At 34.1% G+C, this 128,161-nt stretch overlaps 12 protein-coding genes, 1 long non-coding RNA gene and 1 pseudogene across 16 annotated transcripts; 10 read left to right on the forward strand and 4 right to left on the reverse strand.

Moving 5' to 3' along the window:
- On the forward strand, positions 1,639-3,753 carry LOC109348101 (protein DOG1-like 4). The gene is made up of 2 exons (XM_019588328.1): positions 1,639-2,186; positions 3,420-3,753. Exons 1-2 carry the CDS (start codon positions 1,758-1,760, stop codon positions 3,675-3,677), a joined length of 687 nt encoding a protein of 228 aa, XP_019443873.1. The 5' UTR covers positions 1,639-1,757; the 3' UTR covers positions 3,678-3,753.
- On the forward strand, positions 5,226-9,251 carry LOC109348103 (tubby-like F-box protein 7). 2 transcript variants are annotated; one of them, XM_019588330.1, is made up of 5 exons: positions 5,226-5,660; positions 6,540-6,627; positions 7,682-7,811; positions 8,470-9,100; positions 9,148-9,251. In XM_019588330.1, the coding sequence occupies exons 1-4, from the start codon at positions 5,346-5,348 to the stop codon at positions 9,056-9,058; spliced, it is 1,122 nt and encodes a 373-aa protein (XP_019443875.1). In that variant the 5' UTR covers positions 5,226-5,345; the 3' UTR covers positions 9,059-9,100; positions 9,148-9,251. The 2 variants fall into 2 exon arrangements, with proteins under 2 accessions (XP_019443875.1, XP_019443874.1); XM_019588329.1 differs by having other exon boundaries at positions 8,470-9,247.
- On the reverse strand, positions 10,431-30,269 carry LOC109348105 (multiprotein-bridging factor 1b). Of its 2 annotated transcripts, XM_019588334.1 has the most exons (6): positions 23,322-23,326; positions 22,616-22,621; positions 13,336-13,500; positions 12,154-12,237; positions 10,918-11,000; positions 10,431-10,826 (listed from the first exon to the last, which is right to left on the reverse strand). In XM_019588334.1, the coding sequence occupies exons 3-6, from the start codon at positions 13,475-13,477 to the stop codon at positions 10,707-10,709; spliced, it is 429 nt and encodes a 142-aa protein (XP_019443879.1). In that variant the 5' UTR covers positions 13,478-13,500; positions 22,616-22,621; positions 23,322-23,326; the 3' UTR covers positions 10,431-10,706. The 2 variants fall into 2 exon arrangements, with proteins under 2 accessions (XP_019443879.1, XP_019443877.1); XM_019588332.1 differs by lacking the exons at positions 22,616-22,621; positions 23,322-23,326 and adding an exon at positions 30,257-30,269 and having other exon boundaries at positions 13,336-13,497.
- Positions 27,585-37,165, forward strand: LOC109348104 (uroporphyrinogen decarboxylase 1, chloroplastic). Its single transcript, XM_019588331.1, has 6 exons — positions 27,585-27,734; positions 27,830-27,954; positions 28,669-29,051; positions 29,138-29,422; positions 36,017-36,252; positions 36,693-37,165. The coding sequence occupies exons 1-6, from the start codon at positions 27,700-27,702 to the stop codon at positions 36,859-36,861; spliced, it is 1,233 nt and encodes a 410-aa protein (XP_019443876.1). The 5' UTR covers positions 27,585-27,699; the 3' UTR covers positions 36,862-37,165.
- LOC109348106 (phosphoenolpyruvate carboxylase) lies at positions 44,217-51,084 on the forward strand. The gene is made up of 11 exons (XM_019588335.1): positions 44,217-44,305; positions 44,800-44,999; positions 45,929-46,320; positions 46,423-46,507; positions 47,278-47,500; positions 47,807-47,910; positions 48,010-48,103; positions 48,299-48,453; positions 48,811-49,809; positions 50,070-50,456; positions 50,661-51,084. Exons 2-11 carry the CDS (start codon positions 44,829-44,831, stop codon positions 50,955-50,957), a joined length of 2,907 nt encoding a protein of 968 aa, XP_019443880.1. The 5' UTR covers positions 44,217-44,305; positions 44,800-44,828; the 3' UTR covers positions 50,958-51,084.
- LOC109348107 (olee1-like protein) lies at positions 53,666-54,787 on the forward strand. The gene is made up of 2 exons (XM_019588336.1): positions 53,666-53,968; positions 54,393-54,787. The coding sequence occupies exons 1-2, from the start codon at positions 53,752-53,754 to the stop codon at positions 54,722-54,724; spliced, it is 549 nt and encodes a 182-aa protein (XP_019443881.1). The 5' UTR covers positions 53,666-53,751; the 3' UTR covers positions 54,725-54,787.
- Positions 56,361-60,253, forward strand: LOC109348108 (ubiquitin-conjugating enzyme E2 35-like). The gene is made up of 8 exons (XM_019588337.1): positions 56,361-56,502; positions 56,746-56,773; positions 57,608-57,694; positions 58,307-58,365; positions 59,015-59,056; positions 59,131-59,204; positions 59,759-59,856; positions 59,958-60,253. Exons 1-8 carry the CDS (start codon positions 56,467-56,469, stop codon positions 59,993-59,995), a joined length of 462 nt encoding a protein of 153 aa, XP_019443882.1. The 5' UTR covers positions 56,361-56,466; the 3' UTR covers positions 59,996-60,253.
- Positions 62,030-77,501, forward strand: LOC109348110. Its single transcript, XR_002107701.1, has 3 exons — positions 62,030-62,043; positions 70,091-70,104; positions 77,423-77,501. It is a non-coding gene; the product is annotated as an uncharacterized LOC109348110 (long non-coding RNA).
- On the reverse strand, positions 67,429-71,399 carry LOC109348109 (TPR repeat-containing thioredoxin TTL1-like). Its single transcript, XM_019588338.1, has 7 exons — positions 70,273-71,399; positions 69,528-69,723; positions 69,252-69,436; positions 68,833-69,166; positions 68,540-68,744; positions 68,344-68,450; positions 67,429-68,218 (listed from the first exon to the last, which is right to left on the reverse strand). Exons 1-7 carry the CDS (start codon positions 71,166-71,168, stop codon positions 68,066-68,068), a joined length of 2,076 nt encoding a protein of 691 aa, XP_019443883.1. The 5' UTR covers positions 71,169-71,399; the 3' UTR covers positions 67,429-68,065.
- Positions 86,902-91,318, reverse strand: LOC109347072 (annotated as a pseudogene).
- LOC109348113 (putative serine/threonine-protein kinase) lies at positions 94,050-97,063 on the forward strand. The gene is made up of 6 exons (XM_019588340.1): positions 94,050-94,247; positions 95,290-95,405; positions 95,503-95,713; positions 95,782-96,019; positions 96,188-96,338; positions 96,565-97,063. Exons 1-6 carry the CDS (start codon positions 94,175-94,177, stop codon positions 96,949-96,951), a joined length of 1,176 nt encoding a protein of 391 aa, XP_019443885.1. The 5' UTR covers positions 94,050-94,174; the 3' UTR covers positions 96,952-97,063.
- LOC109348111 (ABC transporter G family member 10) lies at positions 97,082-99,509 on the reverse strand. The gene has a single exon (XM_019588339.1). The coding sequence runs from the start codon at positions 99,439-99,441 to the stop codon at positions 97,618-97,620; it is 1,824 nt and encodes a 607-aa protein (XP_019443884.1). The 5' UTR covers positions 99,442-99,509; the 3' UTR covers positions 97,082-97,617.
- Positions 101,383-104,553, forward strand: LOC109348114 (multiple organellar RNA editing factor 8, chloroplastic/mitochondrial-like). Of its 2 annotated transcripts, XM_019588342.1 has the most exons (5): positions 101,383-101,810; positions 102,773-102,870; positions 102,955-103,020; positions 103,895-104,338; positions 104,387-104,553. In XM_019588342.1, exons 1-5 carry the CDS (start codon positions 101,404-101,406, stop codon positions 104,464-104,466), a joined length of 1,095 nt encoding a protein of 364 aa, XP_019443887.1. In that variant the 5' UTR covers positions 101,383-101,403; the 3' UTR covers positions 104,467-104,553. The 2 variants fall into 2 exon arrangements, with proteins under 2 accessions (XP_019443887.1, XP_019443886.1); XM_019588341.1 differs by having other exon boundaries at positions 103,895-104,553.
- On the forward strand, positions 107,016-119,291 carry LOC109348115 (tRNA dimethylallyltransferase 9). The gene is made up of 11 exons (XM_019588343.1): positions 107,016-107,388; positions 108,142-108,195; positions 109,052-109,094; positions 115,067-115,175; positions 115,740-115,938; positions 116,365-116,596; positions 116,857-116,951; positions 117,358-117,452; positions 118,365-118,440; positions 118,758-118,897; positions 118,992-119,291. Exons 1-11 carry the CDS (start codon positions 107,131-107,133, stop codon positions 119,062-119,064), a joined length of 1,374 nt encoding a protein of 457 aa, XP_019443888.1. The 5' UTR covers positions 107,016-107,130; the 3' UTR covers positions 119,065-119,291.

The raw sequence follows: 128,161 nt of genomic DNA on the forward strand, positions 1-128,161 counted from the left end.
TATATATATATATTTAATGTTAGTGATATATATAAGTGATCGGACCGGTCGAATTGTCGGGTCCTATACTCATAATTAGAGATGACAAAAAATTTATATTTGTGGGTAAAATATAGGTACGAGTACAGGTCACAAACGAGTGCCCCTTGATTTTTACAAACTGGATTTTAAAGTACTCGAGTACATATTGGCGAGTATATGTATTGTGTCACCCGTGGTTGCGGGTACTCGTTATCTAAGTTATTACTATGTTACCTTTAATTAAAATAAAAAGTGCACTACCTTCATTACACTATGTATACATTTTCCTTTTACTTTGTTTATATTTTTTACTTAGTTTACATTTTTTATTTAATGTAGTGGTGAAACACACTACAAATATCATTACATGTGTAGAAACACACATGTCTTGCAAAAAAAAAATATTTTTTGTTAAGGAATTGTAAACAACAAATCACACAAATAAAAAACTATAATAGATTAAACATTTTTGCCAAATGTTTAATTACAAGACACAAAAATAATTAAATACCATCACATGTAAAAACTAATAGAAGTATGTAGCTATAAATTTATTAATAACGTAAGAAACTCGCGAGTAATCATTGTACGTGCAAGTGAAGTTTCATATATTTTTTGGTACTAACAAATGTATCTCTCACCCTTTTGGGTAAGGAACTAATTATTTTCGGGATTCGTGGTTGTCTCTCCCAACAATTGTCATTCCCAAGAATCGAACTCTTGACCTTTTACTTACATTGCTTTTATTTTTTATATTAATATTCATTAATCTTTCGTACACTCTCTTATTTATATTTTCAACCTTTATAGAGTTCATATATTACATTTTTATATTTAAATTATTTTTTATTAAATAGTATAACATGAAGTTGATACATTATATATTAGAAAAAATACGAACGCGGGTCGATCATCACTAGTTCATATAAAGAAGAGTAAATTACATCGACATCCCATGAGTTTTAGTGAAATTACACAAACCACCATCCATTATTTACACGTACAAAAAAACCCTAGTTTTTATATATGTCTTACATTGATTACCCCTTTATGAGAAATAAGTGTGATTTTTTGAACAAAAATGGTAATATGTGTAATTAAGTTAAACAAAATATGGTATATTATGAAAATAAATATAAATAACATTCGAGTCAATACATTTTCATTTTTCTCATTAAAGTGTATTATAAGAGTGATTTAAATATGTTTGTTAGAATTATTTATGCATTTTATATTGAACCAAAACAATGAAAATGTATTAACTCTTATACTATTTATACTTGTCTCCACAATATATTATATTTTTTAACTTAATTACACTTATAATATCTTTTTGTTTAAAAAATCATACTTATTTATCATGCGACGGTAATTAATGTAAGACATGTATAAAAATTAGAAGTTTTTTGTAGGTGCAAAAAATGAAAAAATTGTCAATATAATTTTACTAAAACTCAGGGATGAGATGTGAATGTAATTTTATTTATAAAGAAGGTATAGATATTAAAATCTTGAAAATAATGAAAGGGAAAAGTACATATACATTTCTTTAATGAAGTGGTGTGAAAACTAGGAAATGAGAGTAATGAAATTGAGACACATAAGCACATAACTTGAAACCTAAGTGTTACACGTAAGAAGGGCACGCGCCATCACCTCCACAACCACATGCAACCTCTTTCCCCCTTATATCATCATCCTTCAAACCCTTCCTCCCAACCAACCCCTTCATCACCATGTCCACCACTCACGCTTTCTCCCAATTCCACCACTCATGGTTCAACCGCCTCCACCACATGCTCCAACAACTCTCCTCCACCGCCGCCACCATCCGACCACCCCTCACGCCGGAGCAAAACAACACGCTCCGCAACCTCATTGACAAGGTCATGTCTCACCACCATGATTATTACCGCGCTAAGTCATTCGCCGCCGAGAAGGATCCTCTCGCCGTGTTTGTGTCGCCTTGGGCCACCACCTTAGAACGGTCGCTCCATTGGATCGCAGGGTGGCGTCCTACCACCGCGTTCCACCTGGTGTATACTGAATCGTCGGTTCTGTTTGAGTCGCATATTATTGATATACTTCGTGGGATTCGAACCGGTGACCTTGGTGATCTTTCGCCGGCTCAGTTCCGCCGTGTCAGTGAGTTACAATGTGACACTGTAATATTCAACTCCCTCTTCATATTTGTTTTCTTCTTATTCTTCTTCTTATCTACTTGACTACTTGTAATTTGCATGCAAATCTTTGTTTTAGAGGTTTTCTTGCTGTTATTTTATGCTTTAAATTTGGGTCCACAAAAATTACATAGAATGCACATTTAATGTCTCACACTTAATGTCACTTCATGTAAATATATAACTTAAAATTTAATTTTTAAGTATTTTTTAATCACTCTATAACTTATATATAGAGTGAAAACAAATATGCTCCCTTAAAGATATGTTAAGGTTAGATATATATCATATCTTTCGAATAGTGTCTAATTCTTTATCTCGAGTAGAATACTATTTTTTCTTTGTTGCATTTTAATTTTAAAAAATTTCTTTTATTTGTGTGCCAAATTGGTCTGAGAATGTGAATGTGAGTATTCCTTCTGTCAGGAAAAACGCCATATCATATTTAGAAACAAATTTATTTATATTTTATTATACTATTTTTATGACTAAATTTTAATTAGAATTAAATTTTTATCTGTTGTCACCGTATACATATTTCTCTATAGAAGTTTTGGTATGATAATAATTATTATGGGAGTCATCTTCTATTCCAAAGTTGGTAAAGTTTGTACCATATAGCTAGTTTTCAATCTTAAATTTGATTCTATATTGTCTATTTGTTCTTTTTTTTCCCTGCATGGTTTGTTAGTAGACTTGGCCGTATACAAATATGAAGTCTCAAATTTTGTATTCCATCAATCACATAAATAAAAACATTCAATGTCAATTAAATTTTTTAATATAAATTGTATTTTTATATTTTTGACTTAGTGGCATAGGTGTGGGAAATATTTGTGAAATGCACTGTTTAGTTTAACCATCTCCTCCTATGTTCAAATGGTTTCAATATAAATATCTGGATATTTTCAATATTAGTTTATTTTATGTTGAAAATTGAAATTGAAAGTATGATGTTAGCAACTTAGCAAGTAGTGTTCTTTAAATTTGTTATACTTGACTTAAGTTTTATGCAAACGACACATCCACTTGCTCTAAAATTTTCAAAGGTTCCAATGGAAATTATAATGTGTATATTATATTTTTAAATTAAAGAAAAATAAACAAAAGCATCAAAATCTTTATAAAAATAAAATAAATCATCATGAATAAACATTTGATAAAATATATATATTTATTTATCGTTGTTGAAATTGTTTTTTAATTTTAAAAATAAAGGTGAAGGAAGAGAATGCAATAACAGAGGAGCTATCAGAGTGGCAGGAGAGTGCGAGCGAAATGATGGGCCCACGAGCTGATATAAACGACAAGATCGGACGGCTGGTAAGCATTATTAAAAAAGCGGATGATCTACGGCTGAGAACGCTGAAGAGCATGATAGAGTTGCTGTCGCCGCAGCAGGCCATTGAATTCTTGATCGCTTCTGCAGAGTTGCTCGTTGGGATCCGTGGATGGGGATTGAATCATGACCGTTAACTTTGGCTGTTAATCGAGAAATTCATTGTAACGAGATAACATATGAAATCAGATATGAGATATCATATTTCTATTATGAGTCCAATCTCTCTTTTTATCATCTCAAGGTTATCATTTTGTTTAGTATGTATGCTAGACTAACTTTCCTTTTGGACTTTTAATTTTGGGAATGTCCTTAGACATTATTTAAGAAATGAGATATTTTATTTGTTTAAATATGATTTCTACTTCTTCATATGTTGGAAGAATACTAACAAAGAATTGGTCTAGTGATTTAAAGTCTCATTGAATTATTAGAGTTGAAGGTTTGATTTTTAGGAGCGACACTTGTATGAGAGACAGTCATGAACTCTGCAAGGATTAAAAAATATAATAGAAGAATAGTTTAGTGTTTATTTGGATAGTGTATGTTTATGTATATTTAAACATAGTGTATGTTCCTGACTTGAACACGATTGTCTCTTGTGCAATACAAATGAGAGAAACAAAAAAAAATATGTGGATCAAAATTTTTAGTTCCAACTTTGTAATTGTACAAAACAATTAAAATTGATATCATTTTTTTTATTTTCCCCAAATACCACCATTCTTTCCAATTGGTGAAAGATTAGTCTCATTGTATATGTACAAATACAACGACAGAATAATCAAACTTGTCACCTTATGCGTCAATAGTCAAATCTTATTTCACATAGACCTAACATATATTGATTTTCTAATATTTTCTTGCCCTTGAATTTTCTTTTATCACTCTTTCCTCCCATCATCCTTTTCAAACCAAACACAACGGTAGTTGTAGTAATTCTGAAAATTGAACCACACATGTTGACCACACGGAAAAAGCCATGAATTGGTCTCATGATTGATAGTTGGAGTGTGATGATCCACTTATTCTAAGAGTAATTTTTTAAAATTTATTTCACATTTTAACTATTAATTTTAGGGAAATTTAAGAGTTTGAATTAATTATTAAATCTAAATCATTATATTTCTCTAAAATTGAAATATGGAATAAGTTTAAAAAACTTACTAGAATAAGTGAATTATCTCCCTGATTTATTTAATTCTGTCTTCATGGTTAGATTGGGTTATAAGCCAATCAAAAGCCAGATTTGATCCTTTAAACTCATTTTAGCCTTGATCTTTTTAAAATTTTATTATTCTTATGATGCACCAAATGAGAAATGGAACCAAGAATTAGGAACCTCGTTAAAAAATAATTATATAAGTAAGAAAAAAAATATGCATCTAAAAGTTTTACAATGAATTAGTATATACATTTTTTTCCCTTTAAATTTAGAGAAAAAACATACATACATTAATATTGTAAGAATTTTTTTAATGGAAATTATATATCCAGTAGGAGGATATAACAATGCTATTTTTTTATACTTTTTATTATTCATTTTCGATTGAAATAGTAAATGATGTTTATACTTGTTTAAATTATACTTTAAGTGCATAGATACACTCATAAATTTACATGTTAGATATTGCTGTAAAATAATTTCACTTTCATTTCATTCCAAGTTTCTAACCCACTCCTCGCTTTATCTTATCTCATCAACCCTCTTTCTCACTCCTTTCCACTTTCTCTTTCTTCCTATGAGAGTTCACACAGAGAGAAGAAGAAGAACCCTAATCAATTAAACCATACCCATCACCACCATGTCTCTAAGGAACGTCTTCCGCTCTCGCAAATTCTCTAGATCCTTCAAGGTAACCACCCCCAGTGACCCATCTTCCGCCGGCGAACGGAGCTCCGGCGAAGAATCGATACACTGCAATGCGTGGTCGAATATGTTGCCGGAGCTTCTCGGCGAGATTATACGGCGCGTGGAAGTCACCGAGGAGCAATGGCCGCACCGCCAAAACGTTGTAGCTTGCGCCTGTGTTTGTAAGCGGTGGAGAGACATCACGCGCCAGATCGTGCGTTCCCATTCTCATAAGGGCACAATCACTTTTCCCTCTTGCCTTAAACAGGTACCCACTTTGTAAAAAAATGATTTTTGATTTATGGGTATGGCTTAAATATTATATACTTATATACCCTTTAAAAAGTTGAGTAATTTTTGCTTTTGTTTTAAAAAAAGTTCGGTTTTTAATTTATTTCTATTTTTATGTTATGTTGGTCATGATTGGAGCATTCATTAATCTCTTGAATTTAAATATGTTTTCAAATGACCGTGGGATTCGGATTTTGATTATTTATGACTTAATTGAATAGTGTTCAAATGGATTAGGTATTTAATGCCTTCATTGCTAAATCAGAACTAAATTTTATTTTTTTGAGGATTAGTGGTGATATGGGATGTTTGTATTAAGCCATAGCAATAATGGGGTATATAGTACTTTGAATTAAGATTGCCTTACTTAGATTTAGATACATTGGGGTGTTGAAGTGTGAATCCGGTGATTAAGGTTGCTGGGTGTTGTTAGTTTGCACTTTGCACTTTGTAGTTGGTCGAGTAGGGTAAGGCCCCACCGGATCTCCAACGTCGAGGGTTCGATTCCTATGAGCGACTAATGACCCATTTTGATTGATTCTTTTAGGAAAAAAATTCAGATTCACAAACAGATGGGTGGAGTTTCATATGATAAAGAACACCTGTTTGCATAATGTATATTTAGCTCTATTACCATGGCCTAACTTTTGATCAAGTGTTAGGTTTTTTCTCTGCAGTGCTTTATGCAAATTATGCAATAAAGTATAGTAATTTATTGTGACCAATGCCTACTTTTTTCTTGTGGTGGTATCTTGTTATAATTTTTATGAGCATTTTGTTCAAATTGCATTTAATAAGATGTTGAATTTAGGAGGCTTGGATTTGACAATATTGTTATGTTTTGAATGACTTGCAGCCGGGACCACGAGACCTTCCCCACCAATGCCTTATAAAGCGGAACAAGAAAACGTCAACGTTTTACCTCTATCTTGCCCTTACACCATGTAAGTAATGTATTGGTAAAAGGCTTTGTTGCCTGTTCTAGAGATTGATGAACATGAATTATGGCCTGAATTTCTTGTGCTTTTCTTGTGGGGGTAGTGTGTTGACAATTCAATGTCGTACCATTTATGTGTATAAACTACAACTGGCCATCATCTCATTTATCAAGTGCATGACTTTAGTGGTCTTCTTTTGTGCATGAAAACCATGACATTTTGAAGGGGCTTGTAGTTTGTCGTTGTATAAAAAAAACAGCGGCTCAATGCACGAGGCTTCCATTTAGTGGGGTCTAGGGAGGGTAGATGTACGCAGTCTTACCCTCGCATAAAATGACTTATTAATATTTATAGTTTATAGATGTAGATGAAAATATTTGTCAAACTAACTCTACATACTTGGTTGCCAGACCCAGTCTACAGTTGACTTGCTTCAGTCAACTTATAGAATCTTGCTTGTTCAATTTACTCACGTCGAGTAGTTTGGTTGCCAAAAATTATGAAAAGAGAAAGATTACGGACTTTAATTCTTCCGGTAATATGTTTAAGACTTTAAGTTGAAGAATAATAACCACATGTGTTTTTCAGTGATAGAATTGAAATGTTCTATGGCTTGTGGTGTGCTTGTGGAAGTGAAATGTGGGAAATATGCATTTATCTATCTCTTTCTAATATATTGAAATAAAAAATTATGCTCACTAAATAAAATTTGATATTTTATTTAATATAAGAGGAAGATTCATGAGGGGTTAATGCACCCTCAGAAAGGGCCTTTCTTGAGCTTCGTTTTCAGGAAGGGACCATTAGTAATGAAAGACTAGAAGTAATTCAAAACAGCTATTATACAAATTCTGGTATGTTGAGAGTATTTGACAGTAGAAATATTTAACTTTTCAAATGATGATTTTCCAAGGCTTAGTTTTCTCAAAGTTTCATTATGCGACATGTTGATGATAGTGTAACAATTTGTGATTTCTATTTTGCATTTTATTTGATATGGTGGATATTTATGCTCAGTCTGCCCCCCTTTCTTCCCTCACCACTCTTCTCTCCTTGTCAGCATTCACAGATAAAGGGAAGTTTCTGTTAGCCGGTAGGAGATATAGGTGCGGTACCCATACTGAGTATATAATATCTCTTGATGCTGATGACTTATCCCAAGGAAGCAATGCTTATGTTGGAAAGTTAAGGTAAAACTTTCTTGCCAAGGAATAAAATATTATCCCCTTTTAGAAAATATATAAAAAAGCTTCTCCTGTGTTTCTTTTTTGTCATCGTCGTTGTGGTTCTTTTGTTAAGTGGTGAGGTCTTGCTTTCATAAGATACAACCAATCTTTACCTTTATCACATACGGGTTTGTATTAGCTTGCAGCTTATTTTTGTGTTAGACGGTGAGCATGGCACAATGTAAGGTTGTTGCCTAGTTACCATAAGGTCACAAGTTCAAATCCTGGAAACAACCTCTCCGCTTGCATGGGTAAAGCTGTGTATATCTACCCTCCCCAGTCCACTAAGTGGGAGCCTTGTACACTAGGCTGCCCGTTTTACTTGACCTGTAATTATCTCTTTCATGGTTGCCTTGATGAGAATTTGTTCTGTAACAGTTGATGTGTTTTCCACTTTTCCCATTACCAAGCTGTATATGGAAGTATAAAAACAGTTATTCCCCATGGTTGGCCAATTTTTTTATGCTCAAATAGAACATATGTGCAGAAATGTTTCAAAGTTTCAAGTTAATTATTGTCATTTAGAATTTATTTTTTTATTTTTTAAAGCTATGTACCTAAATGTTTTTTCTATCTTTCACTTCTTGTGTCAACCACTTATATTTCTGAAATCTCTTCACAGCTCGGATTTTCTTGGCACGAACTTCATGATTTATGACAGCAAGCCACCCCATAGTGGTGCAAAACCATCAAGTGGCAGGACTAGCCGCCGTTTTACCAGCAAGCAGATAAGCCCTGAAGTTCCTGCAGGCAACTTCGAGGTGGGGCAGGTCTTCTACAAGTTCAACCTTTTGAAATCGAGAGGGCCAAGGAGGATGGTCTGCTCACTGAAGTGTCCCATCTCATCATCATCATCATCATCGTCGGGAGAAAGTTCAGATAGCATATCTCCAGATGGCCATAAAATGTACAATAGAGAACATCACTACTCAATCTTGAAGAACAAAGCTCCAAGGTGGCATGAGAATTTACAGTGCTGGTGCTTGAATTTTCATGGTCGCGTAACCATCGCATCGGTGAAGAACTTTCAGCTCGTTGCTACCGTGGACCAAAGCCAACCAGGAGGGAAAGGAGATGAGGAAATGGTACTTCTCCAGTTTGGGAAAATAGGGGATGATACTTTCACCATGGATTATAGGCAGCCTTTATCTGCCTTCCAAGCATTTGCCATTTGCTTGAGTAGCTTTGGCACTAAACTAGCATGTGAGTAATATAAAAATATTAGTGTTGTTATGCATATTTATTCTGTGGATGTTTAAGTCAATAGCTACTTTTTTTCAGAATTTTCTGTTAGGCTGAGTCTGAAATTTGATTGTATGAAGCTTGTTGTAAATGTGACTATTACTAATAGGACATACATTTTCCCTAATCAATATATTGGTCCCATCTTGTTGTTGATCCTTTTTTTGGGTAGGATTTTTCATGTTATTTGGTAAAATTAGTTGATCAATGTTTAACTGTAGTAAACTAATGTGAAAAGTCTAATATATAAATTGGCTTTTCAAATCAAAATCTATAAACTATGGGTTTTCTCTTTAATTAAATAGGATACTTTTTTAGTAAATAAACCTATTACCTAGCATATAATTCTTTCTGATGTCTTTTCAAGTATACTCATAATTTCATCCCAATTAATGGTAGCATATATATTTCTGATTTTATTTCTCTGATCAAATATTCCTTTTCAGACAAAGATCTTCAATAAATTAAAGATGGCAGATACTTGGGGCATGTATGATAATGAAAATGTTTAAATAAGGGATGTAAATATTTAGTGGGAATGGATTTTGATAGAAGACTATATAAACAAAAGAAAAGTAATAATAAAAAAAATGTAATATATATGTAGTGTTAGTGTAAAAATTTATATAGTCATTGTACCATTCATACTATATTTAAACTATTTTTTTTGAAGAGTCAATAATAATTAAATATGAAAGATGAGAGTGTATAAAACTCTATTTTTTTTCTCTAATAAAAATGAAGAGAGAGTGCAGCATATATTAGTATGTATAGACTCCGTGGAGGACAAGGATCCAAAAAGCTATGTCGCCATGTGGACTAAAGGAAGATTGTATTTGATAATATTTAAATGTATATAGAACATTTTGTAATATAAACTATGGCACAGATGCAATACACGTGGTATTTGATAAAGCACTTATTTTTACGAGTTCTACATAACATGCCATGTGGTTGGCCCATGAAGGTGAAGCTGAAACTGCATTAGATGCTCATGAATCATAAATGGATAAGATGTGGACATAGGAAAGAAACCAAATGAACCAAAAACTGCATTGTTTACACTAGCACCAAAATACATAAATACATTTATCTCTAGATATGACATGTTGAATATATTTCCAAGTTTAAGTTTAATTGAGGTTTAAAAATATATTTCACATTCTTTTCTTTTCTCATGTACTTTTGAGAACAAATGATCAATCATAGTAAAGATAAAAAGGGATGTGTGCAAAGAGTGATATAATCATCACTCCATAATCATTCATTAAAAGACTTTTGTGGGTAGATGACCAATGATTATAAAATGTAAAAAAAGTGATAATAACAATGCTTAAAAAGTAAAAACACTAGTAATAACAAGCAAGGAACACTTAAGATTTGGTACATAAAAGCCACACTCCCATCAAACACAATTATCTGATAATTTCAGACTCAAGTTTTGAGAAAACAACATTGCAAGGATGATTTTACAATAGTCACAACTCAGTGAATCATAATAGATGCTGATGAGAACATTATATGTAAAGATGGTAGTGCTAGAAAAGTTCATGTACTAAACAAGTTGCAAGACAGAAACAAACATTATCATTCAAAGTCATTCTTTGCATCCATATTTCACTTCTTTCCACGCAGTTTCGCACCAAGAGCTCTCTCAAGTTTTCCAATTATTTGTTGATTTGGAATGGCTTTTCCAGATTCATACTCCTGTATAATCTGAGGCTTTTCGTTAATTATCTGCAAGTACGAAAAAGTGATCAATATCTGATAGCCTAGAAGTATAAAAAAGAGAAAATGAACAAAGAAACGAATTGGTTTATAGAGAGACCTGAGCCAGTTGAGCTTGAGTGAGTTTTTTCTCCAGCCTAGCCTGCATGATGGCTTTCTTCAACTCAGTTGGTACCCTTTCATCTGCGAGCACAGTTAGAACCCCCAAAAGAATTCAAGATCAATAGATTATAAATAAAACGGTAACACCATACAGAAAAGTTAACTGAAAAAGGCAAGGAATCTGGAGTTGCAGATATCAAAATTATCCAGCGTATATAGTTCCTATCAGAAGACAACATACTTTTCGCCACAACAACACAAACAATAACCAAAACCTTTTCTCACTAGACGAGGCCAGCTAATGAACTACACAATGCCATTTTGTTTGGTCTTAAATTATGTCCTTAGGAACTCCACTTAATTCCAAGTCCTTTAAAATGTCTCATATTTCCGCACTGACTTTCATTTACATTTCAGGTTATGTTGAACTATTTTCCTACAACGGCCGACTCTTCAAAAACAAAGTGGCATGACAAATAATCAGATCAATATATATACATGCCTAAAATGATAGGGAATACAGGAAGAAATAGACTCAGAAATAAAATAATTCTAAAGTTCTTTAGCTGAAAGTGTGATTTGAATTCATGGTAGTTACACTAGGCATACCAAAAAGACCACAAGCATAGGTCTTACGCTCATACTGAATCTCGCAGATGAGGCATTATCAGATTCAAAGGTTTTACCACTGCTACAAAATGTCGACATAACATACCCCATCACTTCAGGAGCGCCTTTTCATTAAGACTAAGATACAATCACCTCTTTGTCATTTAGCTTGAAAATAATGGGTCATTATCCATGCTTAGCTAACAATGTCAATAAAAGTAAATGTTTAACTAATTATTCAGCTTAATTAGTATGGGATTTTGAGTGGATGATGCCAGTGATGCACCATTCGGTTTTAGATGTTAAAACATATGTGAAGGAGAAGTAGAGGGAAGAATAATGTTTTTCAAGTGGCTAGTTTGATAATAGGATAATAGATACTTAAATCATAAGTGAACTGCTTCAGAAAAGCATAATAGAGAAGCATGTATGTAAACTCCCGATTCAAAAAGACCAGCATCAATAATAGACTTTTGCTCTAAACATCTCTTGACATAGCTGGAAATTGAAGAGAAACAAAACCATCAAGCAGCTATTTCTTGAAAGGATTATCTGCATTTGTACTACAATAAAGAGGGAGCAAGATGGGGAAAACACAAAGGGGATACAAAAAAGTTGTACTTACGGTGAAGATTCTCAGTTTCTTCATCAAGCTTCCTTGTGTTCAGAGTAGTGCTACTAGAGGCCGCTCTGTTTGTCCCAGCAGTTGCTGCGGAGAATACAAAACTTAAGGTTAGCTGATAATCTATGACATTCGGGTATCCATTTTTACAAACTTATTTAGTGAGCAATATCCATACATCAACTTCATAGAAATGCATATATCTTATTCAATGAAATGAAAACATCTACATGTTCTGGTCTATGTAAATATGCACAGTTAGAAACATCCATGTGATCCATACTACTGACTATTTAGTATTATGTATTCATTTATCAGCCTTCATTTTCCAGATGAACCAATCCCAAACTAAGATAACCAATTAGTGTATGAAGATGAAACTTAAACTCGAAGATGAAACAAATACATAAAATAAATAATCAGAGGCACAAGGCACAATTTACTAACTAACACAAACAGTACTAACACAGCAATACACATCAAAATTTCATCACAGAATATATTCTTAAAAGTAACATGAACTCAACTGATAATAAAAAATAGGAAATGTTACAATCACTGATCGCATGATATTTTCTTCACCCAACTCACTTTATATTTTCCTCCCTCTTCCTCTCTTTTTTTACTCAGAATCAACGGTACAATTTGCAATAGTGAGTTATCTACAGCTAACATCACTCATACTATATGAGAAAACCAGAAAATACCACCAGCATCAGAAACCAAATAAAAACATCACAAGCAACTATCATTTTTAGTCATCACAATCACCACTCAACATAATCCATCAACATAGCACATCTACAAATACAGCATAAAGATATCAGATATGGCACTATATAGATATGTTGATACAGAAAAAAATCATAAAACCCAGTCGGATTCGACACCATATCATGACAACCATTTTGAATCATCATCAATTCTATATAGCCATTAACAAAACCCAATCCACTGACAGTATGATTATAACACAAATACAATAATTGAAAAACCAAGCATAAATCTTCCACAATCATAGTCCTAAATTTCATATACGATTACCCCATCATTCTTTTCTTCCAAAAAATTATTTTTTTTCAATTCAGGGACCTATTCTAATCTAATCATAAATAAAACACTGGATAACAAAAAGAAAAACACAAACTTTATCACTTTTTTCATAAGAATGAATAAAAAAGTTACATTTTTTGACAGTTTCAATCTCAGCGCCAGCACGACGAGCAGCGTTCACAGCCTTCTCATCTTTCTTGGCCGCAGCGTTTGGTGCCTTCTTCCTTATCACCACCGGCTCCCAGTCCTGTGATATGGGTCCCACTCCTGCCATTTTCTGATTCTTCTTCTTTTCTTCTTCTTCTTTTCTTCTTCTTCTTATCTCTCTTTTTCTCTTTCTCTTTCTCTCTCTAGAATAGCACTATTGTGGGGCGAAGAGGGTAACAGAATCTCTTATTGTATCACCGGTTCAGTAGTGATTATAATTTTGGGCCGGGTTGAAATTTTCGTTCAAAATAACCCATAATGTAAACCCCAAAAAAATAACATGGGTTTTCGCTAAACATCTTTTTTTTTTCCAAGGAAAATGAAGTAAAGTTTGTTCCTTTTCTCCATTTTAATTGTTAAAATTTGATTTTTTTTTTAGTTTAATTGTTTGGGTTTATCCCCACTTCTTGAGGTTAAGGTTTGGTTATTTTTGATTGATTTGGGTTTGTTGTTTTTAATTTTAAGAGACGTGAGAAGAAAAGTGGGGGTGGTGAGGAACAATGTGCAAGTCTTGCAAGGGACATTGTCTTGGTGAATCTGATTGTGTTAATGTTCGTTTTATTGATTCATATGGCATTATTTGATATTTGGATTTGGAAGATAATTGTGGTTGTTGTTAAGTGCAATTTATGCAAATGATTAATTTTGAATGTTTTGATGAATTGATTTGTTTTGTTTTGTTTTGTTTTGAGAATAGGTTGAGAATATATTCATAAGTGAGTGTGCTGAAAAGAAGACTCCATCAATATTCAATACCAATGAATGTGTGGTATTGAGAGAAACCTATTGCAATTGTAAAAGAAGCTACGCAAGTATCTTCTTACATTTATGATTCGATCATGATTCCTTTTATGTGATTTAGAATGCACATTTTTGTCACTTTTCTTTCTTTCTATAGACTATAATTAGTATAGTAATCTTATAATTTTTATTTAATGTTTTCTCGATGAATATGATTTATAATAAAATATTATGACATCGTTTCGATATAACTAACTCCATATAGTGGGATAAAGGCTTGGTTCGTTGTTGTTGATTCTTAATTTGCATTAAGCTTGAAACATTTTGGCATTCTATGATTGGTTACCCTATGAGTGGGCTAGGCAAAAGCTTTGTATAACTTCTTCGATTTCTCGATAAAAAGAAATATGACCAATAATTGTTCGAATATATATAGAATGAATTTGTTTTTTAGTGTTAATTTGCTATCATCATCTCACATTTGGAGTTGATTTTGTGGAGAAATATATCTGTATTACATGTGGGTAGTATCAAAATAACTAGAATTAGCTTCAACCAAGAAACATAATGCAGGTCATTATGAAGGGTTCACAAGTCATAGTCACCATATTGGCAGATTCTATCATTAACCATGCATCATGTAATGAATTCAGTGTACCATATACTAGAGTCACATAAAGGAAGTCTTGTAATACTAATATTAAAAGGAACGAATCAGTAACTAAACTCATGCCGCATATTTGATGACTATGGTTGGGGTGGATTACATTGAAGGTTCTTTGCCCATATGTCCATCCAAGATGGGACATAACAACCCTCAACCTAGGAATAAATATGTGAATATGGATGATGAGGAGTATATCTTTTGTCTCATAATATTGTGTCATTCTATATGTCATAAGTCGTGATTGGTCATAAAATAGTTAATAATTAATTTTTTAACTTAAAAATATTTTTTTCAATCAATCACAACTCATGACAAATGAAATATCATAAGATGTGAGACAAAATATTCATTCCCCTGTAGGTGTGACATGGATCATCTGTCTCAAACAATGTCTCACTTTATGTACCACGCCAATCAGAGTGCTACTTTTTATTACTTTTTGTTTTTAAAAATATTCTTTTATTCACGTGTCAACATGTGATTGACTTGGGACATGAAATGAGACATGATAAGGTGATCCCAGACCTGTAGATGACCCATCATTGAATTCTGGTACACTTTGATAAGATAATTAGAAGGTTTTTGCTACATTTCGTCACAAAAACTATAGATGAAGTTTCTTGGTCATTTTATAAAGGGTTCTTTACCCATTTATCCATGTGATTTAAAGGTGGAGTTCAACCAAATTCTTGGGTTGTTTATGTGAAAAGTAGAGTAGTTCAACATAATGCACAAAGGAGGAAATGGTACTAAACTTCGGTTCACATGGTATAGAGAATTAAGATGAAATGATATTAAACTTGGGAGCAAGGGATGGTGCAATTGAATTTTATAGTTTATTTGAAGTCCCTTTTTGCTTCAACTCACAAATTTCACCAAGATAATGGCTGAACAACATTAGGAAAATATGCTCTATACTCTGCGGGCTTGGAGCAACATCGACGATCGCCACAGCATCGTCGACCCGAGCCTTCAAGAAGGCGGTCCCCTCCACAATTTCAAAAACGGCGCCCTACCCCACGGCCTCAAGCGGATAGGCACCGAACAGACAACCGGAGGCCAAAGAGCCCAGTTGATATCAACACTATTTCAGGGGGCTTCGCCGCCGGGGCACCTCCAGGGCCGCCCAAAAGTAATATGTGCGGGAGGTAATGCACGTTGCCGCCAAGAGCTCCCAGTAGAGACAAAGCTACAGATCAGCTCCCCCTATCACTTTCGACGACCGCGATTATGAAGGTGTCGTCCGAGGTCACGATGACCCCCTCGTCATCACCGCCGAGCTCAATAACAAGAAGGTTAGCCGCCTACTCATTGATCAGGGTAGCTCAGCTGACATTATCTTCCAGGATTTGTTTGAAAAGATGGAACTCCATGACCGTGATATCCTGCCGTATGATGGGAAGTTGGTCAGATTTTCCGGCCAAGGAATCATCCCCAGGGGATACGTGGAGATTTGGCTAACGATCGACGACCACCCTATGAGTAGGACGGTCCAGACTAAGTTCTTGGTCGTCTAGTGCGATTCAGCATACAACGCCATTATCGGCCGACCAACTTTGAACAGGCTTGAAGCGATCGTCTCTACGCCCCATCTATGCATGAAGTTCCTCTCAATCAGCCTCCAAGTCTGCACAGTGAAAGGGGATTAGCACTTAGCTCGCAATTGCTACCAGGTGAGTCTCCGCCCTCACTTCAGCAAACATCACGCCCCCCCTCCAAAAGATCTCAGGGCGTGCATATGATAGAATTGGACGTCCGAGCGGACGAATGGGACTTTTGACCACAACCAGAGGGGGGGAAAACAACTCTGCAGTTGGGCCAATCCTCGGGACAGATAGTGTATCTTGGCAGTACCCTTGCGCCAAGCCAAAGGTTGAGTCTGGAGGCATCTTTGAAGGCGAACCAGGACCTCTTCGCCTGGTCAGCAATAGACATGCCTGATATAGATCTTTCCTTTGTCTGTCATCGGCTAACGACAAAACAAGGTGCTAAGCCGGTGGCGCAAAGAAAGCGTAAAATGGGGGCTGACAAGACCAAGGAGGTCGCCTTGAAAGTTGCCGAGTTGCTAGAGGCGGGTTTCATCCGCGAAATCACCTACACCACGTGGTTGGCAATGTTGTGTTTGTGAAGAAGCCATCTGGGAAGTGGCGGATGTGCGTGGACTACACGGATCTCAATAAGGTATGCCCTAAAGACCCTTATCCTCTTCCCAACATTGACCATTTGGTGGATAATTCTTCAGGATATCAGTACATGTCCTTCATGGACGCATATTCCGGGTACAATCATATTCTGATGTACCCTCCCGACTAGGAGACTTCATCACTGATCAGACCGCCTACTACTACACCATCATGCCTTTTGGGTTGAAAAATGTTGGGGCAACTTATCAGAGAATGATGAGCAAGGTGTTTGCCAGCCAGACTGGAGAACACATGGAAGTTTACATGGATGATATGATCGCCAAAAGCCTCCCCGACGAAGATCATGTGTCCATTCTGGAAAATATTTTTCAACAACTCCGCAAGTACAACATGAGGCTCAATCTAGAAAAATGTACCTTCGGAGTGGAGGCTGACAAGTTCCTCGGTTTTCTTCTGACTAGTTGAGGGATTGAGGCAAATCCGTCCAAATGCCAGGCGATCATCGACATGAGGAGCCCCCGCACAGTCAAAGAGGTTCAACAGTTGAATGGGCGACTAGCTGCGTTGTCCAGGTTTCTCCCGTCCGCCGCCATGCATTCACTTCCCTTATTCCAATTGTTGAAGAAGAGCAAAAGGTATGAATGGTCTGACAGTTGCGAAGCGGCGTTCAGCACTTTCAAACAATATTTGGCCGCCCCACCTATTCTCTCCAAGCTAATGCCTGACGAGGTTCTGTATGTATATCTGGCCGTGTCCGACGAGGCAGTTGCAGGCGTGTTGATCCGACAAACGGAAGAAGGACAAAACCTTGTCTATTTCACAAGCAAAGCCCTGCAAGGCCCGAAACTAAGGTATCAAAAACTGGAAAAAGTGGCTTATGCATTATTGATAGCCACGCGAAGGTTACGCCAATACTTCCAATCTCATGCAACTGTTGTCAGAACCAACCAACCAATCAGGCAAATCTTACATAAACCAGAGTTGGTTGGGCGGATGATCACGTGGTCAATAGAACTCTCACAATTTGACATCCATTTCGAACCTCGCACGGCCATCAAGAGCTAGGTCCTGTCTGATTTCATGGCCGAGCTGACTGCCCCAGATGGCGCTCGTGAGCAAGTATGGACTATCTTCGTCGATGGATCTTCTAATCCAAAAGGCAGCGGGGTTGGAATTCTGCTAGAGGATGGACAACGGGTAACCATCGAACATTCCCTCACCTTCACATTTCCAACATCCAATAATCAGGCAGAGTATGAGGCTTGCATCACCGAATTACAGCTAGCAATAGAAGTGGGCGCCCATAAGGTATTAATTTGCAGTGATTCCCAATTAGTTGTTTCTCAAATTACAGGTGCATACCAAACCAAGGATACCCTCCTCGGGAAATATCTGCTCAAAGTAAAAGAGCTCATGGCCGACATCGATGAAGCAACCATTCAACATGTGCCCCGTGAAAGCAACGCCCGGGCAGATATCTTGTCCAAGCTCACCAGTACCAAATGCCTCGGGAACAATCGGTCCGTCGTCCAAGGCACAGTCTACCACCCAAGTGACATGGCAGTGGAACAAGTGGAAATCCCAGACAACTGGACGGGCCCTTTCATCCGATACATCCTCCACGGTAACCTGCCCTCTAATTTAAAAGAGAAGCAACGGTTCCTCAGATGTTGCTATTGGTACACCCTAGTCCGAGGGACACTATATCGGCGGGGATTCACCGCCCCTTTGCTTAAATGTCTTGGTCCAGAAGGGCGGATTATGTCCTTAAAGAGATCCATGAAGGAAGTTGTGGGCATCACTTGGGCGCCGCCTCACTCGCCAAGAAGGTGTTACGTGTTGGATACTACTGGCCTGCAATGGAAAAGGATGCAGCAGACCTCACTCGAAAATGCACTTGTTGCCAACTTTTCGCTGCCTTCCACAAAGCCCCTCTAGAAGAACTAACCACAACACAAACGCCTTGGCCTTTCTGCAGGTGGAGTATGGACATTTTGGGGCTTTTCCCTCAAGCAACATGGCAATTCAAATTTTTGATAGTCGCCATAGATTACTTCACCAAATGGATAGAGGCAGAAGCATTAGCCACCATCACTTCATCAAATATCCAAAAGTTCACTTGGCAAAGCATAATCACTCGTTTCGGCATCCCGTCCGCCATAGTAACGGATAACGACACTCAATTTACCGACCGAAGGTTCCAAGAATTGTTGTCAGGCCTCCGCATTAAACAACACTTCACTTCAGTGGAGCATCCACAAACTAATGGGCAGGCCGAGGCAGCAAACAAGGTCATCCTAAAAGGTATAAAGAAGATGCTGGACGAATCGAAAGGAAATTGGCCAGACCAACTCCATTACGTACTATGGGCGTACCGAACCACTCCCCACTCTACGACCGGTGAGTCACCATTCAACTTAACATACAGCGCGGAGGTCATGATCCCAGTCGAGATAGGAGAACCTACCTGGCGAATACTTCAGTTCAACGAGGGTAACAACCAATCTCTCCTCAGAAATAACCTTGATGAAGTGGAAGAGATTCGGGAAAGGGCTCGTTTGAGGGAAGAGATCATCAAAAAGAAAACCGTGGCGAAATTTAACTCTTCAGTCGTTCCCCGCCAGTTTGCCGAAGGAACGCTGGTATTAAGAAGAGCAGATATAGGACAGGTAAAAGGCAAGCTGTGACCTAACTGGGAAGGACCTTACCGCATAACCAGCAAGATCGGCAAAGAGGCGTACAAACTTCAAGATTTGGCAGAAAAAGACATCCCAAGGACTTGGAACGCCGTCCACCTCCGGTTATTTTATGCCTAACCGACAACCCCATGCGCGGTTGGTCGTTCTTTTGTAACCTTTTTCAAATATATATGATAACGAGGTATTATATACTTTGTGTTGTTTTGAAGGATCATTTCTCGCTCATGGTTTTCTACATTCACCCAAGGGGCCGGTTTTCGCCCCCCTTGCGTGGTGCAATCACCCGCCCGAGGCGCGGATCACTTCCCACTCGTGGTGTTTTACGTCCACCCAAGGGGCCGGTTTTCGCCCCCCTTGCCTGGTGCAATCACCAGCCCGAGGCGCGGATCACTTCCCACTTGTGGTTTTTTATGTTCACCCAAGGGGCCGGTTTTCGCCCCACTTGCCTGGTGCCATCACTCGCCCGAGGCACGGATCGCTTCCCACTTAGTGGCTTTCTACATTCACCCAAGGGGTCAGTTTTCGCCCCCCTTGCCTGATGCATTCGCCTGGCCAAAGGAGGATCACTTCCACTTCACCAGATGCACTAAAGGCGTTCAAATCCAGAATTAAATCCATCATACATTCAAGTTGTTTATAAAAGCAAATCATCCGGCCAATGCACAAAGTCATTTTGGATACAGAATTTAAACAAAGACAAATCGTAAAAGCTGTTCATCCATTAAAGAGAAACTATTACAAGGCACTTAAAAAAGAAAGATTACAAAGTCCCCCCGTCTTGACCAGGAAAAGGAAGCGAGACTGGATTGCCATTCTCATCAACTACTATTAGGAGTCCCTCTTCCACATAAGCACCCAGCTGCATCCAAGTCCAATCAGTGCTTGGAAAGACCAGAGCCAGTTGGGCTTGGGAACTCTCCCATGCCTCTATAGTAGCTTCGCTCACAAGCTTCTCCAGCTGTACATTTTCAGCTTTGACGATCGCCTGCCCCTCCTCCAGTTTCCGAACCCGGGTTTCCAGAGACGCCTTTTCCTCCCCCAATTCCTGCGCATGCACAAGAAGTGCAGCCTTTTCTTGCTCGGCAACATCAGCACGAGCCTTCCAAGTTGCAGCCTTCTCTTTCACAAGACGAATCTTAAGATTCCGCCGCTGGAGCACTTCATCTTTGGCACGGACCGCCCCCTCAGATTCCATCACTTGGGCGGTAAGCTTGATCTTGTCACTTTCGAGAAAACCCACACAGGCTGACAAATCCGCTATTTGAGCTCTGGCGACCTCGCCCAACTTGACTAGCTCCCCCTTCTCGGCGGAATGAAGATCAGCCATCTTCTGCTTCTCCACCTCATGCAGAGCCCGGATTTTCGCCACTGCGTGATTCGCGATTCTAAAACCCCATCCATCTCCAAGTACTTCTGGACCGAGGCAATGAGGACGACACTCCCCTTCACGTGTTGCAGCAAGACAGACAAGGACAACTTGTCAAAAGCCTCCTTGGTCTGGGCGTTCATAAGCGCCTAATCAATCACTTTAGGGACGCCAACAGAAGAAAGGCGATCTTGACTACCCCTGGAACTTTTCTTCCTGCTTGGATTGGCGGGGTGACCAACGTCCACTCCAGCTGCTTGCCCAGAGGTAGGGGTTGCCGATGCACTGACACTCTCTTCTACCCTCGTCGGTGCAGACCGAGGAGTTTTAGTAGAATCAGCGGGAGGAACCGCTTCGGTAGACATAGCAAGAGGCGGATCAACAACCCTTTGAGCCAACTCCTGATCCCCCAAGTCCTCGGGCTGCTCAGGCAGAGACGACTCCCTAGCAGAGCGCCCCCCACTCTCTGAAGCTGGCTGCACAGATGTCCGGCTGGGAGACCCCTCAATAGGGCAAGGCACGGGGGACCTCGTCCTCTGACGTATGGAAACAACAGCGTCTTTCTTAACCAGGTCAGCGACCCTCTTCAATAGCATGCTTTTCCTTAGTTTCTCATTCATCTTGGCTTTTAGTTCGACTGCACAAAAATGAAGAAAATCATCAACAAAAGGATAAAGAGGTACATAAAGCAAGCAATAAAAACAGTCAGCATCCGGCCCACCCACCAACAAAGTCCACTAAAGCCCCGCCCCCATCACGGATGGCCGAACAAGGGAGAAGTCCTCCCTCATCTATCCAGTAAGTCATGGTCTCGGCAGCTTCCACCTCTTCTGGAGACAAATCTTCATTCTCCACTAGAAAACTCTTGGAAGGACGTTGATGGATGTCCCCTTTCCATGCGAAGGGAAATCGCGGTGCGTTAAATTTGCTAAGGCACCAGTCGTTCCATGCCTTCCTGACATTCACCCTGAAATACCTGCCTTTCCACTTTTTCTCATTCGAGGAAAATGGCGTAAATAACCCCCGCCTGGGTCGAGATTGAAGACACGTCCATCCTTGGCGACCCTCCTTATCTTCGTCAGTATTGGTGCGATGGCCGACGCGGAACATCCTAAAGAATAGCTTTAATGTGCAAGGGATGTTCGCCGCCTTGCACATAATCTCAAATGCTCGGATGAACCCCCATGAGTTGGGGGTCAGTTGGCTAGGAGCGATCTGTAAATGTTCCAAGACTTGCACGTCCCATTCCTTCATAGGGAGCCAAAGCCCCAAACGCCGACAGTACGCCTCATAGAGGAAAAATGTGTACTTGTCACTCTTCTCCTCTGCAAAGTTGTAGCAAACCCTTTCCCCCGACCTAGGGGCGCTGATCTCAAATCCATGAAAAGACTTCTTGGCCACATGTACGTTGAGGGGGGTTCTGTAAGGGAACGTGCTGGGAGTTCCAAGCAACTCCATATCGACCCACCAGTAGCGAGATTCCTCCCCGACCATCTCAACAGGAATACACAGTTGAGGGGCCTTGGCCTTGTACGTCCTCGTCGTCATGAACCTATCATCACAAGAGTCATCAGACGCAGACTCATACTCAGAACTGTCGCTCAAAACAGACCCATACTTGGCACGTAGTGAGGCCAAGTAATCATCGACACCTCTCCATTGGAACCCTGCACCTCCACCTTTGGGAGGAGGAGGGACGATGCTCAATGGCTCGGAAACCTCCACCAATGCATAAGATGAGGGCGGCAATTTTTGGAAACACGATGGAGGTCCAGGAAGGATCTCCACATCAGAATCAGATTCATAATCGCAAATGAAAACCATGAAAAACGAGTGTTACCTGGATTAGAGGAAGAAATTGGAAGGAGTTGAAAAGAAGGAGAATCTCTAAGAAGAACACGCTGGGAGCAAAAATCACAGGAAGTTGAATGGGAGGATGGAAACACGTAAAAGAGGAGAAGCCACGAGGCGTCCTCTATTTATAGAAAGACCAGAGCCCTGGGCCCAGTGGCCAGGCCCATCCCCATCCTCATTAGGACCGTAGGAAAACACTCAAGTACAATCCAACGGAAACCCAAAAAACAAGGGAAATTCAGCGGAAATCAAAGGTCATGCCACATGCTGGTACTTGAATAACCAGCAGTCACTCCCACGTCACGGCAAAGTTCGGCGGACATCAAGGGTCACGACAGGTAATGATGAGGCATCCCACCCCAACGGATACATTACCCAAGGTCATTAATACCTGCCACGTGATGCGAAGAACCAAAGAGACGCGTCACAAAATCTCAAACCAGAAGAGCACCTAGTTGTTAAAGTTAGACCAACTCGCCCAGTTAGGCAATGACCACGTCGAGGGGCGCCCCTACGAGTACTCGCCCAGCACTTTGGCGAACTCAAAACGACGCCTTTCAATCTCATGTTACCAAGTCTCATACAGTCGGATCACCTAGGAAGAGGTCGTTTGACGATCGTATAGAGTCTCCCAACATGCTCGCCCAACATCCTGGCAGATTGAGGGAAACTGTTCCACCACGAAGTAATCCAAGGCGTGTGAGGCTCATGTAGAGTCTCCCAACATGCTCGCCCAACATCCTGGCAGATTGAGGGAAACTGTTCCACCACGAAGTAATCCAAGGCGTGTGAGGCTCATGTAGAGTCTCCCAACATGCTCGCCCAACATCCTGGCAGACTAATGGCAACTGTTCCACCACGAAGTAATCCAAGGCGTGTGAGGCTCATGTAGAATCTCCCAACATGTTCGCCCAGCATCCTGGCAGACTGAGGGCAACTGTTCCACCACGAAGTAATCCAAGGCGTGTGAGGCTCGTGTAGAGTCTCCCAACATGCTCGCCTAGCATCCTGGCAGACTGGGGGCAATTGTTCCAACCCGACGATCCAAAGACCCACATGCTTGGTCGCCGAGGTAGGTCTCGCGTGTTTGGCCCACCAGAGTCGACATTGGAGACATCTCCTGGCACGCCATCTGTACCTCACCAACCCACCTGCCAACACGGCAGGCAGACTGCAGAACGGCTACCAAACCAGCCACAGGCTAAAAGACAAGAGTAGCGCAGAGTACGGTCCTGGCAGACCGCCTGACACAGAAAAAGCAACCCCCGACAATACCCTTGGTTGGCTACGTGCTACACTACCTGCCAAAGGCCCAAAGTCAACTCTCCCCTATAAATAGAAGTCTCTACCAACAGGAAGTATCTTAATCTCTCTACTCTCTAGCATTACTCATTCTAGTATTATCTCTCTTCATATTCTCATACTCTCGTACACTTATCACCAAGTTCATTTACTGACTTGATCGTCGGAGAGCATTTTCAGGTACCTCCACCAGCGGGTCCAGCTCTTCTACATCATCTACTACGTTGACATCCTTCCTCCTCCAACCCCAGCAATCGATCAACTATTGTTTCATACCTTTGTGTTCTAGAAAAGAACAGAAAATATGCTCTATACTCTGCTAGGCTTTTGGGCAAGCAAATTATCTAAAATCCTATGTAAAACTTATTGTCAAATATGCTCTATCATAGAGGTGTGTATTTGGGGTAGCTTATTTTGATGTTCAAAACAGCTTATAATCAAAAGCTCCTCTAGAGAGCTTTGGAGAAAGAAAAAAGGACAGCCTAGTGCAAATTAGTACTAAAGATTATTTTTTCCAAAATTTAATCATTATGTAATGAAGATCAAATTTATCCATGAAAGGTACAACACAGTCATATTAGTTCCTGGATAATGAAAATTACTCAATCCTTGAATGTATGTGCATATTTCAAATAAATAACTGAAGCAGGATATATATAAATATTTAGTGACTAGTTTGAACCACTGAATGCACATTCAAGGACCTTTGAAGTAATTTTCATTACTCAATAACTAATATACTTAGATTGGTGGAGCAAATCGAAACTAAATGTTAGTGTGGTAACACATGTTTTGAAAGTTTCTATGTGCATATCCACCAACCATTTCTTTGTTCAAGTGTTACAGCATCTTCCCATCAATTAGAATTACTACCAAGATACAAGGGCTATTAAGAGTTAGGAATTTTGTACTGTCCAATCTTTGCTGCTTTCAAATTTTGAGCTCAAGATCCACACAAGTGAATGATGAGGTTGAATCACAGAGATGCACAACCTTATTAATTGTCTGATTTGATGTGATTCTAAGCTACACATGCACATGATACTAAGGTTTTCTTGTTTTGTTTTGTCTAAGAGAACATTAATATAAACTATATTGAGTATTAACATAGTAGTGCATGCAAATATACCTTCATTCTTGGGATGGGGATCGCATGTACCCATTCTTTTCTGACACTTTCCTTTCCTCTTCTCAAGTTTTCCAAATGATTAAAGCCCATAGGAGGATTTAGAAACAAAAAAAATCATCCAATCTGTTATGTTGTGGCCTACACTATGGTCCTTCCACTTTCCTCTTTCTGAATATTGAACATGTTTCTATCAGATAGAAAAATTACATCCCAATGAATAAAGATTATGATTTGTGATATAATTTCTCGGGAGGTCTTGTTCATCAAAATCACATGGATATTTTTGTTGTCACGTCAAAGTTTTTGAATTTAGTATAGGAGATAAGCTTTATTTACGAATTGAGTTTTAGAAAAAAATGAGAGAAATGTAAAATTTTAAATTTATCTCATAAATATATTTTATGACTTTCAATTATTTTATTTATTTATTATCATACGAAAATCAACAATTGATACATTAACAGTGTAAAGAATTATGCACAATCAAACATAATTGAAAATGAATGGTAGATAATGGAGTGACAGTGTAAAAAAACTTTTACACTGGTGTATATATCTTTTTCTCTTTTTCTTAATATAGCTAAATGTTTCTTAACCCACAATCCGACATGGGAAATGGTTGCTTTCTTCTCAATTATTTTTGTCACAATAATTCAAAATTAATTTCTAATCAAATTATTCATTCAAATGGGTTTTAAGTGAATTAAATAGATACAATGTAGTGAATCTCCATACATATATATATATATATAATAGAAGAAAGTATAATAAAAGTAATTATATATTATTGTATAAAATTATTATATAAATCATCCTAAATATACATCTTTATAAATTAAACACTACTAAACATATCACCACCTTATGACACATATGATGTTCATAATGAGCTACACAAAGATTGATAAAATAATAATCATAAAAAAAGATTGATAGACAAATGTTTTAGAGAGTCCATTAACATTTGAAGATAGAGTGGTAGAAGTATCAAAATAAATTATCCTATGAGTTTGGTTCATCCCACTTCAAGCCATGTGTCCACTTTGGACATACCAAAAATGACTCGACTTTATTCAGGCAAATAAAATGATGTTTAACCCTAACTTGTGCTAGTAAAGAACATATTTGGGTCAACTCGATAATTTTTAAGAAAATCATTTATTTATAATAATTAAATCTAGTGTGTTTTTGACATTTCCACGTACAGAATAATCTTATAGTTTTATACTCAAATTTTAGACAACAAAGAAAAAATGACAACAATAATAACATAATACAACAACAAGGAAAACAATATCAAGAAAACAACAACAAACTTGAAAGGATAGTACTAAAAAACAACAACAATAAAAACATCAAATTCTCATTGTTTTTGTCTTCAATGATGACATGTAAACCTCATTAAATGAGTATTACAACTTTAAAATTGACAAACCAGGCAGCCATAAACTCAACAAAGCTAGCTTGGATGAAAAATGACTTATCCAGATCGGGTTAAAAAGTTTTGAATCTAATACCTGTGTTAGATTCAATGTTTTATATATGGGTGACAAATGAATAAATATAAATGAATTTGGATTTAATAGATGGATGAAAAATCTTCCACTAATTCTTATAAATCCCTTTAAATCATATTTTCAATTATTCAATTTATCATTATCAAAACTTAATAAATTTCAGTTCATCCAATATCCATAAATCATTTTGTTTGAAAAGTGTTTTTTATATTTTAAAGAAACACTTTTTTATATAAAAAAATGTTTTTTTTTTAACTTTTAAACAAATTATTTTTTTTAAAATATTCTGCAAGCATGCGATGTTTAAGGTTATGCATGTAAATTTTTTAACAAATATTCATATACATATTATGTATTTAAGAACAAACTTTTAATATTAATCACATTCACATGTCTTATAACTGATCAATTTAATAAAAAAATCAAAGTGAGAGTGTAAAACATAAATAAAAAGTGAGAGTTAAGATAATAAATGAAATTAAAAAGAACCTAAGTGTTTGTTTTTTGGATGAATTAGATATTCATCAAATGAATATATCTATAAATGTAATGGAAGGATTCAAAATTTCAAATTCACTCAATTCTAAAATTATGCATCTGAATATATCCTTATAAATCCAATAACTCTAATTAATGAACTTTATTTTCTTAAATTTGAATGTATTATAGATTGTAAATAATTTTATCATCTCTAATTTTATTTTACTTATTGAAGCCCACCCATTTGGTGAAGGCTTGAAGTTGTGCCTAGGTGGTGTTGTAACATGTGGAGCGAGAGAAGAGACCAAGTTAATTGTGTGTTGTGTAAGAGAGAGAGGGATAAGAGAAGTTATAAAGAAACTCACTGTCTCTTCATCTAATCTAACAAACATGGCTACTTCCATTAACACCACCATCACCACAAGGTAACATCTCTCTCTCTCTCTCTCACTCTTTCTCTTTCTCTTTCTCTTTCTCTTTCTCATTCTGATTTTGTGTATATGTTCTTCTTTTTCTGCAGTGCTCTCCCCAGTTCATTGTTTCTACAACCCGGTGTTGCATCCTTCAATGCAGTTTCTCATCCCTTCAAATCAAAACCACATCTTTCCAAATTCTCTATCACTTGCTCTGCCACTTCCTCATCTGGTTCATATTCTCCTTTTCTTTTTTGCGTTTTTTGTTGATTTTATCCTCAATTTGTCTTTTTTATTAATTATTTTCATTTGGGTATGTTTTTAAGTGGAAATGGTGTTACTTTAGATAAGTTTTATTCATTTAGATGCGGGTACTTAGTACTGGTCATTAATATTCTATGAGTCTGAATTTTAGTTTTCATTTTTGTTTCTTACTTATATGTTGCAGATACCATGCAATGAAATGGTAGTTTAGATATGAAATGAATTATTTTGAAGTGATTATTGAATTTTATTCAGGGAATGTTGAAAAAAATGTTACTTTTAAGGTATCTCTTTGTGTGTGCCTTGAAGCCATTTAACTCTTGTCACGTTTGTTTAGCTTTTTTATTCAAATTTTTTTTGTTGATAAAATAAAATATACAAAATTGCTTCTGATGTTTACATGCTTGCTTGGGCTTGACTTAAAACATTTATTTGAAAAAAGCTGAAATTCGGCTTTTAGGAGAAGCTGAATTGGATACACGTTTTTTTTAGAATTCTAAACTGACAGGCCTTTAGTTTCAACATTTGCAAATTCTTCGAAAGTGACTAATAACATTCAAAATTCCATTGAAGGGAATGCTATGAACACTTCTCTCCCTTCATTATCTATGTAATCTCTTCTGCTTTCATTCTTTGCTGTCTCATATGCCTGTGTTTCCTTTTATTTTATTTATTATTTCAGATCCCCTCTTGGTTAAGGCTGCTAGGGGAGATCCTGTTAGTCGGCCTCCGGCATGGATGATGCGTCAGGCAGGAAGGTACATGGCTGCTTACAGAAAGCTTGCTGAAAAATATCCATCCTTCCGAGAGAGGTCAGAGATAACCGATCTCATTGTGGAAATTTCTTTGCAGCCTTGGAAAGCTTTCAGGCCTGATGGAGTAATTATTTTCTCTGACATCCTTACACCTCTACCTGCATTTGGTATTGATTTTGACATCGAAGATGTAAGGGGACCTGTTATACAGTCACCTATACGCTCTGAGGAGGGATTAAAGTCTTTACATCCAATTGATCTTGATAAGCTTAGATTTGTCGGAGAATCACTTAAGATACTGCGCCAGGAGGTAAATTTAGTTGCATCACCTCATTTAAGATTTATATCATGGATATTTTTCGAAGCTCATTTTCCTAACTTATCCTTTTTATTCAGGTTGGTGGTCAAGCCGCTGTTTTGGGTTTTGTGGGAGCACCTTGGACAATAGCAACATATATAGTGGAAGGGGGTACAACACGCACATATACAACCATTAAGAGCATGTGCCATACAGCACCACACGTATTGAGGACTCTGCTTTCTCATTTGACGCAGGCGATAGCAGATTACATTATTTTCCAAGTGGAATCCGGGGCTGACTGCATACAGATATTTGATTCATGGGGCGGGCAACTGCCGCCGGATATGTGGGAACGCTGGTCAAAGCCTTATATCAAAGAGGTAATTTAGAAAATGTGATAGACACTGGTATCTATGAAAGTAGAAATTAAGACAAAGAAATGAAAGGAAAGGCCCCTAACTCAGAATCAACTCGATTCTGATAGGGTTCTAGTACTTTTATTGAATTAGAAGTTTAGGACAGAAGAAAGATTACAATTAGAACTCTCAAGGATCCCTGGATCCTTGTTGATTTCACTGATTCCTGAATCAGTTTCTCTATTACACAAAAACTCCCATTTCTCTAACTAACTCAGCTATTAATAGCAGTTAGTTAACTAACTGATTCTAACTACCCAAGGGTATTAGAGGAAAGTTGGTTATTTTATCCAAACTCTCCTTTTTCCCCTTTTATACACATTTTTAATGACTGGTTTAGTATTGGCCTTATCAATACTCCCCCCTAAACATTCTAACTTGTCCTCAAGTTGGAAACTAGGAAATTTGTCTTGTAAGGTTGAAGCCATCTCCCAAGTACATTCATGATTAGGTAGGTTCTGCCATTTGACTAAGACTTCAGCATTGCCCCATTCATCTTCTCTTCTGTCCAGTATCAATTCTGGTTCCACTTCTAATTCTAGTTCTTCATTGAGCATAGGAGGAAGGGGTTGAGGTAGTTGATCAGGCTTAAGGGCCTTCTTTAGTAAGGAGACATGAAAGATTGGGTGGATCTTGGAGCCCAAGGGTAACTCTAGTTGATAAGCTACAGCTCCAACTCTTCTAACCACTCTATAAGGTCCATAATATCTTGGGGCCAGTTTAGCATAAGGCCTCACAGCTAAAGATTTCATTTTGTAAGGTTGTAGCTTAAGAAAAACCCTGTCTCCCTCATCAAACTCCACTAATCTCCTATGTTTATCAGCATATTGCTTCATCAAATTCTGAGCCCTAGCCAGATTAGCCTTCAATTCTGCCAACAGACCATCCCTTTCTGTATATAGCAGATTGACTTCTTCAACCTTGGAAGGAATTACCCCAGCCTTCAACAACAAAGGAGGTTCTCTCCCATATAATGCCCTGAATGGAGTCATTCCAGCTGAGCTATTGTAACTGGAATTGAACCAAAACTCAGCCCAATGCAACCAATCCACCCACTGTCTGGGTTTAGGCCCTGCAAAACACCTCAAATAGGTCTCCAAACACCTACACCTATTAGTCACCTCTGTTTGGCCATCAGTCTGAGGATGGTAGGATGTGCTTAACTTCAGTTGAGTCCCTGCCATTCTAAAAAGCTCCTTCCAGAATTGGCTTAAGAACAAGGGATCCCTATCAGAGACAATAGAGCTAGGGAACCCATGCAACTTAACCACTTCTCTTACAAACAGAGCTGCAACTTCCTTTGCTGAATAAGGATGCCCTATGGCAAAGAAATGAGCATATTTAGTTAACCTATCCACCACCACATATATAGTATCCTTACCCTTCACCCTTGGGAGTCCCCCTATGAAATCCATAGAGATATCCATCCAAACTTGCTGAGGAATAGGCAAAGGTTGCAGTAGACCAGCAGGAGCCAGAGTGGAATATTTATTCCTCTGGCAGGTGTCACAATTCTGTACAAACTCCTTGATATCCTTCCTCATACCCTCCCAAAACAAAAATCCAGAGATCCTTTTGTAGGTTCTGAAATATCCAGAGTGCCCACCAGTAGGAGTTTCATGACATTCAGAGATGATCAAGGGAATTCTGTTGGAGACCTGAGAAACCACCAATCTGTCCTTGTAGTACAACACACCTTTCTTGATTTCAAACCCTGGATGAGCAGTAGGAGAGATGAGTAGATCCTGTATTAATTTCCTCCATTTAGGGTCCCTCTTAACCTCTTCAACCCAATTTTCCACCTCTTCCTGATTCCTTATAGAGATAGCAGAGTACATAAGTCTTCTAGAGAGAGCATCAGCTGCAGAATTCTCACTACCAGGTTTATACTGGATTTCAAAATCCAACCCTACCAATTTAATAGCCCACTTAAACTGCTCATCAGTGAATAACCTCTGTTCAGACAAGAATTTCAAACTTCTTTGATCAGTTCTGATAATAAAGTGCCTTCCTAGCAAATAATGCCTCCACTTCTGAATAGCCTGCACTAGAGCCATTAGTTCCCTCTCATATACTGATTTCTGTTGAGCCTTCAAAGATAGCCCCTTGCTCCAAAAAGCTAGAGGCCTGCCCTCTTGCATTAGGACAGCCCCTAGGCCCATACTAGAAGCATCAGTCTCCACTACAAATTGCTTGTTAAAGTTGGGTACAGCCAGTAAAGGAACCTGTATCAAAGCACCCTTTAAATCCTCAAAAGCAGAGGTAGCATCTAGAGTCCAGATAAAAGAATCCTTCTTTAACAAGTCAGTGAGAGGTTTTGCCAATTTGCCATAATTTTGAACAAACCTCCTATAGTAACCAGTGAGGCCTAAGAATCCCCTCAAGCCCTTAATATTAGTAGGTTGAGGCCAAGTCTTCACAGCTTCTATCTTAGAGGTATCAGCAGCCACCCCCCCTTCAGAAATGACATGGCCCAAGTATTCAATACTCCTTTGCCCAAAACTGCACTTCTTCAAATTGGCCTTGAGACTGTTGGCACCCAAAACATCCAGAATTACCTCCAAATGTTGAACATGAGCCACTAAATCAGGACTGTAAATAAGGATGTCATCAAAGAAGACCAGAGTAAATTTCCTGAGAAATGGCCTTAGGATATCATTCATAAGGGACTGGAAAGTGGAGGGTGCATTAGTCAAGCCAAAAGGCATGACCATGAATTCATAGTGGCCATCATGGGTCCTGAAAGCAGTTTTATTGATATCCTCTGTTTTCATCCTGATCTGGTGGTACCCAGACTTCAAATCTAACTTGGAAAAGACCCTAGCATCTCCTAATTCATCCAACAACTCCTCAATTAGGGGAATAGGGAACTTGTTTGGGATGGTGATTCTATTTAGGGCCCTATAATCCACACAAAATCTCCATCCTCCATCCTTCTTCTTTACTAAAATGATGGGACTGGAGTAAGGGCTTATACTAGGCCTAATAACTCCAGCTTCCAACATCTCTGCCACCAACCTCTCAATCTCAGCTTTCTGATAATAAGGGCACCTATAGGGCCTAAGATTGGGAATGTCAGCCCCCTCCTTTAAGTGAATGGCATGATCACACTGCCTACTAGGGGGCAGCCCCTGTAACTCCTGAAAAACCCCCTCATGCTTCTTTAGCACTTCTGTTAGTTCCAGAGGAATTTTTCTCTGCTTAGTCTCTTTGTTTGAATCATCATACTGCAGTAAAATTCCCTCTCCTTCCCTTAGTAACACTTGCATGAAGGCTCCTAGAGGCAACTCTGTTTTGGTTAAGGCAGGATCCCCCACAATGCTAACCAAAGAATCACCCTTTTTCACAGTCAGGCTCATCCTACCAAAATCTGCCCTAACCTCCCCCAAACTAGCCAACCATTCTAACCCCAACACCACATCTACTCCCTTTAGAGAAAAAAGATAGAAATCTTGGATTACCTCAATTTGTGGTAGGCACAACAGTAGTTGAGAACACCTCCCCCTGCAAGCTATCTGGTGCCCATCCCCCACTTCTACTAGGTAAGCTTTAGTGTCTTCCTTCTGCAAACCCAACTGATCCACTAACTGCCTTGAAATGAAATTGTGAGAGGCTCCACAATCAATCATAACCACTACTGGAGTGCCACCTAATTCCCCTTTAATCTTCCAAGATTTAGCAGTTGTAAGCCCCTTCATAGAATACAGAGAAAGTTGCAGAGAATCAGGGGAAATCTCTTCCTCTGCTTCTACACCTCCTTCTCCTTCTGCATCCTCATCATCAGCCAATATCAACATGCTTAACTGCTTGAACTTGCATCTATGCTCCCTAGAGAATGGTTCATCACACCTGAAACAGAGGCCCCTCTCCCTCTTCTCCTTCATCTCTGCATTAGTTAACCTTTTAAAGTCTCCCATAGCCCTAGAAGAGTTAACTTCTGGATAGGTTCTAGAGGTTGCAGCCACACTTCCCACAGAAGAGCTATCCCTCCTACTAGTAGGATTGGAAGGAGGCTCCACTGTAACCACTCTACTGGAAGGCATAGCCCTAGTAGGAACAGAGGATCTTGAGAACCCCCAGGGAGGTCTTTTATTCACCACTAAGTTCTTCTGCTCAATTAGAATGGCCTTTTGCATTACTTCTGATAAGGTATTCAACTCATACAACCTCACCTCTGCTCTGAGTTCTTCCTTGAGCCCATTCAAGAATACCCCCTTCACAAAATCTTGGTGAAACCCCCTCAAGGCCCCTGCATACTTCTCGAAATCTTCCACATAAGCCTCTATCCCTCCCTCCTGCTTCAAGGATAAGAGCAGCTCAAAAGGGTTCTGAGCCATAGAAGGTTGAAACCTCCTAACCACTGCCAGTTTGAATCCCTCCCAAGAAGGCTTGGGATTACAACCTTCCCACCATTGATACCAACTCAAGGCTCTCCCTTCTAAAGCAACCAGAGTAGCCCTCATCCTCTCTCCTTCAGAAATAGATCTTAGAGAGAAGTATCTTTCTAACTTTTGCACCCAGCCATAGGCATCTTCAGTGATAGACACTGGTATCTATGAAAGTAGAAATTAAGACAAAGAAATGAAAGGAAAGGCCCCTAACTCAGAATCAACTCGATTCTGATAGGGTTCTAGTACTTTTATTGAATTAGAAGTTTAGGACAGAAGAAAGATTACAATTAGAACTCTCAAGGATCCCTGGATCCTTGTTGATTTCACTGATTCCTGAATCAGTTTCTCTATTACACAAAAACTCCCATTTCTCTAACTAACTCAGCTATTAATAGCAGTTAGTTAACTAACTGATTCTAACTACCCAAGGGTATTAGAGGAAAGTTGGTTATTTTATCCAAACTCTCCTTTTTCCCCTTTTATACACATTTTTAATGACTGGTTTAGTATTGGCCTTATCAATACTCCCCCCTAAACATTCTAACTTGTCCTCAAGTTGGAAACTAGGAAGTTTAGGACAGAGGCCCCTCTCCCTCTTCTCCTTCATCTCTGCATTAGTTAACCTTTTAAAGTCTCCCATAGCCCTAGAAGAGTTAACTTCTGGATAGGTTCTAGAGGTTGCAGCCACACTTCCCACAGAAGAGCTATCCCTCCTACTAGTAGGATTGGAAGGAGGCTCCACTGTAACCACTCTACTGGAAGGCATAGCCCTAGTAGGAACAGAGGATCTTGAGAACCCCCAGGGAGGTCTTTTATTCACCACTAAGTTCTTCTGCTCAATTAGAATGGCCTTTTGCATTACTTCTGATAAGGTATTCAACTCATACAACCTCACCTCTGCTCTGAGTTCTTCCTTGAGCCCATTCAAGAATACCCCCTTCACAAAATCTTGGTGAAACCCCCTCAAGGCCCCTGCATACTTCTCGAAATCTTCCACATAAGCCTCTATCCCTCCCTCCTGCTTCAAGGATAAGAGCAGCTCAAAAGGGTTCTGAGCCATAGAAGGTTGAAACCTCCTAACCACTGCCAGTTTGAATCCCTCCCAAGAAGGCTTGGGATTACAACCTTCCCACCATTGATACCAACTCAAGGCTCTCCCTTCTAAAGCAACCAGAGTAGCCCTCATCCTCTCTCCTTCAGAAATAGATCTTAGAGAGAAGTATCTTTCTAACTTTTGCACCCAGCCATAGGCATCTTCAGTGATAGACACTGGTATCTATGAAAGTAGAAATTAAGACAAAGAAATGAAAGGAAAGGCCCCTAACTCAGAATCAACTCGATTCTGATAGGGTTCTAGTACTTTTATTGAATTAGAAGTTTAGGACAGAAGAAAGATTACAATTAGAACTCTCAAGGATCCCTGGATCCTTGTTGATTTCACTGATTCCTGAATCAGTTTCTCTATTACACAAAAACTCCCATTTCTCTAACTAACTCAGCTATTAATAGCAGTTAGTTAACTAACTGATTCTAACTACCCAAGGGTATTAGAGGAAAGTTGGTTATTTTATCCAAACTCTCCTTTTTCCCCTTTTATACACATTTTTAATGACTGGTTTAGTATTGGCCTTATCAAAATGGAACCCCGTTTTCTTTCTTTATGGTCAAAATTGTGTTTAAATTTTCGGGTGGTTTAATTTTGGATCCATGGCATATTAAGACTTTTCTTATGTCAAAACAGCTTTAAGTCAATTTTTTAGTTGAAGAAATGAACTAGATGAACAATCTGTAATTGCTAAGCTCTGCATTATTTACTGGTTTATGTTAATTGTTATACAATTTTAAGCCTTCATGGTCGTTCTTGGTCAGTTGACATGGTAAAGAATATGATCAGAACTTCTATTTTTCAATTAAAAGCTTGTAATTTATAAGCCTTGAGATTTAAGTAAACTCGTTAGCTGTTGATCTTGTGCTTCTGAATTTGAGGGAGAAGAATCCAAATCTGAACGTGCATTTCTATGTTTCACTGAGACTAACCTTGTTAATAATTTCCTCTTGTTTTCATAATTTTTATGCTTCAAAAAATAAAAGCAAATTAAAGGTTTACTAACTCACCAGTTGCCCTTTTTTCTTACCGTTTTGTCATGTTCTGCTTTCTGAACTTCAGATTGTAAACTTGGTCAAGAAAAAATGCCCTAAAACCCCAATTGTTCTGTATATAAATGGAAATGGTGGCCTTCTCGAGCGAATGAAGGATACTGGAGTTGATGTTATTGGGTTAGACTGGACTGTGGATATGGCAGATGGAAGAAGACGATTGGGTAATGAGATAGGTGTGCAAGGAAATGTTGATCCTGCGTACTTATTCTCTCCTCATGCTGCCTTGACTGAAGAAATTCAGAGGTTGGTAACAATATCTCTGCTATTTGGTATTCTGGAAGTCATTCTATATGGTAGTTGGCATAGAACTAGGCAAAAGTTTTACATGTTCAGGCTGTATTTTTTGCATTCGTGAAGGTACCTAAACCTTTGAGCTGAATTTTTTGATTCTTAACTGCCGTAGAGCTGAAATTAGTGAACCAGGTAGCGGAAACTAGGGAAGAACGAGAGAAATTTTCTTATGGAATTGTTGCTAAGTTAATTTGATTTTCGTGTCAAAATTATGTATCGGTTAAATCAGACTGACGACCGGCCAAACTTTTGTCTACTTAGTGACCGTGAATTTGAAGTCATTATCTTTACTAACATTGTGTCAATTGAACCTGGCAGCCATAGATGATAATTAAGAAATGAATTGCATTAACGATATTTATCGACTCCTTAATATGATAACTATTTGTCAGGGTTGTGAGGTCTGCGGGGCCTAGACGGCACATCCTTAATCTTGGGCATGGTGTTCTTGTTGGTACTCCTGAAGAAGCTGTTGCACATTTTTTTGAAGTAGCAAGGAGCTTGGAATTTGAATCATTTTTTCAAAATAAAGCTACTGAAGATGCTACACTTGTGATTTGAGGACAAAAGCTATTACTGCTACTATGTACTCTAAATTACTCTGCATGGAGTTCAAGCCCTTATTTGGAACATTGCAAGCTATGTGATCATCAAAGATCTGAGGTTTTTGTACATTGCTGTACCTGCTAACTGATGAAGCTAGATGATATGATTTTGCATTTTGCTGTATTTATAATTGAATCTGATAAACTAATTAGAAGGTTCTGATGGTTGTTTATTTGTAGTAAAATCCTTCAATTTTTCTTATCTTGGGGTTCACCCATTCTTTGTACTAAATTTACTTAAGAAACTAGTCAAATATCCACTGGAATGGTTTTGATATTGCTGTTGAGCCTCATTTAGAGATAAATGTACCATTATATCTTGAATGAATAAGATTAAAATATAAATGCATCTAGTAAATATTTAATTTAGAGTGAATATTCACTTTAGCTCTTAAAAAATTTGGTGTGTACCAACTTGATCCCAGAAAAAAAATCAAAATCTAATTTAGTACTCAATGATCGTAAATATAAGTTAAAATAGTTTATATCAGATGTTATAATAAAGTATCGTAAAAGTAATTAATTTGATTCATATGATAGGTATATGCAAAAAAATTTGAGGGACCAAATTTGCCTAATCATCCAACTCAAGATAACCTAATCAGATTGGATTTTGTACCACTTTGGTTGAACCCAATCCAATCATGATTGGTTCAGGTATGCTGTTTCATAATCTAGTAGACCATATCCAACCTCACTGTCACTGGCTATAGATTTTATAAGATAAAGTAAAAAACTTATTTCTTAGACTAATTCACTTTCCCCTTTTTTTCAACACTCACTTCACAACCCAATAGACTCAATCAAATTCAATTTAATTAACAATGAATTGGAGAGTAAAAACAAGATTGATCAACCTCTTTTAGTAGAATTGTATAGCTTTTATATCAGGTTAGATTTGCGTTTATCCCTAATTATCTATACTGATGGAGTTCAAAGCTCTATTTGAGTTGACATTACTGAAATTCTTTATAGCAAGAATTACTCTGATTAGAACTTTAACCACTTGAGTAATTTTTGGAGGATAAAATGTATTTAAACGTCTCTAAATTATTATTTCATATTATCATTTATCAAGAATATGTTGGTCTAGTTGTGAAAGACTTCATTAGATCACTAGAAAGATCAAAAGTCAAGAGTTTGATTCTTGATGATAACATTTGTTGAGAGAAGTAACTACGTACACCAAAAAAGATTAATTTCTTATCAATATGGTGAGAGAATATCATTCATAATATAAAAAAAATAGAGTAAATTGTATGTACCCTTGAGTTTTAATGAAATTACACAAATCACTCATCTTTTTTCTACATTTACACAAACCCCGAATTTATAACATACATTACATTGAGTACCTCAGTAGAGATAAATGTAATCTTTTAAATAAAATATATGATAAATGTAATTAAGTTAAACAAAATATGATATATTGTGGAGACAAATTTAAATAGTATACGAGTCAACGTAATATAATATAAAAGTAATTTAAAAAATATTGACGTAACTTTGACTCATATTGTTTAAACTCGTCTCGACGATTTACCATATTTTGTTTAATTTAATTGTTCACATCACCTATTTTTTAAAAAGATCACACTTATTTTTTGATACAAAACTAATTAGCATAATGTATGTCTATAAATAATAATGATTTGTGTAGGTAAAAAAATCAATTATTTTTATAATTTCATTCAAATTCATAAAATATTGGTCTACTTTGCTAAAAAAATATTATGACAAGTTTATGTGAGGCTGTTCATGCCATAAAGACCAATGTTCCATTAATTACTGTGTTCAAGTCCCGATGTTTGGTTGTCATTGTTTACCGATGGTTCAATTAAAAATAAGAGAAAAAATGTATCCCTTCATAGAATATGAGTTTAATATATAATTGTTATATTATTTATGATTTATATTTAATTATTATTAATTCTTTAAAAAAATATAAATGATATAGTGAATGATTCCATTTGAATTATTTAAAAAAAACAATAATAATTAAATATGAATGAGGATGATGTAATAACATTGTACTTTTGGTCCATTCATCTTTTTTCATAAATGTAAGATATATGAGTATGTGGTTATGTACATATGCAAGTACGAACATAGTAAGCAAAGAAATATTGAAATAAGGATTTTATAAGTATAATATAGTGATAGTATAATTGTTTTTTACATTATTAATAAATTATTAATCATTTTATTATTGATTCTTAATCAAAACTAATACAAATCGATGATAAATTATATATTGATAATGAAAACTTTCTATACTAACGATTTGTAGATTTTAAACTCATAAAATAAATGAATAACCTATCAACAATTATATTTGTACTTTTATATTTGTATATGAAGCTTGTACAATTTTGTTTTTAGAAATACTAAAAGAAGTATCTATATTTCTTCTCGGATCATATTTGCTTTACTACAAAAGTGTGTTACTCCACATGATACTATTTGTATTTGGTTGAAAGTACATTTATATTAAAAATTTAATAATAAAGTATTTTTTGGTCAATTATAAACATTGACATGAATGATATATTTTTTGGGACAAAAGATATTCACTAATTTCTTCTCTTAGTATTATAAACTAAGAATGAAAAAAATTCTTTTATTCTTGAATCAAGGATAACACTTTGACGGTAGAGTTAGGATTAATGAAGAGTTAAATGCTTCCAAAATTATCATTTTGCCTTTAAAAAACGTACTGACATAGATCAAAATCAATCATCTAAAACTTTTTTCCCTTTTAATGTTTTCTCTCTCTTTTTAATATAAAAAAATAGTATTTTCCTCTAATGGACTTTTGAAGCGTATATGTATTAAGGAAAATAACTAATGAAAGTGATCATTCAATACATTAGAATTATTTATTTTAAGCTTAGATGACTACTTTGAATATTATTACTGTATACCTGTGAATACTTTTAAAATATGAATTTATTAGCATGAAATTGTAAGATTTCAGCTTATGCAAACTCATTGAAAAGTATTGTTTAACCTTTTGAAGCCACAGAAAGATAGTTTGATATTAAAAAAATAGTTTGAGCTGTTAGATATGATATAATTATTTTCATTTAACAGTTATGTACAATGATGTTACCCTGGAAATATATGATATGATGTAGGTCGTGACATGAAAGGACAAAAATATATATAGAAAAGAGAATGAACTATAGCGACCTAACATATTCATTATATTTTTACTTTAAAGAATGGATGACGAATAACTCTAGTTATATACTATAAAATCATTAACTTTAATATTAGTTAAAAATCATTATAAAATGCACTTATTAATGTAGTTACTCCCGTCAATATTCTTAATTAGAATTGATAATCAATCAAACTAAACATACTGAACTTAAACTAAAAATTAAATTCGTTAAATAAACAAATTAAATATCATTCAACTTGTTGGTTCACGTGTTGCCTCAATTATATATATCTACATATAAAGATTTTTTTTTACATATTAAATATATAATCATAACATATATACATGTAATAAATATATATTTGAAAATTATTTTATAATTAATATAATATAGAGGAGAGATTTGTTTACATCAAATTAAGTTACATTAATTACACTCAATCTCAGTCATCCATTTTTTTAAATCCAACAAACCATAAGAGTGAGTGAAATAAATGATAGGAGTAGGGATGACAATGAGGATGGGCGGGCACGGGTAGTAGCTACCCGCTACCCGTTTCCAAATAGGAGAACATTACCCATACTCGCCCGTACCCGTACGGGTACCCGTGTGCGGGTATTTCTGGGTACCGCGGGTACAACGGGTACCTGCGAGTTTCCTATATTATAAATTAATTTTTAATTTTTTACTTCTATTATGTTTTAAATGAGATAAAACTTAATTATTTTTGTACCTTTTGATTGAATATTTGACAAAAATGCTAAATTTATTGGTGTTTTCTATTTGTGTGATTTTTTGTTTTCATTTCCTTAACAAAAAATATATATTTTCTTTGTAAAACATGTGTGTTTATACCTATTTAATAATATTTGTAGGGTGTTTCAACACCGAGCTCAATAAAATATGTAAACAAAGTAAAAAGAAAACATGTGCATAGTATAATGAATGTTAGAATAATGTACTTTTTATTTTAATTAAATTAATATATTAATCATATAAATAACGGGTACCCGCAGACACGAGTACCATAATACCCGTACCCGCCCGTATGTACTATAAGTATTTTTAAAAACCCATTTATAATATTTGCAGGTACCCGTTTGTGACCCGTACGAGTTTTACCTTCGGGTACGGGTTTTTTTGCCATCCCTAGATAAGAGAGAATTTTTTTTAAATAACTTTTAAATTTAACTCATTTGATCTGTTGAATTTAAGAAAATGGATGACTGAGATTGAATATAATTAGTGTAACTTAACTGGAGGTAAATGAATCCCTCCTCATATAATATAGTATATATTAAAATTAAAGTTTTCAGATTTAAAAATCTTATTTCTCTTCTTATATATACATGTATGTGTATGAATATGAATGAACATCATTCAAGTTAATTAACAATATAAATTTAATCTCACTAATCAATTTGAAAGTTTATGAACTTCTATTGAATTGATTTTAAGTTGAATAAATAATTTTATGAACTCAGTTCCAAACTCAATTTAAGTTAATTTTAATGAATTAAGATAGGTTGAGATAAACTGGACTCGACTCATTTTTCCGATAGTTTAAATACTTCCAAACCTAATCCTAGTTGTGGTAGTTTAAAAAATTGTTTATGCATGCTGAGTCATGATGCACGAGCATGCTTATCAAATATCAATGGTGACAATATAATTTCTGTATCAACATGCTCCAAAACTGTGTGCCTGTCTTTCCTTCCTATGTTCTACTTTTGTTTTCCATCACAATATTGAATTCTTAAATCAAAACAAGTACTAATGATGACGTTATTTTTACGAGTTTTTTTTCATGTAATTAAGAGTACAAAATTATAATTTTTTTAACTTTAAATATCAAACTTGACTCACTTACCCTTAGGATAAGAAGGAGAGAAATAATAATATAGAAAATAACGATAAGCATTTCCAAAAAGAAAGTTGTACAATTTGCCATATACAAATAACATTCTTAAAATTTTAATGTTTTCATTTTGTTTTTATTATTGAAGTGAGGAATAAAGGCAAATCTCATGCTTTACCTATACCCTATGAAGCACAGATACTGATACGTGTGTCAGATACGATACGTATCCGATACGTTGACACACATTTTTTCCAAAATAGAGGATACGATACGTTCAGGGATACGCGTATAAAATAATAAAAATACATAAAATATAATAAAATTATAAGTGTAAATCAAAATATCAAAAGTAAAAAAATATAATGGAAATTTAAAATCATTGTCATTCATAACAAATCTATCTTATCTTATTTTAATGAAAACGAATCTATCCTAAAATCATTGTCCTCCATAACAAATATATCTTATCATATTTTAATGAAAACGAATCTATTTTATCCTGTTTTATTGGAAACGAATCTATTTTATCTTGTTTTGTTGAAAACGAATCTATCTTATCATGTTTTGTTGGAAACGAATTTATCTTGTCATGTTTTATTGGAAATGAATCTATATATCCTATACTTTATTGAAAACGAATCTATATATCTTATATTTTATTGAAAACGAATCGGATACGTGTCTTAATATTTATTTATTTTATTTTATTTTTTTAATTTTTGGATACTCTATAGATACGTATCCATCACGAATCTGAACGTATCCGTGTCGGATACGTGTCGGACACCGACACGTGAAGATGTTTGACGAATCCGTGCTTCATAGCCTATAACCATTAAACTAGAAACGATTATTAGACATGTAGATCAAATTTTGAATTATCATCTATAATGATATTTAAATTTTAAAGTAGATATTTAAAATAGAAACGATTATCTTTTCCTAATTAAAATAGAAACCATTATCTGATATACCATTCCCCTTGTATCATACACTATCAGTCTATATTGTAAGGAGCTGACAATCAACCAAACAAATTTGGTATTCATTCGAAACTCAATTTGTTATTTAGCTTAATAAACTTGGTTCGTGAACCAAATGAGCTGAACTTGAGCTGGAAATTGAGCTCGTTAAATAAACGAACTGAACTTGAGTTGGATATAGTTCGACTCTTAGGTTCATGAGCTAGTTCAATATATTTATATTTATTTATATATATAAACTAATTTTTATGTTTATTTTTATATTTATTGTTATTATATATAAACAAGAATATATTTATATATATAAATTAGTATCTTTTAAAATTTAATTAATTATTTGAGTTATCTAAATGAACCATTTGAACTAAACCGAACAGTTCGTGAACTTTAACCGAGTCAAACTCGAGCTGAAAAAATAGCTCGTATCGAACTTGAGTCGAGTTTTAAGCCGAGTCAATCATTATCGAACTGAACCAAGCTAAACTCTGGTTCAACTCGGTTTGGCTGGTTTCCGGCCTTAATCATGTAATCATCTAACTTTAAAAAAGTATTAAAAATTCAATACAATTTGTGTATGTATTGTATCAAAGTTATACAAAATGGGCAAAAAATTGGAGTAGACAAATATTTTAGAGGGAAAAGATTGGCTTCTGAAGTCTAATAATAACTGATCTCTTTCGAGAGATATATAGAAAATTAAATAAAACATACTTAAAGATTCAACTATCCCCTAACCCTTGGATTTTTTCAAATATTCTTTAGTGCATTTTGCTCATTTTTGGCGCATAAGATATATTTTTCCAAATTATCATTTGATAAATGTCCAATATTGGATGGATATAATAATATGCTGGTAAATAAACTTTTAGTGGTTTAGATTCTAATTTTTTGAATTACTTTTTTCAAAAAAAAAAAAAAAAGAGTGTTAAAGATTTAAAGATTTATACATAATTACTATATCATCTATCATTTATTTAAATTTTTTTTTTGAAAAATCAACATATTAATTATGAATGATAAATAATATAGTGATAATGGATAAAACTCATACATATATTTTTTTATCTTATAAAAAAACCAAATCTTACATTCCCCTCATATGACCTAATTGTTTGAGAATAGAAAGTAATGCATAGAGTATAGACTAGGAATTACAACAATACTATTAGGGAAAATCGAATCTTTTAAAACTGAAAAGCATATCCAAGAAATAAATAAACAAATAAACTTATTTTGTTTGTGCATGTAACAAATTTCTCAACATTTTTCCTATATAATAACACCCCACTGCATCACCTAGGATATCAATCTTTCACTCTATCTTTGTTCCATTTTTTTCATCCCTTCACTTCTTCTTATTCTTCCTCGTACTAACTACCTCTTAAACAGGTACCATCTTCAATTCACTCAGAATTCTATTAACTCATTCATCACGGGCCATGCAAAAATCACATTTATATGAATTTAATATGTATATACTGACTCAATAAATCATCTATCATATTCATATGTTAACTATCATCGATTTTTAAACAAAAATAATACAAACAAATGAGTAAATGATGTGCAGGTAGTATAAAAAACTTTACAGTGATGGTGCACAGATTTTAGACTCTCTATGTATATATTGTTACATCTTTTTACTACTGTTATATTTCTACAGCCACCTTTGTATTTGTTCAGCAAATTGCAAATACCATTGTCTCTATCACATGTCAAATCCAACATGTCTCTATCATAAGGATTTATGGAGGTTGTTTTGATCAACCCATTGATTTTAGGCTCATAGTTTTTGTTCTTCATTTTGTGTTGTTTTTTGTTTCTTTATTTGGTTTTTGATCATTGTTATGTGCTACCATTTGGTTGGTTTTTGATGTTCAAAGTTGAAGGGGAGTGAAAGGTAGCTATAACAATGGCAAGCAATAGGAACATGGAAAAGATGGCATCTATTGATGCACAACTTAGACAATTGGCTCCAGCCAAAGTGAGTGAGGATGATAAATTGATTGAGTATGATGCTCTACTTCTGGATCGGTTCCTTGATATTCTTCAGGATTTACATGGGGAGGATCTGAAGGACACAGTGAGTTTTTCCCTCTCTAATTTGAAGTCCTTTTAATTTTTTGTTTCATTACTTTGTGTGCCCATGACGGTAAGGTTAGTGCCCAGTGACTCTAGTCGAAATCGTAAAAACAGTTTATTTACTTGCGGTGTATGGATATGTAATTTATGCAGTGGGCTACTTTTTATTAGTTTGTGTTCCCTCAGTTGGATGTGGCTACTCACATTTGACTTCAAATGTCCCAATTTTGTTGTGAAAGTTTAACATGATTGGTTTGGTTAGAAAAGCATGACACTTTGTTTGTATTGAGAGAACTTGGGGACTGAGTCATGTCTATTGGTTAGGAAAGTTAAGGAAACATAACTTTTGGGTTGTTCTTGTACCCAAAAAAATACCCCTTGCATAATGGAACTAGAGGGGAAACATTCATTGGTTCAGTAAAGAGTGATGTTTTTATTTTTTATATTTTGAATGTTTTTCCACATGCCTAGAAGGAAACATAGCATGACCTCTTATGTCTTGGTGATGAGAGGCTTAGGAATCAATTGGAGGTATATATGTGAAAAGGTCAAATAAAAGGAACAATAAGGGGATATGTGGTTTGAAGAATCGATTTGAACAACTTCTAGTGAATTGAATAATGTGATTTGAACAATCGACCCGAACAACTTCTCATGATTTGAACAATGTGATTCATATAAACTTCTCGTGGTTATGAAAGTGTGATTTGAACAACCGACTCAAACAACTTTGCGTGAGATTGATAGTTAATGAGTAAAGTACGCATACTATTTGCATAAAACTGTTAGGTTTGTTGCGAGAAGTTGTTTGGATCAGTTTTCGAAAGAATATTTCTCCTCAACATACAAGAGTTTTGCTTACTCTTGCATTTCTCTGACATTATGAGCCGGAAACTGTTTCAGAGTGATGATTAAAATGTTATTGTGCAGGTTCAAGAAGTATATGAGCTTTCTTCTGAGTATGAAGGAAAGCATGACCCTAAGAAACTGGAAGAAATTGGAAATGTCATAACTAGTTTGAATGCTGGAGACTCTATTGTTGTGGCCAAATCGTTTTCTCATATGCTTAACTTGGCCAACTTAGCTGAAGAGGTCCAGATTTCTCACCGCAGACGAAACAAGTTGAAGAAAGGAAATTTTGCAGATGAGACTAATGCAACTACAGAATCAGACATTGAAGAAACTCTCAAGAGACTTGTGTTTGATTTGAAGAAGTCTCCTCAGGAAGTTTTTGATGCACTGAAAAGCCAAACTGTTGATCTGGTTCTTACTGCTCATCCAACTCAATCGATTCGTAGATCTTTGCTTCAAAAGCATGCTAGGTTTGTTTCAAAAGATAGTGTTCTTAGCCTAAAATTTTTGCTTTTTTTTGTTATTACTTGCCATATAGTTAAGAAGGTTAAGGTTTCTTATTTTTCCGACAGGATACGAGATTGTTTATCTCATTTGTATGCCAAAGATATAACTCCTGATGATAAGCAAGAGCTCGATGAGGCTCTACAGAGGGAGGTGAGTATCAAAACCAATGGTATTCTTGTTTCTCTGGATGAAAAAGTAGTCAATGTTCTTCCTTTTGTTTCTATCTGTGCCCGAAATGATACACTGCAGATATAGTTACAATTCACTCAACCAATAATTTATTAACTATTTGATCTATTCAATCAGCACAGAATCTAATTGTTTATATCTGCATTTATCTATGATTGTATGACTGCCATAGAAATCCGAAAGCTACTTTTTTTTGTCGTAATGCCAAAATCTCAAGTCAGCTCACTCGGTTTCATCTTGCTAGTTACAAGCCTCTTGAATATTCTATCATACTTTAGTATATTTTAAAGTCAGCAGTGTAAACCAGAACTGATTTTGGTGATTCCATTTATTTGTATTAGTCTCCTTTAATAGTATAAGTACAACTATAATTATACTTCTAAGATGCTTAGAGTTCCGATGTTGTCAATTGCTACCTCTTTTACAATTGCTACCTAGATAAACATTTTTCAATTGCTACCTCTTTTACAAGGAAGTAAAAGATAAATTTGCTCATTGGCTTGCAAGATAAATTTTCCCTAAAACTCTTTTGTATGTTATTTTTTTTATCACAACCGATGCTTTGTCGATGGACGTTGAGCCGATCCCACCTAGTAGGACCAAGGCTTCATTGTGTTATTGTAATCAATGCCTTTGTATGAACTTGATTCTGTAGAAGAAGAAAAGGAGAGATGCTCAAGTGAATCAATGTATATTATGATAATTTGCTTTTGTTAATTATGTTTATGTAGATTCAAGCTGCTTTCCGTACTGATGAAATCAAGAGGACTCCTCCAACACCACAAGATGAGATGAGAGCTGGGATGAGCTATTTCCATGAAACAATTTGGAAGGGTGTCCCGAAATTTCTACGCCGTGTTGACACTGCTTTGAAGAATATTGGGATTAACGAGTGCATTCCTCATAACGCTCCCGTTATTCAATTTTCTTCTTGGATGGGTGGTGATCGCGATGGTATGATTCCTATCTGTGACCAAAAATATTATCTTAGTACACACGAGAAATGGAAGGATATGCAAATCATCTTTAACATGTTAAAACAAAATCCTTTGTGAAGTTATCGGAAACAACAATCAAGCCTTAATCTCAGTAGGTGAGGTCGGCTTGTGAAAAAGAACAACAGAACAATAAAAATGGGTTTCAGAGTTCAATCATGAAGAATTTTAGTTCCTTTTAATAGTGTTTCACTTGCCTGATAATTTCAGTTGTAGAAGCTGTAGTTCATATCTCATGTTCTAATCAATGTTCAATGTTACGCAGGTAATCCAAGAGTAACTCCTGAAGTGACAAGGGATGTTTGCTTGTTGGCTAGAATGATGGCTGCTAATATGTATTATTCCCAGATAGAAGATCTCATGTTTGAAGTAATTAATCTCTCTCCATTTTGAAGTCTTCGAAAATGGTCAATGTCAATCATTTATACTGTTGTTTTACTGATTTTCCTTCCCTTATTGTTTCTGTAGCTGTCTATGTGGCGTTGCAGCGACGAGCTACGCAATCGTGCAGAAGAACTTCACAGGTCTTCCAATAAAGATGAAGTTGCAAAACACTATATAGGTGCTAACTGAATCTTTGTTTAAACTATGGGGAAAAGTATTGTACTTTGTTTTATGAAGAGCCTTTAAACTATGATATCTATACATGGTTACTTCATGAAAAAACTGTTGTCTACTTTTATGTCAGTTATGTAAATAGCGAAAATATGTTGATTGGTTCACTTTTATGATACTCTTGACATTCTTCATGATGCAGAGTTTTGGAAAAAGGTTCCGCCAAATGAACCATATCGTGTAGTACTGGGTGAAGTACGGGACAGACTCTATCAGACTCGTGAACGTTCTCGCCATTTGCTAGCTCATGGGTACTCTGACATTCCAGAGGAAGCAACTTTCACCAATGTTGAAGAGGTAGTATTTGCATATTATTTTTTTATTTCTCCTTTACAAGTAATACTATCAAGCTTCCATCTTTGGCTGTATCAAAATGATCTATATCCTTATGTTTTATGTAGTTTGTGAAATTCTCTCAAGGCCTCTCTTAACTGTAAATTTAGTTCTATGACATTGGTTCCGAAAATGTAATTTGAACAACTCATTTACAACTCGGAACTCCTTCCTGATAGTCTGCATAAAACCATCAAGTGCTGTAGTAATTTGTCCAAGTCGTTCATATAATTTTCTTTATTAATTCTTTGTTGAATGGATTTCTTTTGTCCCTGCATATCCTTATATGATACACACTAACTAAAGTTACAATTTGTCTAGTTCCTGGAACCTCTTGAAGTTTGTTATAGATCGCTTTGTGCTTGTGGTGATCGTCCAATTGCTGATGGAAGCCTTCTTGATTTCTTGAGGCAAATATCCACATTTGGACTGTCACTTGTGAGGCTTGATATCAGGCAAGAGTCAGACCGTCACACGGATGTGATGGATGCCATTACCAAACATCTCGAAATAGGCTCCTACCTGGAATGGTCTGAAGAAAAAAGACAAGAATGGCTTTTGTCTGAATTGAGCGGTAAAAGGCCACTTTTTGGACCTGACCTTCCCAAAACAGAAGAAATTAGAGATGTTTTGGACACATTTCATGTCCTAGCAGAACTACCACCAGACAACTTTGGAGCATATATCATATCAATGGCAACTGCACCATCTGATGTGCTAGCCGTTGAACTTCTGCAGCGCGAATGCCATATCAAGCATCCATTAAGAGTTGTCCCGTTGTTTGAGAAGCTTGCAGATCTTGAGGCTGCTCCTGCTGCTTTGGCGAGGTTGTTCTCAATAGATTGGTACAGAAATAGGATTAATGGGAAGCAAGAAGTCATGATCGGGTATTCCGATTCAGGAAAAGACGCTGGAAGGTTCTCTGCGGCATGGCAGTTATACAAGGCTCAAGAGGAACTTATAAAAGTAGCTAAGGAATTCGGTGTTAAGCTAACCATGTTCCATGGTCGCGGTGGAACTGTTGGAAGAGGTGGTGGTCCAACTCACCTTGCTATCCTGTCTCAACCTCCAGACACAATCCACGGTTCACTTCGTGTAACGGTCCAAGGTGAAGTTATTGAGCAATCATTTGGAGAGCAGCACTTGTGCTTTAGAACACTTCAACGTTATACTGCTGCCACTTTAGAACATGGAATGAATCCTCCAATTTCTCCAAAACCAGAATGGCGAGCGTTGATGGACCAGATGGCAGTCATTGCCACTGAGGAATACCGTTCTATTGTTTTCAAGGAAGCACGCTTTGTTGAGTATTTCCGCCTGGTAAGATATCCATAAATGAGTAACGCTATCTTCATGAATAAATTTGGAAACAACTGTTTCTTTCATATTGAAAATATTGTCCGGAAGTTGTCGAGAATAGTTGTTCACAAAAAGTTTCCAATCCATGAAGTCATTCATTTTTTCATTAGGTAAATGACATTTACATTTGGGGTTACTTGAACCTCAAGTAAGTGACATAAAGTATAGTTAATGTAGTTACACATAAATTTATCAATCTCTGACAACCTTGTAACATATAGGCTACACCTGAGTTAGAGTATGGCCGGATGAACATCGGAAGTCGACCCGCAAAGCGAAGGCCTACTGGAGGCATTGAAACACTCCGCGCAATACCTTGGATCTTTGCATGGACACAGACAAGGTTTCATCTTCCAGTGTGGCTAGGCTTTGGAGCAGCATTTAAACAGGTTATTGAGAAAGATGTTAGGAATCTTCACATGCTGCAAGAAATGTACAATCAATGGCCTTTCTTTAGGGTCACCATTGATTTAGTGGAAATGGTGTTTGCCAAGGGAGACCCAGGAATAGCTGCACTGAATGATAGACTCCTTGTTTCAAAGGATCTATGGCCATTTGGGGAGCAGTTGAGGAAAAAATATGAAGAAACTAAGAATCTTCTCCTTCAGGTGATGCTACTTTTGCCATGCAACATTTTTAGCTTCCAACTCATTCTAAATTTGTTTATATTTCTGTTATATAAGGCAAAAAAACCTTTTTTTTCATTGTGTTTTGTCAAATCTTTTCTAAGAAAACTTTAATTTTCTACTCACAACTATTCTTACATGTTATTTACCGAATTTGGATCTTAAACTTTAACTCTGTAATGGTAGGTGGCTACACACAAGGATCTTCTTGAAGGAGACCCCTATTTGAAGCAAAGACTTAGGCTGCGTCATTCTTACATTACTACCCTAAATGTTTTCCAAGCTTACACATTGAAACGCATCCGTGATCCAAACTTTAACGTGCCGCCGCGCCCTCATATCTCGAAAGACTCATTGGAGAAAAGTACATCAGCTACTGAACTTGTATTACTGAACCCAACAAGTGAATATGCCCCTGGTTTGGAAGACTCCCTCATTCTCACAATGAAGGGTATTGCTGCTGGCATGCAGAACACTGGTTAAATACTTAAATTTCAGCTCACTGCATTTACCTTTTGTATTTTCTGTCTTGCCAAAGATCATAAATTAGTTGCACTTACCAAAAGTTAGTGCCATTTTTATGTGTTCTTATATCCACTTTTTATGTCATTATTATTATATTTTAGATTTTCCCTACTTTGTAGTATAATCATGGTATGCTGCTCTAAAGAAATCTACAAGAGCTAGCTACCACACAAATGAGCAAATATGCAATTAATCATTATGTTTTCAGTGCTGAAATTTTGCTATGTACTACTTCTTGTACTTCTTTAAATTACATGGTTCTTGGGGAGTCTTTTTTTTTTTGCCATCATTTTTTGTCAAGTGTTTGTTTGGTAAACTGGTACCAGATAACAAGAATGAGATTTATGGGCATTTAAGAGATCCTTGTGCTTGTTATTACTGTTGAAAAAGATAATAAAGCATGTTTGTCAAACATGCCTTTGGAGGAACCAGCATAATGTAGCTTTCATCTCAACTTTGATATTTGAACGTGATTCCGAACATGCACATACTCCTATACGAACAAGGATCCTCTTCATCACTGAAAGGGAAAGTTCTTGTTTTTTCTTTTGTCTCTCAAGTATTGGAGATGATCCATAATTCTCCTATACATAGCATTTTTTACAATGATCATAGCATCATCACATGGTCATTGTGGTTTACAGCTCTATTATAATCATGACAAATAAGACTAGGTTGTAAGTAGGGGTTTAATTCTTTTGGGAAGATTTTCTCATAAGTTTCATAAAAGTTCTTCAAAACATTCCCTAAGTTAAATTTTTTTGTTCAAACAAACGCAAATGTGTCTCATTTTCGATTGTTGCTCTCTCACGGCAAATGATAAAGATTTTGATAGCTGCTCCGATATTATTTTTTGGTACATCCGAAATAAAAGAAAAAGATCGATATCTAAGATATGTGTTGCTTCTGTCGAATATGTGTCCCAATCTTCCTTAAGTAAACAATGATTGTTATATACAACATGAGCAATATCCTCGTATATACAACATGAGCAATATCCTCGACACGGATATGTAAACTCATAGATAAGATGAAAGTTAGGTCCATACAATCACTCTCTAAGATCAGAGAATGGGAGATCCAACTCCAAAGTTAGATGAAAACCAAAAGGTCCAATTCTAGTCATGGTTGCAGATTACTTCCATTGAGATTTTGATAAATATTTTTTGCAACATAACCGGAGTCTGAATAATTGTCCCGAAGATAAAATAGTTGCTCCTATATGGATGAAGTAGGAAAATATAAGATTTCAAAATAATCAAATAATTTTTAAATTAATACAGAAAGTTCAACTTTTTCATAATTGCTTTTTTAACTTTATCATATTTGTGAACATAAATGAAACCAAAAACAATTTAATCTCAACCAAATTTGCTTATTTTCATTTTGAGTTTTTTTTTTCTTTTTTGCTTTTTCAACCAAACTTATCACATGTACATAATATAATTTTTTTACAACAAATTATACCGATAACCAAGATGGGTTATTTACAAAATCTAGTCACAATGGAGAGGAGATTTGTCCGTTAAATAAAGATGGGATGGGTTATTTACAAAAAAAAAAAAAATAACATATATAGTTGAAAGAGATAACTCATATCATGATATAGTGAGATAATTTATTTTCTAATATACTTCTCAAAGTGTCTTTTAACCCAAAAACATTATTCATATTACTAGCCTTTAAAATTTACCTTCTTATCCCATTAAAAAACAATACTTAATTAGTTTCATTCAATATAAACCATTCCCATTAAAACAAAACAAACAAGAAAAAAACTCCAACCTAGTAAAAACATGCCAACTCTAATTCAATTTCCCAAATTCACCATTCATATGATAATTTCTACCGACAAATATCCCAAAAATTTTAGATAGTCAATTATTGATGACTTACAGTTTTTAAAAGAATGTCGCAACTATCTTAAATGATGGTACGTTTTTTTTGTTATACTATATTTTTAGGTTGCTTAAATTACCATTTGAATAATGGTTAGCAAAACCTAATTTAATATATTCTTTAAAACTTTAATAAAGTTATGCATAAATAATTATTATTTTGTATTGCTTTTTAAGACTCTCCTTAAAATTTTGACCAAAATCCACTACTAATTCCTAGTACTAAAGCATCCACCAAGAGATTAAGTTGATACCTACGTGGATATAGTGAAAATTACAAATTTTACTATTTTACCTTTTCATAAATATTTAAGACATGTTAAAAATGAATTATATAACACCCAAAAATCGAATTGTATCACATAAAATGTAACAAAATGGTGGCAAAGAGTAGAGACATTATTATAACGTGTCAAGTGTTGCATGAAATTAACATGCGGATGAGTATAATAAATTATAGAACTAATCTAATTTCCATCAAATTTTGACTAACATAATGTTATGATTTATCATAATTTCCATACAGTTTTTCCTGAATTTATCCATGATAATAATAGCATGTGATTTTTCTTTTCTAAAACAACATAACAACTTTTGAAGAAAATGTTCCTAACCCAACACTTGTCCTTGTTATGTATACAAAGTTAACAAAATTAGTGAACAATAATCAAAAGCTGAACTAGTCTTTCTCCCCCTAAACAAAGCAAATTCATTAACCACCCCACAAATCAAAGGACCAAGCCTTTCCCCTACCCTATAAATATGTTTGCATCCATGAACCAAATGTGTCATCACATCACATTCGAATAAATAAAAATACCATTACTTACTTACCCAGTTAAGAAATAAATAAAATGGTGAAGTCATTTGCCTTTGTTGTTCTTGTTGTGTTTGCTTTATGCATCTCATCTGCATTGGCTCGTAATGGCAGATATCAAACTGCAGTTCTTCGTGGTTCAGATTATGGTAGAATCAATGGATCTGCCTTAGACAAATTCTTGGTTGAAGGCAAGGTTTATTGTGATCCTTGCCAATTTGAATTCGAGTCTAGACTTAGCAAGTGTCTGTCAGGTAAATCAATCACATTTTCCATTTATGTCACATCATTTTGTTACACTTAATTATTTTCTCTCCTTCTCAAGTCAAAATCAATAAACAGAAATCATTGTTCCTAAGATTGTCTTGTTCCTTATCTTGGGTCAGTCATCTCTGTCTGTTTTCAATATGGTTAAAATATCTTATCAAAATTTCGGAAAACTGCTATTTTGTTCTGTCAACTTATTTTAACAAATAATATTCACATGTCTCCAAGATTGTCTTATTCCTTGACTTGGCCAGTCAGATTTTAACAAATAATGTGGCACTATCTGATTGCTAGGGAAATATGATGTTTGTCTGTTCTCCATATGATTAAAATTTCTTATCGAAACTTCGGAAAACTGCTATTTTATTCTGTTGACTCGATTTAATTTTTTTTAATTGACAAATGCCCCAGGTGTGAAGGTGATATTGGAATGCAGAAAGGCAGATGGTAATAGCACAACATTCTCACAAGAGGGAACAACAGATGCAAATGGCTTCTATGCTCTTAATGTGGTAGGTGATCATGAGGATGAGATTTGTAGTGTAAGGACAGAGTTGAATTCACACAAACATTGCAATGTTCCAATGAAAACAAGTGACTCAGACAGAATTGTCCTTACCAAGCATGATGGTGTCTCATCTTCACTTCGCTTTGTGAATCCCCTTGGCTTCAAGACTGAGAAAATTAATGGTGAATGTGCCAAGGTTTACAAAGAGTTGGAATTGGACACCCTTGATAATTAAACTAGAGAGTGTTATGAGATTAAGCTAAATAATAATGTGAATGTGATGTGTGATGCCAACTTATTATGGTATTATTGACTTGTATCCAATTTAATTCCATTCTCAACTTGTGAGTTTGGTTTTATATTATAAGATTTGGAAGGAATTCTTCATTCTTTTAACATTTTTCTCTTATGAGTTTTTCTCATATATTTCAACGTCCTAAATTCATCTCTAATGAATTCATCTTAATTAAACATAATATAAAAGGATTCATTACTAGAACAATGGTTAAGGAATCCAAAATTGCAAAAGGATTCATTACTAAACAATAGTGAAGGAATCCAAAATTGCATAATTAACCTTGAAAATTTTAAGCACTTAATCTTAATATTAAATACAACACTTCTTGATCATTAACCCAAATATAAAATCACTAATTAACTAGATGATTTCTTTTATCAACAATAAATTAGGAAAATAAGTGGTACTCTTATCTATAATCATAAAAATTAATTGAGAAAAACACTTAAACAAGTTTAACAAGTATTCCAAATATAATAGTCAATCTATCCCATACTCGTATCAAAAAAGTCCGAGTTTCACTATACACTAATAGTCAAATCATGGTTACATGCTTTTCTTATTCATTTCATATATTGTGCATCGAATTCTTAAATACATTTCAATCCTATCAAAATTTGTGAAATTTTATTTATATTTTTGTGACTATCTATTTCATTTAAAATATTTATGCTTACTTCAATTTGATAAAATAGAGGATAAACCAAAATATCTTTGAGGAATAAAACTTATTTGGAAATTTAAAGGTTAGTAATTAGTAGATTAGGGTTAACTATGATTTCTTTTCCATGAAATAAGTTCTTTTAAACTAATCCCTAAAAATGATGTAATGTTACAATGGCTTGTAAACTAAGTCTTTCCATCAATTAAGTCAATACAGGACTAATGTGACAACTTTTAAATTTTTTGAGGAACTAGCTTAATTTAATTTCCCATGTATTAAAGTGTTGTCACACTTATTTTCAAATAAGGAAAGTGGTACTAAACTATTATTATTAGTATTTTGACAAGAAATCAACCAACAACTTTTAATTCAATAAATATACTATTATAAATTAATTTGATATAAATAAAACTTATATTGATATAGACTAAGTTTTTAAAAATATAATATATATATATATATATATAATTATTTTTAATAACAATTTTAATTTTAGAAAGATAATATAATTATGATAAAAGATGCAAATATAAATTGTAATCAAGAGTAAAATAGAATAATTCAAAATTATATCGTCCAATTGCTAATTCTCTTGATTAAATACTAACATTTCACATGCATAGTCTTATATGTCAATCTTCATTTTTTAACTTCATAAATTTAAAAATTATAACTAATAATATATGGTAAACAAAGTTATATAGACTAAACATTAATTTTAGAGAGGTCATAGAAATACAATGTAAAGTGAAAATAAAAATTCTTATTTAGAATAAAATAAGAAAAAATACAATTACGTCATTTACGTGTGTAACTATTAATAGTATATTACAGATTTTATTATGTAATATTATAATTTATACAAAAGTGAGGGTAGTTTTTCTGAATAAATAAACAATTTGGTTGGATCCTATTCAGTGATTCTCTCACGTTTTTGTTAGTCACAGAAACTTCTCTTTTCATTTCTGTGACTCAAAACAAAACCCTATTGCGTGCTTTGTAATCGACCTTCATCATGGCCAACACTAATCTCCCTCGAAGAATCATCAAGGTTGGTTCCTACTCATTTTATAGTTGTTATATCCTTTTCAATTTCTACGATCCTTTTCTGATTTCAGTGATTGCAAAAAAAATATTTGAAAATCGTAGATGCTGAATTTGAGATTAAATTACCTTCCTTTTTGTTTTGATCTTCACGGAACTTTCTAGTTTTTTTCTTTTGTTCTAATTTCATTTTGATTATTGGTCCATTTTAATGTTTTGGTCACTCACTCTATTTCTCTGATTTTAACAGGAAACGCAGCGTTTACTCAGTGAACCAGGTAACTAACTTGTTATCCTCAACTAATTTGAAAATTTGCCTCAGTGTTTAGTGCTTTAGAAGATCATCCAAGCTTTTTATTTAGCCGCTTTTTTTTAAAACAACAATTAAATCTTAATCTCACTAGGTGATGTCCGTGCTTAAGGTGTTTTTTTATTTATAAAAAAACACTTCTGACATGCATATGCCTATTTGGTTGGAATTTTACAAAAACAATCATTTGAATGGTAAAAACCCGAAATTCAGTTTTTAGAAGAAGCCGAATTTGTTAACCTCTCACAGAAACGTTTTTGCCACAATTACTTTTCTTTAAGCCTAACCAAACAGGCCGTAAAAGTAATATAGGCCCCTGTGCAATGAATCCGGACTGGTTTGGATGACCACCTTTGTAAAAGTTTTGCAATTGTCCAAAACGCTTGTGGTTGCTCTCAAACACCGAACAGTTGGAATGTTAAAGTGCTGCCTACCACCGGAACAAGCTGCCTCTTATCTCTATATGCTGCCTCAAATGATTATATTTTTTACCTTTTTCTTTAGTTTTCAACTTGTTTTTCCCATGAATTTGAATTAATGTGTATCACCTTATTATAGTTATTACATAGTAATGTGTGTGTGTGTGTGTGTAACTGGTTGTGCAGTTCAATCAATGCCTCATTGGTTGAATTAGTGACCCGATGTCCTGACTGGGTTGATGACCGGTCCGGGTTTAATAACATTGCATCTTGTAGGATACCTTGTCTGTATCCTTGTTTTTTATGTTACAGTTATATCCTTGTTGTTTTTGTTCCACTTAGTTGATTATTTCAGTGTTTTAAGTTATAATTTCATGATGCAGCGCCTGGAATTAGCGCTTCGCCTTCAGAAGACAATATGCGCTATTTCAATGTGATGATCCTTGGTCCAAGCCAGTCACCTTATGAAGGTAATAATGAGCCTGGTGGCATGTTTTGTGTCTTGATTTTGGTGTTTTTAGGTAGTATTTGGAGATTTTATATAAACGAATATGCTTTAGTATACTACAGTCTACAATCAAATGTATATTGGGAATGCTCAGGAAAGAACACTATATTCATTTTTTACTTTAAAATTTCTATCTGGTTACTTGATAATTTCTACATATGGCCTAGCTGTATTGTATAAGACTTTTTGTCATTTCCCTAGAGTATCCTCTAACAAAATTGGTGAGAGACTGATCTCTTTATTCTTAGGCTGTTAGTCTCTCTCACGGTCTAACCTGACCATACCCTACATCTGGTATTTATTTTTCAGTGCTTTTCTAGTTCCAAGCTTTAGAACCTTTGGGTATAAAGGGTATGATCACTTGTCTCCTGCCTGTCCATTGGTGTTATTATGTTTGTTTTAAAAGATGTTGAAGTTCTAATGTTTTGTTCCCTGCCAAAACATAAAGACGGAAAGATTGTTAAATTAGGGCTAAGCTTGATGAGAATGATTTTCATTCTTTTGCTTTTGCCTAAAATGTGTTGAGCCTTCTCATGTTTTCACTAATATGCAAGTTCATTGTTTGTATTACTAGGAGGGGTTTTCAAGTTAGAACTATTTTTGCCAGAAGAATATCCAATGGCTGCTCCAAAGGTACTTAATTCAATCAGTGTTTATTATTTTCCATCTACATTGTTGTATTCTTTTATTATGCAAGTTTATTATTTTGGTGGCCCAGTTCACAAGGCTCCCACCTTGTGGAGTGTATATCTACCCTCCCTAGTCCCTAGACCCCATGAGGTTGGAGCCTTGCTCATTGAACTTCCCTAAACTCCATAAATTTCAAGTAAGCAAAATTATATAAAGAAGGTACATGATTCAAATGAAGTGAAGTAGTTGTTTGTTTCATTTAATAAAAAATAAAGAACTTGGCAAAAAAAACTTGGTGTTTTTCATGAAGTGATGAGTTGTACATGAGTGATACTGGGTACCTACTCTTCAAGTGAGTACTGGGTAAGTGTCCATGTGTGCCCGATAAATACTGGTACCAGATATGTATGCGTACTGTGTATGACAACCATTCAGAGTACCCATGCATGATAGGGTGGACTATTTGGCAATTTTTCCTTCTGAAGGATAAATTAATTATATCTATCCGTCTCAAAATCATGTGTAATAGTGTTGGTCCTCTTATTTTACTTGCTAATTAAGGTTTAAATTTTAATTCGTATGGATTTAAGTAATACTTTTTTTTAATGTTTCTCCAACCATTCCTAAATCAATCACGCATTGCTTCTTTCAGGTTAGGTTTCTGACAAAAATATATCATCCAAACATTGATAAGGTGCACTTCGCTTCCCTTACATTTTCACTCCTTTATAGGTAAACATTTAGCTTACAAGTTCAAGTTTTATGCAGCTTGGCAGGATATGTCTTGATATTCTGAAAGATAAGTGGAGTCCTGCCCTTCAGATACGCACTGTACTTTTGAGGTATATTTAATTTTCATCTTTGATGCATGTGGATGTCCATAATGTTAGGCACTTAGGCCTATTCATTTCCTGAAGATATGTAACTAATATTAGTCAGGTTTATAGTCTTGACAATAATGTGGCTATGGCAACCTAAAAAAGTGATATTCGTGCAGATTTGCAAGTCTGGAAAAAGTGTCTTTTGTAATATATATTGTTATCTTAATCACTTTGCTTGTATGGTAGAAAATTTCATTTTGTTCAGAAAAATTTCTTGGAAAGTAAGTGGTTTAAGTTACTAGTTGATGGCCACAGGTTTTTTTCTTCTTAAAGTATCAATTTATCGGTCAGGGAAAAAAGAAAAATAAGAGAATCGTTTGTGGGTTCAGAGTTCGGGCATGATTGGTTCAATTTATTTATGTTGCTCTGCTGGGTCTTAGTCTTGATCACCCTCTGCCATGGTTGCCTCACCATGAGAAAAATGTTGTGGCAAGTCAGTACCAAATATTGAATTAACCTTCTCTTACTAGAAACAATATTATATACTGAAAATGTGAATTTTGTTGGCACTCTAGTATTCAAGCCCTTTTAAGTGCACCAAACCCAGATGATCCACTTTCTGAGAACATTGCTAAGCATTGGAAAAGTAATGAGGCTGAGGCTGTTGAAACAGGTATTTTTTTATTTTTTATTTTCAAAATTAATTGTTAATGATAGCATGAAACATACTATGTGCATATTTGCTTTTTAAAATGGTGATATTGGAACTTGCAGCAAAGGAATGGACCCGAGTATATGCTAGTGGCGCCTGATTATTGGGTGGAAACTTATGCCCTCAAATAACAATGTTCTGAAGCCAATTTCAAAATGGAAATCTAGAGGAATTAATGTCTGAACTATTTTGGAGGTCATATTTGTCTTAACTTCCAGTCTTGTTAATTGCTTTCTTCTTTTGAAAGCCTTATCCTAGAACATGTATCAATTATATGTCATCCCACTAGGTGAAATCGGCTACATGTGATCTTTTGTGTCAAACTTCATAACATATTTCATCTTTAACTGTTAAGTAATTTTGTTAAATATTTAACTAAATAATTTTTGTTATCAATTATATGTATGTGGTACAAGGTTAAATGGGCTTGTGTTTTAAAAGCTTGATGTAGTGACATTAAAGGCATGTTTGCAAGTTGAGTTTTGGAGGAGAAGAAATGAAAAATGAATATGTTTGAGTCATCTTAGTAGTGTATTTGATAGCTCTCAAGTTTTCCATTTGTTTTCCTTTCCTTTTAAAATTCAACCCCTAAACAAATCCTAAGGGTTAGTTTGGGAGTTAGATTTTGGAGGAGAATGAAGGGAAAGGGAAGGCTTGAGAGTCATCTCACAAGTGTATTTCGTAGCTCTCGAGCCTTCCCTTTCCCTTCATTCTTCTCCAAAATCCAATTCTCAAACTAACCCTAATTGAATACATCAATAATAATGTCTAATGCTACGGACATCTACTGACTGTGGTCCATAGAATAACATGAAGGTAGAATTTTGCACAAGCCTTTGGCATTAAACAAAATTGTACTTCTGAGCAATTTTATAGGTAATTAGGTACCCTATTCATTAAAGCATGTGAGAAAACAGTGACTGTAATTTTATCAAGCTACTACGGTTTTGAATGGCTGAAATTCACTATAGGTGTACCTATATGTTTGCATGTTCAATATTCATTCTCACATTTTTAATATGGAAACTATTGAAATAAACTAGATGAGTGAGTGCATGATGCTTTTACCTCATTACCTAGTAGGACTTGTGAGGTGAAATGTGAATATCATACTCTTCCCTTGTAAGTAGATAAACTATTTTTAAGATTTGAGACCTTAATCTTTAGGTCATAAGATATACGCCTTGTAGTTTTGTTAAGACCCATACATACTCCCTATAAGTGGAGAGATTATTTACAACAATTGAACCTTATTATGACTAGAAATGATAGTCCAATGTTAAGAAAGCAAAATAGGACTTCATTATGTAACAAAGCAAAATTGGTCACAAGACGTGATAAATTCAGTGGCATCCACAAAACACTAGGACAAAGGATCCTCATCATCCATGCAATAATGCATACCAACAAGACATTGATTTAATAGTGTAAGATTCTTTAGATTTCAAAAAGACTAAAAGACCAATGGTTTAATTCTTGAAGTGATATTTGTTGGACGGGACAATCATATATTCAAAATGGTTAATTCCTTATCTTTAGTAGTACCCAAAAAAGGCAATAATGCATGCCAAGCCATCCATGATTATGATAAAGAAAGAAAGAAGAAACCAACAAAGAAAATGACCTTGAAAACATGATGTCCATACTTCAAAAGTAGAGTAAACGACATGGAGAAGACAAACCCTACCATTTTCTCACTAACCTCTGTAGTATGGCATCCAAACTAAACAACAGAAGCATTTCTTGTTTCGGCTGCATAACACACTTTCAACATGTTGTCGTAGACCGTACGTATGGTACAGTAACCTTCACCGACCCTTTTTGCTTTGCCTTTTATTTTTAGTCCTTATTAACTCATTTCTTGTGCATCACATTTTTCAATTTAATCCTTGTACACAAGATTCTTTTATGGAAATTGTAAAGTTTTTTTAATGTGGTCTTTATTATTTATGTTATAATATAATACGATATCGTTTGTTTATTAAAAATGATTGTAATATGTAACCATATTTTCACTTTAATTTGGTCTTTATGTGTTTTTTATAACCATATTTTTTTGGAGATGAAAGAGAGAGGGGAATTGTGCAATTGTGAGGTTTTGAAGCCAAATGTTTATATTTTATGTCTCACAATTCTATCAATCAAAATGTCTTTATATGTGAGACTAGTTTTTAGTTTGATTCGTGTTTGTTGAGGATAGAGCACAATGCGGAAGCACATGATTGAATCAATTGAGAACAAAAGAGAAGCAAGTAAAGGATAAAGAAAATCAAACACAAGATTTAACGTGGAAAAACCCCTCAGTGTGAGAGGAAAAAAACCACGGGCGATCAAGAGCAAAATTTCACTATGTAAAAAAGAAGAGTACAAGAAATCCTCTTATAATGATGAGGACAAATGTCAATATTTTTCTCACAAATACTCTCTCAAATGGAACAAGAATTCTCACCAAGAATGCACTCACAATATATGTGTAAATGAAAGAGATGTGTGTTGTGAATATGATTTTGAAGCCTATATGTGTCCTTTTATAGGCAAGCAAAGTCTTAGTATCTTGGATATGAAGCATTGGATGCTTGGAAAAAAGCCATAAAAGTGACATAAAATATCATTAAAGATAGCCATAAAATAGTCATAAAATTCTTTTAAAACATAGAAATGAGAAGGATCTAACAGTATCTTTAAAGAAAAAATATACTCTCATGCCTCTTTTTGAAGTGTAGGAACTAGGAAGCATAGGGAGGGAAGAGAGAGAAGTGATTGGTGATGTGATATGAAATAAAGAAAGATAAAAAGATGGAAATAATAATATCATATTAGTGAGAGTGATAAGTATTGAGGTTTTTAAGTCAATTGAATAGTGTATGATCTATTTGCTCAAATGATAGAAGAATATATAAAACGTTATTCTTGTATGATTGGATATTGAATGAACTTATAATCATGGAATGGATGGGGGTTATAAGTTTATAAATCATAACTCTAACCTTTTTCAATTTTAGTTCTTTGATTCCAGAATGTAAAGAGAAGAAATATTTTCAACCAAATTAGAAGCTAAAAAATAGTATCATAAGTAATTCCAATAGTCCTATTCATATTAATAAGTCTAACATAGTTCTGTATTTTTTATACTATTAAAAATATTCATTCACTTTTTATGGATAAAAAACTAATCCATTTCACATTCATGACTGCGCCTTTCAACAAATGTCGCTCCCAAAACTCAAATCATTCTTCGGCATAATTCTATATGCTAACACATATTATAATAAAAATAATAAACAATTAAACATAACCGGAATGAATAAAAAAAATACATCAGGTGGAAAACAAATATGATATATATATGGATAAAAAAACATAGTTTAACCCTTTTTTCATAAAATACTTAACTTATAGCATTTAATCTCTTTATTTTAATTATGATTTGTAAATTGGGTTGAATTTTGAATATTGAAGGTTGAAATATGAGGCAAAGGCATGTCCTTTTCGGTTTGCTTTGTGTCTTCAATAATTTTGACTTTACAGGTCAGATGTATGGGCATATGGCCCTAAAAGTGAAAGCTGGTGGTTTTGACAGTTGGACGTGCCGACACCCTATGTATCACTTCAGCCACACACTTTCCATTAATTATTATATCATTCTCTTTTTATGTTTAACTAATGTGTACAAACACTTTGTGTCTGACGATTAATATAACATAGAATTATATATTCAGTTTTTATATATTTCATTTTTTTTCATAATTAGAATATATTTGTTGTATTTAGTGTACTTTATATTATAATTTTTTTGTGTTTATGATAATGTATAATTTAAGGTGAGAAGTTAATTAATGTGTTGGTGATGATTAATTAGAATTATATAATTTTTTTGTAAAAATTAAATAATATGAAGGACAAATTAGGAAGTGAAAATTACACCATGATAAAATTTACACCATGTTTTGACTTTATATATACTAGCGTGTTGACATGCACTGTCGTGCCTGTCAACCCGCTTTCCTATCGTTTGTAATGTATAGTTTGTATTTTATAAATTCAAATATAATTTTTTTGCCCTAAATTTATGGTTGAATTTATTCAATTGGTCTAATATTCAATTTTTCAAATACACTTTTAAAATAAGAAGATAATAAGGATAAAATAAGAAAATAATATTATATGGTTTTTTGGTAAAAATAAAAAGATATTGAGGGTAAAATAGGAAAACACAAATTACACCATGATGGGTGGTTATTTTGTGTTTTCCCTTTATTAATAGTATAAAAGTATAGATATAGTATAAATAAATGTACTTTAATATTCTTTCCCTCAATAATTATTGTTCATAAAAATTGCACGAGTATTCAGTTAAATAATATATTACCAAACCAACATTTTATTGCTAATTATTATAGTTAATGATTCTAATTATATCTCTCCTAGTGATTTAAAATTTATCCATTTAATTTTAAATTACTAATGAAAATTTGGTTGAAATCATGGATTATGTAATAAATTCTTTCCCTGTCCACAACATTGTAGCACCTTTGGTTTCTGTGGTTTAATCACTGGTCACCCTTTATCTTCATCCATAATCAAAATTGGAGAACAAAAATGGTATTTTCTAAGGATAAATCTCTTTCTCACTCAAGGTTTTTTTGTTCATACTCTTTATTTTTTTTTTCCTATGGCCTCAACTTCAACCATACAATTCAATATAATTATATTATACCATCCCTAGCATGTCACATTATTTCTCTAACTTTATGTCACTCAAGTAACTTCTTAGTTCAACCATGTAATTATTCAAAGTTTATTACATAGAGTCCACAAGTTACACAGCATTTTTATATTCCATTAAACATTTATTTTTTCATCAACGTAAAATATTACTGGATACAAATAATTAAGACTATGATGCTCAAACCCCATATATTCAACTATTACACTAAGCATGACTAAGCCTTAATTTATATTTAAATACTAGATACACTTTTGACCATATTTTTACAACCTTATACTTTGATTCTACCATCTACTTTTAATCTAAGGTGACGTGAATATGCGTTACGTGACAAGAATTTCGTTTATATTTGACTATAGCAACTGGAAAGTCCTGGTTTTATGCCTACATTGCCACAAATTCAACTTAGAAACTAGAGCTAAAGTATGTAAAAAGCACCGACTTTTAAAACAAGTTAAGTATGAACGTTGCCAACTTAGAACCTAATAACCATATAAACTATGCCAACAATGGCAGAGGGATTTTTGTTTAGGTAAATAATGACAAAGGATTTTTAATCCTAAAGTCATTTTTTTAAAAAGATTTTATCTATACCTTTAATCAGGAATCATGAGTAATATTTATTTTGGTTTTTCTATAATATTATCTCATATAATCGATAATGAAGGAAGACATATACAATTGTATACACTATATGATGATTAAGTTCAAGAGTCATGTTATGAAATTATGAGATATGAAAAAGTTAAGTGGAAGTTGAGATAAGAGACGAATATCACTGAAAAATAATTTGGTTTTATATCGAGGAGGTAGAAGATGAAGCTATATACTTGCTACAACAATTGATAGAGAGATATTGAAGGAACCAAAGGAACTTGTACACGGTCTTCATTGATGAGGTGAAGGCATATGATAAGGTGCCTAGAGATGTTGTGGAAATCTCTAGAGAAAAAACATGTTTGAATTGCCTACATTCGGGCAATCATAGATGTGTAAAAGTGAGTCAAGACCAACACGTTAACACAAGACGAAGTCTCAGAAGATTTTTTTATGTTTAGATTGGCCTTAGATGTGCTTACTGAACATATCCAATAATCGGTGTCACAATGCATGTTCTTTGCGGATGATATTTTCTTAGTTGGAGACTCGAGAGAGAGGAATTAAATGGAGAGTTAGAAATGTGGAGACAAACTTTAGAAGCACATGACTTTTATATAAGTCGAAATAAGACCAACAATATAAAGGTTGTAGGTCATATAATACCACAATTTAGTAGATTTAGGTATTTTGGATCAATCATACAAGACAATGAGAAAATGACAAAAATGTAAATCATATGATTCAAGTAGGTTAATTGAAATGACAGAGTTTTTCAAGTATCATATATGATAAAAAAGTATCACTCAAACTTAAGGGAATGTTTTATTACACCACTATAAGACTTGTAATGTTATATGAGACGTTGGGTGGTAAAATATCAATAAGATAATAAACTTCAAGTAGTAGAGATGAGAATATCACATTGGATGAATGAACACACTAGACAAGATAAGATTAGAAATGAATGCATTATGGAGAAAATTAGAATAATTCATATTATAGAAAAAATAATAAAATTGAGCCTTAAATGATTTGAACATGTGTAGAAGATAGTAGAAGCCCCTCGTAAGGATAAAAAAATTATAGACGAAATAATTAAGAAAGACTTAAAAATCAAAGTTATGTTAATAAATATTATTTATGATAAAACATTATGACTTTGTTTAATGCATAAAGCCAACCCTTCCAAGTGGGATTATATACTTTGGTGTTATTATTCAAACCTCTACCAATAATGTTTTTTACATATATGATGGAAATCTATAAAAACTAAAAATGCATGGTAAATATACTTCATGTGGCAATGACCTTGAATAGGTCCACAAAGAATGGCAATAATCTAACCAAGCCCCACCACCATTTGGAATGAGTTACCTTCACATATCACACACATCAAAGTTCAAACACCGACCAAAATATGACCTTTTGGCCTCTTTTAGGGTAGCTTTGAGTGCCCTCTTTTGAAAGAAGCAACTTCTTAAATGCCCACATGTGAACATAACCCCTTTCCTCAAAGGGCAACCTCTCACATTAGTTTTATTATTATTCTGCTTTAGTGCTTTTCAACCATCACAACTTAGCTATATAAACAAGCTTGCTCACTTGCTCAGTGTATTAAAAATCAAACAGGAATTAGTGGTCCACCTTTCATTATATAGGAAAGTGCAAAAGGATAAAGGGTCAAAGTCCACTTCCCCTATAATATCATAACCAACCTTCATTTAAGAACACATGCTACCTTGCCTTTAGGAATCAAACATAAAAATAAAAGCCATCAAATTAAATGCTATAACCAACTGATTTCTGAAGCCACATCTTCTGTCTCAATTTGTACCACTACATGTACCACTGGTTTCTTATTGATTAGAAAAGTAAAATAAGAATTAAATATATATCAACTTTATATTTTCTGACCAATAGTAATGAAATGATTCATGAAGTGACACACATATTAGGACAGAAGAAATTCTACCCTGATTTCTAATCCCAAGACCAAGTCAGCTTTTCAAACTTCTGCCCAATACATATGCCAATTCCTTCCCAACACTCTATCACTTGTATGGTTTTGGTCTTCATGGTAGTGTGAACAGACCAGAATAAAGTATATGTTCTGTTGTATTTATAAAACATGTTCAACATAGATCAAAATACCCTTCTAACATGTCTCCCAAATGTTACTTTAAGTAAATAAAAAGCATGGAGGATAACAAAAAATGGGAACTTTTATTGATTAAATGGCTAAGACATGGAAGAAAAAAATAATAATAATAACAACATATTCACCTTCCTTTGACTAACTCAATAAGTAGTAGGTACCCACCATTTATCTTATCTCCCTCAAAGGCTTCAACTGTTTAGTATATATCATAACATATATACATGTACCTCCCTTTCCTTCTGTCTATATTTGTCTGTCTTAAAAGTAATTTAAACTCATAATTGAATCAATTATACATACAAAAACATCTTTTTTGGTTTTTTTCCTTTAAACTTAAAGAAAGTAGTGATACAAGAACAGCTGACCAAGTGAACTGAAATGAAGATAAAAAGGAACTTCACAAAGGGAGTTGGGAGGAACATGGAACCAAAGAGCAATGAGGAATGAATGAATAAATAAAAATGCATAAAGGTACTAGACTATCTCTTGGTTCCAATGGCATTGGCTGCTTAAGATTATTATCTGGTTTTTGACTATGTCACAGGTATCAGGTGATCGTTTTATGGTGGGATCGAGAGAGAATGGAAGAACAGGAAGGACTTGTGAGCTTGATTGGAGGTTTTGGCAGTAAGAAGAAGGGGAATGCAAAAGATAACAGAGAGAAGCAGTACAAGTCATAAGTTCTATAAGCTGTAATGCCTCACAGAGTGTTCCAACATATCACGACTAGGGCATACGATTTCCTTCACTCGATTTCCGTTTTTGTATATCTTGAAGGTTGGCACAATCCTAACATTCTCAGCAGTGGCAATTGTTGGACATTCTTGAATATCCACCTTTAATCAAAGACAAAAACATAGCATGCATTAGAGAACATAACGTGAGCTATATGTCAGTCAACTACATTGAGAGAAAGGGATAATGTAAAAAAAACACTTCAATTTTGGGTGATTTGAGTTACCTTGAGGAATTTAATCGATGGATACTGACCACATAGTGTATCAACGTATGGCGATATTTGCTTGCATTGCGAATTCGATGCAATTTTAAAATGAACAACATACACACCTGTAAGAATTAGACCAAGTATGAGGGAACTCGAAATTTAATAGCTGCCTAAAATGAGCTGTGGAAAACACCCCTTACTATTTGACTACCTGGTAAAGATATTGCGGCTCTAAACTGCTCAAGACCTGATACTTCTTCCACTTCACCACAAAATTTTAAATTGCATACTTCTTCCCCACGCGATTTCTTCAGTGCAACTTGTGCATGAAAAAGAGCTTCTGCAACTTCATTGTCGTTTGGAAGTTCTCTCCGCAGGACCTCATAATCTTTCACAGCTTCTTCCCACTTTTCAAGCTGCAATTAACATCAAGATAAGATATCATTAATCTTTATGACAAAATTACAGTATCGGTGTATCATACAGAAAAAGAAGTCAATTTACCTTGCTGTTTGAAGCTGCCCTTCGAAGAAGGGCTTTTGTGTAATTTGGTTGGATAAGTAATGCTTGATTGGAATCTTCAATTGATCTTTCCCATTGTCCAAGCTTAAACCAACAAGCTGCTCTATTGCAATATAAAACGGAATTTGAAGGGTCCAGCTTCAAACCTTCCCCATATGCCGAGCAAGCTTCAGTGAACCTTTCAGATTTAAAAAGATTGTTGCCATGCACTCGAGCTCTTGCTACCATCCTTACATTGTTGAGCAAGACAGCAACTTCAACATTTCGGGAGTCAATCTGACTGGCTTTCTCTGCTGCCGTAACTGCATTCTCAAACCTGCAATACAACAATCATCCATTTTTACTCTCCTACATAGACCTTCATTAGGAATCTGATTAAGCTTTATAGTTCCAGAACTCACCTTCCCAAGGCCAACTCAATCTGAGCTCTGATAAAGTAGGAATAAGCCTCAGAAATCATCCCAAAAAATCTTGCTTCTGATGAGGTACTAGTATGCCGTTCTGATTTGAGAGATTGCAATAATATTGATTCTGCATCATCAATTTGATGGAGCTTCAAAAGGGCTTCAGCTCTACACATAAAGAGCTGTAAATTCAATTTCCAACAGGTTCAGACATTTTATAAACACTTCCATAACATACTATCAATTCAGACATGACATTAAAATGAAAAATACCTGAGGACAAGAGTCGGCTCCAGCAGCAATAGCAGCATCAACTTCCCTCAAAACACTTCTCCAATCTCCTACCCTCCTTACATCTGCACATTTGCTTATATGTTTTTCCACCATTTGCAACTTCTGCATCTGAGACGGATCCGGATGCAACCCAGGATGAGATAAATGCTGCCTAGCATTCTCAACTTGTCCTAGCCTGTGACATTACCACTTCTCATATCAATACAATTCCATATACGGATGAATGCAAATCGAAATAAAAAAAAACTTGCACACTTGTAATATTTGCAAATAGCCATGCCATTCAAATGATCCAATCTAACAAATAACAGCTGTAAAGTCTTATAGAAATAACTCTGAAAAACTACCTTGAAATTTAATTAAAATAAAAAAGGTAAATAACAGAAATAACTTCAAAATTAAACAGAACTATTCAACCATAACCAACAAATGTTCTTGTTCCATTTTACAAAGACAAACCCCACCAATGCACCAAGTCACACTTCAATGAAATCAATCAAATCCACCAAATGGACTTGCTCCATCTTACAAGGAAGGACAAGAACCACTCCACCAGGTCACACTTCAATTAAATCAAAACAAGAGTCCAAGTTGCAAGGAGCCTCAATTCTCCTGAACAAGATCTATCTGTTGCCCGTCTTCCCGGCTCGACTCAGATTAATCTAGTCCAAAATAACTTCACACAAACAAAATCGAAACATGAATGGAACCAATGCTAAGTTACCTGAGGAAAAGAGTTGCTAAACGGTGATGAGCCCTGACATAATTAGGATCCAACTTCACAGCCTCCTCACACTCCCTCACTGCTTCCACCAACCTTCCTAACCCCGTCAACGCCGCAGCACGGTTGCTCCGATAAGCGGCACTCCCCGGAGACAACGAAATAGCCCGATCATACAAACTCAATGCCTCCACAAAATGCCCCCTCTTATAATTCTCATTCCCTAATCTCTTCAACTCCTCCGGATCCAAACTCTGCACTCCTTTCTTCACCATCTCAGTACTCCCAATCCCAACACCCTTCACATTCCCCACACCCAAAACCTCTTTCCCACCCCGCATTATGCTCCCATGGCCATAATTCCCCGTACCCATTCCCAAAACATCGCTCCTCGAGCCGCGATTCACGGTCATCCCAGTCTTCACGATCCGGCCAGAGGGGCATATGTTTCCAGTAGGAAGCACATTCAAAACCGGCGAATTCACACTCTGGCCGGAGTAAATTAACGGGGCAGCGGTTCCTGAATCGGATCTTGCATGACCCGATTTAGAACCGCTTCCGCCACGAGCATTGCTCGGACTATTCTCACCGGAACCGGAAAGCTCACCGGAGTTGTTAGTATTACAAATAGCAGGTGCAGATTCAGATCTTTTAGGAACCAAATTTTTCCCAGTTCTACCTCCAGAAAAAGATCCAGAAGAACTTGAACTACTACTAGCAACGGGTCCAGACCCAGGTGCACGGGTTCGTAATGGTGAAATGGGTGAACCCAGATCGAGTTCTCTGAAATCAGGCTTGTTGAACTCGCCACAGTTCACTGAGTCACGGAAACGATCGGTTATCGAGTCGTTCGACACAAACCCAACCACATCGGAAATGGGGTTACCTGAATGCGACATTTTTCGATACCCTTTTGATGAAAGATGAAAAGGGTCGCTACAAAATTGAATCTTTTGGCTCAACACTGTCTATGTATAAATCTATGAGCAATGTTTGAGGATGAAGGTAAGCATAGATAAGAAATGAAGAAGGAAAGAGAGAGAAAGGAATGGGGATCTTGTGATTATAAAAGGAGGAAGTAAGGAATGAATGTTAGAGAGAGAAAGAAAAGTTGAAGTTTTTAATTTTTGTAAGAGAGTGAAAGGGTTACTAGTTACTATTACTATTACAGTGTATAGTTAAAGAGAGAAAGAGAGGGAAAAAAGAAGAAGATGAAAGAAGCTTTTATTTCTTCATCTTCTCCTTATTCTATCTACTATTGCTTCACCATACACCTTTTACTTTTCTTTCTACTTCTCCCTCTACCTTCTTCACACACATTATATTTATTTCTCACTCATCAATGTCTTCTTATTATTTATTAGAAAAAATATGTACGTATCAGTTTAGTTTTATGTAATATTATCGTATTATTTATTATTCATATTTAATTATTATTAAATCTTTAAATAAATTGTAAATAATATAATAATTATGTATATTTATATTACACATGAGTGGTGATCCACTTTTTAAATTTACTCCTTATCTTAATACTCAATTCTAAGAACATCTAATAATTTAGATCTACTCACTAATTAAAACTATTAGATTTCCTTATGATTAATGGTTAGAATTGAGAATAAGTTTAAAAGTGGATCCTCCTCTTATTTAATATCTATCTATAAACTTTAATTTGGTCTTTATTCATCCATTGATGAATGTTTAATTTGCTCTTATATCTTATTAATTTTTAATCATTAATCTTAATTTTGGTTTAATGTATATCATATAGACAAAAACATGTATGGATAGATAGTTTATAAGTTTTATACACAATTGTTGTATAATCTATTATTTATATTAAGTTATTATTAGATTTTTAAAAATATCAATTAATAATAATAATATAATGACTATTTATAAATATGTATAATAATGAATAGATATTACATTCTCCCAAATGTTACTAGCAAAAACAAATGAGTAAGTATACAACAAAAACAATCTCACTCTCATCTCTTATTTATGTGATAAACATTCTCTCAATGATAATGGTTAATGAATACAATATTAAAATCATTAAATATAATTCTAATAAATATATCATTCTCAATATTAACTTTAATTTCATAATCATTAGTCACTAACTATATGCACCTCTAAAGATATGCGCATCAGAGTAAATCTATTTTTCCATATTTTGTGTCACTCTACATGTCATAAGTTAGAAAAATATTTAATAATTAAATTTTAACTTAAATATATATTTTTTGACCAATCACAGATCTATGACACATGAAATGACACAAACTGTGGAATAACATATGATTAACCGATCGAGGGAAAATTGAGGCGCATAGCAACCTTCCAAAACTCATCACCAAAAAAATTCAATGTATCATGTACATCTCACGATATCACCTGTGACCACACTCAACAAGTGGAGCCCACCTACAACTCACTATTTTACATTATACAACTTGCTTTATTTTCTCTTTTTATATTTTCCCCCATTTTTTATCATTATAATTTATAATATTTAATTATAAAAAATTACACTAATCCTTTGAGATAAGATAAAACTACACTTTACTCTACTATGAACAAAAAAATTACACTCTACTACGTGTGTTTAACATAACCACATTTCTTTTAGAGATATTTGGACAAAAAAATTACCTTTAACTTATTATTAACTATAATAACATTTAAAATTTTACAAAAGAAACCCTCATTTATCATACAATTAATAATCATCTATTGTGTCATTGCAAAGAATCCTTGTTTGTGTTACAAATTTGGCCGAAAATAATATTGGTGAAAATTAAGAGAGCAATTAGAATAAAAGAGGTTTAACTTGAATTATTATATTTATCATTCTTCCTAAATCAATCATTTTTCTCAAACTCAAATTTCAATTTTAAGTTCAATCCTTAAATTACTATAAATTGACCTTAGTTATTCAAAAGAATTCCTGAGTTTTTAGTCCCTAATTTAATTAATTGGTCCAATTTTAATTCATGTAGATGATATATTATCAATAAGTTTGTTTAGTGGTGTAAGGTCTTGTTAGATCCACAAAATAATAAAAATATCAAATGTACAATTATTGAGAGCAATATTTGTTGGGAGAAACATCTACAGTTCTACACACCCAAAAAAAAAGTGAAGAATATAATTGATAGCACAAAAAACACATTAATTAGTAACCTCACTAGTTATTATGATAGTCACTAATTATTATGATACATGCATGATGATGTTAGTCACATCATTACTATGGGCTGAAACCAAAATTTTGGAAACACAAGAATATAAATTCTAGGAACTAAAACTAAATTTGATCTATTTTAGAGATTAAAAGCATAATTAAGAAGAAGAAAAAATTATATAGTCTTATATTACAATAATTACATTCTAAAAAAATCTCATAATAATTTTAAATAAGTTCATAAATTTTCAGCTACTAATTAAAAGAAAATATCTATTTTTTTTATCTTAAAGCATACATTTATTATGTCATGAAAACATATATTATTGCATGAACTGGACATACTCCATCAAAAATTAATTCGATTATAGTTCTATCTCAAAATTTTGAATTAACACCAAATTATTTTAGACCAGCAGTCTGTAGATCACAAATTTATTAATATTTTTTATTTTCATAAAATTTATATACTATGTGATGCATAATATGTTCATAAAAAAATGATTTTATATTATCATCCAATGCAACTAACCAATTTTAGTCAAAGGTCTCATATATTCACTCTTCAATCTTGTTTTAACGATATTCTTCTCATGGCCCTATGAGTTGCATTTGTGGAAATCAAATATACTTGATTGAGTGTGGGGTCAAATATTCATAATTAGCTTTTCCATTCTTTTTTTTTCTTCAAGCAAAAAGAGTGGAACAATGAAATACTCATTGAAATTAAACCATATGGGTGCTTGTATTTGTAATCACCAAGTATATCATTTTGTACTCCATGTTCTCAGCACCTCCATAAGTATACATTCATTGTGGGTTGATGTATTGTATATATTTATGTTTCATGATTTTGTATTCAATGGTTAACTAACATAGTTGTATTTTACATGATCTTTCAATTATGCACACAAACTGATAATGTTACTTGGTTCATGTGTCATGTTTATTGTCATTTTCATTTAAATGCCCTCACATGATGATTTTCAATTCCTGTTGCTGAAAGTGGTGGTCATTCATCCATTACCTTCTCTTTTTTTTTTGTGCACTATAATTTTCTTCCAGTAGAAATCTCTTCAATATTATACTATTCAATATTGGAATATGAGGGTATGAATAAATTTTTAAATTTTAATTTATTCAATTTAAAAAAAAACTAAAAGGACCATTAATTCTTGTTCATGTTACGTGTCTGGTCACAATACTTAACTTTTTAGTACTGAAGAATATCCCAATCCATTATTCTTCTGCTTAGTATTATGTCAACTTCGTCAAACTATCTCATAACATGTACCAAAAAAACCTAGCCCTTCTGAACCTTGACCTATGCCACCCAACCACACCATTTCAACCACCAAAGTGCAGCCAGCACCAGCATGGGCCAGAATATATCTAATAGCAGCAGTGACAGACTCTAAAATTTATAAAAATACAATGCTAAGTATTTAAGTAATAGCTATAGGTGCAAAAGTAATATGGAATTATAGGTTTAAAAATATTACTTAACTATCATATGGTATGAAAATTTTCAAGTTGAGTGGGGTCATTGTCGCCACTATTTCTAACTTAGGTCCCTAGATAGGAGTGCATTTAATATAAAAAAAACAAGATTAGTTAAGTATATTATTATTTTTGATAAACAAATGTCAATATTTTATTGTGGGTGAAACTTGGCCTTTAATATCTTTCACTCAATTCTTTAAACATTCACATTAATCAATGATCGCTGCACCCGTCTCCTAAATATAGAACACAAAATAAACTGAGCACGTCCTTGTTTAAACTTTAAGCTAGAAACATTATTGAAACCGAAAAACCTTAGAGCAAATTATGAAGCTGTTCTTGTCTCAATCACTTTGATATAATGTACCAAAAATAATCACAGGGATCTTAAGTCTTCGAAAGTAAGTAAGTAGGTGCAGTAATTTGTAATAAGAGAGTAAAACAATATGATTTATAATGTTGGAAAAAATTGAGTATAAAAGATAAGAAACTGAAGGTGCATTTTCCTCTACACATACATAAATTTAAGCTGCATTTTTTAGACAGCATTATAGACTAAAAGAGCAATTCCTTGAACATACAACATCTAAAGTGTGATGGAACTAGCTTTCTCAATAAAAAGATTTCATTTCATACACCATGTAAAATCACTCATTGATCAAAACCATGGTTAAAACCAAGTTGGTTTTAGAGCTGCTAATCCTGTTTCTAGTTTGTACCTTGTTTTTTGCCCACAGATTAGTATGTTTAAGAGTTTGATTACCGGTCCATGGGTGCACGTGAGAGAGTTGAATTGGGAAGGTGGCAAATTTAGAATGTCTAGGAGTTTGTGACCTCTCATTTTGTAAGGTACAGTCACTTAAGCCTTTGAGGATTATATTAACCCAACAATCATGGGTGTCAGATCCACCATGTCCATCACATGATAGAGAGAGATAAAAAATTTAGGATAAAAATATGTTATCTCAAACTATGTTTTAATCTATTTCTCCAATAAATAAAAATATATTATATCAATTAAAAAAATTAAATATTTATTATTTTATTATTTTTGATTTAATATCATTAATCTAAGCCATAATTTAATATACAATTTGAGACAATAATCATTATAGCCTTTTGGAAAGGAAAGGGAAGAGGTGGTGAAGTTTGATGATAGCTTTTTTTGTTAACATTCTTGTCCCCAAATGTGTTTGAGTCATAGTTGCTTATATTAATATAGTTTTTAGATTTTGTTGTTACTTGTAGCAATGCAGATATAAGATATTAAGATGAGAGTATTAAACTAGACCCAAAAACTAAAAAAGTTTCTTGACTTTGCTTCTTGGTCACAAATTATAGGCCACCCTAAAATCATGGTTATTACTAATATGGAGAAACTCTTCTAAAGGATGGGTGTATTTCAAAGAGTAAAATGCATACATATGATTATTGATCAAGAAATTAACAGTGATGATTATAATATCAAGCAGTTCATTGATTTGTTTCCTAAGACTGATATAGATACCATAAGTTAATTTGGTATATATCATTTCAAAACCACAATAATTTATCAATATGACATTAGTATAGTGATATAAGGTCTCATTGAATCCTCAGATAGATCAAAAGGTTTAAGGTTTAATTCCTGAGAGCAACACTTGTTGGGAGGAGTAACCCCACACCCCGAAAGGGATTAGTTCTTTATCCGTAAGTTGATTTGTTATACCAAAAAAACAACAATAACTATAAATATTTGATTCAAATAAATATAAATTATAAGTTTTCACAAGCTTGATTCACAATATGCACAAACTCTTCCAATTTTTCAACCTTATAGATCAATCAAATTCACTTTTTACTCTTATCACAACCATTTGTTATATACTTATAGACATATTATCAACATTACAGTCATAAGTTTCTTACTCAACTATCATGACTCAGAAATAGAAAGCTAGTGGTGTTGTTCTAATATATCTGATCAGTTTATAAGTATTCCTCCCTTTTATGATTAAGTCTCAATGATTTTAATGGATAAGAATATATTTGTCATGGAGCTGCAATAACACGTGATAGGCCATGTGGTAATGCAAGAGAAATCATAAAGCTTTAGATGGACTTTGCCAGTGTAAAATCCTTTTCACAAGCTTTTGTATCTATCTATACCTAAAGGGCACAATATAATCTCTTATCCCCTCCTTTATCCTTATCCTTCAACATACATGTTTTTTGATTCTCCTATCTTCATCTTTCTTGAAAGACAAAAAAGATGATAGAATGCACAAATTGTAGGTATACATAGTCTTATTCTGGTAAGCAAAAATATTATTTCCAGAATTTGAATCGTAACTTTTATATCTCTAAGAAACAATTTTAGCATTGTGACAAACTCACCCTAGGACAAGCGAACACAATTTCATTCTTAAAGTTATTAACTCAACTCTTTCCATAAATTTGGTACTTTATTAATAAAAGTAAATACACATTTCAGTCTCTCATGTTTTTTTATCTTACCACTTTGGTTCTTTAAAAATTGAAAAACCTAAATTGGTCTCCAAAAATTAAAATTTTTAATACCGGTCAAATTAGTCCATTTTTAGGGTCAAATTAGCCTTTATCAGGCGTTGTAAAATATGTCAAAATGACTAATTTTATAACTATTTCAAATTTTTAAGAACCATTTTAGGTTCTTCAAGTTTTGAGTACTAAATTGGTAATATCAAAAAACATGAGAGACTGAAATGAATATTTAGTCTACTAAAAATTATTAGGCATTTATTATTAATTATTAAATGTTGGTAATTTCCAAGATGTGATGTGAATAATTTGCCCAGAGATGATAATGGAACTTGGAATGTCTTTATCATGTGAACTAACCTGGAATTATATTAGTATGGATTAATTACATAATTGAAGGAAATTTATGGGACACTATAATCATGTGTGTCAGAAATATTGATGGCTTTATACATAGTTCATCAATTGATATTGACATACCTATCTTTAGGTTTTCATGTCTTGTTATTAGTCCAAAAAAGCAAACAACTAAATGGGATACTTTTCTTTTGGTCCCATGTCTCATGCCCCCTTAGATGAATAATCAATCATGGAATAGTCCTTAGACACATTTTGTACAATTTATAGTGATCTCATATGAATGTTTTGACCCACTTCCTAATCACCACATGTGTTTAAGACATGTAAATTCCTTGAAAACTAACAAGGAGAAAAAACATACAGGCATAACCATGTGATAATACAATGAGTAGATTAATGTTGTTATAATAGGATAAGGTGTTAGGAGTTATTTTTCGTCTTTTGGGACAATGATTTTTGTCAAAGAGTGTAATATTTATGCAGTTTAAAGATTTATATATAGTCACTATATCATTTACCATTTATTTAGATTACTTTTTTTAAGAATTGGTGATTATTAAATATAAATGATGGGTAATACAATAACAATGTATCAAACTCATACATTTTTTTTCTTCTCTTTCTCAAAACAAGTATAGTACACATGCCTTATATAATTGTGAAAGAGCTTGATGAACTTTTATGTGTCTGCTGAAAATAGGGCCATTCTACATAGGATACTTGGACTGCAAAATAACGTTACTGATTAGTTTTGTTCAAGGGAAGGTCTGTGCTGTTCTGTTCTGTTATTGTGTTCAGTCATTTAGTCATTTTTTTATATTCAACTAGATTTTGTTTACATGCTTTGAATCTATGTCCTTGTTATTTTTCTCTTTGGGATGTTATCTTCTATATTTAATTTTGTGTGAAATCTAAAAAACTTCTAAATCCCACGTAGAAGAGTTTTGAAAGAAAAAAAACAACTCCCTAGTCCCACATTGGAGAGATGAAGAACTTCAGAAAATTTTATGTTATAAATAGAGACATTCTTCCCTCGTTGTAAACTAGCCCAAAGTTAAATGCACTTTCATTCAACTTTGTCTTTCCCCTTCATATTTTCCGCCAATGCATTTCCGGCAAACTTTTCATCCTATCTTTCCGTGGGGGAAATTGGCACTGATAGCCATATTATGGTGGGTGCATTCGAGATCGGTTCTTACAGTGCAGTAAGAACTCGATAGCAGAGATCTGGACTGTTTTATCCTGGGGACGGCATGGTTGATAGTCCACGAAACGTCTTAAAGAGAGCGACCTGGTCGTGACTCAGCCAATAACGATTATTTCGTGCCATTTAGAATTGTTGCAAGCTACGGTACCAACAATTTGAAGACGTTTCTACTCCAATGATATTCGTAGATGATATTACTGGACGAACAGCTATAACCTGAACAAACCATTTCAGTTTGATGGGACAAATTTCAAACGTTAGCAACATAAGATGAGATTTTTCCTCACTATGAGAAAAGTTACACACGTTTTGAAAATCAATGTCCTAATGCTATTTGAGAAAACTGGGGAAAAAAATGATAAACTAACTATTAATATAGGTCTCTAGAATGAAAATGGTTACTTTTATGAATTCCATTCTGAATGGGTTGTCCGATGATATTTATGATTGCTATAGCCCATACAAGTTTGTCAAATTTATTTGGTATGCACTTGAGAAATAAAGAAATATGATACTAAGGAAGTTAAGATAAAAAAATATATATTATGTTACCACTACCTCAAGTATCAAATGACTGATAATAAATCAGTAGAGTCTCAGTCCTATGAGATACATAAAATTGCTCATGAAATCATTTCTGATGGTATGGCCCTAGAGAGTTAAACTCATAGAGCCTGTGAATGTGTATTCGGTGGGTATGCCGTAAACAACAAAGCGTACAAGTTTTATGACCTTAACGCAAAAGTGATCATTGAGTCTAACGATGTTGACTTCAATGAATAGAAATTCATTTTTAAATTGAGGAATAATGAGGGCACATCAACTAGTCACATACGTATGATTAGAGATAATGATATAAAATGAAATGTTTGAAATAGAACCTAGAAGAAGTAAGAGAACAATAATTGTTAGAGAGTATAGATATGATTATATGGTCTATATATTGGAGGATATTCCATCAACTCTCCAAAAAGTTTTGACTTCTTTGGATGTTGATTTGTGGCGAGAATGCATAAATGATGAGATGGACTATCTAGAGTATAAAAAGAAACAAACTATGTTAGTTCAATCCACTATGAAAGTTGAGATGATAGCATTAGCAACAACTAATGAAGAAGCAAGTTAGCTGAGAAGTTTGCTTGTAGGGATTCCCCTATGGGAAAATTAATATTAGTTGTGTTGACCCATTGTGATAGTATTGCGACTATTGCAAAAATTGAGAACCGCTTTTATAACGGTAAGAAATGACAAATTTGTCGTAAGCGTAATACCATTAGAGAATTACTCTCTACAGTATCTGTTAGAAGTGGATCATGTACGCAATGAGAGACTTGCATTCAAGGCGCCTGAAGAAGTTTGGACAAGGGTGAAACCATCAGTGAGGCACTTCAGGATCTTTGGATCCTTATGCTACAAACACATTCCTGATCAGAGAAGGAGAAAACTAGATGATAAAAGTGAAACAATGGTTTTTGTTGGCTATCACCCTACAGGTTCATACAAGCTATTCAACCCAAGAACAAACCAAGTAATATTCAACAGAGATGTGAAATTTATTGAATCAAGCTCTTGGAAGGAGGAAAGAATATGGTCAAAATCCAATGCTCAAATCCCACTTGAATGGACAGATAAGGATCAGAGTGATGATGAGACTCAAACAGTGAATGAAATTGAGCCTCAAATGGGGACATCAGCTTATAGAGATGATACACGAAGGCCTACGAGAATGAGACACTTGCCTGCTAGACTAAGAGATTGCCTGATATCTCCTGATGATGTTGTTAACAGTGAAGGAGAGCTAGTGCAATTCATTGCTCTATTTGCATATGCAGAGCCCATCTTTATTGAAGAAGCAGTAAATAGCAAGGTATGGAAAGAAGCTATGAAGGAGGAATTAAGATCAATCAACAAGAACAAAACTTGGGAGTTGGTTCAACCTCCAACTTACAAGAAGCCCATAGCAGTATAATGGGTGTTCAAAACCAAACTGAACCCTGATGGCACCACTGCAAAACACAAGGTCAAATTGGTTACGAAAGGCTTTATACAGAAAGAAGGGATTGATTTGTCTGAAGTTTTTGCACTAGTTGCAAGACTAGAAACAATAAGGCTGATTGTGGCTCTAGCAAGCAAGAACAATTGGGCAATGTGACAACTAGATGTGAAATATGCTTTCCTCAGTGGCCCTCTTGAAGAAAAGGTTTATGTTCTTCAACCTCCAGGATTTGTGATAGAGGATAGTGAAAGCAAAGTGTACAAGTTGAGGAGAGCCTTGTATGGACTAAGGCAGGCACCAAGAGCTTGGAACAAGAAAGTTGATGCTTTTCTATCAAGCTCAGGGTTTAAGAAGTGTGATATAGAACATGGTGTGTATATCAAGAGCATGAGTAACCTTGATATTCTCATCATATGCTTATATATAGATGATCTACTCATTACCGGTAACAACTCAAAAGGAATAGAAGAAGTGAAAGTGAGGCTGAAATCAGAGTTCGAGATGACTAATTTGGGTAAATTGACATACTTTTTTGGCATGAAGTTCAAACTAGTTGAAGGTGGAGTCTTTATGCACCAAAAGAAGTATATACATGATGTTCTGAACAAGTTCAATATGTTGAACTGTAATGCTGCTGAAACACATGCAGAGGTAAACTTGAAGTTGGATAAGGGTGAAGATGAACCAATAGTGGATAATACTCTGTATAGGCAAATGGTTGGTTGCCTAAGGTTGGTCTGCCACACGAGGCCAGAGATTTCATACAGTGTTGGCTTAGTGAGTAGGTTTATGAGTGATCCAAGGAAGTCACACATGGTAGGAGCCAAAAGAATTATAAGGTACTTGAGAGGAACATGTGATTTCAGAATTATGTTTTCAAACAAGACAGCAAAAGGGAGTCTGCAACTTGTAGCTTATTCTAACTTTGATTGGAGTGGTGATTTACTAGAGAGAAAGAGCACCATGGACTATGTTTTCTTGGTGTTTGACTCCCCTATCTCATGGTGCTCCAAGAAACAAGAAGTGGTGTCTTTATCCACTTGTGAAGCCGAGTACATCTCAGCTTGCAATGTGGCATGTCAGACTCTATGGCTTATCTCTTTGCTTGAAGAGTGGAAGATAGATTTTGATGGAACAATGGAACTATTAGTGGACAATAAATCTGCTATTAATCTTGCAAAGAACCCATTTGCACATGGAAAGAGCAAGCACATAGAAAGAAAATATCATTTTCTAAGAGAGCAAGTTGGAAGAGGGAAGATCAACTTGAAACATTGTTCAACGGAAGTTCAAATTGCTGATGTAATGACCAAGGCATTAAGAGTAGAAAGGTTTAGAAGTCTAAGGAGGCTATTGAATGTAGTATGTTTGTAATAAGTATGAATTAAGGGGGAGTATTAGGATTTTGTTAATTCTTTCCATTGATCGAAAGGTAGGTAATTATGTTTTTTTCAGTTACACCAATAGCTACTATAAATAGTATGCTTCTTGTATTCTTCAATAATCATTCTCAATCAATATACATGTTTTTTATACATTGAAATCACCTTTCTAATCTACTACATTCTTTTTTCTCTGATGTTACTGCACTACATCTTCTTCTTCTTCACAATTCATTTTCATCTTTTCTCCAACATTCCCTTCACATATTTGGTTTTGTATAAAAAGTTGAGGGGATTGAGGAACTGCAATGGCATGTGATGCCCATTAGGAATGAAGGGAAAATTATCATAGTACTGATTAATGTAGCATAGATCAGAAACAAAAAAAAATTATTAATCAAATAGATGACAGGGACTTCTTGTGATTGGAATTATTCCACCAAGCACTTGTAAGTTGTAAACAAGAGATTTATGTACATTCAAAGTGGTACAAAGATTCTTTGATTTGATTGACTACTATTAGTGTCATGTATTTTTTCACACTAGAAGACTCAAAAAATAATGATAAAAGAGAAAATAGTATGTGTAATCATAGTATTTTTTACTATGTAAATATATCATTTATATTAATGTGTTAATAGTCATAAATTGTTATATGAAAATAATATGCACGGTGGATAATACCTTAACAATGAAGATTCCTCTTGATTCACCCCTTCTAAAAATGTGATCACCAACACAATAACTTTGGAATAAGTTTACCACTATCATTTATGAGTTGAGATATACTTATTCCGAGGAGTAAGTTTTTTAAATTTACTCCACATCCTAGTCATCAATTTTAGAGAAATTCAATGGTTTCAATTAGTGAATAGATCTAATCCATTAGATTTTTCTAGAATTGATAGCTATGATGGAGAGTAAAAACTAGAGAGTAGTAACTAAAAAATTTCTAGAATTGATAGCTAGATTTTTCCATGGTTTGAATTAGTGAGTAGATCTATTCAATGATTTAAAAAAAACTTACTCTTGAAGTAAGTGGATCCCTCCTCATCATTGATTTTATTAGTAATAACTAAAATTGAAAAATATAGTATTCCCAAGCATATTTAAAGGAGCATAATGGTATAGAATATTGCTTTTGGTTCCTTATTTTCAAACCTGATATAATCATAACCATTGATTGTTCCTTCTTTGGGACAAATCTTTTTTCTTCAAACTTTATTAGGCTGTTGCTTATAGTGCTGTATGAATCACTATCCATAATCATGATACAACTCAATCTATTAACATATTATGATTCATAATCATAATTAACAAAATAATCACGGAGTGCTGTAATGATTATTAAAATTATGTCCTTTCTCTTCTTTTCTTTGAATTTTTTAAATTTCAAAACTGATTAAAAAATTAGTGAATAATGTATTCGAATCTCTTTTTTAGTGGGGTCAAAGATGCTTGTTCTATGTGCTATTGATGTCATTATTTTGTTTCAGATTTTATGTTTGTTATAGTAACTTTCTATTTTTTGGTTTAACCAATGGTCCATACAATTTATTTGTAAGTAACTAATACTTTTTGAAATGTGTGATTGTCCCTTACAATAAGTATCTCTCCTATGAATTAAATATTTAACTTTTTGATATATTTAAGATCAAGTAAAATTTTATAACGCTACCTTATTGGTTTACTCTTTCCTCTTTGATTCTTTTATATTTGAATGGATTATGAACTCAATTTTAACCCCACTTCATTCATAGAGTTGTGCCTAGCCTTCCTTATATATGTTTAAATAAGGTTACATTTGTTATTTTATAAGGAAAACACATACATAACCTTATCCATATAAAACTTACATTTAAAAAGTGTAATGTTTATAATTGTCCGTATAAAAATATGAGTGTAATATTTATACATTAATAGTGTAAAAATTATAGACAATCAGTGCATTATTCACCATTCATTATACTAATTTTATTTAAAAGTTAACGATGATTAAAAATAAATAATAAATAATACGATGATAATATAAATATATCTTTTTTCTCCAAAAATATTATGTTTAGATGCATAAACACCATTGTCAAATAAGACAGATGCCCATGATGATTGTTTTTTATGGGCAAAAAATGGGTCCACCAATAGAAGGCACATACTTCCACTCTTGATAAGAAGTTCTTTGGAACCACTCTGAAATTCTCACACCATTCATTCATTTGATGAGACTGAATCATTCCAAATTGCTTAATGTCATATAAGCTTATTTTATCATGATAATAATAATAATAATAAGCCTGACTTCAAAGAATTTTCTATTATAAATGTGTGCCAAGGCTATACAAACTATCAATGAATCATCATCTTTAGAATCGTAGAGTTTATGACACCCGTTACTATTTGGAAAAGAAATCACAAATCTATAAAATAAAATAAAAATATTCAGTTAAGGTCTCCACCAAGGCACACCCCAACAGATAATGGGGTCAAATATTACTTTTGGTACATCCATTCTATTATTTACAAATGTATCTTCTCATATCAGTAGATAACTTATCTTATTTGGTCAGTAAAAATGTGACAAGCGTGCTATTTTGTTTATTTTTAAAAATATTTTTATAAAAAATAATAAAACGTGGCACATGTCATGATTTCACTGGCAGGAGGAGATAACTTATCTCCTTATACTAGAAGATACTTCATTCCCTTATATTATATACCAATAATAGTTCAAATAGTTCATCCATAAATTACATTTCTATTGCAGTGAGGGATGAGGGAAATAGGACTTAGAGGTAGGGTGTACATATGTCAAAATTTAAAATAATTAATTTATGTGTGACTTGATATTTTGAAATCGTTGAATGATTAATTCGTTGTCAATGTTGTTTAGTAATATTCGCTACATATAAGTTGTTAGACAATCATTTATACACTCATATTTCATTCAATTATGTAACCTATTTTTTACAATATTCATAGTTGAAAAAAATACTTTCTATGGTGGTATTTCTAACTTCAAAAGAAGATAAACTAATAGATAAATAATGTGTCTTCCACTTTCAACCAACTTACCATACAGATTATTGATTCCTTTCAAATAAACAAATTCAACATTGCTATGTATATCAATGATGTAAGTTTCAAGTTAATTATCAAATACCATCAATGATGTTGAACAAAAATTAGGTAGATAAAACTTTGCAAAATCAATGAGTTTTATCATATCAAAACTAGAGAATAAATAGACTAGACTCAAACAAGATATTCAAAGAAACAACTGAATATTTATCTCAGAGAAACGTTTAGAAGTTCTTTTAAATTGTTATATCCATAATATTATAAAACATTCAACACAATAATAATTATTTTATTTTACATGAAACATGTCATTTACAAAATAAATAAAATTGGGACTAGTAGAGTTATAAATAAAAGTGTAATATATATGTATTGTTAATGTAAAGATTTAGACACGGCCACTATACCATCCACAATTTATTTAAGTTACTTTTAAAAAAATTGATGATAAGTAGATATAAATGATGTATAATATAGAGACCGTGTACAGAACTCGTACAATGTCATTACATACACTTTTATCTATAAATAATATACATATTTTTTCAAAAAATATGTCCCTGCAATCTACAAAGCATGGTCAATGTCTATAGGTATTTTTAAATTCATTCAAGACCAATAAAATCATATATATATATATATATATATATATATCAACAAATATATACATTTCTATAGCTTTATACATTTATAGAGACATAGACCAAGAAAAAAAAAATCGGTTAAAATGACTATGAAAGATTTAGAACTCATTATTTGTCAACAAACTTATTTTAAGATGAGACATTATGAGTGATACAATTTATACTTCAACAATCTTCTACTATGTATGATTGATGTAACATTTCAAACTTATTAATAACACTTAAGACTTAATTGATGGGATAAAATTATGAGAAAAAAAATTTATGAATTGATAGTGTAAAAAAATTATACACTGTTACTATATCATTTATCTATTATTCATTCATATTTAATTATCATCTACTCTTTATAAAAATAATACAATTAAATGATAAATAATTTAATGAGTATATATAAATTTTTACACTGTATCAATGCATATATATTACATTTAAAATTACCTTGATAGCTTCTTTTTTGATATTATGGCCACCTCTGTATAAAGTTTTGTCATTTGTGGCATGCAAAAAAATAGACACTTTAGTGAAAGACAGTGGTAAATGTGGCAAAATCATGGCATTCCAAGGTTGATTTTGACAATGCTGGCAAACATTTTTTGTCTTAAGGACTCAAAATTGGTTTTGTTCAATTGATGGAGGAATAATGAACATATGGTATGGAGATGAAACAGAAAACACAAAAGTATAATACCAAGCACAGTGGTGCACACTCATTCAGACATCAGACCAAAGGCTAATGCTCCATTACTTGGAAAGAATGATACAATTTAGTGAAAGACACTATTAAAAGAAATGCCTTATGCAGATATCCACTCCCTTTCGACCGGAGAGGGTTGTGCATGGACGAAACCACCATGATACACCCCGAAAATAGTTAGAACTTGTTTCAATATTTTGCAATGCTTTGCTAAGATACACACCCCAACCATAACATGTGACCCCCAAGCCTATGAATACACACTAAGCATGTCAGCTTAAATATCCTTGCAGTATTTTACTCCCCTAAAGGAAGCCTCTGCAACTCGAACCCATGACCTCAGGAAGTAATAGTCATTTATTCTATTGAGTCGCTACCACTAAGCTACCCCTGAGGTTATAAGTTCGAGTCGTGGAGGCTCCCTTTGGGGATAAAATATTGCATGAAGTATTTAAGCTTGAAAGTGACACACTAAGCATATTCGTGGGTCCAGGGGTCGCATTTCACTGATGAAGTGTTACATACACTACCAAATTACAAGTATGTTAGGAGCGTCATACTATTTCTCTAAGCATCTATGTTCTTTTAGCTTGCAGACTGTGCAAATGCTGTTCCAGAAACACTGTTCATCATACATCAGGAACATCACTGAGCATTCAATATTGGAAATCAAGTCAAAACTGCTACCTAAAGATGATTTGCAGGACAAATTTGAAAAATGGTCCTGCAAAGCATTTTCCTGAACTTCACCTACTTTGATGATATTCTTGTCCGCAATAATTTTTACACCAGATTCAGCACCATCTTTGTCAGCACAACAGCTCTCACACGATTGCTGTAATGACTCAGCTCGCCTTTCGCATTTCCTTTCCCATTCTCGATTCCTACATATTGTTTTCTTTAATAGATTTGTCTGAGCCACCTGACACCGTTAACTGGATTATTTGCTTGTTATCATGTGCACTTAGCTGCTCGTTATTGTCTGTGATGATATCGCAGCCAGCTTTGCAGTGTAGGTGATTCTCGCCGTCCACAGGTTCAGATTCTGACTTAGCACCAACTTCGCGGTAGTTTAGTTTCCAACTTCTTGCAGAATGATTCGGCTATGGGCATTCCTTCCCAACACATGCCTACTTTGATTGTTTCATCTGTTGCTAAAGCTGATAGATCACACAGGCATGTTTCGGTTGATAAAACAATATTATTTTAAGTAGTATTTTACAAGAATAATACACTAATCATATACACCAAGCAAATATACCTTCACTTTTATCCTTCTGATACAAGGGTTTATCAAGTAACACTGTCCCAGGAAAAACCATTAAGTTGATTTTTTTCAACCTTTGCTTTTCATTGTCATCTATAGGTATGAATCCAAAGCCCTTAGTCCATGTCTCCACCAAATCCGGAATGGCTGCTTTCACAATCTTTCTACCTTGATAGATATTAACATCTCTAAATCAACTCTAAACAATAATTATTTTGATCAACAAGGGAGTGAATATCCAATAAAAACGAAACTCGAACAATATACATGAAACGACAGCCAAAATGTGCCTCTTCAATTGCACTCGCAAGGATTCGGCATATTCCCTGACGACAATACTGACCGCAAGTTGCAATTAAAGACATCTCTCCAACTGTAGTTCCATGCACCCTGCAAAGGAGTAAAAAGCTTAATACAATTTACCAAAATAAAGGCTTAATACATAGATGCCATTTAATATAAACCAAAGTTAATGTGACTATAACTTAATTAATTCATAAATCAACTAGAAGGTAAGCTTGAGTATAACAGAAAGACATTTATATATTAGAAAAGTAGTTGAAATAGAGCCATTTCACAAAAATGTGAGAGATGGGATTTTAAATAAGTCAAATTTTACTACATATTCAACAAGATAAATATTTATACATAATCTTTTTCCTTACAGATGCTACAGATATTAACACATCCCGTTTCTCCAATACCACAGTGTAAAACCCTTGAAAATTCAGTCGAGCAAAATCAGACCTGAAAATCACATGGAAACAAAACCTTACAAGTCAAAATAAAAAAACAGAATGCAGAAACCCAAAGAATGAGGGGTTGAAGAAAAGCCATGGGGTGGATTAGTTAGATAAATAATAAAGCACCAAATGAGGGGAAAGCATTACAGTGAAACATAGACTCGTGTTGTTCGACAATATTATTGTAATCAAACAGAAAACGAAGACATAAAAAGAACAATGCAACCCATTATGCCAATGACCATAGTATCTAATATAGTAACCAGAAATATTCACATGTAAATTTGTTGATATGCTCCTTCTTCCTCTTAGAGAATGTCTCTTGAAGGCTTGAATACAGAGACGAAAAATTTATGATAAGCACCGTTGGTATATAAAAAAAGGAAGTATACAATAGAAAGTATAGTACCTCCTGACAATTCTGACCACAAAACCAAGTGTCTGATACCGCCACTTCTTTTTTATCTTTTTCTCTCAGGCATTTCTCATGATCAATTCATTACAAGTTCATATAATCACATGGAATCATTATTAAAGCATGAGAAAGTAAATAAATGAATAAACTTTCACCTCAAAGAAATCATCCAAATAATAAGGGTAGCTGGGAGCATGAGGCTCCCACCATTTTGGAGTCAAAGGAGAGTTATATGTACACAACCTTACTCTGAAAGCCCGAAATAAGATAACAATGATAAGCAATCACTAAGTAATGACAACTAATCAAACCAACAAATTATTAACCATCCCCATCAATCAAACTACAACATTGCAATTATTTAAACAATAAAGCACACTTACATTTATGTTCACACTGTGCACATTGTAATGAATCATAAGCATCCGAAGCCTTCTTATCAATAACCAGATCTCCAAATGTTCGACAAGTGCAGTATGTGCAGTACCAGTTTCCATCAGGGATCTCCTGATAGATGGAAACAAAGCTTGTATCATTCTTCCAAGTAGGAAAAAGAGAATTAGAAAACTTGATCAGTAGTAACACCTACAACAACACAACCAATATCCAAGAAGACTTGATTGATACTCAAATACATGGCATAAAACCATGCACATTGGAGCAACATATAATAAATAAATACATACACATGCTCGTAAGTGGTAACACAAAATGTTTTCCATGGCTGAGTAACTTTGTGCTTGATCACTCCTAGGTCTACATGAATATTCCTAACTAGAGACTATAAAAAGAAAACTACCAGCAGGATTTGAAATGGGAGGGCCAAAACTATGTGTTATGTTATTCAGCTATTGTAAAGGTATACATGACTACATATATAGTGTATAACTGTATATATAGGAACGGCAGAGGAAGCTGTTATATCAATCACTTAATAGTAGGGTTGATTTCCAAAGTAAATCAAACATGGTTTTTTTCACAATGACAAGGAAGGAAAAGCGGAAAAAGATTCATAACTGCAGAAGAAAGCATAACTCTGAGAGCAGACTGATGGGCCCCCAATTACGAAGGTTTATCGGAGAAAGAGAAAAGATGATCAGGGTAACCAACAGGACACGTGGCAGACAGAGACTGGGGATCAGATCCTGAAATCAGAGAGGGGTAAATATGAGGGAAAGGGGGCAGGGAGAATGAATAGGCAATCATTTGGGTGAAGAAAAGGCAGTGAGCATTGTCTCTGGAATTAAGGGATTATTTCTCATAGTACTTGTATTTTTCTCTTTTGCACTTACTGCTATGCATTTTCATTGTACTCTTGCAACACTGTAATCTTGCAGTGAAATTAATACACTATACACTACAGTTTTCCTTTTGATTGTTGTTTCACACTCTTCTTTCTATCCTGGTACCTATCACAGACATACCTGAGTGGACAAAAATCCAGGTGAAAAGTAGATGAGCAGTTATCACAACATATCAGCTCACCCCCTCACCACACAACCCGCACGAGTCATCATTTCTATCATCACTGTCAACTTTAACAGCTTGATTCTGACTTTTCCTGGCTTTATATTCATCTGACCAAGCTTGAAGGAGGTACAGTGTAAAGGGCTCACCAGATCCCATGAAAAGATTCAAGCAGGGGCAATTCAACGTGAATCCGGCATGAAACTTGAACTCTGATAATGTATGAACCTTACCACAACATTTACAAATAATACCATCTTGAGTAATCCTACCATCCTTAATGGCAACATTATCTTCAGGGCTTCGGTATTGAATCACATCATTCAAAGATATTACCCCATTCTCAATCAACCAGGACAAGATTGTCCTTGTCCCCAAATCATACCACTTGTTGTCCTTATTGTGCTTCTCTCCATTACAAGGGTTCCTTGGTGCTTCCCTCCATTATGCTATAGCAGTCGTGAAAACAGCACACCCTAAACTGCCACGACACACTATAGCGCCGCTTTTGACTACATAGGAATAAGGTAACTTCCACTTTATCTTCTAGATATAGAACCATCATCATTCTTTTGGATGTGTTAACATGCCTTTCCATAACAGTCCAAGCAAAATTCTTTTATGATTTGACAGTAACATCCGGGTTCTGTCAATATATTGTTTGCCCACCATTCATGTAAGCTTCTCATACATAATCCTCGGACCATGGTATATGGGACCATACACATTATTTTCATCCAAAAGTGTATCTCAATTTAGAGAAGATTCGCATTAGGCGAACACGGCATGCAGCATTTTATCGAGGGATACAGGATTGGACATAATATATTTTTTGTAAAACGGTAGTGAGAGCCTCATGCACTGGGTCGACCTTTTAGTGCTTTTCAATATTGAGAGTATCCTTTTCTCCCTATGCAGCCTGCATATCCTAGTATTAGTGCTCTAGTGCCTATTCATGCAAATTATTAACTAGAAATTCCTCAGTGCACTCTTATAAATATATACTATATCTTCCTTTCTAAAAGATTAAATTTCGCGTTGAAGTAATGGAGAGTAGTTTTTCTAACATCACTTGAATGACTAAATAACGTTTTATGCTAAAATTATCACACACAAAATTAGTAAATTGTCCAAATATTTCCTAGTAAGCATAAAAACACATGACAAAATCTGAAGGCCAACTTGAATCAAAATGCAGATTCTATACTCACAAACCTATATGGTTGAAATGAACATAGCTCTCATTTCGATATACAACAATCTTAGAAACAAGAAAACTTGTGTTAGACTTCAAAAGCTACAAACTTTGCAACATTAGTTTGGCTGTGTGAGGCACATTTTACTTTATTTTAAGAAAGAGAAGCATGGTATAACAAACAGAAACTAATTGAAGAAAGCACTACATAGAGAGGAAGAAATCCTGAAACCAAAATGAAGCGTTAAAATCCACATGCATGAACGAAGAAGCAGAGCATTGACACATTCTGAAGGAAAAATTTTCACTTTTTGCATTATAAAACCAAAAACCCAAACCAAAAAATCTCATTTTTTCCACAGATCAAGACCTACCTACCAACCTCAGATTCTCAACAAAGAAATTCACAACAAAAAATCAAACTTTTCAACAATAACACCAGACCCAGAAATTATGATTAGTGTATAAAAAATCTCAGAGCAAAAAAATCACAAATTGAAAACTACCATAGCTTCATTTCTCAACACTGCAGCAGAAGCAAGTACTCTAACACCAGCCACTCTACAATACAACAGATGGCAATGACAAAGGAACACTTTTTTTTTTCTCTCTATAAAAAATGAGTAGTATCATTGTGTATTTTTCTCTCTCCAACCCCTTTTGAATAGGGACAGAAATAACTTTTTTGTGTTTCATTTCCTATTCTAAATCAAGGAAAATATTTTTTTTTAAATTTTTCCATTCATATGATAATATATTATTGGTTTAGGTAATGCTTTAATAGTCCATTGTTAAGGCAAACTAAACTTTTTGTTAGGCAAGCAAACATTAATTTAGTAGTGTAAAATTATTTGTATCTGAGTAAACGTTAATAATTTAATTCTCAAATTAGTTAGAAAAAATAGACATGAAGTCAAAAAAGGATTAGCTATGTTGTTTTGGTGTATTTTTTTTTTTGTGTGAGTTCAAAAAGAAAGAGTATACATGCTGTAGATTTTCTTCTTAGTAATTAGAATCTTTTGTATTTTTTGTTTAGTTCAGTCAAACCTAATTCAAGTCACTTGTTTTTAGGAAGGGCTAACACACTCATATGTTACTTTGAGAGAGTTTTAGGGTTTTCTTTGCTTTTATGACTAATTAAATTCATGTTTTTAACTTACTATTTGTTGTGGCCAAACCAGAAATGAAGCAAGGACGTGTGTCACTTCTGTTTTAGCTAAAACAATGAGTACTATATGAGAAACATTAGAAACAGACAAGTGCTTCAAAAAGTAAAGAGAGATACAACTTTAAATTACATATATATCCTTTGGATTTTAATAAAATCTCACTTTTACTATTAAAATAAGTGAAAATTATGTACTTGTCTTTCCATTAATAGAGATGATCCTTACTCGGGAAACACATGATAACTATTTTCCTTTTATTTTGAGCTTTGACAATGAGTTAAACATCCTAACTATCATATAAGATCTTATGTCTAGATTCTATATCTAGTTATTGTTAAGTTATATGAGAGAGATATGTCATCTTTATATGTTACAATTATAAATCATGCCTTAAAACTTAGTTTATAATAAAATAGTAAACTAAGGCAGACCAACTTATTAATATAAACATTTAATTTATTCACCTCTATTTGTCTATACATATCGATTATAATAATTAATTGTCATAATTATATTACATTACAATTTTAGTTCACGTTTGTTTGTAATAAGTACAACATAATCACAATTACAATTTAAAAATGTGTTTAAAGTATATTGTTTCATTTAACTTATTTGAATTTTTATAGTGTGTCATAAAATATTAAGGAATCTATTAAAAATAAAGTTTCATTATCAACTAATGTAGTTATTAATCTTGAAAAATGAATACTTAATTCTTTTTATAAAAGTATGTTTTTAATGAATTCCTTAACATGGCACATGACACAAGCTAGAAAAATCTAACTACACTTACTTTTCGGAGCCAAGTTATAAAGTTGAATTGTACTCTCAAAGAGATAAGCAAGAACAGTAAAATATCTTAGCCCAAACAGACACAAAGCTTGACTTTGACTTTAGCATTGACTAGAGTAACATGTATTCAAATTATTAAAGGGTGTTGTTATATTAATATTTAAAAAGCAAAGAAAAAACTAGTATCAGAAGTTCTTGCTGTAACTAGTTTTGATGAATTGTGGACTTATTCAATCAAAGTTTTGGCTTCTAAAGTTATCTGTTTTGTTCATTTGAGCAGCAGTTATATTCTCTGATGAACTGTTTGTCTTTTCTTTTCTGCAAAAAGGGGTCTTCCTCAGCCACACAATCATCAGAAGTTGATATAGGTACACATTTAAACTATATTCTTTACCTCTTTTAGAATTTCTAGTTATATATTTTCCAGCATAATTCCATGGATGAATCTGCTGTCTATTGGAATGTAAGTCCATAGTTGATCCATATCTAGAGATTCAACAAAGTTTTATATTGGCCGATGCTTAACACAATCTTCACCTTTTATCGGGCATAGAACAGGACTTGCTATGTGAGTAAGATCAATGTTTTGTCAATGAATATGATTTTATGATAGAGCATTGTGACACGTTCGATCATATAGTCGACCCCACCTAGTGGGAATAAGACTTCGTTGTTGTTGTAATTGGTAATTGGAATTTAAGCAAGAATCTCCACTTGGGGGGTTTGCCATTTTCCTTCTTTAAATTTCCAGGCATCTACACTCAGGTTAAAGTAGCTTACTTTGTTGTAATAAATTTAGTGTATGATTCATAAGTAGAATATTTTATCAAAGGTTCCAGTATAGTAACTGCTTCTACTTGGCTACAATGTGCTGACAAAATCTAATTCCCAAATAGAAGTTATCAACTTCACTTTTCTTTTGGGAGCATAATCATTTTTTTGGTCAGCAATGAAGAAAGAAACTAAATGACTAAGATCTACAAAAGGAAATTTGAAGTCTTGCAGCTAGTTACTGAATGCTTTTTACATTCCTAAGTCCCAAGATAATTGTACATTTAATTTTTCATTCAATATTTGCTTTCTTTAGTCTTAGGAGGATCTTAGGAGGATATATCGAGGCTCGTGAAGCAAAGAGCCATCTACAATCTTCTTATTGGCATGTAATAGTGTCCTGTTCATTCCATTGAATTTATAAATGGGGAATGTATTAATTGTGTTCTGCATAATAATCTTTTTCTGATTAAATATCCCAAAACATGTTATAAAACTAAGGTCTCCCTTTCATTGAAATGCTGATGCTTCTTCGGAAGATGGTTGAGATTTGTTAGCTAATTTAGAACAGCATGTTACATTTTTCAAAACTAATATTTCCATACATATATATCATGTTAATATGAATATTCTCAACAGATTTTTCAGACATTGAGAATGTCAATCGTTACACTTACAAGGAATTGAAAATTGCCACCGAAGGATTTAGTCCAGCAAACAAGATAGGGGAGGGAGGTTTTGGATCAGTCTATAAGGTAGTTGCATCACTTATTTATAAAATTGTGCTTATGATTATCTAAGTTCTTTCTATATTTCCTTTTAAGTGACTGATGAAGTTACCACACTGAACAGGGAAAGCTGAGAAATGATACTCTGGCTGCTATAAAGGTTTTGTCGGCTGAATCAAGACAAGGCGTCAAAGAGTTCTTGACAGAAATCAAAGTGATCAGTAGTATAGAGCATGAGAATCTAGTTAAGTTGTACGGATGCTGTGTGGAAGGAAACCATAGGATTTTGGTATATGAATATCATGAAAATAACAGCCTAGCACAAACACTTCTTGGTAAGAAACTTTTTCACTTTTGAGATGAATGTGTTAAAACTATCCTGATAGTACTAATGACTTTATAGGTGGAGGTCATAGTAGCATCCAATTCAGTTGGGATGTCCGGCGAAACATTTGCATTGGTGTTGCCCGAGGCCTTGCGTTCCTTCATGACGTAGTTCAGCCACATATTATTCATAGAGACATTAAAGCAAGCAACATATTACTCGACAAAAGCCTCCAGCCTAAGATTTCAGATTTTGGCCTCGCAAAGCTTATTGCAGCAAACTTGACACATATTAGTACACTTGTTGCTGGTACAGCGTAAGTTCATAATTCTGTCTTCAATGCTTGAAGAACTTTCAATGTTTATACCCCAAAATTCTGCCAGAACATGTACTTACTATGACTTGTATCCAGATTTTATGTATTTCATATTTTACTAGAAAATAGTCATTTTCTTCTTACGATGTCCTTGTTTGTTTTTTGTAGTGGCTATCTAGCTCCTGAATACGCAATTCGAAGTCAAGTGACAAGAAAATCCGATGTCTATAGCTTTGGAGTTCTGCTACTAGAAATTGTTAGTGGGAAGTGTAACACAAACAGACGTTTACCTGTGGGAGAACGATATCTTCTTGCAAATGTAAGGGGCCTTACCTTTTCCAAATATAGAATAAGTTACAGCAGTTAACCGTAGTTGAGATTGCATGTATTGATAGAGAATTTTATTCTTGACATTCCTGGTTTATTAATGTTTATTTGTAATATACAATATTGAAATGAGCTTCGACACAGGTCATGTCCATTGCAGTTATGTGAATGGAAACTCAAATGCTGATAAATGAGTGACAGAACTACATGTTTTGCAGGCATGGGATTTGTATGAGAAAGGGGAGACGGAGAGTTTGGTGGATGTCTTTCTTGATGGAGAATTCGATGTTGAGGAGGCAATAAGGTTTTGTAAGATTGGTCTTCTTTGCACTCAGGACTCTCTTCAGCTCCGACCTTCTATGTCTGAGGTGCTCGACATGCTGATAGGTGAAACAGATGTGAATGAGGAGAAGATGGCAAAACCGGGCTTGGTATTTGAAATTATCGAAGCCAAAGAGCGAAGGAAACAGAAAGGGACGGCTGAAGTGGAAAATGCATCTTCTTCTTTGGTTGGTTCAGGGAGACAAGATGATTCATCTTTATCAGGAATCGCGGACTCTTTCGCTACCATGACCTTCACTTCGATTTACGACCGAAGCAATTGAGTTGCCTATTGTTAGGAAATTGTGAGCCCTTGATAAGTTTTCCCTCCCCTGCTCTATGTAAAATTGTCTATCTTCACTACCATTTGGTGCTACAAACTACTATATTTTTTTGTACTATATCTTCGTACTAAGAGGGTGAGCCTCGGCGCAACGGTAAGGTTGTTGCTTAGTGACCATGAAGTCACGGATTCAAAACCTGGAAACAGTCTCTCTGCTTGTAGAGGTAAGACTTTGTACATATACCCTCCTCAAACCCCGTAGGTCGAAGCCTTGTGCACAGGGCTGCACTTATATGTATATCTTCTCATACTAGTCAGTTAATCATGATTAATAGTTCAATTTAGGAATCCTTCAGTTCAAGCTTTGTGCAACAGAAGACATAAAGAAGACAAAATTATCTTGAATAAATAAAAAAACATTGCCTGTAAATAGTTTTGATAATGAAAACATAAAGAAGATCACAGCAGTAACACATGGAAAGTTCAGAAGAATAATAACAATTTCATAGTCTTTTTTGGTTGAAACAGAAACAATATTGATAGCTTTGTTTTTTTGGCTAGTAAACATGAACTATGCTTATCTGTATTCAGCTATTCATTATCATTGGTGGGGAAAAAATCAGTGGAGTGACTAGTAATTAGTATCTAGTACTTTTGTAAACCTGATCTATTTTCTAGTTCTGTAACATCTGAACCAAAGAATAAAAAAGCAAAGCACTCTATACCCCACTATGAACCCCAACATTACAGCCAAATTGGTCCATTTATGTGATTCTTTCAGACCCTGCTGTCTTAAGAACTCAACTCCATGCAATATGCATTGTCCATTGCTAATTTCTATGCATCTTGTTTTCCCTTGATTTCCTCCATACTCATTTATCATAAGACACTCAAATGGATACTTGAATAGGCTCAAGTAGTGCATAAAAATCCAGTAACTTGGTATTTTATCCTTTGATATGAAATACCCTGAAAATAGAAAGAAGGACCCCATTAACCCCGCAATCACCGAGGTTCCGAGGATGAAATCCGGCACTAGAGCACTGAAACACGCCACAAAAGAATTTGACATGAGGAGGACCAACCAAACCACTAAGGAGAAGTAAAGGAACCCATCAATGTCTTTCCTTAATCCTACCAGCCAATAAACTGGAGTAGTGTATAGAAAAGCTACCATTAGAAGGAAAGGAAGGAACACAAGGGTATTGGCTAAAACATAGGAAGAAACTCTGTAAGCTCCTCTTGAGGTTTCTGTCATAAAAGTTCTTCTCTCTTCCAAGAAAATAGGAAGTCCTTCTGTTGTTGATGATAACAGAAAGGTAAGGCTGAAAGCGAAAAAGCCGGTTCGTGTTTGCAATGCTACTTGATCTTGTTTGCTGCCATCATTTAAAAATATGGTCCCTAGTACAAATCCAGCTACTAATGCCTGTATGACTCTGGCTGAAAAAAGTTGCTTAGTTCTGAATATGTTGCAACAAAATCTTTGTCCTAGGATTGAAATCTCGTCCATCGGAGAATTTGAGTACATAAGAGCCTTTTCTTTGAAAACCCTGGAGTACTGCATCCTCATCATGTGATCTTGGTGCTCTTTGTCCATGAGAAGAAACTGGTTGTTCTCAGATTCTGAAGTTTGTATAACCAAGCTTTTCGTGACGTCAAGGGCGAATTCAAGGACATTGACATGGTGGGGAATTTGATGCCCTGCTAACTTCAACCTAGCCTCAAGAAGATTCAAGGAACCATTATGCATGACAAATCCATCAGAAAGCAAAATGAGGCCATCAAATAGCTCTAAGATTCTGAACCCGGGTTGGTGGATGGTTAAAATGATTGTCTTACCTTGATGAAATGCCATTAGTCTAAGCAATGAGATTACCATAAGAGCTGATGCTGAATCCAACCCTGAAGTTGGTTCATCAATCAAAATAACTGCAGGGTCATGAACTAAATCAACACCAATCGAAACTCTACGCTTTTCGCCACCTGATATACCATGGTTTGATCCACCACTGATTCTCGAATCTGCGATATGATCCAACCCAAGCTCCTTCATCAACTCTGAAACTCTGGTAGCAGCCACTTTTCGCCCCCCGGGAAGCCTCAGCATAGCACTATACATAAGCGTCTCTCTAACCGTAAGCGATGGGAACAAATCATCTTCTTGTGTGACATAACCGGAGGCTCTTCTAAACCGGTTCGCGTCCATCGGCAAATGATTGACCAGCACATGGCCAGACACTTTACATGGGGATATTCTCCCAGCAAGAATTTCAAGCAGTGTGGTTTTTCCAGCTCCACTTGGTCCAGCAATAGCAGTAAGTTCTCCTGGCCTTGCCTCACAATTTATACCCTTCAAAATGTACTTAGAACCTCTCATAGGATTTGAACCAAAACAAAGACTTTTGTACTCATCAAGTTGGCTGCACAATTTGTATGACAAGTTCTTGGTTTCTAGTGTAAATGGGTTTTTTGGCTTGAATGGTGATTCCATTGTATATGTTTTTGCTTGTGTGCATGCTAAGTGAAAGAAGAATGAGATTTAACAAGTGAGATATTTGAACAAGTATAGATAGATAGGAAGAGAGGGTGGTAAGCTAACATACCAAATTATGTGGTAGTTATTATAAGCTAAAGAAGCCAATATAGATTTTTTAAACAAATAGGTTTTGAAAATGAGAAAAAAATGTTAACACCCATTTGACACGCTCTTCTATTCATGTTTAATCATGATTGACTATTCAATACAAAGTAATACAAATGAATGATGTATTGAATGTATATAAATATTCTCCAGTACATAGATATTATACTCTTTGAAAAAAATAGTAAGGGTACTTGAATTGATTCACTTAAGTGCTTCATGAAAAGCAAAGAAATATAGGATACATTGACACAAGTATATTTAGTATTTTTGTTGAGCTGAAAATTGACTCTGCAGGGTTAGTGTTAGGTAGCTTCACCATCTTCCTCATGCTATAATATGGTTGGTAGAAGATACAAATTATCAAATATAGTTTTACAAGTTAACTTACATTTCTAAATGTGATTATTAAAGAACTTTCTCTATACTCACCTATTGAGATTTGTTTAATCAATAGGCAATAGCCCCTATTAGAAAATTTAAAATGCTTTTTCACCGGTAAAAGTCTAGTAGTTTTGTAACTTTGAATTTGAATAATATAAACTATATTGAGTTATATTATGTGAATATCATAATTTGATATTTTCTCACAACAACAAATGAATTTATTTCGGTCTCTTGTTATTTTTTATATTTTATATGTACATACAGCTCTAAAATATCTCATAAAAATCATATCAAATGTTTAAACATGTTTGATGTAAAAAACAGTTGAATGATATATATAAAGTTGAGAAGTATTTAAAAGTTGTTATAATATTATAAATTATCAATATAAAGATTTATACATAGACAATATATCATTCATTATTCATTAAGATTACTTACTTTTTTATAGTCAATAATAATTAAGTATAAAAACATATGATGTAATGACAAACTCATACATTATGAATGCATATATTTTTTCTTAAACATAATCTTTAAGATTGAGTTTTACAACTATTCACCTGGTGATCTGATTTTTTGTGTTACATTTGAATTTTTTGGTACACTCATATTTAAAACACTAGAGCTATTCCAAATAAATAAATAAATAACCTCTTAAGTATTTCAACCCCATATGCACTCATAGCTATGCAATGAATCGAACAAACTTGATAATTATTTGAAATTTGGCTTGCTATTTAGTTCGATAAACTTGATTTATGAACCCATTGAGTTGAACATTAACTAAAAATTAAGCTCATAAACAAGCCGAACTTCAGTCAAGTCGAGTTCGATTTATTAGGTTCATGAGCTGACTCAATTATATATATATATAGTATATATTAAGTAAATAAAAATCATACTAGTTCTAATGAATTAAACCAATTGAATTAATGAGTTGAAGTATATAGTTCATTAATTCTTGACGGACCAAATGAATTCGACTTGACGAGTCAAATCAAACAGTTCGCGAACTTTAAAGAGTGGAATTCAAACTGAAAACATAACTCATTTCATACTCGAGTTGAATTTCATGCTGAGCAAATCTTACCAGACTAAGCTTTGATTCGAATCGATTCATTTTCAGCCCTAACCATTTATTTTGAATGATACAAAGGGTTTAGACGTTTGCTTTAATAGTTTGTATATATTGTATGATTTAGTTTTTTTTATATAACTAGAAACTAATAGTATAACAAATTTTATGATTAAGGAACTAATTTACTTCATCAAGCACGTGACTACCCATCCTAATAACTCGTTCTACCGTTAACTTTTTTATTTTTATTTTTATTTTTTTTGATCTATTTGAGTATATGGCATAGCCTTACACACGAGTGGAACAACTTTGAATGAATTAATCTTTAATAGAAGAAAGAAGTAATGCATCTTATTCTAGAAACATCCTTTAATCTATCAAAAACCCTAAACCCTCTCAATTCCCATTTCCTCTGTTCTCAACCTCACATGGCTACTCGCATATTCTCTCGCCTCATCCCCAAATCCCGCTCCATCACTTTCCTCCGCCCTCTCTCCGCCACCTCCCCCTCCTTCCGCTGCCTCCTCCTCCCTCCCTCCCCCACCCTCCGCTCATTCTCCACACGCGCCACTTCCTCATCCCTCAACGATCCAAACCCTAACTGGTCCAATCGTCCCCCGAAGGAGACAATTCTCCTCGATGGATGCGATTTCGAGCACTGGCTAGTTGTTCTGGAGAAGCCCGAAGGAGATCCCACCAGAGATGAAATCATTGATAGCTATATCAAAACCCTTGCACAAGTTGTTGGAAGGTTTGAATTCAGTTGTATTACTATTACACAACTAACTTATTTATTTCACGTGTCTTCTTTAATTTTAGCTCCGTTTGATCATGATGATAATAAAAAGTGATTGTCTTTATTGGAATCATTTTTTTTATAAAAGCTGATTCCAGATTTTTTTTCCCTCGAATGAAAGTATCTAGATCCCATTCAAACAAAAATAAATAAACGTCAGCTAATTTTTTATGCAAAAAAACATTTCTAAAGAAAAAAGCCTAAACAAATAGGTTGGATTCACTATTGGAGGAAATTGCCGAATACTTACCAGGAAAATTGCCCCCAATTTAGGCCTTGAAAAACTAAAATTTCTCTATTTTTTTATGTTAAGAATCTCAAATGCTGGTCAAAATAATCTATATGAGGACAGACATTAATTGCACATTCCATACTTAAAGGATGCATTAGTCTCGGGACTATTTCGACTGGATAAAATTAGGATTTTTCGTTCCTTAGGGGATTAAATTGGTAATGCAATTTTTTTACCAGGGACAAATTTGTGTAGCTAGTATTTGCTTTAGTAGAAGTAATGTTGATTTTGTTATGATATAAAAGACAATTTTTAAGAGCATTTTATGCTTTTTTGTTGCTTGTATTTTAAAATCAGGCTAAATACTCTAATCGTTTCTTCAAAACTCTAAGACATGTAGGAGATCAATTTGGTACCCCAAATACCTTGGACATTAATTTGGTCTTTCAATTTATATAATAAATTAGTCATTTGATGCATCTTTGGACATCAATACGGTTCCTAAGTTGGGTTTAATTTATCAAATTGATGTTCAAAATCTTTGGAGAGCCATTTTGGTGCCTCAAGTTTGTTCCGACTTTTGAGGACTAATTTGACTTTTTTTTAATCATAAAAGCTACATCTTCATTGAACATTTGCATGTTTGTCCTTACCATTTAGTGTGCATTATTTTAATTTGTTTTAGTGAAGAAGAGGCAAGAATGAAGATATATTCCGTTTCAACTAGACATTACTACGCATTTGGGGCACTTGTATCTGAGGAACTTTCATACAAAATCAAAGGTTGCGATGTTTCCAGACTGTTTTTGTCCTATATTTAATGTTTTTCATCCGTAAGGGTTTTCACTTTTGTTTCTTAAATTTCAGAGTTGCCCAAAGTTCGATGGGTCCTTCCTGATTCATATTTGAATGTTAAGGAAAAAGATTATGGAGGTAATATCATGTGTTCACTCACCTACCTTTTATATATGCCGATATGTGGTATAAGCCTTCCTAGATCTTGCATCTTAAGCCATATATGTTTTATTTAAAGGCATTCTCCGGAGCTCCTATTAAGCTTCTTCCTCTAATGTTATGCTGTACGAAGGAACATAATGTCATTCCTCGTTTAATCTTGGAATCAGAGAATTACCTCGTCTCTTAATGAAAAAATATGGAATTTGTGGGATCACATCTCTTAGAAAAATGTAGGCAATGACTTTCTCTAAATTTATGTGGAACAGGATTCCACGAAATTTCCCTAATATACCTTCATTTAATTTATAATTTGACAAATTACTCTTCCATAGTATATGTAACCATTATCCAGTTTCATATAAATCTTGTCATTTACATATACTTGGCTTGTGTGCCACATGGGCAGTGGGCAATGTTGGTATGATATAAGATATGACCACCCCAAAATTAAGTCAACCTTTTAAGTTGTATTTTTTGTTGAAAAAAGTATGAACTCTTTAATATGCCTCCCCCTCCCAAAAAAATAGTAGTAGTGTTCTTCTTTGGCCTTTATCTTGAAGCGATGTCCCTCCTATGCCATGTTATTATATTTTGTACACCAGCTGTGAAAATGTTTTTCATCCCATATTGTTTCATACCCTACCAAACTGTGTATGATTCTCATTCCAATTGACCAATTCCTATTTTATTCAGTGAAATTTCATAATGTAAATAACAACCAAAAAACAGTTCATAATTGTTAGGTCTGACAGAATTTGAATGTAATTCTTGCCACATAGCATGTGTCACCTTTGTTGGTGGATAAGTGATATTTCTCATTTGGTGTGGATTTCTCTGTTTCTCCCAACAGGTGAGCCTTTTATAAATGGGCAAGCAGTTCCTTATGATCCCAAGTATCACGAAGAGTGGGTTAGAAACAATGCGAGAGCGAATGAAAGGAACAGGCGCAATGACAGGCCTCGCAATGCTGACAGGTCAAGAAACTTTGATAGGAGGGAAAATGTGGTGAGCAGAGATTTGCAGAATCGTGGCGGTCCACCTCCAAGCAATGCAGGTCGGTTCCCCCCGAACAATGCTGGGCCATATGTCCCTCCTCCCAATGGATATGCCCCTCCCAACAATGCCGGTGGATTTCCCCCCAATAACATGGGTGGCCCCCCTCCCAGCAGTGGCGGATATCCTCCGAACACTCCAGGTGGATATGCTCCTCAAAATGCAAGCAGATATGCTCCTCCCCACAATGCACCAGGTAGTTACCCTCCACCACCACCTCCACCTCCTAACAGTGGCTATGGTCCCACCGGTGGTATGCCACAGAATAACTACACAGGCAACATAGGAGGGGTGCCACCAAACCAGAACATAGGAGGGGTTCCACCTAATGCAGGATGGTCAAATACAGCACCCAATAGAGATTATTAGCCACCAAACATCGGAGGCCCAACTGGTGGAAACCCATACAGTACAACATGAGATATCATCTGCAAAGATTCTTGTGGCCGATGTAGATATATAGTAGAATTATGCCCCAAGACAAGTGTAGTGTCTATGTCTTGTTTCTGAAGGAATTGGTATTTGTTTGTCTTGTTAAATCCACTTCTTAATGCTCCTCCATGTTATGAAGCTGAAGTTCAGTTTTTTAAGGTTAGATAGGATCAATTTGTTTGTGAACTTTATAGTCTTAAAAAATAATATTAAAATGGGCACGTGGACGACTTGCATTCATTATACAATAATTAAAAAATAATATAATAAATTAAAAAAGTTAAATAAAATAAAAATAACAAAAACTTTGATATTTTATATAAAGTTATACAAATCACATTAAATTAGAATTTGTTTAGATATTAAAAATCACATTAATTTTTTTCTTAAATTATACACGTGGGTCACCCATGTTGCAAAGTGAAAATATTCTCGCAAGCTAGCATACAAAACATACAGGGCAAAATAGACAAAATGGGCACGTGGACGACTTGCATTCATTATACAATAATTAAAAAATAATATAATAAATTAAAAAAGTTAAATAAAATAAAAATAACAAAAACTTTGATATTTTATATAAAGTTATACAAATCACATTAAATTAGAATTTGTTTAGATATTAAAAATCACATTAATTTTTTTCTTAAATTATACACGTGGGTCACCCATGTTGCAAAGTGAAAATATTCTCGCAAGCTAGCATACAAAACATACAGGGCAAAATAGACAAAATGGGCACGTGGACGACTTGCATTCATTATACAATAATTAAAAAATAATATAATAAATTAAAAAAGTTAAATAAAATAAAAATAACAAAAACTTTGATATTTTATATAAAGTTATACAAATCACATTAAATTAGAATTTGTTTAGATATTAAAAATCACATTAATTTTTTTCTTAAATTATACACGTGGGTCACCCATGTTGCAAAGTGAAAATATTCTCGCAAGCTAGCATACAAAACATACAGGGCAAAATAGACAAAATGGGCACGTGGACGACTTGCATTCATTATACAATAATTAAAAAATAATATAATAAATTAAAAAAGTTAAATAAAATAAAAATAACAAAAACTTTGATATTTTATATAAAGTTATACAAATCACATTAAATTAGAATTTGTTTAGATATTAAAAATCACATTAATTTTTTTCTTAAATTATACACGTGGGTCACCCATGTTGCAAAGTGAAAATATTCTCGCAAGCTAGCATACAAAACATACAGGGCAAAATAGACAAAATGGGCACGTGGACGACTTGCATTCATTATACAATAATTAAAAAATAATATAATAAATTAAAAAAGTTAAATAAAATAAAAATAACAAAAACTTTGATATTTTATATAAAGTTATACAAATCACATTAAATTAGAATTTGTTTAGATATTAAAAATCACATTAATTTTTTTCTTAAATTATACACGTGGGTCACCCATGTTGCAAAGTGAAAATATTCTCGCAAGCTAGCATACAAAACATACAGGGCAAAATAGACAAAATGGGCACGTGGACGACTTGCATTCATTATACAATAATTAAAAAATAATATAATAAATTAAAAAAGTTAAATAAAATAAAAATAACAAAAACTTTGATATTTTATATAAAGTTATACAAATCACATTAAATTAGAATTTGTTTAGATATTAAAAATCACATTAATTTTTTTCTTAAATTATACACGTGGGTCACCCATGTTGCAAAGTGAAAATATTCTCGCAAGCTAGCATACAAAACATACAGGGCAAAATAGACAAAATGGGCACGTGGACGACTTGCATTCATTATACAATAATTAAAAAATAATATAATAAATTAAAAAAGTTAAATAAAATAAAAATAACAAAAACTTTGATATTTTATATAAAGTTATACAAATCACATTAAATTAGAATTTGTTTAGATATTAAAAATCACATTAATTTTTTTCTTAAATTATACACGTGGGTCACCCATGTTGCAAAGTGAAAATATTCTCGCAAGCTAGCATACAAAACATACAGGGCAAAATAGACAAAATTTATATGCCTTGTCACAAAAAAATACGGGCATATCAGTGGGCATCGTCCGTTTTACCATCTATACTAATAATAATGTTATCTGACACCAACATGGTTACTTTAAAACTTGTTTTTCAATATTGTAATGTATAACTAGTTAGTTTAATATTTTTTGGTTTCTCATATGTATCTTTGCACTAAAGGCAATCTTGTCCGAGCCGAGAACATCTACAATTACGTGGGGCTAACTCTCCAGCAAACATTTTTCATCCAACAAGACTCGAACCCGAGACTTTGCTTAAGGAGAACGTTCGTTGATTCTTTTTAGAGTTAACCCTACGTACTTACTTGTAGATTACAATTTTGATTTTAATATGCCATAACTTCACAAGAGTTGAGAGTAATATTAGAATTTTGATTTTAATAAAATGAGTGTCTCATTCCATCATCCGTGACAACAGAAAATTCATAAAATTTACAGCTCAAGCCTCTATCTCTCTATCCAAACATTCATATTCATATTCCGCTAAACTCTGAATTTCAAAACCTCGCTTCTGCTAAGCCACACTTTGCTCATAACCAAACATGATTATTAGCAACGGAGTTTGCAGTTTTCGCACCTGCCTCCGTCTACCGGAGATACCCTTGCTCCGTTCATCACCGCCGCTGTCATCCTTCTCTCATCTCCGGCGCCGGTTTTTGGCCACTGCCGTTAACGCTGCAACGAGGAATAAGGAGAAAGTGATTGTAATTTCTGGACCTACAGGTTCTGGTAAGAGCCGGCTTGCATTGGAGCTTGCAAAGCGTCTCAATGGAGAAATCGTTAGTGCAGATTCTGTTCAGGTATTTGGTGAAATTTAGTTTTCTTAATTGTGTTATTTCTGGACCTACAGGTTCTGATAAATGTTTGATTCCCGTTAAGCAAGGTCTCGGGTACGAGTCTCGTTGACGAAGAAATATCCGCCGGGAGAATTAGCCCCACATACGTGTGGAATGTTCCCGGCTTAGACAAGATTACCCTCAGTGCGAGGATAGATATGGGAAACAAAAAATACTCATTGTCATTATTGGTACTAGGTAGGGTTTTAGGAGTTCATTTTTTTGTACTATCAATTATATCATCTCACCTTATGGATAATGAACTAATATCTTTCGTGTCACACGTGACTGACCCTCCCAATAAGTGTTGTTCACAAGAATCAAACCTTTGATGTTTTGATCTTTCTTGAATTTAGCAGAGCCTTGCACTACTAGACCACATCATGATGGTTTAGGAATTCCTTTTCCAGGTTCAAATATTAAATTATGGATACTAAATTTTATTCACCTGCTGAGAAATTACTCTTTAATTTTAACTCTTGTAGCACAATGATTTGGTAGGTGAGAAATTAGTTATGAGAATGATACAATTCTGGATTAAATTTTCAAGCAAATAGTATAGAAAGGATAGGTTGAATGAGTTTATGTAATTAGGTTTTGGTATATTGACATTGCCTTGTCTTTGACACATTGTTTTGTATTGTGAAAATAGAATGAGTCTTGAGGATTTATTTAGACTGTATTTATTAAAAATGAATTCTTTGGATTGTATTACAGGTATATCGGGGTCTTGATGTTGGATCTGCAAAGCCTTCCGCAACTGAAAGAAAGGTGTGTGATTGTCACATATTGTTAGTTTCTGTTAGATAAGTATGCACATTGTTCCTTGGAATGTTTATTAAGCTTTATATGTTTCACATAATCTATGCCTATCACATTGCTTGGTGCCATTTGTTGATTAATTGAAATAGATGCGTCACTTGGAAATGTGCTATCTACAATTCTATAATACTTAAAATGAGTGTAATGGTTTCAATTGTAGCTCTTGTAGTCTGCCGGCACTTAATTTTAGAATAATGGAGCCGTGGTTTCAGTTTCACTTGTCAATATTTTGTGGACAAGTTTGATGAGTAAAAAGTTTACTCTTGCAGAAATTTGTTTAAATGATTTTGGCTATACTCTGGATTAGAATGAAGATTTCAACCCCAGTCAATAATTTATCTTCTTCAAACAGCGACAATGATAGGTGAAACTGATTGAATGAGTTCTTTTTCATAGTTTGAAAATGTGTAAGTGGGTGAGCCTCGACGCAAAGGTAAAGTTGCGTGCCTTGCGACTTGGAGGTCATGGGTTCAAATCTCGGAAACAACGTCTTCGCTTGTGAGGGTAAGGGTGCGTACATCCACCCTTCCCAGACTCCACTAGGTGAGAGCCTTGTGCACTCAGCCGCCTTTTTTGTTTAATAATGTGTAATCCTTGGGTATGTTTTCACCATTCATCATTTTTATAGAAAGTGTACATATTAGAACTTTCACTAGCAAGATTTTAATTTCTGTATGGTGTTTGCCTGTTTGGCCCCTGTAAATGGATAACTTGTCAACCAGTTTTGTTTAACTGCCAACATTGTGAAGATAATTTGAAAATTGTTACTCTTGTCACTTTTTTATTTTGGTTGTTTCCTTTTCAGGAGGTACCTCATCATCTGATTGACATACTACACCCATCTGAAGGTGTGTATTCTGTTGGACTCTCTATGTTTGTTTAAGCATTAAATTGTTAGAACTGGTATTAATCACGAAAAGAAAGAGTAGAAAGATTGAAGAAAGAATGTATCTAAGATCAAATTGATCTTGAATCTATGAAATTGTATTGAAAGAAAGAGATACAAGAGTGGAAGAATGAAATGGAAACTGCTAGCAGTTTCCCTCCCAACCGAATTGTTCCAATTCAGTTATTCCACATTTACAAAATGTCAAAAACTATTCTTACAAGCTTTCCCTTCTCTATTTATACAACTAATATACTAGTCTAACTAACTAGTAAGGGTATTCTAGGAATTCTATTTTTATTTAATTCAAACAACTACCAACAACAACCCTTTTTTCTACTACCCTATACCTACCCTATCAATACCCCGCCCTAATAGAATCACCTTGTCCTCAAGAGGAAAATCGGGAAAGTTCTCCTGAATCCAGATTGTTGATTCCCAGAGATTTTTGTCGCCCAAAATCTCCTCAACATTGACATATGTGGTATTAGTTTGTTCGCCGACTTGTTTCACCAACCCGATTTCATCATAGCTTTTATTACCCGGGCTCATTAAAAACCCAAAATTCTCAATTGTAATTTCATTATCAAATTAGGACTGTACAGAAAGGTGTTGAAGAGCCAGGGAGGTTTCCTTGTAGAAGGTGATTCAAGGTTTTTCCTGAAAGGCGTTGAACCAAACATGTTACTAGCTTCAAAACCACCATCATTTCTGGTTTGATACCTAGAATTCTCCCCCGGAGTTGATGAACTGGCAGATTGTACACAAGTAACAACAATTGAAAGTCTTTCATGCTCCTTTGCATGAACAAAAGGAGAGTTAACACTTGAGTATGGATTTTCAGATGATAATTTCAAAGGATGCTCCGATTCGTAGTTTCTTCCAAATTCTTATTCTCCATTTGATTTTTTTGTTCTATCAACAAAACTTTATGTATAATTTCAAATAAGGAATGTAAATCATATAGTTTTACCTCGACTTGTAGTTCCTCCTTGAGCCCATTCAAGAATACTCCTTTCACAAATTCTTGATCTATAATCCTCAAGGTCCCACCATACTTCTTGAATTCCTCCACAAACTCCTCTACCAAACTTGTTTGTTTGAGAGATAACAACTATTCGAATGAATTCTGAATCATAGATGATTGAAATCGACGAATTACAGCAATCTTGAACCTTCCCAATCGGGTCTTAGATTACACTTCTCCCACCACTGGTACCAACTCAATGTCTCCCCCTCAAGAGCCATAATGGTCGCTTGCATCTTCTCATCTTTCGACAATTCTTTCAATTGAAAGTTCCTTTCCAACCGGTGAGTCCACTCGAACGTGTCATCGCCAGTAAAAATTGGAATCTCCCACTTCTGCCATTTCTCTCTCTGGTGTGCATCCTTATCATGTTCTTGTTTCCAACTATCACTGTCTCGTGCCATATTTCGTGTTGACACCATTAACTAACAACCAGAATTCTCAACAAGAATTCACAAATTCCGATCTGAATTTTCTGGATTTCCAGCAAAAAATCACGAATTCCTAATTTCTGAATCTAAATTTATGAATTTTGAATATGAAATTCTAACACCAAACAACAGTAGCAATAGTAGTTTTCACAATTTGATTTTTTTTTAACAAAAAAAAAAACAGCAGTTTTGATGCGGTGATGTGATTTTGGAATGCTTGAGGGAAGTTGAATTAGTCTATCAATTCGAAACAAAATAAATTGATAGTTCTTTCCCTAATTAATTCACACGAATTGCCAACCATTCACCACTGGAATCATATGAAATTGAATTAGTAAGCCCTCAATTTGAAACTGAATTTTCCAATTTACCTTGGAATGTTTCGTCTTTTTCTCTTAGTGTAATTCAGGAATTTCCAACATCCAAACCTTAGCATTTAGGTTCTGACTTCGTCCTCTCCACGTCACAACTCAATCGTCTTCTTCTTCGCACAAACCCTAGCCTCACAAATTTGCCTGTGTCATCTTTGTGTCGCAAAATTCGAGCCTTCGTAAAAATCAGATTTATGTTTCGTCTTCAATCAATTTTAACTTCTGCGATATCCCTTATTATTCCCCCACAGATGCGATTCGTAACCATAGCAGCAGAATTGGTGGATTTCACTCCCCTCAAGCACCAAGATTGGTGCTCTGATACCAGTGTTAGAACTAGTATTAATCACGAAAAGAAAGAGTACAAAGATTGAAGAAAGAATGTATCCAAGATCAATTTGATCTTGATTCTATGAAATTGTATTGAAAGAAAGAGATACAATAGTAGAAGAATGAAATGGAAACTTCCAGCAGTTTCCCTCCCAACCGAATTGCTCCAATTCAGTTATTCCACATTTATAAAATGGCAAAAACTATTCTTACGAGCTTTTCATTCTCTATTTATACAACTAATATACTAGTCTAACTAGTAAGGGTATTTTAGGAATTCCCTCTTTATTTAATTCAAACAACTACCAACAATAACCCTCTTTTCTACTACCCTATCATCTTTGTTATCAATCGTGCGCTATAGCGGTGCGATAGCGGCATTGCGGAGGTCGCCGACCCCTCCCTGCGACAAAACAGTGGATAGCGGTGCGGCTTAGTGTCGCGGCTGCCATTGCGTTCTGAAGTGCCTCCATTTCGCAGGGTAGAAGGCACAAGAGGTTGAAGGTGAGTTAAATGCTGAAACCCTAATTTTTTTAGTGGAAAAAGTCATTTTTACCCTTACTTTTTTACTATTAGTCTTCTGGTTAAAAAAAAAATCCTTCCACTTCTCTCTCATTTAATTTAATTTTCCTCTATTTTCTCCCCCCACATTTAATTTCTTCCACTCCTCAAAACTAAATTTCTTCATTTTTTTTTTCTCACTTAAATTTGTTTCATATCTCCATCTCCTACGTTAGAATACATTCTATTCCTACACTTTTTCACTAAAACATAAAACTTTCATTTTTTCATCTCTTACATTATGAATTCCCTTATTTTTCTACATCTTCCCTAAACTGCAAAAAACTCTTCCTCCCCTTCACTATTTTTTGCCTACTGTCTACTCCTTTCTACTTTTTGCCTCACTTACCCACTTTTTTTTCTTTCTAAATTTCCCTCTATCATGGCCTCATCTCAACCTCCCACTGCCACACCCATTCCCAATGATGTATTGTTAAAACCCATTGGAAATAATATTGATATGGCATGGGAATGGAATCACATGAAAGATCTTAACAATAAAAAGAGTGTTACTTGTAATTTTTGTGGTCATACTAGTACTGGTGGGATAACCAGAGCCAAGAAACACCAAATGGGAGTGACAGGGGATGTAAGTGCTTGCAAGGAAATTCCAGCAGCCATAAAACAACAAATTATGAATGCTTTTATGAAGAAAAAATATGATAGAGATACAATTTATGGGAATTTACATGGTTGTTTGGTGATGCAGAAGCAGAAATGCAAGAAATTGTTGATTTGATGGCCAATAAACAACTTGTAGCTGAATCTGCTAGGGCTGCCAAGAGAACAAAATCCACAAAAGGCCCCATGGACTTAATTTATCGAAAAGCTCCAAGACAATCAAGTATAAATGATGCTATTGACAAAGAAGCAAGAGCAAGAACTGTTCAATTTATAGCTAGGTTCTTTTATAAGTGCGGAATTCCTTTTAATGTTGTGCGTGATAGGAGCTTCAGTAAAATGATGGATGCTGTTGCCAATTATGGTCCAAACCTAAAGCTTCCAACTTATCACGAGGGTTCCATTGTTACAAAAGGAAGTCGAGCTCACAAGGGAGATTATGAAGCCACATATAATAGAACGTGCAATCTCGGGTTGTTCAATCATGTTCGATGCTTGGATTGATAGAAAGGGTAGGACGCTCATCAACTTCATGGTCAATTGTCCACTTGGAACTATGTTTGTAAAAAGTGTTGATGCTTATGGGTACATGAAGACAGGTAATAAGCTAGCTGAACTTTTGGACTGTTTTATATGTGAGATTGGAGAAGAAAATGTTGTGCAAGTTGTGACTGATAATGGTAGCAACTATGTGTTGGCAAGTAAATATTTAGAAGCAAGAAGACGACACATCTTTTGGACTCCATGTGCTGCACATTGTGTGGATTTAATGCTTGAAGATATTGGAAAACTTGAAAGAGTCAAAAGGGCAATACAAAGAGGTTCCTCTCTTGTAAGCTTCATTTATAACCACACAATGACATTGAACACTATGAGAAAATTCACCAAGAAGACAGAATTGGTTAGAGCTGGAGTTACTAGATTTGCTACTAACTTCCTCACGTTGCAAAGGTTGCATGATCAAAAGGGGGCCCTTAGGAAGATGTTCACCTCAGATGAGTGGATGAATTCTAATGCAGCTAAAGACGCCAAGGGNATTGTGATGTTGCCATCATTTTAGAGTGATGTACTCTATTGTCTCAAGGCCATGGGGCCACTTGTGAAAGTATTGAGGCTGGTTGATAATGAGAAACATCTTGCCATAGGTTACATATATGAGGCAATGGATAGGGCGAAGGAAACTATGATAGGGGCTTTCTAAGATGATAAAAAGAATTACAATGATCTTTTTTGACATCATTGATAAAAGATGGCAATGTCAACTTCATCATCCATTGCATGCTGTTGGACATTTCCTTAATCCCAAACATTACTATAAGAACCCAGAAGAAATGGACAATGATTCTGAAGTTACTCTAGGATTGTATCAGTGCATTGAGAGATTGTAGCTTGATAAAAAAGAAGTTGATAAAGCTACTAATGAGTTAAGTTCTTATAGAAGATCTTCCAGAACCTTTAGCTTGAAGGCAGCCATAAGACAAAGAGATACTTTGTATCCCGCTGAGTGGTGGAAGAATTATGGAACACATGTTCCAAATTTGAGAAAAATTGCAATGAAGGTGTTGAACTTAACTTGCAGTTCATCTGGATGTGAACATAATTGGAGTACTTTTGAGCAAGTAAGTAGCTAGATATAGGTTTTAAATGATTTTACTTTGTAAATGTAAAGTGTGAAAGTGAAACTAATTTTTTTTATAAATGGAAAAATAGATTCATGCAAAGAAGAGGAGCAAACATGAGCATCAGAAATTGCAAAATTTAGTTTTTGTCAAGTACAACCAAACACTTAAAGAACGATTTGCCTTCCATGATTTAACTGATGTAATTAAGCTAAATGACATTGATGATTGTTGTAATGAGTGACTGACAGGAAGAGTAGGTGAAGATGGAGAAGTGGTTGAAGAGGATGAGTATGTATTTCCAGACAATATCTTGACTTGGGGGGCTGTTTCTAGTGCAGTGGGGGCTGGTGACCCATCAAAATTGACTAGGCAGCAAAGAGCATCTGCTTCTAGTTCTAGATAGCAAGCAATATCTGCTTCTGATTCTAGGCAGCAAGCTGCATATGCTTATGGAGATGAGAATGTGGCTGAAAAAGTCTATAATTTAAGTAGTGGAGATAGTGGACCTAATGAAGAAGACTACCTTGGTGATAGTGATGACTATTGAAGAGAGTCTAAATTTATTTTGCTAAAGCCTTAGAGACTTGAACTTTATGTTTTGAGGCCTTAAAGTTAGAGCTTGAATTATAATACACTTATATTAAAGCCTTAAAGGTTTAGACCTATTTTGGTTATATGTTATGAATGTTTATTTAAGTTATTATTACTTTAATTTCATGTATGTTAGCATTTTTTTGTATTTATATGTATAGGCCATAAAATAAATTACTTTGATATATTTTTTTAGTTGTAGCGGCTATCCCGCTATAGTGATTTTAGGGTCGTCCACTACGCTCCGTTATCCGCAATTGACTACCTTATCATAAATCAATACATGATTATCTTTATACACATATTGCTATCTTCTTTTTTTCTATTTTGAAGAGTGTCCATTTTTTATTTCCCCCATAAAACTGATTATTATTTATCAGACTATTCTGTTGGACAGTTTTTTGAGGATGCGAGGCATGCTACAAGATGTATTCTTGATAATGGTCGTGTTCCCATAGTGGTCGGAGGTACTGGATTGTATTTAAGATGGTATGTCTATTCAACTACCTGCTTTGGCTGTTAAATACTTATCCTTTCAAATGTTGCCTTTTAATTGGCTCACAGTAGTAGTATCATGTGTCTGTAACAAGTTAAGAAGAAAGCATAAATAGGAAATGATAATTTGTTAATTTCATCAGCAATCTCTCACCTATAGAATGAAAGAGAGAACATAAAAAGGGTTTGGCACAGCATAGTTGGAGAGTTGTACATTAATATAATTGGATAGTAACAGGAAAAAGTAATGCAGACTAGGTTCTGAATCCTGATTGTTGCATAACTTGTGCTATTGAAGGATGTAGATAAACTTGTAGGATATTATAGTAATTCATTAATATTTGGTAATGTTATTAACCTTCTAAATGGTCATATTAGTTTGGTTTTTGTAGAATATAAATTAACTTCTGTGAAATGCTGCTTTACGGGTATCCTTTGTAGTGAATTATCACTGTTTACTTTCTTGCCATTACTGAATTTATTCTCTGTAAGTGGTTATAAAGCTTATGTGGCACATGGATACTTATGAATTCTGTTGTTTGAACTTTAAAATTTAAGGTTCATATATGGAAAACCAGATGTGCCTAAAGCCTCTCCGGAGATCATATCAGAAGCATATCTGGAGTTAGCTGAGCTTCAGAGAAATGAAGACTGGGATGCAGCTGTGCAGTTGGTGGTAAAAGCAGGTGATCCGAAGGCTCAATTTTTAAAATTGAATGATTGGTATCGATTGCGGCGTAGCTTAGAGGTTATTAAGGTAGGCTTGCAATTTTGTAAGTTACACAAACAATTTCGAATGCTAGACTGGCTACCACAAAACCTTCAAATTTATACCAAAAGATTGAAGAAAACTCTAAACATTGACATTTTACTATCCTATCTTGCTTGGCCTGTATTTCTATCTTTTTCTCATTTGTTGCACGTGAAAACACGGTTTTAAGCTTAACTACATCACCATTTACCAGCCTAAACGAAAATGTCCAATTTTTTTTTTCTCAACTTGGTGTGCTGTTGTATCTTTTCAAATGTGCTTAGTTATAACCATTTACTGGTTAGTTATTAGTGGATTAACTCTACCTGTATTTTTCTGTGGACATATATGTGAAATATGTGGTATCTGTGGATTGCTGTTATCTGATATTATATGAATTTACAATTTATTTGAATTCTTCTGGCATTGCAGTCTAGTGGATCACCTCCTTCCGCTTTTCGGGTACCATATGATTCTTTCAGGGAAAAGGATGATTGTAGTGCTGCTGATGTTTCAGAGTCATCTGAGGTGAACACTTATGGTGATGCCATGGAGGAAACCAAGTCGGCAGACTTAGAATACGAGTTTATGTGTTTTTTCCTTTCTAACCAAAGAGTTGACCTCTATCGAGCAATTGATTATCGGTGTGAAGATATGTTATTAGGTATGTCATGACCTTGAAATGCACTTGATTCCTATATGAATTATGTACATTCTTTTGTGTGTTACATAAGCAGTCTTCTTGTCCATTGACATGTACCTCTATTGGATACTGATGTTCCTTGCAAGCATCTAGTTACTATTTGAACAAGTGTATATATCTGTGTCTGTTTCCTGTTGTAACTTGTAACAATAGGTGCCATGTACACAAATATTATGTGAATATTTTATTGCAATACTTTTCTTGGTTCTCTATGACTGCAGGAAGGGATGGGATTCTGTCCGAGGCTCAATGGCTTCTTAATATGGGTCTTCTTCCAAATTGCAATTCTGCTACACGAGCAATTGGTTACAGACAAGTATACTTTTGCATTTAGTATATTTAAATTTCACTGTTACTATTTCCAAATTTCAATTAATGAAATAGGTTTGTTGACTGACCTACATATTGTATACCATGGTTAAAATTTCTTTTTGCATGTTCAAATATGTTTGGTTAAATATTCTCCAGGTTCTTTAATATTCCAAGTACAACATAATTATAATTGAAATGTGGGTCCGTATTTTTTGTATTGATATTACCTATGTGATATTGGAGATGGCCTATAAAATATATTTATTCTTTGTTTTTCATCATTCATAGGGACTTCCATTCTGGTGGTGATATTCTCAATTCAATATTTTTATCATTGATCATTGTATTTGCTATATAAGTTGTCAACATGATTTTAATTATATTTTGTTTATATGATACACTAATCTCAGGGCATGGAGTACTTACTAAGATGCAGAGAGCAAGGGGGTCAGAGTTCAGTTGGGGAATTTCATAAATTCTTATCTGAATTTCGCAAAGCATCACGGTAATGCATTCTTGTTTTTTTATTTGTACTAAGTTAAAGGTAATAGACTTACAGATAATTTTTCTTCTGTTATTTTGCTTAAAATCTGCTGGATGCATGAACATTGTGTGATAGGATAGCAGATAAATAAAAGCAATGTATTATTACTATTGACATGAGGCTCCTTCTTTACTAGCAACATATGTTGGATACTGGTGCAGAATGAAATACACCCAGAGAAAAGGAAAAATAAACAAGGATTGAACCAGCAGAAGTTCAGAGGGTTTGCCTCCTTGCTGACCCTTTTCTTACTCACAAATTCTCCCTCTACTCTCCATTCTCCCCATGTATATTCCCACCTCTTCCTATATTATCCTTGTAACCCTCATGGTATACTTCTGCTCCTCTTTTCCTACCTCTCCTCTCATAAACCTTGGTAATATGAATTCCACCACATTCAATCTTTGTTTAATTTAATTTTTTATTCAGTAAATTTTTGTTGACTAATTCTATCTAGTAAAAGTTTAGCAAATAAAACAGCTGTCTCCTTTTTCTTGTTTCGTGCTGCTTATTGTCAAGATACCTCCTCTATCACATACCTATAGAAGTGTTGTACCACGTACCCGACCTGTACCACACACCAAACTGTACCACAAATCATGTAACACTGGTCCGGCATGGTTGATTGGGTTAGGATTTTGTTGTCTCAGCAGTAAAAAACTCAGATTAAATGAGAAATCTAGAATGCGAAGTATGTTTTTTCACTGAGTTTGTGAACTTTAGGAGTAAGAGAGGATGTTGCTACATGTTTCCTGTGGTTTTTAATTTGTTTTGTCTTGGTTTATTTACATGCTTGCTACAATCTGTTGGTTCCATCAGAGATGTATTTGACTTGATTATTTAGCATTGCTCTTACTTGATACTTCTCTGCAGGAATTTTGCAAAAAGACAGTTGACATGGTTTCGCAATGAAAGTATATACCAATGGCTTGATGCTTCTAAACCTCTGGTATAATAATCAAACCTTTTTTTGCCACTTGCTTCTACTATGTGTGCATAAATAACCTTTCTCTTATAATTTCTTTTTTACATTAGTACTGATATATATCTAACAACTGTTATGGTCTCTCACTTGATTTTAGAAATTTAAAAGGATCACTAAAATTATTTCCCACAATCATTGGAAATTAAATTCCTCTCATTTAACCTCTAAATAGCTGTTTCCTTTTATATATTGTCTTCTTTTGAATATTTCTTTTGAGGGAAAAAGTTATGTTTTGTTGCTCAATCCTTATATACTCATTTGAGATGAACAACTCATGGCAGGAAACAGTTTTGAACTTCATTCATGATGCATACCGTGATCAGAGTGGAAGTATTGTTGTGCCTGAAAACCTAAGAATGGCGAGAGATATTTCTAACGGCCGGGAAGCTTTTTTACTCAAGTCTTACCACACCCAAAATAGGTACTTTTTTGGCTACATAAGATAGATATATTTATAAGGACTATTCATTATATTCCTTCCTGCAATGTAATTTAACTGCTGTTTTCTTATGAAGGCATTTTTTGAACCGAGATGATTGTTCTCCTATACTGGACTGGATAAGCGAGAGTCAAAAGTTGAAGGCATAGAGGTTTTGTTTTTGCTTTCCCCTGAAAAAGCAAATTATAGAGAGCTAGCAAAAAAAATGTTTTTCATGTTAGCATAACTATGTCTTCAGATTACAGTTTTATTTTTGTTGCACTTGCTTGAGTACATTCTTTTGCCAGCTATGATGTATTATTGCCTTGTCGATAGAATATTTTTATGACAGCCGAACTTGCTATCAGCTAATTTCTTTCCCCCCTTAAGATGCAAACCAGGAGTCTTCTTTTTATAAAGTTCAATGAATAGTTCAGCATTCATTAGACTCAATGTATGACAGGAAGTAGATTTTTCATTTCCCTTTGTTTTACCTTATTCTCAGATTTGTTTGTTGTGATTTATTTAAAAAGTCTTGCTTCTCTCATTCTGGGGTACATGTAAGGCTGCACAATAAATTCTATACAAAGGGAAGAAAAAGAACAGCACAGGAAATGCAATATACTTCCGGTTTTAACTTCATTTTTACCCTCCTTCATTTTCTCTCACTGTTCTAGTTATTTGTAGCCTTTGTTACACTAAGGTCATGGAATTGATCAATTAAGTGTTAGGATGCAGGAGTTTGAAACACTACAGAGGCCTGCAACTATTGAGCTAAACAAAAAAATCACGTAAGTGGACTCAACACATCTCAACCTAAAAATTTAAGGAATTAAGGTCTGATTTTTACCACTTACATATGTGTGTTCAACTCCTTCATTCCTTTCCAATGTGAGATTACTGAGACTATATTAGTCAAATACTCTCATCTTACTTCCCAGGTGAGTTTTTCTCACATGGTTGCTTTCCCTCATCTAAAAGCTTATCAAGTATTTGACAGTGTTAGCTGCATGAAAAAGCCTCACCACCTTCAAATTGGAGCAATACGCTCCTGTTTAGTTGTACTCTTGTTGCCCATTATTGAAAATGGAACAGATTGCCTATTGTCCACACCATCTGGAAGATTTTCAATATTAGAGAGCTTACACAATACACATGAATCAACATCATCGACACTCTTTCTAGCCAAACTATCAATTCTAATACAACTTGTTAGCAAGAAAACCATGTCTACTTTTTCATTCTTTAATTTTATCGGGGTTGTTAAGACCAACTATGTTATATGGGACTGAACATTGGATGATAAAATGTCACAAGATAATAGTCACAATGTAGCATAGATGAGATTGTTGTGTTGGATGAGTGAACATACTAGACAAGATAGAATTAGAAATGAATGCATCAGAGAGAAATTGGAGTAACTCCTATTGTAGAAAAGATAATAGAATCGCGCTTTAAGTGATTTGGACATGTGTGGATGATACTAGTATAAGCCTTGTAAGGAGAGTATATCAAATGGAAGTTAGTCCACCTTTTAGAGGAAGAGGGTAACTAAGAAAAACCATAGGGAAAATGATAAAGAAATACTTAAGAGTTCAATGCTTTGTTAATAAACATGATTTATGATAGAATATTATGGCGTCATTCGATCCATGTAGTTGATCTTACCTAATGGGATAAAGGCTTGATTATTATTGTTAATTTTATTTGGGTGTACCATATCTCCATCAATCTCTTTGGTGACACTATCACACTCATGTAATATATCCGATAATACCAATGGTTATGTTCCATTGTGGTCTTTGGTGACACCTTCACACTCATGAAAAGAGAATCCTTATTTGACATGGTTGGTGGATACTGGATACAATGTGTGGATCCTTTGTCTAGAAAACCTTTTTAAGAACATGGGGGCTAGATGGTATGTTCCATCGTGGTCTTTGTGGGTGATGGAGATACAATTATGAAGAAATGTGTATGGCCCATTTTGGAGATGAGAAGGCTCTTGGATGCAGTGAGATTTTGGTGACATTGCCAAATACTTCATATGCTTTTCTTTCAGGAGTGACCGAGTGTGAAGAATTAACACTTAATGAGATATTGTTTGGAATTTCATGTAAGATGTGAGTGAAGAAGTTCCACAATGGAAAGAACTAAACAAGTTGAAGACCATGTAAGTTGAAATGACCCATAGGTTGAGTGAAGATGCGATAAACCTATTTATGTGATTGTTTGCTTAGCTAATTGGATACAATTCTACTCCATGTTTTTGGATTTTCGCATTTGGGTGTTCTAACAATTTTGCTTTAGACACTTGCATAGCATGCCCTGTGATTTTGAATTCAAAATTTATGATTATTAGGTTGATTTAACGATATGAAATTGAATATAGATGGTGTTTTCAACAGGTATTTTGTACAGGACCCTACACTAGCTTGCTTCCTTGGCCACCCTGATTAATCTCTTATTGAGTAAATTACATACACTTCTCATGCGTTTTACTAAAATTACATGAACCACTTCTCTATTTTTTTGCATCTACACAAATCTCTCATCGTTTATATATGTACATTACACAAACTACTTATGTTATTAGTCGACCGTTAAATAACAGTGTCATGTGCATATCACATATTATTTAATGAAATTTTATGACAAAAATACTATGTTGTTCACAAGTTGTTTGATAAAATGTTTGAAAGACTTATAGTGAATAATAAGAAATTGAATTCATATTCCTCTATTTTAAATATTCTTAATCTTATGTCCCTTACATGGCATCTTGTTTGTCCCACACGATGTCTTTACTTCACTTACTATGCTAGTATGCTATTAATGAGAGAATTTGAACTATGACAAGTAAAAACTATGAGAAGCCATAATAAGAGGATTTGAATAGCATAATGGAAAGTCAATGTTTTTATATGACAACGTCTTTGCATTAGTAAGATGATGAAATCTCAGTTGGTACAGTGGAAAGTCACATTTTATGCCAATTAATTACTACTGCAACAATTGTTGTGAATTTGTGATGATAGAAGGAAAATAATTCACAATTCTTTCAAGCATTTTATCAAACAATATAGAATCATAATATAAGAATTTGGATACAATAAAATCAAAGATAAAAGAGCGTTATACTTTATTTGAGTTTAACACAATAAAGCCAATTTGACAATAGAGTATAATGAAATGAAAAAAAATAAAAAATCAGAATAATGTACAAAAACTAAAAACTAAAAGATAACAATAGAGTAGAAAAAACGAAAGATGAAAACAATAGAAAACATGATAATACAGTAAAAATGTGATATTGTTTATACTCACTTTTTAGCTACAACATAATCAATTGTAAAATTTGATTTTGATTTATTTGAATCCTAGTTTGAGAAAGATGAACTCTTTATTAAAAGAAAAGAAGAGTTGTGTTTTTTTAAATGAAGGATAGTTTAATATTTTACTCATTCACTTTAACTTTTCACATGTTAGATCAAGGAGAAGCACATGTATCTGTAAAAGGGGACAAACAATATATATAATTTAATTAAAATTGAGGGGTCCGTGTAATTTACTCATTCTTATTTAACATGAAGGCAGTAAACCTTAACAAAATCTGTCTTTGATAAGCATATTGGGACCTTAACTCATAACCACAAATCATAGTTGTCTAAATCATATATTTACAAATATTGCTTAACCTACTGGCTAACACTATGTAAATAGGAGTTTAAGCTACTGAATATAGCTATATACTCTAGTATGCTTGGACAATAAATGCACATCTTAGTACACAAATATAGTTCTTTAGACAGTAAATACCATTCTAGTCTTTCCAAAATAATATATTTTACACCATTCTCCATTCTTGGTAAGGAGATGTGCGAATGTACATGTCAATATAGCATTTTTAAAACTTCAGAACCACTTCTATCCATGTTTATTATACTTATAATTCATCTTATAAAAACATATACCAATATAGTATGTGTTACAAAATGATATTTTATTTGTTAATGATTAATTTATGAATGATACATATGACTTGTTTTATGTATAGAGGAATTTGTAGGCTGATTTAATGACAATATATAATTACTCTTATAAATAGAGTGATAGCATGATGTATTATCTTTTATATATATATCAACTATTAAAATGAACATTTACTCTATGAGAGTAAAATACTAGATATTTTATTCTTTGAGTAAACTTGTGCATGCTTACAAGGATAGCTCCACATAAGAGGAAAAATCCTGAGTAACCGATCAATAAAGTTTTAACATAACTATAGATAAAGATAAACATAAGGATTACGCACATTGATCAAAGTTAACATGTACCAAGAAATAGTGATCCAGTAGTTTCATAACACTAATGATGTTGAGGATCTGGCCCTGCTGGTGATATTCTCTCCAAACCCAACATTGACCTCTTTTGATGATACTTGTGAATCAAGTCACGTAAGAGAATTTCACTATTTATTTTTTTACTCACATTTGAGAACTCAGCTAAAACTCTTGCCTCATAACTCACTACAAGCAATGTAAAAACAATTAGGAAGAGAACAAACACTCTCATTGAAGTAGCCATGGTATTACAAAAAACTGAAATTTTAAGAAACAAAGTACCTCAAATACATAACTCAAAGGTTGCCTCCTATTTATACACATATAAGGTTGAATGTGACTATATAAGTTCATGTTACTGAAGTGTTCTATGTATTGGAAGATCGTGTAAGCAATGATTCAAGCAAAACTTGTCTTATGCCTCTTATGGATTCCATGTCTCTTGTATCATATTCATTTTGTTTCTATAAATAGAAAATGTTACTATGTTTAAACATTAATGAATTTTTGAGCCGACCAAGCATATTCATCTTAGATTGTCCTATTCACCCTAAACATAATAGTGTGGAGAATATTTGTTAAAAAAATAGTAGTTGCATCTTACCAATGTTGATATGTTTTTTCCATAATCACATGGCCACGCAAGACATAGCAAACAACTAACTATTTGTCTATGTCTTTCTGGAATATAAATGTTGTTTGGTTCATGCTCATGTATTTTTTTAAGTCATGGTTGTATTTTAAACAAGAGCAAAAACACAAAAGAAAATTTCTTTTGTTTGGTTCTTAGAATTATTCCCTTTGCTGATGCTTATTATAAGGAATATTTGATTTTCACATTTCTCTGAATTTTAATTGGAATGATTGTTTTAAAATAGTGTTGTGATTATGATTATAATTATTGTGACAGTCGTGTCGTAATGTGGATTTTGACCATTAAGTTATGAATTTTTTAGTTAAAAAAATATTTTTAAATTTAATGTGGCCTAATGTGATTCGATACAATCCAAATATAATCTAATGCGGCTGCATCAATATAATTTAGTATCATACCATATTGTGTTAATGGTACTTTTCTCTGAACATCAATTTGAAGCTTGATGTTTATTGGCTATTTATATAAAAGATAAACACCCAATCAACAGTTAGTTTGGAGAAGCAATCTTCATAAACATATAAGTGAGTTTATGGTTACATATTAAATCTATGACGGCCATCCATTGGTATTGTCATTGTTATTATATTACTTAAGGCCGTCATAGACTAGAAAATACTTTCCTTTTCTTTTAAACAAATAATGGATCATAGTTAAACTTTGAAGTTTGACATATATTGATTAGTATATAGAAGATAATATATTATAGTAATAATAGTTAAAAGTTAGTTATTGATCACATTATAGTCATATACGTTTATTTCTTAATCTTGATCATCCAAATAAGATTTAATGGTTCATATTAAACGTTTTTATTTCTCACAATAACATATTATTTTCACGTGAGTCTATATATATATATGGCTACTCACTTGAGAACAACCGCTATTGTAAGAAATGAAAAAATTTAATGTATACTATTGAATCTTGATTTAACGGTTAAGATTAAAAGATATATACATATAACTATTATATGATGAATAACCAACATTTAATCCTAACCATCTATAATTGTTGTAAGACCTAAATTTATTTTTCTCATGATTTTTATATACCTCCCTATGTATATATTAGCTTTTTATAAACAATACATAAAAGAAAAAAGTGCCCTTAATGTGATAAGAGAAACTTTTCTGTTAGCCGACCCACAACAGTGTCACTCATCCTTGGACTTCCAAAATAATCTGATGATCTCTCTAAACTCAAAAGTATTAGCTCACCTTGCCATCCAATATTAGATTAAGAATATATGTATTCATATCTAATTTTCATTCGAATATATAGTTAATTGTGTTATAAGATTGACAATATAAATTCAGTTTCTATTAACATGTAAAATTCAGTTGATTAATTTAGTCTGTGGGTTGTTAGCTTCATTCGGTTTTATGATTTGAAACTGTGAAGAGCACAAGACTTTAGGTTTTATGATTGACCCCTATCTCATAGTTGAAAAAGAACGAATATGTTCTGTATAAGTCTTAATATTTTAAGGTTTTGAATAAAGATGTCATGGTCAATTTTACTTATATTTAGGGATAGCAATGAAAATAGCACCTGAATTTAATAGGAAAAATTTAGTTTGATTGATCAGAATTTTACTCGAGTTTAACTTTCGAGTTTTGATCTAGTATATATAGTTGATACTTTACCCCAAACTCGGTTAATATATAAAATTACAAAATTAGATATAAATACAAAACCTATATATATAGATAGAAATTTGATATATATATATATATATATATATATATATATATATATTATAACTGACGGGTTCACATATAGTATATTATTTTTAACCCGCTTAGTTTAGATTTGGGTTTGAGTTTTGGATTTTGAGTTCGGGGCTGAATAAACACAAACCTGACTCTAATCCACTTCGTTATTATTCCTACTTATATTTTTTGTTGTTGTTAAATCTCTAGTTATTTTTAAGCTCTCATTTCTTTAAAAAAGAGTAACACTTGAATGTAGCACAACAAATAAAATAAGAATAAATACTCATTTTAGTCTCTCATGTTTTTGACCTTATTAATTTGGTCTCTCAAATTTTGAAAAACTCAAAATGGTCCCCATAAATTTTAGGGGAGGAATCTGCTTACTTCAAGAGCAAGTTCTTTAAATTTACTCATCATCTTAGCCATCAATTCTAGGGAAATTCAACGGGTAGAATTAGTGAGTAGATCTAAACTATTAATTGTTCATAAAATTGATGGCTATGATGAAGAGTAAGTTTAAAGAACTTATTCTTGGAGTAAGTGGATTTCTCCTCTAAATTTAAAATGTGTGAGTCAAATTAGTCATTTTTAGCATGTTTTACAACACTTGGTAGAAACTAGTATGACCCTAAAATGACTAGTTTGACCCACATTTTAAATTTTTGATGACCATTTTGGGTTTTTCAATTTTTAATAAACCAAACTGGTAAGCTCAAAAAATATGAGGGACTAAAATGAATATTTGATTATAAATATTTACATTTATTGGAACTCACATGCATGTTTGCAATAAAGGAAAAAATGGATACCCAGTGGAGATAAGTTTTAATATATGAAAGTAATATTTATGTGTTGTTAGTGTAAAGATTTATACATAGTCAGATTTTGAAGAGTCGGTGATAATTATAAATGAATGGTTAATAATGAACTAATAATATATAAAACTCTTATACTTTCAATGCATACATTTTTCTCTTAAAATGTTCGATTTGAGAATTGTGTACTTAAGAATTTATTTTTGTTGGAGCGGAAGACCCATTGAGAAAACATAATAGAGAAAACAACACCGAGAATTTAATGTGGTTCGGCAATTTGCCTATGTCCACAGCTGAAGAACAACAAGGATTATTCCACTATGATAAAAGAGAACTACAAGTGTTTCACTCACTTCCCAAAATTCAAGTACACCCAATTTCATTTTCACTCAAGTATTTCTCACATAATTAGAACAAAAGAACAATAAGTGAGAATATGCACTAAGCTAAGTATTTGGTGTGTCTTACAATGGCATGGAACACTCATATTTATAGCTAAAGCTCTTGAAGATTATGTGGCCAAAGGGAAAAGAGCATTAATATTGGTTTCACCATAACCACTTCTTTTTACTTGGCTAGAAATTCTCCCTTTCTTCAAGATGATCTTTAGTCACTTCTTTTTTGTTTGGCTCAAGAAAATCTTTTCATCATCTTTTTCTTTTAGCCAATATTCAATAAATCTCCACCTTGGCTAAAAGACTAACATAATTATTCTCATGCTACTCTTCTTCATACTCACTAGAGACTCTGAACATTAATCAAGTCCAGACAATATCTGAACTTGGTAGTTGGAACTGGCTTCGTCATCATGCCCGCTGGATTATCTACAATGGATATTTTCTCCACTCTAACAACTCCTCTCTCCACTATGTCTTTGATAAAGTGCATCCGAACATCAATATGCTTAGTTCTTTCATGACACATTGGATTCTTTGTCAGATGTATAGCACTTTGACTGTCACAATAGATGGTTGTTTCTTCGAGTTGTATACCCAACTCTTCAATTAGACCTTTCTCCCAAATGGCTTCCTTTATAACTTCTGTTACTGCGACGTACTTTGCCTTAGTTGTAGACAAATCAACAATTGATTGTAGTGTTACTTTCCAACTAATAGTACAACCACACAATGTAAAAACATATCCGGTGAGCGATATTCGCTTATCTAGATCTCCAGCATAATCCGAGTCAACATATCCAGTGATCTTGTTTCCAACATCTTTGAATTTACCATATGAAAGTCCTATATTTGTGGTACCTTTTAGGTAGCACATAATCCACTTCACAGTCTTCCAGTGAACTTTACCACGATTTGTCATATATATGCTTACCACACTTAGTGCATGAGCAATATCTGTTCTAGTGCATACCATGGCATACATGAGACTATCAACCGCACTAGCATAAGGTACACTTGATATCTCCTCTTTTTCATTCTCAGTTTGTGGACACAAAGCCATTGAAAGTTTGAAATAGGTCGCCAATGGAGTAGTGACTGGTTTAGCATTTTGCATGCCAAAGCATTCCAACACTTTCTCAATGTACTTCTTTTGTGCCAGAAAGAGTATCCCCTCTTTTATGTCCCTATGAATCTCCATTCCCATAATTTTCTTTCCAACTCCTAAGTCCTTCATTTCAAACTCTGAGCTCAATTAAGCTTTCAAGTTTCTAATTTCTGACATGTTCTTACATGCGATCAACATGTCATTAACATATAAAAGAAAATATATGAATG

Source organism: Lupinus angustifolius, chromosome LG05 (assembly GCF_001865875.1).
Source record: "Lupinus angustifolius cultivar Tanjil chromosome LG05, LupAngTanjil_v1.0, whole genome shotgun sequence".
NCBI lineage: Eukaryota > Viridiplantae > Streptophyta > Magnoliopsida > Fabales > Fabaceae > Lupinus > Lupinus angustifolius.

Bases quoted from the DNA above. Each gene is read 5' to 3' on its own strand.
- LOC109348101 (XM_019588328.1), top strand. From the start codon at position 1,758: ATGTCCACCACTCACGCTTTCTCCCAATTCCACCACTCATGGTTCAAC. The intron at 2,187-3,419 runs GTAATATTCAAC...TTAAAAATAAAG, and splicing joins GTGAGTTACAATGTGACACT to GTGAAGGAAGAGAATGCAAT.
- LOC109348111 (XM_019588339.1), bottom strand. From the start codon at position 99,441: ATGGAATCACCATTCAAGCCAAAAAACCCATTTACACTAGAAACCAAG.
- LOC109348106 (XM_019588335.1), top strand. From the start codon at position 44,829: ATGGCAAGCAATAGGAACATGGAAAAGATGGCATCTATTGATGCACAA. The intron at 45,000-45,928 runs GTGAGTTTTTCC...GTTATTGTGCAG, and splicing joins GGGAGGATCTGAAGGACACA to GTTCAAGAAGTATATGAGCT. The intron at 46,321-46,422 runs GTTTGTTTCAAA...TTTTTCCGACAG, and splicing joins TTGCTTCAAAAGCATGCTAG to GATACGAGATTGTTTATCTC.
- LOC109348108 (XM_019588337.1), top strand. From the start codon at position 56,467: ATGGCCAACACTAATCTCCCTCGAAGAATCATCAAG. The intron at 56,503-56,745 runs GTTGGTTCCTAC...TGATTTTAACAG, and splicing joins TCCCTCGAAGAATCATCAAG to GAAACGCAGCGTTTACTCAG. The intron at 58,366-59,014 runs GTACTTAATTCA...TGCTTCTTTCAG, and splicing joins ATCCAATGGCTGCTCCAAAG to GTTAGGTTTCTGACAAAAAT.
- LOC109348107 (XM_019588336.1), top strand. From the start codon at position 53,752: ATGGTGAAGTCATTTGCCTTTGTTGTTCTTGTTGTGTTTGCTTTATGC. The intron at 53,969-54,392 runs GTAAATCAATCA...CAAATGCCCCAG, and splicing joins ACTTAGCAAGTGTCTGTCAG to GTGTGAAGGTGATATTGGAA.
- LOC109348109 (XM_019588338.1), bottom strand. From the start codon at position 71,168: ATGTCGCATTCAGGTAACCCCATTTCCGATGTGGTTGGGTTTGTGTCG. The intron at 68,451-68,539 runs GTAGTCAAATAG...TAATTCTTACAG, and splicing joins AGCCGCAATATCTTTACCAG to GTGTGTATGTTGTTCATTTT. The intron at 68,219-68,343 runs GTAACTCAAATC...CTTTGATTAAAG, and splicing joins CATCGATTAAATTCCTCAAG to GTGGATATTCAAGAATGTCC.
- LOC109348105 (XM_019588332.1), bottom strand. From the start codon at position 13,477: ATGGCAGGAGTGGGACCCATATCACAGGACTGGGAGCCGGTGGTGATA. The intron at 12,238-13,335 runs GTAACTTTTTTA...TATTCTCCGCAG, and splicing joins GATTGAAACTGTCAAAAAAT to CAACTGCTGGGACAAACAGA. The intron at 10,827-10,917 runs GTCTCTCTATAA...TCGTACTTGCAG, and splicing joins CTCAAGCTCAACTGGCTCAG to ATAATTAACGAAAAGCCTCA.
- LOC109348115 (XM_019588343.1), top strand. From the start codon at position 107,131: ATGATTATTAGCAACGGAGTTTGCAGTTTTCGCACCTGCCTCCGTCTA. The intron at 109,095-115,066 runs GTGTGTATTCTG...ATTATTTATCAG, and splicing joins CATACTACACCCATCTGAAG to ACTATTCTGTTGGACAGTTT. The intron at 115,176-115,739 runs GTATGTCTATTC...TTAAAATTTAAG, and splicing joins ACTGGATTGTATTTAAGATG to GTTCATATATGGAAAACCAG.
- LOC109348104 (XM_019588331.1), top strand. From the start codon at position 27,700: ATGGCTACTTCCATTAACACCACCATCACCACAAG. The intron at 27,735-27,829 runs GTAACATCTCTC...CTTTTTCTGCAG, and splicing joins AACACCACCATCACCACAAG to TGCTCTCCCCAGTTCATTGT. The intron at 36,253-36,692 runs GTTGGTAACAAT...ACTATTTGTCAG, and splicing joins TTGACTGAAGAAATTCAGAG to GGTTGTGAGGTCTGCGGGGC.
- LOC109348103 (XM_019588330.1), top strand. From the start codon at position 5,346: ATGTCTCTAAGGAACGTCTTCCGCTCTCGCAAATTCTCTAGATCCTTC. The intron at 6,628-7,681 runs GTAAGTAATGTA...TCTCCTTGTCAG, and splicing joins CTATCTTGCCCTTACACCAT to CATTCACAGATAAAGGGAAG. The intron at 7,812-8,469 runs GTAAAACTTTCT...ATCTCTTCACAG, and splicing joins GCTTATGTTGGAAAGTTAAG to CTCGGATTTTCTTGGCACGA.
- LOC109348113 (XM_019588340.1), top strand. From the start codon at position 94,175: ATGAACTGTTTGTCTTTTCTTTTCTGCAAAAAGGGGTCTTCCTCAGCC. The intron at 94,248-95,289 runs GTACACATTTAA...TATTCTCAACAG, and splicing joins ATCATCAGAAGTTGATATAG to ATTTTTCAGACATTGAGAAT. The intron at 95,714-95,781 runs GTAAGAAACTTT...ATGACTTTATAG, and splicing joins CCTAGCACAAACACTTCTTG to GTGGAGGTCATAGTAGCATC.
- LOC109348114 (XM_019588341.1), top strand. From the start codon at position 101,404: ATGCATCTTATTCTAGAAACATCCTTTAATCTATCAAAAACCCTAAAC. The intron at 101,811-102,772 runs GTTTGAATTCAG...AATTTGTTTTAG, and splicing joins CTTGCACAAGTTGTTGGAAG to TGAAGAAGAGGCAAGAATGA. The intron at 103,021-103,894 runs GTAATATCATGT...TTCTCCCAACAG, and splicing joins TAAGGAAAAAGATTATGGAG to GTGAGCCTTTTATAAATGGG.